Source organism: Aphelocoma coerulescens, chromosome 7 (assembly GCF_041296385.1).
Source record: "Aphelocoma coerulescens isolate FSJ_1873_10779 chromosome 7, UR_Acoe_1.0, whole genome shotgun sequence".
Lineage (NCBI taxonomy): Eukaryota > Metazoa > Chordata > Aves > Passeriformes > Corvidae > Aphelocoma > Aphelocoma coerulescens.
In genome coordinates, this window is record NC_091021.1 from 12,806,037 (window position 1) to 12,908,702 (window position 102,666).

General features: G+C 43.0%; 1 protein-coding gene across 6 annotated transcripts; it reads left to right on the forward strand.

Annotated features, from left to right (window-relative positions):
* Nucleotides 1–7,283: 7,283 nt before the first annotated feature.
* On the forward strand, nt 7,284–91,434 carry PLEKHM3 (pleckstrin homology domain containing M3). Of its 6 annotated transcripts, none has more exons than XM_069022198.1 (9): nt 7,284–7,371; nt 15,431–15,577; nt 16,334–17,193; nt 24,080–25,015; nt 38,178–38,323; nt 44,168–44,361; nt 55,478–55,541; nt 72,534–72,691; nt 85,002–91,434. In XM_069022198.1, the coding sequence occupies exons 3-9, from the start codon at nt 16,536–16,538 to the stop codon at nt 85,177–85,179; spliced, it is 2,334 nt and encodes a 777-aa protein (XP_068878299.1). In that variant the 5' UTR covers nt 7,284–7,371; nt 15,431–15,577; nt 16,334–16,535; the 3' UTR covers nt 85,180–91,434. The 6 variants fall into 6 exon arrangements, with proteins under 6 accessions (XP_068878299.1, XP_068878301.1, XP_068878298.1 ...); XM_069022197.1 differs by lacking the exon at nt 7,284–7,371 and adding an exon at nt 15,221–15,291; XM_069022199.1 differs by lacking the exon at nt 7,284–7,371 and adding an exon at nt 15,221–15,291 and having other exon boundaries at nt 15,431–15,565.
* Nucleotides 91,435–102,666: the final 11,232 nt, after the last annotated feature.

Here is a 102,666-nt window from a genome sequence, read left to right on the forward strand (position 1 = left end):
TGCAGGATGGCTGCTCACAGGGCCCCACAGGTAGGTGAGTGAAGTGTTACACAGCACTGAGGTGTCAGTGTTCCTCCCAGTCCCAAAGCTGGCAGGATTGGTGCTGGATAGGGGCATCTCTGCACTGAGCTGCTTCCCATGGTATAGATACTCCTCTGCTGTATTAAAGACCTCACAGGGCAAGTGAGCAATGTCCTGACATCAGAATAAGGTCTATGCCTATGACTGAGAAGCTGGAGAAACCATGAACTGCACCAAAACAGGTCACAAAAGGCCAAGGGCCTGTGTGGGACCAGGACAAGGAGAGAGATGGACCTGGTGCAAAGGCAGGCAGGGAGAGTTCGTAGGTAGAGCAGAGCAAAAGACATGTCAGGAAATGAGAATACTGAACAGTCAGCAGCATCTCTTAAGGCTGCCTATACCCCCTTAAGATGGGGAGGCTAAACGGTGCAGGCATACAGAAGCCCCTCCTGGTCAGGACAGGATTTAATGAACAAATTGATTTCTCAGTCTCTATCAGTGTAGAAGTTCAAGTGTTCTCAAATGTATCCCTGCAGCAGCATTCCCCTTTCTGGACAGGGAAAGGGAGATGTGGAGACTAAAGCAGCTTGCTTAAACTCACACAGGAAGCCCATGGCATACCAGAGGAGTAACAGCAGAAAGTCACCACCCTAATCTGGCATTCCTCCCTGTAAACCTTTCCAAATGGGGCTGCATGGACAGGCAAAAATGTCTTATGGTTGCTACTGTCCCCCCTGTTCTAGTGGGCCCTTGGTCTACCAGGTTGCTGAGTGAGTGCTTCTCTGTACCACTCCTGTTATCCAGGAGAATGGCCTGCAGGAATGAAAAGGAGGTGCAGGAAACACCAGTTGAGGGCATTAGAGGGACAGGTTTTTGCTAAGCTGGCAGAACAAGACCTGTTTAGTAGAGAAAGAGGAGCTCCAAGGATACAAAGACAAAGCAGGGAAGTTGCATTGAACTAAACCAGGATGCACTTGCAGAGATTAATAGCTGCTTCCTGTCCCATATAATACGTCTTTCTCCTTGCAAACATACACAAAGGATTTTCTGGAAATGTATACTTTACTCCTCCTTACTCCAGTCCAGTTTCCCCTGGGTTTCAACACAGAGGTGCAATTGAATAAATGGCACAAGTCTACATTAAATGAGATCAAATGCAATTCGAGGCACAATCCAAAACTACACAGCCAATGAAGGCCTTTTTATTGTTTTAGTAGGATTCAGATCAGATCCCAGTTAGTTTATTTAAAGTGTAACAGGATAACAACAGTAGAGTGAAGTAGAACAACTTGGATTAATCCACTTATTGTCTGTTAGCTTCAAATGCTAGCAGAATTAATAATAATAAAAATAAATAAATAAAGGGGGAAGGTGGTGAGAGAATATCTCTGTACTGAACTATAGGTGGTAAAGAGCAAGTCTAAATAGAACTGGCTTGATGAGATCTGATGAAGTCATTCCCTGCTCACTGCAGGAAGTAAGCTTGCTGAAGGAGAGTAAGTTGGACAAAGACTTGCAGACAAGATGGTGGCTCTTAGACCAAAGCTTTGCTTCCAAGACCTTACTTGCTGAGTTTCCATCTCTTTTGTACCTGATGCCTCACCTTCAGCTGTCCTAGTCTGGCTGAAGTTCTAAGAACTAGATCCACCAGTCTCTCATTGCCCATCCTATCTCTGTCACTGGGAGATAGGATACTGTGAGCTCTCCTCCCTTCTAAGGGACCATCTCATTTCAGTCTGCCATGCACAAGCTGCTCACTGAGCTTTCCTTCATGTGGGGTCTCAAAACTCCCCTTTCTCATGACAAATCTCTGCCTTGACCATCCCTTCTTTACATGCTGCAATTAATTTTTTGTGTGGTATCCATTTCTTCCAAGCCATAAACTAACTTTTTTTTCACCTCGCTATTCATTTCCCCTTGCTTTGGATATAAATGAGATTTCAATTCTTCCGAGTCGCTGCTTTGTTTTTGTTCAAATATTGTCTTCATTTGCAACTAAGCTGGCAGTATTATCTGCTAGTGGCAACGAAGGAGGACTTTTAAAGACACTTATAAAGCAAAACCCATGCCAGAGGCCAGGTCCTGTGCTAATAGTAATCATTGCTTTATGCATGTTTAATGATTATTCTTTTAAGAAGAAAAAAAAAGAATATAAACAGAAACTGATTAACATGAAGAATGAAATGCTGAAAACAGGAGAGATTTTCTGTATCAGGAGTGTGATCCTGAATTGTGACTCAAAAGAGGGAGAAGGAATACCAGTGATCTTGATACACTGCAATAAGACTCTGGAGAAAGAGCTGTATCAACTTTGTAGCTCTGGCAAGAATTTGAGGTTTTATTTAATTGCACTGAGGCTTAGCTCTCTGTGTGTAAAGGGTGATTGCTCTTTCTTTGACCTGCAAGATTGTTCTGAGATGTTTTGATCCTATAGAGATGGTGTTCAGAGGAGCACCTCTGAGAAGTTTCTTTTGTTAGAAGAGATGCAGTTACTGGTGAAATGTTGAAAAGGCCAAAATCATGAAAATTTCAAAACTACCAAGCCCTGAGGAAACAAGGGTAAAATCCTTTGTGGAGGCAGTTTCTTCAAACCAGAGTCATGTGATTTAAGAAGTGAGGAGTCTGTCTCCACATACCTTTCTTCCTCTGCTTGTGATAAACCTTTAGTTATGCCTAAGTGGAGAGGACTGGGTGGGTGCCTATGCAGAGAATTTTGTTATTCCATACCTCAGCTGAATGAAATGAAATAATTTATCATACCAAAAGAGGCTCAGCAGTGAGGTTCCAAGACTAGTGCCCTGCAAACGTATAGGCACAAAGGCACTGCTTTGTCTCTCCAGTCCATGGACTGGTTGTACAGTACAAACATCTATTTGAAGGTGAGATAGAATAGCACAGTGTCCATGGCTTGGCTTCAGTAAAAAACCTTCCCAAATATTGGGAGAATAATTTCCTTTTCTTGTTCTTGAGCTTCCTCATTGGCTAGAAATGAGTCTAGCAGTTTTCAGCCTTATATCCACAACACCTTGGAAAAGGCTGTATAGTTCATCATTTGTATCCGTGTGTACCATTACAGTTCACTCTTTCAATGCGGTCTTTTGCAGAGGCCTCCTGAGACCTCTTGGCCCCATTTCATTGTTTTAGTAACCAGCATGCATCTGACCCTGTAATATTGCATATGGCCTTAAAAATTGGCCCCTTACAGCTGGTGGTTGAAGATGGAGGCAGTTTAGGAGCCCTCAGAAGAATTTTGCTGCATGCTAATGCAAGCGGCTCTGAAGAATGTCAGGATAGAGGTTCATGCTTGCTTTTGCCTCAGTCCATCTCTTCATCACCAGAGAACTGCCCACAAGCCGGAAGGCAGGAGACACTGGCCCATGCTAAATCCCAGCCTGCCTTCTCTGGCAGTGTGGGAAGGGGAGGCTGCTCCAGTCCTGCCTTCCCAGCAGCATCTCCCACTCACAGCTGCTGGATAATGGACAGCAGCCCCAGGTTTTGCTGCGAGAACTTAATCTGCACTGTCGTCCCTCATTACTGCCACTCAGTGCCGTCGTGTCTAGCCATGAAGGGTCACAAGATGACATGAGGGAGGTCGGGCAGAAGGTGTACAAAAGGGTCTGGCAAGCATCGGGAAATATGGAAAGGCTAAAAAGAGAACAGCTACCCAAACGATGCTCCAAGCGGCTCGGTGGGGATGGGGCTGAATGCGGCTGGGTTCACACTAAGTTTTCCCGAAGGTCACTCTGCAATATGGTAACTCCCAGCCCGGCTGTCATTGCCCATAAAGGCAGCTCTCCTCACAGTGCGGGGGTGGGGAAGGGAAGGAGGTTTGTTTAGAAGCATTAGTGCGCCCCTCCCCCGGCCCCATTAGTGGCCCTTATTAAACCAACACAGACAAAGAGCAAAGATGCCCTCGTTAATGGAGAGTCTTCGATAATTACTCTGCTCTGCCGCTTCTTTTGGGGTCTGAATAGCCTTTGAATAATGTTTCTCTTGCTGTGGTTGCAGACAATACCCTCGCAGACTGCTTTAAGCGGTGCCAATCCCATTAGCAGAAGAATAGCAGAGCTTTCTGGTTGTGTGGGTGTGTGTGCTCACGAGAGGACAGCGGGCTCGCAGTGGGAATAGACTATTCTGCCCACTGCTTCGCCCGCCTCTCCTGCCCTCCAGGGCCCAAGGAAGCAAAGCAGGCAAGTGCTGGGCGAAACTCCATCTCGGAAACCATCTCCCTGTTTGGGCAGCCCCCGTGCCATGGGGCTTGCGAGAGCCGTGTTGCTACTCACTGCAGGATCGCAGAGACTGGCATGTCTGCTCACCAGAAGGGAAGGGAAGAGCTGGGAGGCAGAAACCCCGCAGGACTGGAGTGCCTCCAGCCTTTCCTCATCTTCCCCAGGGACAGCTCTCCTCGCGCCCACACAAAATTCCAAAGGGGACGGAAGCCAAATAATCCCCAAAATCAGAATCAGGCAGCGCTGCTGCTTTACTATACAGAGATGAAACATTCATCCATCTACATCCAGTTGATTAGAGAGCATGAAAATGGTTATACCACCCAATTTTGGGAGGGTTAATTTTGTGCTGCACACCCCAAGCAGGAAGCTAATTAGTGTGTTCAGTGGGTAGCTATCAGCCAAACTTGGAAGAGTTGGGATAATTCTACCTGAGCCTTTCTCTTTGATCTCCCCTTCTGCATGATAAGTGAAAATAGTGTATAGCCGGGCTGGCTGTGGAGTTTAATTTAATCATCTGATGATACTTATTTTCACAAACATGAACTCAAGGAACAATTATCAGAAAGGCTTCATCTTGTGCTGAACGTTCCAGTTAATGGCCTTTCTTTGAGGAAATAGCTTCTGTGTAGGGAGTCAGTAATTAAAACGTGTGAAAAAAGGCCACTTTTTCAGAGGCAGTGGAAGACGGTGGGTCTAGTGCTCAGCTGGTATGAGCTGTCAAAGTCAGTCAATGGCCACAATAATAGGCATTGCTTCTTCCACATTATGCCAGCAAAGGATATGCCCAGAGGGTTGTTGAGAGTTTCCCAGTTTGAGAAAGATGTTTGGATTCTTGTCAACAGGAGCCAAACTTAGGAATACATGGTGCAATGATCTGGTCTTTGAAAGATGATTCTGCAGTACTCATGGAAGATGTTCAGATTGAAGGAGCACTGCAAACTGTCCCACAAGGAAAGCAGCTACGGTAAGTTTCTAGTATTACTAAAGAGACCCATTTTTTTCCCTCTTTCAACACAGTGTTAAAATCTCTCTAGACTTGCAGAATCATAATCTAAAACTAAGGAAAAACTGACATTTGACACATTCCAAGTAGCAGGAGGATGGGTTCCTTTATGTCTTTGTCACATGGACAAATAAGGTACAATTCTTTTACTCATACAGGTAATCACCATATGGCTCCATGCACACTTCAGTGTTGAGCCATGTGCTGATGGTTAGTGAATAATGGGGACAAAGCTGGAAGTCAAGTTATGTGGAAGGTTCTGATAGATAACCACCACTATGTCTTTAACCAGTATACCTTACTGGAAACATCTTGTGATTCCATGTTGGGGGACAGTGATATGCTTAAACAATGAAAATTGCAAAATCTGGAGCTTGCATTCTGAAAGATATATATAGTAATAACAACAAAAAACATTTCAAAGGTTCTTACTTCTTTAGAACTGAGAGTATTATTCTGCAGCTTTGAAAGATAATGTCGATAATTGGGTTTTTTTTTTTTCTTTCTCCATTGGCACACAGACTGCAGGAAGAAAAGTCTCTACTAGAGAAATCGACTAGAGGAATCAGAATCAAGGAAGAGATGGATTTTTATATAGCACACACTGCGTGCCTGCTCTTCTCCCCTGACTGCTGTGTCCCCACAGGTAATGGACCAGCTCGCCCTGTGCACGATTTGGTTGGGCCTCAAAGAGAAACTTTTAGTTTGTAACTGAAAGAGAGGCAAAGTTCTGAAACACTGTCAGACACGTGAGTCCTTGAGAGTCTCTTTCCTTCTGAGGAGCCCAAGAGATAAATATCTAAGTACCATTTGAGAAAAAGCTGTCTGGTGATAAATAATGTGGCAGGTAATGATACTGCCTTGTCCTTTGTGGGATCTCGGTGCATACAGCTGAATTGAATAAAAAGATCAATCCTTGACTGTTACCCAGTGAAGAAGCCATTCATCTTTCGGAGCAGGACTTGGAATGTATGGTGGTCTAGTAATATGTTATTCTTGAAGCCCAAGATCAATTAATTTTCAGCCAGATTAACTGATATTTTTTGTGCCAAAGGCTCTCATTTATCCTTGCTGTCAGTGAAGTGAGATAATCTATATAAATACAACTTCCTTAATTGTGCCGGTTACATTTTGCAGTATACACTAAATGGTCGATGTGTAAGGAGATGAAAAACTCCTGGTGGAAGCTGTCCAAACACTTGCCTTTTGCTTTGGATTGTGAATCCTCTTTATGGAATCAATTCAGCACCACATCTTCATGTAGTTCCACTTCAGCACTAACCTGATCTCTGCTGCTCAGCACAGCACCACCGACTCCGCTGGGGCGCAGCCAGCGAGACACCACCATGCCCGTGAGTTTTGACATGTGCATGGTGCTACTCAGAGGTGGTCTGCGAACAGGGGACGTCAGAATTCAGGTGCATCCCTAATCCGGACGTGGCTATTTCTTGCCGTGAGGTTATTTTTACAGGACCAGTATTGCCGGGTGGGTTGTCATGCTACCTGAAATAAGCCATTTGTAATTGTCTTGTAACTCTTTTGTTTTCCTTGGGTTACAGGTTCTGCTAGAGATCCTTTTGCTGCCCTGTGGCGATATGAATTCATGCACCACGCTGCTCCTGCAGCCTTCACGCCTAGGTAAGTGAGCCTGCACTTGGGACTGTTAAAATCCGGTTAGGATTTTGCGTTTCCCATCTCTCCTGTAGTCAAGTGCCAGCCCCCTGAGAATCTCGGCTGCTTTAAACTTGGCAAGGTGCAACTTTACCCTTGATGCTTATACAGGAAAAGCTGTGGTTTTTCTATTGCTGTGTTTTTAAGGGAAGTGAGACTGGTGGGTTGCCGGGACGGGCGGCGGCCGCCGAGCCGCACTGCTGCGGTTCCGAGGGCTGGTGCGAGGCCGGCGGGCCGAGGCGGCTCGGCCGGGGCTCGGCGGGCGCGGCGCTCCGCGGGCGCGGCGCTGGCGGCGGCAGGAACCTTGGTGCGGCGGAGCCGTTTCCCGCGGCGGCCGGGACGGCTTTGCGGCGGGACGCGGCGGCAGGAGGGGCGCGCTCGGCGCCGGGCCGGGCCAGCGCGGGCCCCTCCCGGAGCACGGGGACAGCGCGGCCCGGGCGGCAGGTAAATAAATCCTCCCTTTGGTCCGCGGGCGGGGCGGGGCCGGAGGGGGCTGCGAGGCTCCCCAGCCCCTCCGGGGCGGGCGGCCGGGCCGGGCTTCCCGCAGCCTTCGCCGCGCTGCCTGCCCGCCCGAGCGTACGGGGCTTGTGTGCAAGGGCCCGGGCGCGGCCGCGTTTGCATTTATAGCACAAACACGCCTGTAGTCATGTGCCCGTCTGAAGGACACGTTCACCTCTGCATAAAAAGGCTCCGTGCTTTTGTTTTCCTCACCCGGCTCACGGTCTCAGCAGGAATTTGGGTGCTCCCCGAGTCAGACTCCAGTATGTGTAGGCACAGGGTGCTGACATCCCTCTCTATTTTAATAGCCCGGAGTATGATATAATGCCGTGGTCTTCTTACCTTGCAGTAAAATTGCTTCTTTTAAGAAGCAGGCACCAAGACGCAGACAGTGGAATTATACCTTCTGGAATCAAATAGGCCTGACAAGAGTCTCTGTTATGTGGGAATGAATGTATGCTTAGCTGGAGCATCAGCAGAAGTGCTAGGGTCACTGGCAGTGTGAGGTAAGATAAGGGGAGAAACTCGACTGTACGTTTGTGTAGGACATCATGACTTTCTCCTGATCTGTTCTGCAAATATGCACAAATGGCCCTCATCCCACAAAGTTTTATAGGCAAATCTCATTTTCAGCATTGCATACTGTGCTAAGTGACTTCAAAAAGTTGCAATATGTAAGAATAAGCCTCTGAATCTTAGTGGGTCCAAGGCCCATACGCTTTAAGCAACAGTAGTTTTCATCTTGCCACTTTTACATCTTATTTATCCAAAATTAATGAATTAAATTTGGGACTTAAATCAGAAATCTAAAATGTGAAACAGAGCACTGTATAGTGGAATGAAAGTTCTTATCGGTCTATAGTAGCTAGATACATCATTCTGTCAGGACCTTATCAGACTGAAGTCAGGTTATGTGTTAGCATTTCAGTATCATCGGAAGCCTTGACGTTTCTACAGGGCTTCTGCTCTCATTTTCTGTAATGAAGACGTAGTTCAGTTTAGAACAGAGCAAGTACTTGTGCTGAGTAGTCACACAACTCTGTAGTGGTACTTGTGGTTACAGCCATCCCTCAGGGTCAGCTGTTGTGGCAGGGCTGCCAGGACCTGAGCACTTGAACCAAACTTCAGAATGATTTGGATCATTTTTTCTTTTCGTTCTGCCAATTTATGTGACAAACCACTGTGGTCCTGGCTGTTTGAAAAACAAGAGAAGAGCTTAGTTTGAGGTCTGAAATGAGGTTGTTATTAAGCACTGTATTTCCATCAATGTCAGCATGCAGCCACTAACAGTTACGGGAAATCGAGGTCTCACTGTAGAATAGCTTGTACTGTCCCAGCTGATTCTTAGGGTACTGCAGCTGGAGAGAGGAGTTAGCTCCAGTTGCAGATCAGGGTTACTTAGAAAGCTGTGTGCAGTACAGATTTGGATGTCAAGTGTATTTTCTTACTGCTGTGCCGGGATCTCAGGGAAGAAACTGTCTCTTGTGTTCTTGTGGGAGATGCCGTGTTTCTTACCTTCTTTTGGGCCTCTGGGGCAATGCAAGCTGTTATTCCCAGCTGTGCTTTTTACTTCTGTTCACAGCTCAACAAGGGCAAACTGAAAAGTCTTAATTTCTGAACTTTAAAAAAAGAAAAAGTCAAGTATTTAAGGACTGACTGTCTTTCCTCTTCAACCTAGTCCTAGAAAATGTGGAGTAAGGAGGTACTTATAAAATTTCCGTTTGCATTAAATGGAAATGTTTTTGATTTTTTTTTAAAGAAAAGTTTTATTTCACCTGACATGTACAAAGTTGCTCCACATCCTAGCAGGAGCCAAACTGCTCCATAGAGGCAGATACAATTAGAAATACTAGACTGAGTCATGTCATTTGTTGTTTCCTGCTTGTCTAGTTTAATCGTGTTTTGTCTTGTACTGGAAGAGTTTGTATTGCCCCTCTTGGATACCCTGTTCCCTGACAATTTCTGTACTCTGTGCTGAATTCAGGAGGTGTTCTGTGGTGTCTGTGTGCCTGGCAGAACAGGCAGTGTTCGAATAGACAAGGACAGCATGTAAAATCCAAGTTATACAACTTTGGACAAAACTGATGTAAGCACAGAAATCATTCCCTCCCTTGGGTTGTTATTTGAGGGTTCATGTGTGTTTAAGACCACAGATCCAGGTCTCAGGCCAGATCACTACACTGCTTTGTTCTTTTTGTCCCTGTGGATTTTGTGAGGTTGGGCAGCCACCAGGCAGCATGCAGAGGGGGGTGGTCTGGATTTCAGTCTGATGTGATTTAAGAAAGTGCCCACGTGCTGATGGGTTTGGCTGGCTGCAGCCTGGGCTGTGTATCACCACCAGCTACTCCCCTGTGGTCAGTCTGCTTGGCTTTTTCTTCCTTTCCATGCTAAAGGTCCTTCATCCTTCATCCCAGTCCAGCTGCTGAGATTTTAAATGGTTACTCATCCCCAGGAAGTGATACAGCCCTTCATTACTTGGTGGTGCTCCACAGCCAGGCGGGATGTGTGTCAGATGGCTGCAAGGCAAACGAGTCAGTGATAAAAATCTTGGGAGAGCTGTCCAGCAGTCAGTTTCTGGAAAAGAAATCCTTCTGGTTGTCTGTTTTCTGCCACTCCTGGGTGCTCCTCCGGCCCTGCTTTGTTCTGGTGCAGGTTCTTGTGCTCTTTGCAGCTTAGTGTTTTTTGTGTTTTAATCACTGTTTCTGACTGGCAGTTAAAATTAAAGATAATGTATCCTGTAAGCACTGTTTATTGTGTGTTGCTGTGGCTCATCACTGGATGAGCTGTTCTGGAGCTGTGATATGTTAGTTCTCCACACGGGGAGGATGCCTGGGGAGCTTCCTTGTTAGAGGCACTGGGTGACATCAGCAGCCGGGGAAAATCTGTGCTTTACAGAGCCAGACTCGTGTGTCCTTGCTAAGGGTTTGCTTCCCCTCAGAGAACATGGCTTTCTTCTTCCTGCCTGGTTTCACTTCTTTCTTCAGTTCATCTTCTTGCAGTTGATGAACTGAAGAAAGTTCGTTTTCTTTTTCGTTTTGTTTTCTGTAGAGTAGAAGAGATCACCACTGTCTTCTAGCTTGACTGTAATTAGGCTCCAAGTTAATTGTAGCTGTTCCTGCTGTTTGCCTCTCCCTGGGTCTAGCAGACAGGATGTGAGAGCTCTTCTTCATTGATAAGTGTTGGCAGTTAATGTCATCCTTGGGCAAACGGGGGTTTGCAACATGGAGATAGTTATGCCTACATTCAGCTACCCACCCTTCACCTGTAGCCAAGCATTCCTGACCAGGAAGTCTCTTTCTCCAGTTTTTGTGAGTTTTTCCTGTGAGTTTTCCAGTGGGTTTGTGCAGGAATATCAGTCAAAAGGTATTTTTGTGAGACACTTTAAAGTTGGGATAGTCTGAAAAATTTAACCTATGACTTTCTCAGTTTGTCTGTTGGGGAAAGAGGCCTTTGGAGAGGGGCTTTAAAAATGTGATCTAAGGACAATTGACCAGGTGATGTTGAACCAACCATTGACTATCATATGGCAACCTTTTAAAACTGTGACCCCCTGTATATGAGGAGTTTCCTGTAGTTTTCTCTTCTTTGCGAGGCACAGTAAATTTCCTCCAGCCATTTAAATGGTGAATCTAACAAGCTTGTGTGCTCTGTCTCACTTGATGTACACAGCAGTAGGTCATCTGGGGTTTTGGAATCACTTGGGCTTTCCTTGGGAACAAATACATGCCATGAGAACAAATACAGCCAGGATCCAGGAGAATGTGATAGCTTGCACAGGGACAGTGTCCCAGCTGATGCTCGCTCTGTACGGTTGTCCCTTGTGAAATTCCTCCTTATCGGTTGCCTCTCCAAGATGAGTGTGACAGGCAAGCAGGAGTGCAGCCTTCAGCTGCTGCTCAGAGAACTGGCTATTGCATTGCCTGGGGTTCATAACCACTCAGAGTGGAAGTGTTTTGAACCAGGACTGCTCTTTGATTACATGTGGACGGCACACAGTGCAGCAGTTCTGACTGGGGATGCTGTATGCTGAGGCTTCATCCACAGCAGCTATGATACTGTGCTTCTGTACAGCTGAGGGAGAGGGGGCTCTGCCTGGGAGAGACCAAGGTGCCATCATGCTTTGAAAGAGCTTCTGGGCAGAACAAGATGGAGAGTGTTTGCTGGGTCAGCCTCGCTATACTGTAAATAAAGAAGGCATCAGCTGTTGTCTAGTTGCAGCAGGGTGGTGCTGGAAAGCGGGCACTCCACAATACCTGTCACTGTCAGCTCTTCAGCTCCTTGTGCAAGCACTCCGTGCCAGTGATGTGCAGAACTGCACAGGCAGTGGTAAAGGCTCTGTGTGTGTGACGGCCATCTGTGCATCCTTTTTCTCTCTTCTGCACACTCAGGTGTGCCCACCTGACAAATACAGCTCAACTTCTTAACTATTAGGGAGCATGTAAGTCATCAGCTTCATAGCTTTTTTCAGGGATTCTGCACAGCAGAGCCTGGTTTTTAAGGATTGTCACTGACCTAAGTGTGCCCTGTTTAGATTCAGGGCAGTACTTGTCTGATGTGACCCACAAAGCAGATCAGAAATCCTTGCAGCAGCAAAACCTGTAGGTTGTGATTGTTTGAGGTACCACTGGAAGACATTCAGGTCGCAGTCTGAGGTTGCTCAGACTGACAGGTAGAAAAGCTCAGTAGGTGCTTAGCTGCTCCAGCCCCAGTGGATTGTATTCAAACAGAGAGTGGATCCACCTCTTCTTCAAATGACCTGTTGTTCAGGTTTGTCGCAGCCCGTAAACTGGACTGTAGTGGTCCAGGCCTGCAGCATAAGACAAATGAAAGTCCCTGAGGCTCCTTGAATTTGCTCTGCTACCCAATTATTGCCCGACTGAAAGAATCTCTTCCTGTTTTCCTTCTTGGCCTTGGAGTTTCAGCCCACAGTTGTAATGTAGTGTGAGTTACGCAGAGCTGGTTCCCGCAGCAGGTTCCAGTGCGTTGAGAAGGGGATAGGGCAAGCTCCTCGGTGTCTGAGGGACCCCTGCTCTCTATTTGCATACAGGTAGCTTGTAAAACTCCTCTTGTGCCCTTGAGATAAAATTCTCAGAAACCCAAATCTTTGCCAGGAATTTGAGCCCAAGAGTCATTAAGAATCAATGAGACTTGAGGGACTTTTTATATTACCTGTCTTTTGCTACCTTTTACTGACTGAGAGCTCCTATAACTTATGCATTTTCTCATGAACATCATTGATTGTGGGTGCCTGTTGTGGTGGTACATATCACCTGCGAGATTTACTTTCTGCCCTTGCATTTTCTGTGCTGTTTAAATTTTGCCATGCAATGCTTGGATATTGTCCATGACCCATGAAGATCCAGAAAACGTATCAGGAAGTTAAATGATCTCTTCCAGTGTATGTTCCTTAGCATTTGTCATACATGATTTTTCTCTGCTGTCAGACTGTGCTGTCACCTAAGTTAAGTCCATGTGGCTTCTCCAAGGGAGGTAATCTTTACTAAATTGAACTTCAGTGTCTTATGTGCTATGACTAGTAATCCTTGCTGTTTACCTCAGCCATGTGAGTAATGGGGCCACTATAAACTTGTAATAGTAAAGACTACTCATGTTGCAAATGCACATTAATTATCTGACTGCTGCTTGTTCATGCTGGGCAGATAAACAGAAAACTGTTTTTCAGCTGCTGCAATTCCTGTATCCAGCAGTTTTTGCTGAGTACAATGCAGCGTGTTCCTTTATCCTTTTTTCAGTAAGACTGGTTCCCAGGGGCCTGGATGAGCACAAATCCATGTTTATAGTTGCCCATAGCTACATCAGTCTTTAATAGTTTGGGCTGATGCTTCTTTCTTCCTCTCATATTCACTGCCTTAGACTGAATGTCTTTGGAAAATTTAAGGTGTCTCAAGAAACAATACATAGGGCAATACATTTTATAGTAACTTAAAAGGAGTTAAACTTATGCCATTGTTTGCCTTTTTTACCCTTTGCATGAAGGAAGTGATTTTCACTGCTTTCCCTCCTGGAGGAGATTCTGATGAAACTGTTTACTGCCATGTCAGAGTTTGCTTTCATTTGGCACCAAATCCATGCAGACATTTGAATTAAATTTTTGCTGAGTGCCCCTGTCAGAAAGTGCCTAATTGTATTTATGGAGGATACGTGATTGCAGGATCCCAGTGCTAGTGGGAATTACTGGCACAACTCTGTTGGTGTAGGAAAGGATGAGCCTGCCACCACTGACGTCACCTCTCATGTCTTTATTGAGCAGGGCAAACAGACTAGTTTGGAAGGTATGAATGCTGCAGTTTGTGAACCATGTGATACAGGGGGGGCCTGTCATCTTGTCATGACCGTGTGATTCAGCATCCTACTGGATATGAGGTCAGTTTGTAGTTTGGCATCACCACACTTGGCTGCGTGGCACTGGATAGCTCCAGTCTCACAGGATCCAGAGAAACATTCAGCCACTTGAAGCCTCCGGCATTTAAAAATGAACTTGTTAAATGTAAGTGTCAATTTTTATCCCTTGCTTTCTACCTTTTCTAGTGACTTAAAGAACAGAGCAACATTGTGTCTGCTGTCACTAGAATGCTGCAGTGGCGTGTCACTCTCTTCTGGAGTGATTGCCACTCCAATTGTGTGAGGGAGTGTAAGACTGCATTCTCTGCCCATCCCTATGAGGTAGCATCTTCAAATGGACCAGGCTGTAGCCTTCACTGCAGGCCTATGGTTATGTTAGTGCTAGTTTTGTTCAAGTGAATGCCTGTTGCAGTTTGCAACTTCAAAATACCATTCTTGCTTTAAAAATATGCCACAGAAGGACGTAAAGTAAGTGGACAGGTTGCACCACATTATGTCCCTTAGGCTGTTCCTTGAGCTCCCAAGCTCTGTGGTACCAGGGAGCAGAACACTGTTTTGGGGCTGCTGGCAGGAATGAGCTTCAGGAGTAAACTCAATGCTGCATAAGCTGACAATGCAGGTGTGCCCAGGATGACTTAATTTCCCACTACTGTCAACTGGCACAGTTGCACAGCTTTGCAAAGAGTCTGCTCCCCTACTGTTCTGATTTGAAATAACTCCAGGTCTGTTTTGTACAGCCCTCTGGTTGTGGTTTTGTCTCTACCTTCAGTGTCTTACTCTATGTTCACTTGTTGAAGCTGATCCTACCCTGGTTCACTATGAGACTAGCAAAGTGAATCCTTGCAAAGAGTTAGGGGGAGAAAGATCTCAGTGTAAAGGCTTGATGTTCCAGAGTTGTGTATGTGATTAGTTATTGCTTTTGAAAGTTACTTAGTTGGAGTGTCTTTGTGGAGATCATAGTCTGAACTGCAGATCTATTAGGAGGGAGGGTGAACTGCTGCTTTTGAGCACAACTGTGTCATGGCTGGCTATGATGGAAGCAGGGGTGAGAGGACACCACTGGGGGATTGTGGAGGGGATTGGTTTGTGCTACAGAATTCTGTGCCCCCTTCTTGGAGTGCTGCTGGCCACCTTCCTCTCTCCCTCTGGCTTGCTATAGTAAAGGGTGCCTATTTAAGCAGCTTTCCTAGTAGAAGTTAGGCTAAAAGGCTGTTCTGGATTTAAAAAACCCCACCTTAAATAGAAGTATTAATCTGGTTTTGATGCTGTTTAATAGATGTTTTTTCCTGCTAAGTGTAAATCTTCATGGGTCCTGGTAGCACTTCGGCAGCACTTACAAGCTAATGAGCTGCTAATTATCAGCCCAGCCTAGGCTAATTAGTTTTGTTAAGGGTGTATTAATCTAGGCAGAGTTCTGAGCTAATGCAGCTTTGCTGCTTCTGGGACTTGAGCTGATGTGTTCAAAACTCTGACTTTAAGCTGTTCTGCATGTACAGGCTCTGGGTACTGTGATTTGTCTTAGGAGACGTGAGGGCTGTTCTCCTGCCAGTACAAATGCCCAGTCTCCAGGTCCCAAGAACTTGCAGGGTTCATTTGACAGGTTACCCCAATTTAAACATACCTACCATGCATTTCCTTTCAGCATGGCAGCACTGTGGATGGAGCTTCAAGAGTGAGAAGCTGTATGGCAGCAGACTTGGTGTGACAGAAGTCAGCAATGGGACACCTCCTTACTGCACCACAGGGAATAGAAACTCTCCTCCTTTCCTCCTTACAGGTGTAAGCTCAGGTGATGAATACACCTCTCAATAGTTCTATCCTTAAATCTCTTTGCTTGTCTTATGTTTTGACTAGTTAATCAAGAGTTTGGAAGTAAAGATCTACAGATTTGAGATGGTGCAGGATATGGTGTATTTTGTTTTCCTGGTAGGATGCACTGTCTCTCTGGGGCTTAGGTTGCTACATGGCTTCACTTAGGTTCACGGTGATATTCTGGAAAGAAACTATATGCAGTTCTGTGCAGCAGCCTTGTAGCACTGGTTTAATTGGTAAATGTCACAGTTCTGTTCGTGCAGACGAGTAGGCAAAGAAGCTGCTGTAAAACTCATGCTGGTCTCCAAAAAATTGGGAGTTCAAGCAATCTAGGACAAAAAGACAAACTATTTGAGGCTGGTTGGCCTATTTTACGACCCTGCAGTTTATCAACTTTTTCTTAGAGCCCTAAGGGAAACTGTATGAAGCATTCCTTAGGTGGCTACCTCTCAGTGCAGCTTTCTAAAGTTTGGTTAATAAATCACTTTGGTTTCCTGTCATCTGGTGCCCCATCCTGCTCTCTGCAGCTTTCAGTTCAAAAAGTGATTATACACAGAGTTCATACAGAGGGTGCAACAGAAACCACAAAGGGTTTCTGCATACACGATAATATTGGTGCCAATTGAAGGAGAAAATTGAATGAAGGGGCTATGACTGTGAAAGGAGTCATGGGATTAAACATATTTACCTGGGAGGACTCTTAACTGATGTGATGTTTTGTGTTTCTTTACAGGTACTCTTCATCACTATGAGCTTGTTTTATACAGGGAACATAGCCCACTTGATCAGTGGGTGTTAGGTCTTCCCTCTGAAGACAAATTGAGTTGGTTACTTCCTACCACTATGGTTTGGGGTTGGTGACTGTATTTGCCCACCATATCTAAGTTCATGGTGTGCCAAGGACTGATGTGAAGCAGGTCTTTCTCTCGATATTGATGTGGTATCTTCTTAACGCTTCACAACGCCTTGAGCCCACAGCAGCAAAGGATATGGAGGCTCTTGAAGTAGATGACATTAGCCCTGCCTTGGAAGTGACTGAAGACTTTTTCAATAGTTTTGATACTAAGCTTGAAAAGATTGTGCAGCCCTCTGAGGTGTATGGTGTACAGGAGGTCCCCGAACTGGTTGGGCACGAGGTATTTGATCAGATAACAGAGAGCAGGAACCTGAGGAACGTCGCCTCCTTAGCCAAAAGTAGCCTCATCTGGGATCACTGCAAAAATGGCCTCTTGGAAACCAAAGCTCAGACAGCGTTCCCTGGCAAAGACCAACGCACGGTGCAGAGGAGAACAGCTGCTGATAACCTTGCTTGGGCAGGGGAAGGGGAGACCACGGCTTTTAATATCTTCAAGATCTGCCAGCGGCGGAGAGATAGGCCTCGCTCAGTGAATGACATCCTGGTGCAGAATGAGGAAGCCTCCATGTTCAAACCAGGACACAACAGGTCACGCTCTGATATCAGCCATGTAAACTGGGGAGTGGTCTTCACAGGCACCTCCCTGCAGCAGCCACCTGCACCTGGTCAGGACAATAACTGTGCTCTGCTCTCCTACCTGGCATTAACCAAGGGAGAGGACATCCAAGGAAACACAGGTTTGTGCTAGTGCTTTGTTTCTGTTTATGTGAGGAGTTTCCTGCTCAGTTTTAATATTTGTCTTGAAAGAGGAGCTGGATGTTAAAACCCACAAAAATGCCACCCAAAACCCAACTGTGAGGTAACTCTTAAAAGGAGAGAAATCAGTATGGCTGTGTTGTCTTTGATGTGGCTCTGTGTGTTTGCCTGCCTAAGGATCATTTTTTAAACTTGATTTCTGTTATGGTTTAAAAAACTAAGCTTGTTTTACTTTTTGCTTCTATCTTGTTCAGTTTGACTCAAGAAAAAATAATTTATTTGCTGTGTATTTCTGATCACTTCCTTGAATGATTTTCCCAAACTTAAAAAAAGCTTTGAATGCTAAAGTTATTGGGAGAATGGCAAATCTAAACAAAAGCAGTTTTCATAAAGTGAAAGAGCGGCCATTAAAAAGAGGGTGTACAGAGCTTTACTGTAAGGCCTGAGATCTCTGCTCTGTTTAAGTAATGCTGACTGTTCAGTTCATAAACAATTAACAGAAACTAAAGCACTCAATTTGTCAATATTGAGGCATCCCTGCCAGCTTTGTGTGGGGTACAGAAAGTGTTGTTATCCGACTGGGGCAGGCATCTCCAGTGAGCCGTATGAAGCAGTGTTTCAGCAAGTGATACTTCTTCCTTTTCCTAAGCACTGCACTGGAAGAAGTTGTGCTCAGGGCTTTGGAAACACTGACCCAGTGTCTCCATCTCTGTGATTTATTTTGTAGATGCCAGAAGTGGACTGGGCACTTATGAAGAAGAAAAGCAGCTAGTGCCACAGAGATTTTTATAATCTAAATAAAGGCAGGGCTTAACTGAAAATCAAGGGATTGTGAAAGTGTGCACGTATGCATATGGTGGATTGACTCCAGTTATGAATGGTGGCCTGATAAGGCTTAAAACGAACTTTTTGTGTTGGGTTTTCCAGGTAAGTCAGCTATATTGGTGACTAAAAAAGCAGGTGCCTAAGTGTGTTTGGGGAGATGTGTGCGTGTATAAATACATATAACATGTAAGTATGTATAAGTGTATATATAGGTACAAACATGTAGGTTATTGTGTTATATTGTGACATAGTTACTATATCCCAGAGAAGGGTGTTCTTGGTTGACAAAGGCAAGGATACCTGCTGTTACATTTGTTTAGGAAGATATATTGCATCTTGTAGAGTGGGGTCTCTGTTCTATATCCTTTCTATGGAAAGGACACAGAATAGAAATGCATCCACAGGTCTGGAGAGAGAGCTCTTAGTTTTTGTCAGCTGTATCCTGAAGATCTCCTGGGTTTGACTTGATGTGTAACAACTTCATGTGCCCACAGAAACTCCATTAAAATTTAGCCATTGAACATCCCTACATGTCCCTAATAGTGTTTTAAGCTTAAGCTGTGATTCTGTGATATGAAATTCCCATGGACCCACTTCTTGAGGTTGTCAGTACTTGCTGTGTGCTCTCCAAGAGCCTTTCTGTATGGAATGTTTGAAGGCAGGGGTACCTTCTTTGAGGAAGGAGAGCTTCTGTACTATGAAAATACACTTTTTTCACCTGTTTCCTTTACCTGTTCTGCTCAGCTGCTCTGCAGGTTTTACAAGGTAGCCATGCTATTTCTTCCCTCTGTGTTTACAAGAGAGCCTCACAAAGAGTTTGCTGCTACGGTGAGCTGAGCTGAAAAGAGAAGTGCAAAAAGCAAGAAAGTAGTAGGTTTTGCAGATGTGTGTATCTGTGGCTACTAATTATTCTTCAGAAAAGATTGAAGAATGTATTTTGAGGTTGGATAAAACCTGCTGCAGTGGTTGAAAGGGTCATAATGGCTGCAGCCTTAGGAGACATCCCTTTTCAGGGTTTTAATCCAAATTAAATGAATGCAGTGAGATACTGAGAGGACCTTCAGCAACTCCTGTCGGTCGTCACTGCGGCAAAGGACTTCCCTCTGGAGCCTGCAGAGGTCTCCCAGTCCTCCGAAGCTGTCTCAGTTACTGCATAGATGAACTCTTCACTTTTTTTTCCTTACCTTCATAGTATCCTCAATACTATGAGCTTATCTGTTCCTGCTACTTGCTTTTTTATAGAATCATAGAATCATTTAGGTTGGAATAGGCCTTTAAGATTATCTGCTCCAACTGTTAACCCAGCAGTGCCAATTCCACCACTAATACAAGTAAAATGACACTGGATCCTTTCCATGTGCTGAGAAAGAAAAGGATCTGAAAAGAAGCTGTGCCTTTTGGGGCAGCATCTTCTTAGGCCTGCTGGTAAAACGGCTCATGTGCTAGAAATAAACCCTGTTTGTGCTATGAGACACAAGTGGGAAGCAGAGCTAGCAAAGACAGAAGTTGTAAGCAAATTCAAGGCAGGCTCTTGTATTTCTGGGCATGTGGCCTGGCAAAAAAAAAGAGAATACTTCTTCTGTGATATACGGTGAAGGCTGGCTTGGATTTTTGAAACACAGTGTTTTAAACACAGCACAGTTTGATAGTCGTGTGGATGTTATCTTTCAAACACCACCACTCCTGGCAGTGTGGGTGCTATAGTACTTTTTCCAGGTAGCTGTTTGGTTTGCCTGCTGTGCCTGTGAGCTTGGGGAACACTAGAGCTGTCACTGTGTTGAGCACATGCACAGTGACAAACCGAAAGATACATATCTGCAGAGCCAGGTGGGAAGAAAAAGACTGTATTTTTAAGTAGGAAGATAGTGGACATTGTGGAGCTGAGGTACAGTTTGTCCCTGATCAAGCAAATCCTGCCAAGGTGACTAGCCCAACCCAATTTGAGAGCATTTTAGGTCCCAAACATGTTTTGTAAAAATGCTCAGTTTTGTAAAAATGAGAGAGCAAAACTATTGACAAAAACTCTGTAACTTACACTCATCGCTTACTAAGCATTAGAGAATTCAGAGAGGAGTGCCCCTCAAGATGCAAACTCCTCACAAACTAGGCATCTCTGCTTCTGCTCTTTTCCAAGTTACTTGGAATGACTGTTGTCAGAAACGCTTGGTGGAAAAAGAGTAAGTTTTCCTGCCATGCCAACTGAGATGCAATTACAGTCAGTTGAGTGTGTACCTTTTGGACATGCAGATATAACATTTGGCCTCTCTCTCCAGGGATGCTGGTTGCACCAGCTGCCCCCAAGTGTGGCCAGTGGTAGGTGGGTGCTAGGCTGTCCTGCTTTCAGTGCTGTGTGCTGGGTTCCTACCTGGGACAAGTGGGAAGTTCCCAAGGGAGAGGAGAGGTGCTGAGGAAGATAATTACTCTGTCCCCAGCTGCTGAGTCTCTCTTTGTTTTCCTCTGCCTTCTTCCACCTCTTTCCTTGAAATTATAACTCCAAGTGGCTCAGATGTGGGCCATTTACTGTGATTATTCACTTTTTTTGCTCTTCTTCAATTTATTCTGCCTGTGTCCATAAGGAGGAAAAGAGATGCAGTTTCAGTTCAGAAGGTGGATAGAGAGATGGTACCATTTGCTCTCTGAGTAAGAAGATATTATCTGGCACGTTGCTCATGGAGGAGATAAAGGAGCAGAGCTGTAAGGTGTGTGTGTATGTGTAGCATATGGATTCAGCCTGTCTCTGCCAGCATCTATTGCCCTGACCTAAACAATACGAGGTATTTGAATGTTAATCAAGGTGGCTGCTGGTTCTGTCCCAGTTAGAGCGAGAGCCACTGGAGCCAATTTCACAGGGCTTGAAGGGAAGGAGTGGGGTGAAGGAGGGAGAGGGGGGTGCCTCTGTGAAAGACAGGGAGAGAGATAGCCTTTCTCTAACTCAACAAAAGACAAGCAAATCTGTGTGCAGATGAAGGAGGGGTGACTGGGGGAAGGTTATGAGTTGTCTTATTATGGAGAAGCTTGAACTGTCATCTGTACTTGATGGAAGCGAGAGAGATTGCAGTTGGAGCTGCAGAAGCGCTGCCTCCCTGATTGGACTAATAGAAAGGGAAGATGACTCTAGAATGGCTGTCCATTATCTGCACTACAAAGGGATTAGTGTGGGTTTCAGAAAATTAATGGCTTTTGAGTTAGCACAGAAATACTAATGAATGTCAGGGCCAGAGATGTACGGTGAACAAAATTGGTTCTCTTTTAGTGTGTCCATGTGTGTGCATATCTATCCATTTGGGCTATCAAAGTGTGCTTTTTCTCTACCATTTTGGGTTATAGATTAGTCTTTCAGTTTTCATATTTAGCTGAAATACTCTCAAGTAGTTTATTGATATGCAAGGTGTAGTTATACTGACCTTTTTAGACCTAGTGCCAAAGTAGAGATTTTTAAAATTGTTGTTATGGTTTTAGCCATATCTGCAGGAAATCTTTGTAGATGGAGTGCTTTGAGAATGGTGTTAAAACCAGGCTCCATTCTGAGTATTTGGGTGAATGGGGAAACTGAGGCTGAGCTGTCAAAGTGAAACCTAAGTGCCTCTTTTTCGTTAGTGTGGCTGCAAGGTAGCATCCTTCCCCCATTTTTAACCTCCCTGAGATTTCCATACTGACATTAAGTATATAAAACAATTACTTTTCACGTATGTTCATTAAGTTTAACTGGAGCTTGTCTACTTAATCTTTTAAATCCTTCAGAGTTGGTCTTTGCAGAAGAACTGGCAAAAGCCTTTACACTGCTGCTATTCTGATTCTTTCTCCTGCCCATAGAGGAAACAGAATTAGCTAAGGAGTACTTCCAGCCAAGGGCAGGAGCATCTTCTTAGAATGAAGGTTACAGTCCAGGGTTGCACCAGTTGGTATCAGAAGCCCCTGGACAGTAACTAAGTTTCTCAAATTGTCAAGAGTCCCTGACTCTGCTTGTGCTCCAGGAGGACAGACAGACTCACCCCTTAGCCAGCAGTGGTGAGAGCAGTTTGGTCAGCAATCTTGGCTGTATAAGCTGGGAAGCCCAGTATGGATGGGGATGGCAGTTTCCAACCTGGTTTTGTTTCCAAGCTTCATCCAGTCTAGATGTTTCTGTTCTCTTCGCTCTGTGTTGAAGACATCGTCAGTATACTCAGAGATGGTGTCTAAAGCTTGTTAGGGCGTGGCCTGTTAACATGAGTGTAACTGGTTAAGCTGAGATGCTGAAAATGTTTTATGCCTCCAGCTATCCCTGTTTCAAAGGCTGTCAGCCCCAGGGCAGAAATTTCGAGTAGAACAGCTCTTGTGTTGCTGTGGTCTGTAATGCTGTGTGTTAAGGTCAATTGATGCTGATTTTGTTGTGACCTAATTATGCTGGGCAGTGGATGAGGAGCTGTTTCCAGGTGGTTACCTTGCTGTTGTGCCAGGAATAGCAGACTCCAAGGGAGATGGACAATCGGAGGCAGTGCCCTTTACTTGTGTCTGCTAATTCTGTCACTGTAAGTCAAGACGAATCACAGGTACCCTTACTGGAAAGGTGAAGTAGAACTCAGATGGGAGTAAGAGTTTGTTCCTCAAGCCTGGGTTGTTTTGGGGTGCCAAGTGTTACAGTTGGTACTACAGTGTGACAGTGAATGCCTCTGGATTTATGCAGGGACCAACAAAAATTGCATAGAGCCACATGACTAGCCCAAGGTGAAAATATGATACTTGCCTGTAGTGGCTGAGGTAGTGCAAACCAAATTGGAACAAATTTTGCATGGAAACCTTTTTTTAAATTCAGAAATGCTTTAGATAATTCCTTTTAAATTTGCATCACTTTAGTGCCTGGAGTGACTTGTGTATGGTTGGTTTTCTGTGGATGAAGAAATTCCCCTCGACTTTGCCTTGAGCTGGGGTTTGTGAAAGAGTCTGCTCCGAAGCACCTGAAATGCTGAGATGCTCGGGTGTATGTGTTTGAATCTCTCTGGGCAGCCTCTTACTTTTCAGTTTAGGTTGTGTCTGCTACTCCTGACCTGATTCTCATAAATCAGCAAAACTCCGGAGTAAACAGAGCTGCACAAAATGTTGTGGTCCCAGGTCGTGCTGAAATGTGGTAAGAAGCTGCTGTGTTGGGCACAGTTCTACATTCCCTGGGTCAGTCCAGGTGCCAGGTGCTGTACCCGGGTGCTGGCAGCAGGGCTGTTCCAGCCAGTTCCAGCAGCCCCTCCACAGGACACAGCTGTGCCCATCAGCCACAGGTGGGGCCTCTTTGGCAGAGCACATCTCAGAAAGGGCACAGCACTGACAGCTGTGACAAGAGCAGCTGAGGGTCAGAGAATGAGAAAGTGCTCCAGCCCCTGGGGAGAACATGGTGGAGCAGGATCTCCCTGCAGCCCCATGTGGGATCCCATGGTGGAATGTGGAGATTTCCTGAAGGAACTATGGCCATGGAGAGCTCGTACAGGGGCATGTTTAACCTGAAGGACTGCAGCCCCTGCAGGGGAAAGGTGTGAAAAGGAAAGAGCAGCAGAGAGGAGCTGACCAGATACCACTATTCCCTTTTCCTCTGAGCTGCTTAAGATGGGGGAGGCAGAGGTGGTGTGTGTGAAAACATGAAGTTGAGCCTGGGAAGGAACAGGAAAGAGAGGGTAAGGTGTTTTAATTTGTATGTGTTTCTCACTGTCAAAATCTATTTTAGCTGGCAATAGATTACTTGATAGTATTATCCACTTCTGGACTGAGTTCTGGGAGACTTGCAGTGTTTTGTTGCTCTGTCACTGTTGTCCTGGATGTCTCAGGAAAATAGTTTTGTTCCCTTTTTGTAAAGTGTTTTGGTACCTCTGGGTAAAAAGTGCTGTGTTCTTGGTGGCTCAAATGTAGAGTTAGTGCTTGTGTTTGATAGTCGTAACCTATTAGATGAAGACTCTGTCATCCTACCCTCAGATACGCTGTGTATGGGTAGGAGAGATGTAGAAGCTGGGATGATGCAGTAATTTGAGACAACTTAAAAAGAAATAATTAATCGTAATATTCTCATTTTGTTTCCTCCAGAACACAAGACAGTGTTCCCAAATCTTCTGAAGAAGGGATACTTAGAAGCTAGAAGAGACAATGACAGCTACTGGCAAACCTGTTATGCTGAGCTCTCCCAGTACAAACTGTACCTGTATTGCTTGGACAGCAGTGGCAACCAGACACTTCCCACCGTGTATCCACTCATGCGTTTTCAAAGGGTCACTGTTACTGGTGGCATTGAAACCAAGGTGGTGGACACTGTCCTGTCAGACAGCTCGCAGCTACAGCTGAAGGCACAGTCCTCGTGGGAGACTTTGGACTGGGGACAGAAACTTTGGGAAGCGGTGCGTGCTTCTGTGCCTGCTTTTACAAGACAGCAAGAGAAACTGGAGAACGTGCCAAAGCCTGAAAATAACAGTGACCTTTCTCAAACCAATGGATTATTAGAGAAGCCTATGGAGCTCTTGCTATCCATGAATTTGACTGAAAACACTAAAGAGTACCAAAATATTCTCAAATCAGGGACTCTTTACAGGTTAACTGTCCAGAATAACTGGAAGGCATTTACTTTTGTCTTGAACAGGTCCTATCTCATGGCATTCCAACCTGGTAGGCTTGATGAAGATCCCCTGCTGAGCTACAATGTCGATGTGTGCCTGTCGGTCCAGACAGATACTCAGGATGGCTGTGACTCGTGCTTTCAGGTCATTTTTCCCCAAGATGTGCTGCGCCTGCGTGCAGAGACCCGTCAGAGGGCCCAGGAGTGGATGGAGGCACTGAAAGCAGCAGCCAATGCTACTCGAAGTTTGACTCAAAACCCACAGGTTACACTTAGGAACAAACCTGGAGATCGGCCCTTTGGAAATGATCTTAGAAAAACCAAGCGCCAGTCTGTGACCACCAGCTTCCTGAGCATCCTGACCACGCTGTCTCTAGAGAGAGGGCTCACAGTTCAGAGCTTCAAGTGTGCAGGTGAGCAATCAGGCTGCAGCATCTGCACCTACACCCCTTCTGCAGGAAAAGAAAATCACTGGAAAGAGCATGTGCGTGTTTTAGCAGCACAGCTGTTCCCTGCCTCTCACCGTGGCTGTAGTAAAATGTAGAGAAAAACCTGTGGGATATTCAGAGGTTCATCTGTTTTTGATGAGCAGTGCTGAAACCTTAGATCCTTACAGCACTACATGGGCCAGGACTGCCCTACAGGGTGGCTGAGCTGTTTTCTTGATGCAGGACACTGTAGAGGTGGTCCAGAATCAAAGGGGTTTGAATTCATTTGTTGTCTCACTCTAGTCGTAGGCAAGATCATGATTTTATCCAGTTTGGGAATTAAGTGAAAATAGAGAGGACCTGTGTGAATGCAGTTCATTGTCATTTTACTTCAGCAAGGGCCTCTGAGTCAACTAAATTTGGGTACCTTATACCTCAACTATAGTCTCTGACTTGCTTTAGTTACATTCACTTAGAAATTGTCTGCTCAATCAGAAACAGCTCTTTTGGAGAGTTTTTCTCTTGTATTATGGGAGCTGTGATGGTCCTGCCCCCTCCCCATGCTGCTTTGGGGTGGAGTTCTCATTTTGCTCTGGAACCACACATGACTCAGGGGAGTATCTTTGTGAGCCCAGGACCTGCTGGCTGGCCTGAATCCCTTCCAGGGGAGACGTGGGCCCTAGAAGTACTGGACTGCCCTCAAAATTTACTCTGGGTGCAAGCTGGATTTGTTGCTCTCTGGGTAGGCACCTGCAGGTCATGTTCCTGCTTGTCTCTTCACAGTGCATGGCACCCAGCTGGCAGCTGGAGCATCATGAAGGTTGGCATCATTGCAGTTAATGATTTGGTCACAGTATTTGGGCTTTGCCTCTGTTCTTGGCCACATTTGTATGATTTGATGTCATTTTTTAATATTTTACTACATTCTCTTGACTGAGGTTCAGGAGAGTTTCAAGTGAATATTTTCAATTATCTCCTCTAAAATAGGATCGGGCCCTGGGATGGCAACGAAGTACATGTCTCCAATGTGCAGCAGGTTTTAGTCTTGCTTTATGTAGTATGGGAGCAGACTGTTCTCTGGGAAAGGATGGGTTCCCTCTCCCAAACATGGGATGATCAATCTGTACTCACTCGTGTATTCCCTGCAAAAATGAGGTGCTCTGACCAGAGTTGCATGATGTCTTTTCCTGATACACCTGAGGCATTCCCAGTACTCCTGTGGTCTCCCTTTAGTCTGCCAAACTGAACAAATGTTCTTGTGCAGAGAAATGTGAGTTGTGGAGGGTCTGTGGGAAGCCGGTCACTGGGATTCTCTGTCCCCAAGGATGGGGATTCACAGCACTTACTGTGGGAGCAGATCCTTTGCCACTTCCTGGGACCCTTAGAGCCGGCTGGAACTTGGAGCTGTTACCATGGTGCAAAGAAATAAAAAATTTTAGTTCTAACTGGGGAAACTTGTTTGGCTCAGAAAAGTTTGTGCTGAGGAGGCACACGGGCAAGCTGAGCCTTTTTCCTTGTTCCTTGCTCCCTGCGGGCAGTTGTGCCGTTCTGGGCATGGGCTGCTGTTTAACCTGAGGGGCCTGCTGTTGGTAATTACGGCTTGCAGGCTTTGAGAGTGGTTTTCCCCAGGGCTGCTGGGAGGGGTAAGCTTGGAGAAAGATGAGGAGGGGGGAGGAAGAAAAGTTTTGCTGTGAATTCTTCAGCCATTTAGTGCAAATTCCTGTAATTACCGTCTTTGTGTCCTGTCCCAATGGCACATAATACAGCAGAAGCCTTTCCTAATTGAGACCTTACAGGAGGTACAAATCCCTCCTTTGTTCAGCCTGACAAATTAGTGCCAGAAAGTGGCAAGGTCCGAGTGGGAATCAAAGGCAAGCAACACAAAGATGGAACTTAAGGCTACAGTAATAACCCTCTCTAGTCCTGCAGGGGTGGGAGGGAAGGAAAAGTAATGACCAATGAAAAATGAAGGGTTTTTTGTTATAAATTCCCTTGACATGACAGCACCTCAGGGCTGCTTTATTTATTTAGGAAAAGTGATTAAATAGTAATACAACAGGGCAGACCATTGTCTCTCAAGCTACCCCCCTTCCTACAGACCCCTGCTGCCTTGGCTAATTGATTGACAATGAACCTCTGATAAAGAAGGTTGCTGGGAGGACCTGATGGGGACAGGCTTTTTAAAATTTATTTTCTCTTTGCAGTCTTTGTGGGGTTCCCCCCTGGGTTTTTTTTTTTTTTCCTGTTTGAAATGCTCTCTGCATCCCCCTTTCCTTTTCTCCCTCAGTAAAAGCTTTTCAAGGGATTGCTCCCAGACAAACAGCTGATATTCACAAGCAGGTAGGGAAGAATGTGAATGTCTGTGCCTTGCTATTGACAGGTTTATCTTGGAGTCTGACTAGCACTTTTCAACTTGTGATATAAGCCAGGGCGGTGGTGTCAGATGTAGTCATGGGGCAGGGAGGACAAACTGTTGATACACTGGAGTCAGAAGGGCAGTTTGAAAAAAGTTGTCTTGCTTGATCAGCAGATAAAAAAGCTTTTCTCCACATTTCTAACTCTGTTTTACTGCAGAGGGCAGGGCATTATTTGTTGTAATTTGAAAAAAATGAATGATCAGGCCACTGATTAGCAGTGGAGAGGCAGGGGATTTATAAATGCTTTTACTTTCGCGGCCATTATTTATATTTTTGGCTTAGAGAAAGAATTCTGGGGAAAGGTAGGCAGTTATCCTGGAGATCTGTAAGGAGCAAATATTCCCAGGTGCCGTTCACTATCGTTATTTCTTTGTCATGTGGCATCACTTTTCCATAGATGGGGAGGACAAATGGCCTTTGCCCTTGCCTCCTGTTTTTGCATAGCTTCTGTTCTTTTGATGTCTCTCTTTTGTTTCGCCTTTTATTTTCTTTCCCCATGTCATTTATTAAAACAAACATTTTTTCCAGAGAAGTCAGTTGTGTCTGCCAGGAACTCTTGTTACTTAGACAGCAAGTCCTAATGGATGTGGGAATTTCTGCCTTCTGGAAAATGTGCTCTGCACCCTTTCATTTATCTGTGTGGCTTTCCTTGCTCCTCTTCTGGGGTGCCTTCTGTCTTTTCCTCCCTGCTTTCTCCATGTCTCCTCACTTGCCAGAAGAATAAATACTGCTATTAGGGCTTCAATGACTTGGCTGGCTGAGCTGAACACTAGAGCAGAGAAGCCAAGGTTAGTAAATGTGCTATTTCCTGTGCTCGAAGCCCTGTCAAATGAAGCAGCAGGTGGAGAGCTGTTGTCTTTCAAGGAATCATTCTGCACCTAGTGCTGTGATCATGTGTGTAGCTGGGGGACAGCCCAGTGCAACATGCCCAGCTCATGCAGCCTCTGCTCTAGCTTGGCCTGTTGGTCTGGAATCAGTCCCTACTGCAGTAAAAGTAAAATGGTTCCCCCCCCCCCCCCCCGCCCCCCTCAGTGAAAAGAAGGTGTTTCCTAATAGCTTGCAAGCTGGCAAATGTGATTGAAAAACAAAACCAAATAGTCAGGTGTAATGTCAACTTTGTTCGAATTCTCAAAAAACCTTATAGTTGAATCTTCTCAAATACAGATAGTTGAGAAGCATCCTTGAATTTAGCAAATGCTTAGTGACCTGTCATTACACCCAACACTTACTTGTAGCATGTCACTGAATTAAAAATGCTAGAGGACAAACCCTAGAAAATGCAGCACAATAATAAAATGCCATGAGGTCCTTTGGAAGGTTTTCAGCACTCTTGTCACCTTTTAGTCCCAAATAACCATTGTTCTCACCTGTCTAGGGCTTTTAGGATTGTGCTTTTTCTAAGTGCTGTATTTGTTTTGTGCTTGGTTTCATTTCAATTGATGTCTTTCTTCCAAAGCTTTAGCAGCTTTTTACCTTCCCTGTATTTGAGACTGTAAAATCCCCTAGGAATGTTTTGTACTGTAAAGGTTTTATTGTTTAAGTATCTTCACTTAAGGCTTTGGTCTTCTAGTCTTGTATGTGACTTTCATGCCCTGTTTCTGTTCATTTAAAAGTAGAACTTCCACTGCTAGCAGTGGTATTTCCAAACTAGCTGAGCAGAAAAAAACATGGTCTAAGTTAGTATTTGGAAAATACACCACGTTTAAAAAAGGTCACTGACTTCTTGGGAGGAGTGGGGGGAGTGTTTCCAAACAAGGGCGACTGGAATTTGTGTAGCAGCGAACACTTTATTTGCAGTGGACCTACATGTTTCAAAACACGAGGTTGCTGGGCCACAGTGCTTTGCCATATGACAGCTTGTTTCAGAAAAAAGATTGGAACATGCTTGAGTTGATTAAACCTGTTTATCAGTGATCAGTTATGATTACAGAGGCCATTTAATCTTCACTGATGAGGCGAGTTCTTCAGTGCAGTTTTAGGATGGCTTGACTAGAGGAAGTGACAGTGAAAACTGTCATCTTTGTCTGGTAGAAGTTGGGTCCTTCACCCTCCTGGGATTTGGCTGGCACCTTCACAGAGTGAGATTTTCTCCTTCATGGGATTCGGTTTGGAGTTGGCCAGCTGCTGCCTGGAAGTGCAGTTTAGATAAGCGTTTGATCAGTTCAGTGCCTATTCTGTGCCCTGATGTGGACTTCGCAATCGACGGGTGTTAAGTGACTTCTTTGTCTCAGTCCTGCAAGAGGAACTGCTGATACAACTGTCTTGGCTGATGAATCTACATATTCCTCCTAGCAGGCTCGAAGGGAGCCTTTGCTGCCTGTATGGGGGTAGGTGACCCCTTGCTCTAATCTAAACTCTGCAGGTTTTCAGTAGGTTCTTGTGCTAATTTATTGTACTGTTGTGAGCTCGGTTCTGCTGGATGTGAACACATCTCTACTGTAAGCATAGGCTGTTTTTTCTTGGATATGCCTTGTTTCTTCCTGGGTTGGGGGTCCTAGATATGAGTTCCACTGCCCCCAAAGAGCTGTTGGTTGCCTGGGGATTTTTTTGGTTCATTTATTGTACAAAATTATTCTTGAGGGATCTTTTGGCATAAAGTTCAAAGAAAAGAATGCCCAAACCAGGGAGTCTAAATGTCCACGTCTCACCTTTGTTGCGATAGATAAAAGCTACATCTGGACAAAAGGAAGTATTTTTCCAACTTGAAAACTCCAACATTTATACACCACCCCTACTGTTCTCTGGAGAACCAAGAGGTTCTTAATGAATTGTGTGCAAGGGACAACATTATTTGTTGGGCTCGCATATTTTAAATCAGTCAAGCCAGCTTTTGCTACTAAAGGCCTTGCCTTCCCAGAAAGCCACAGGCATTTGCACAATACTTTCCTGCAGCTGCAGTTTATACAAGGTTCCTAAGTTGGTTTGGGCCATGACTGTTAATTTAGTTTCCTAAGAAAACAAAGCTTATGTTCCAATGCTGTTTGCTACATTTTACTCTTGCCCCATGAAGTTTGGATCTGCTTGACTGTTCTAACAAAATTTGACAGAGGAAGAGAGGTAGCAAAGATGTGTGAATCTCAGAGGCGTTACAGAAGCCAGCATCACAGGAGCCCGTCCTAATGCTGCTCTGGAAAAAATCGTGTGATGTGCACTGTGCATTTGCTTGGCATCAGAGTGTCCTTGCAGATGTGCAGCGTTGAAGGAAAATGGCTGCTTTCAGGTCCACTGCTGCAAAACTAGGGCATTTGTGTGTGTGTTGGCAAGGCTCTCCCTCTTCTGTCACATGCCAAAGCAGTGTATTATTGCAAAATTCTTGGATCGCATCGGGGCAATGTAAAAGAAATTACAGAACAAACCAGAGGCCACCTGGTAGGAAGGGTTTAGGTTCTCAGTCTTCTTGTTCTTCTGCAACATCTATAGTCTCTGATATGTACCTGTGCTGTGTAAAATGGGATCATTCATATGCCCAAGGCAGTGCAGTGGTAGTGATGTGTGATGTGCGATGAAGAAGAAATTCAGCCAAATAGCATTGGCAAAAATATGTAACCAAACTTACTGCACAGTTGTTCCTTGTGTTAAAAAGAGATACAAATCCAGTTGTATATTCAAACAGAAACAGAGCTGGTTATTTCTAGGTATGCTAATGCTGTATCAAATAAATGAAACTTGGCGAACCGGTGGCCTTCAGTGTAAGTCAATGAGGGAGCAGTGCAGGGGTAAGTGGTCTTCAAACTAACTGCAGAACAGAAATGAAAACTGGGTTAAGTAGAGACTCATTTCTCTAAATGACCTGGCTGAGGGTGCTGGCACCAGTGTTTGTTCTGATCACACAAATGACTGGCCTGCTCTTTGCTCCGGTCTACCTTCTCAGTATGTAGAACCAAGCATGAATGTACTCCACTGTACAAATGGGAATGCCATTATTAATTATGCTTACATTATCTCCTTACTTCCAGCTGGCAGGCAGACTTCAAGGGCTGGCCCAGGGAGTGTGTTCAGTTCCTATTCCTGACTAAAGAGCTGGTGAATTACTGAATCTACCAATAAGTCATTCCATGGTAGATCCCATTTCCTTCCGTTAGGCAGCACTTGAGAGTCTCAGCAAAGCACCAGATACTGCAGAGAATAATCCTCTAAGGACATGGGGGAAAAGAATACCAGATTAGTTTGAGGTGTATGAGTACCAGATTAGTATGAGGTGTTATTCCTCAGCACTGTTGTCCTGGGAACGCAGCGAAAGGATTTGAAAATGTGCAGTAGGAGAATGCAAACTGGCCATGTGTTAGAAGGGTCGCAAACAATCACTTATGTGTAAAGTATGTCTTCAAGTTGTTTGGAATTTCCTCAGAGCATGTTCTCTGGGAGTAATATAGCTTTGCCACCTCTTAGAATTTGACACTAAAGGTAAAAGAACCTATCTTCTGATGAAACTCAAATGGGGAAATCCAAGCACATAAAAAAACTAGTTTCCAAATGTATAGTTTTGTTGCTTGTCATTTGACACAACTAGGATTTTTGGTTCTCATTTATTGATGAAATATTATTCTTGACTGTTACATGTGAAATTCAAGCTTACACTTTGACCTTTAAGTTTTGGTGCTATATTTGCTTGCTTAACTACTATTAGTTTTACTGGGAAGGCAGAATTTGGCTGTGTAAGCTGCAGCATGCCTGTATGCTGTCTTTCTACAAAGGACATGTACAATACAGGCATGCAGAATGTTGTGTATGCACCCATATGTATATGCTATCACCTGACTTGTTTCCAACATGGGGATTTTTTTCTTGATTGTTCATATTCTTAGAGAAAGTCACAGCTCTGTGCATTCAGCATGACTGATGTAAAGGGTGTTAGTCACTTCACCAACCCCCAGCCATCTAAATATTGGATGGCTACAACAATCCAATCTTTGATGATTGGAAGAAAGCCTGAGTGCCTAGGGAAGAATTCATCTCATGTGCCTTGAAGAGCTGTTCTGAAGCTGGGTACCTGTGAGACATCTCCAGTAGGGAGGGATGGGTCACTGTCTGGAGTGTCCAGTCTCCCCAGCTCAGAGCCATCAAGCCTACACTGGTAGGCTAAGTCAGCTGAGCTGGAATGTGTAAGACAGGAAAGACAGGCCTATGCATTGTACCTTCAAATGGTGCTAAGGAAGATGGAAAATCTGTTATTTTAGCACTTAGCCCTGACCTATAGCTGATAGTCAAGGTTTCCATTGACTTGGAACAGTTGGGCCACCCTTTGGAGTCAACTGGGGATGTGTGAACCCTTCCTTATTTCTGGAGAAGCTGATCTAGTTTATAATTAAAGTGGGATGTGTACACTGCTGACATGATACGGGTTTTATATGTTGCTTAGGTAATTATAACTTGATAGGGTCAAACCCATATGGTTGCAGCACAGAAATGTCTTTTACTTTAATCTGTTACGGTTTTGTTGTCTTTTTTTAAAGTTCATAAGCTCACAAAAAATGTAGGCAAGGTGAGTAGTGTCAGACTTTTCTTGGAGGTTTGTAAGTTTTTAATTACTTACTTGAAATAAAATTGCTCTGGAAAGTAGTGGTGGGGAAAAGGACAAAGTGTAATGCAAAGTCAAACCTGGGTAGGCATAAGAGAGAACTAAGCTGGATTGTTGGTGTGTCTTCCTTGTGAGTTTTTTTCCCATGGTGGAGTGAATTGGAATAGGTGCACAGGAATAAAGATAAGCAACTGAAGTAATTCTGACATTATTTCTGTTTCTGCTGAGGTGATAGAGCAATGTTGTATGTCTGATCTAACATTGAAAATTTGTTGCTGCGCTCCTTCTGCTTTATGCCTTTATCAAACTGAAAGCCTTTTGAAATCTGTGAAGCATTTTCTTTTCTTTGTATTGTATGTTGTTTCTAAATGAATTAGCTTCTAAGCTAACCTGTCACAGATTTAATTATGGCACACAGTCACAAGGGACTTGCTTTTTCCTGATACTGAGCAAGGAAGCTTATTGAATAAGGAAAACAGTTGTGTGCTTGATTCTAATTTGGTCTTCTACTTTATCTGTTTCACTGTGGGGCTACTCCAGTCTTTTCTTGCTGGAGATTAAAGAGAAAGGTATCTGGATAAAAAGGGTAGTTGTGTGTGTCTTCCTTGACCACAAGAGTATGCAGCAACCTGAAAGTGGTGTTTTCTGTGCTTCACAGAAGAGGAATTGTGCTCAGATGTCTTGGGTTCCTCCTCCATACTAGACCACCACCTTAAGTCAAGGAGAGAGTTTTGTTATAACTTTTTAACCTCACCTTCTGTACTACTTTCTTCCTGAAGTCTTCACATTTGGACATGAGCCTCTTGATGTTGATACTCCTGCTCTGCTCACAGACATGTTGTTGAGAGAGATTCATCTGTGCCCAACAGCACTTTCTTGCTGCTATTTTTCTAACCCCTATTTTCTTTCCTTGATTCCAAGGCTGTTTTTGTTGTATTTTCCGTGATGAAAGGTTTGGGATGATTCCTTCCCTCTCTCTGCTAACAGTATACCTTACAGCTGTGCTTCTTCCCTCTGTAGCTTGCTCTGTAACATTCTTTAGGGAGGGATGATTTTAGGTGCTAGCAAATACTGTGGTATTCTCTTTTCATTAGGCTCTGGGTTTGCCAGACCTTTGTACAGATGTTACATAGATAATATTCTGTGTGAGCATTAGGAATAGGTGAGAGAGGTTTGGTGAAAGTTGTGCTGCTTTTTTTTCCCATCCTGTGGAAGGTGCTTTCTCTAGTTATACAGGCAAATAAGTGTTTTCTCTGCAAACATGGTCCCTTCCCAAACCCTAAGCTATTTTTTCAATTGTGTTAATCAATCTCTGAGGTGGTCAGCTACATCTGATTGTCCTGCTGGGAGAGGTGCTCCAGAGTTTAAAGCCAGGAATCAGTCCTAGCTTTGCTTCTTATAAACATCATGGCAAGTTTATGTACCTGAATGCCCAGGTGCAGGATTTCCAAGGCCATTAAGCCAATGGCTATTCCTTCTTCCTCTTCTTTCTCTCTCATTCTTGATCTATTTTTTTCCATCTTAAAAAAAACAAAGTAGCATAAGTGGTCTATGCCACGGAAATATGTTTGTCACACTACATCACTTTGAACTGCATAACATCAAAGAAAATCAGTGCTTTGATAACTTGATTTGAAAGGGTTGTAGAAATAGCCATCATTATGAATCACAACAGAGAGGAATGGAAAAGATGGTGATTTTCAAACAGCAAAGCTTGTAAAGTAGGGGAAAATGTAAGGTGGATGCCAGCGCCACATTATCATCCAACAAATGCCAACTACACAACTGGTATGTAGCTTTGCAGAACACGTTTTCTTGAGGATATGAAGAGGAATGAAAAATACCAGGTGTAAAGAGGAACAAGGAAACAAATGTGGGCTCAGGAAAGGGTTTGTAACAAGGGAGGAAGCAATGCATCCTGCTTGGGTAGGAATTTCTTCCACTTCCTCCTCTTCATAGAGCCACCCTTCCTGAAGATGAAGGGCATCCAAGATTGCTTGCTGAGACTCTCTTTACCCCAGAGAACTTCAGTTCTTATGGGCTCGACATAGGGAAGAGGAGAGAAGCCCCCAGCATTTCTGTGCTTTGTCACTCCTCTGGAGAAAACTCTCTCCATGGACTGCAATGAGTTTCTGGCTCTAGGAGGCTGCAAGAAATTAGGCCTTAAAGTGGTGAGTTCTCAACTGCAAATGTTTTAATTTAGAATTTTGGCTGTTCTAACTGGACTTTAGACTGAAGGCAAGAATAAGCTAACAGAGAGGAGTTAGGGCATTATGACAAAGTAGCAGCCAGTGGAGTGGTAGGGGATGTATGGTGCTAGTTAGGTGAAATCAGTGTGTCCTGTCCCATCCTCATCCCCAGACAAGTAAGTTTTGGCTAGTAGAGAATGTTTATAAGGTTTCAATGACATTGAGTTGAGAGACTATTTGCATTCAGACACGGCTTTACCACTAGTACTTTGTCAACTGGTCCAAACACACTGAGCTAGAAAATATATGACATTTGGTAGTGTCTGTTTGATCCAAGGAGAGTTAATGGCTGTATGTAATGAAGGCTCAAGTTGGAGCTGTGTACAGACAGATGCTTCAGTGTTTTTCAATGACAGGAAATTCAGAGGCAGCTAGTAAGGAGAATGGTACAGACCTTCTACTTCTTTTAGCAAGGCTGGCACAGAAGAACGTGCTGTGCTGAGGTATGGCTAGCACAAACATGCTTTCTGAGGTCTTGTTCCCATTTGGCTTGGGAAAGGGGAATGCCTTCCTTCTTAGATTTCTTCATCTTCCTCTATGAGGAGAGGAGTGGGCATACTTCTCTATTTCTGTTGCAGAGGGGAAAGATCTACCTCTGTTGTGCTATAAAAGTCATGGGCTCCGTAGAAACAGTGTGAGTACCTTCTGCAAGCATCTTACAGGGCTGCTAGTCAGATGAATGTCATGTCAGACAGACAGGACTGGTATTTTGTGTCTCATAAATTGCTCTAAACCTTCACCTTTATGTATGAATGCATGTAAAAAGATGGGGGGAAAAAAAATCTGTATGCACTACATAGCACTAATACGGGGCTTACTACCAGGTGTGCCAGCTGATTCCATCCATAACAGCATAGGGGAGCAGGACTGCTCCATGGATACCCTTAAGTGACCACTGAGAAAACTGCTTTTATTAAGAAAAGAACATGAGAGAAAAGATAGGAGAATGCATACTTTGCCGTGAGGGAAAGATGAAGCTTTTGGTTTCCAAGTTCTGATCCCAAGCCAGAGTCATAGGTAATTTCTTTTGTAACGTACTGCTGAATTACTTGAATTTATTTCACCCTTATAAAAAGGATGCCTGATTTTTTTCTGCCTCAAATATACTGGTTTGCAAAAAACACTGCTAATATTTACCATACAAAATTATTTCTACAATTATAATAGTTTACTGTCATAATATTTGGGGTTTCTGTTTGATTATTAGGTGAGATTGCATTTTTGCATTATGTATGTTAAGTTATACTAGAGATATGTGTTAATACTTATGCTTTGGTCTTATGAAGGGTAAAGGAGGAAAGATGAACATAATTATTTCTTTTATCAACTGACCTGTTTACATATTTGCTTTTTGTAAGAAACTGCATGTCCTTTCTTAAAAAAAAAAAAAAAGGGCAGGGGAAGAGAGAGATGGAAACAGGACATATCCCATACTGATTGACTTGGTAGTGCGTATTGCAGAGAATCAGTGGCCAAGTGGCTCTGGAGTGTGGAAGAGGAGAAGTGAGCTAATTGTGTTGGTTAGGTTTTCTAATGATTTTTAGAGCAGAGGGGGTCATGGTGACATCAGTTGATGTGGGGGAGGAGGAGCTCAATTTATGCCTAGAGTAGCTGACCTGCAATCTTTCCTCGAATCAGTGTAACTTCTACTGGGGGGAAAAGATGCCTTCAGCTGGAGAAGTCACATAATTACTCTAAATGAAATTTAGTTATACCGGCAAAAGCAATCGGTCATTTGACTTCTGCTTGAAAATCTCTGTTTAACCAATGCTTTTACTGCAAAAGTGATGCACAAGGATTCTGCTACTCAGCATTTCTAACCAGCTGCAGCAGAGACCATCTGAGCATACAGCACATGCCAGAGTGGAGCTCTGGTGTTGTGGCTGAAACTATAAATGTCATATGGGGACACTGGCATTTGAAGGAAAAGCAGAAATACCATCGTGTGTGCTGTGTCTAGAGGTGTTGTTAACAACTGCAGACATCTTGATGTGTCTTACCCAAACATTTTTAGCCTCACTTCCTGAGCAGATTGTCTAATGTGACTGTACTGTCTATCTTCAGCCATCCACTCTAATATTATATGAACCTTCTGGCTTATTTTAGTCACTATTGGAAGAAAGAAGTGTCAAGTACATTGAGTTTTTATGTGTTTTGTGAAAAGAGGTGATCAGGTGAAGGAGAACTTTGCATTAGTTCTTTCCAAGTAAAGCAGCAGCTTTTGAATACGTTGTTTTACCCCAGAGACTCCACACAAGAAGGCATGGGAAGAGGCAGGGGATCTAGCTGTGAAAAAAGTATTAGGCAGACCTCAGACCTTGTAAGACACAGAGTGATGCAATTGTAAGGAAAAAACCCTGCTGGAAGTTGAGCTGTGTCACTACTGCTAGTCAAGCACTACTCATTCTCAGTGTGACTGCTGCTCAGTTATTATTCATGATCTGACTGTGGTTTGCCTTGGCTGTGCTAATTCTGTGGCTGAGTCTTACCTGCCAAGTCAGCATCCCTTCTGGCTGTCAGCGGGAGCTGGCTTGCACTCCTGCAGGTGGGCAATGTTGGCCCATTCTGTTGTGGAGGAAATGGGAGCTCTCTGGAAGAGAGCTACTGTAGAATGTGGCCTGTCTAAGCTTCAGGCCATGGTTTTCAGATGGCCATGGCTTTTAAATGCTCAGTGTCTCACAAGCAAGTCTTCTGCCTTTGTTTCTTGAGAAGTGCTAAGTATCTTTTGACTGCTATCTGAACTCTTTGTCACAGATGCCCAAGTTATCGTGTGCTTTTTCAGCACTAGTCCAAGAATACTGATATTTATTTCTATTTATTATGGAATGAGAAATGTCTCTTAGGTAAAATAAATAAAATATTAAAAGGGCCTCAGATGGAGGAATACTTTTCTGACTCCATCCTGAATGTGTATCTCTGGCTTGACGTACAAACCCAGACGTTTCCCCCTCTCTTTTCTCTAGGCTGTCAGCGCTCCATAGGTTTGTCCAATGGGAAAGCCAAGGTGTGTGGCTACAGTGGATGGTACTACTGCAGCAGCTGCCATGTGGATGACAACTTCCTTATCCCTGCACGGCTGGTTCATAACTGGGACACTTCCAAATACAAGGTAATCTTCCTCCAGGTTGGATTGCTAGCACGTGAACTGAATTGCTGATAGAAACACAACAGCTCAAAGGTTGCAGGCATTGACTGCTAATACTGTCGTCTTTGTCCCTCTTGTCAAAATGAGCCACGCTCAAGGCATGTTTTCATCACAGTTTCCTTGGCCAGGCCTAAGGTGTTCCTTCACAGGAGCAGCCATGCTCCTGTGGCATCTTTTTGGTGGCATCTTTTTCATCATTGCTTATCTGGCTGTTCAGGAGACAGGGAGAGGTAGCACACAACAAACTCTCTTTCAGCCTTTATCCTTGCAGTTATTGGGCCCTCGAGGAGTACCTGTTTCATGACCACCAGGGACTAAGGATTGGCACTGCTTAGTGATGGATGCTAAATTGTGGGAATGCCCATAGGAAACTGGCCTACCAAATGCAGTATTTGTGAGGCCCAGTCTGTCCTGTCTCTTGGCATGAACATTTTCAGGACACTAGAAGGACATTGCTGTAGCATTTGATTGAACCAGACAGAAAGTAACATAATGAGAAAATTCTACGGTTGTTCACTTGCCACACAAGAGCTTTTCTAAAAGTTTTGTAATCTGCTATTTGCTGCCTTGGTGCTTGGTTGCTAGATAGGGGCACTGATTACATGTCTCAAGGCATTATACCAGCAAACACAGTAACAGTGTTGTTTTGCCATCTCAGGCAGTATATGCTGGAAGAATAGCAAACTCATAAGGAATCAGACCATGTTAGAGCTTCAGACCTAGCAGCCACTGTTAGGAGAGGTTGTTTGATGTTTTGTGTCTGCGAATATTATTATTATGTGCTATTTGAAAAGGAAAAAATAACCAGTAAATGCCCTATTAGAGGAAAAGCAGGTCTCTTGAAGAAAATTTGTCAGATGGGGAGATTATTAAAAGGTGGCCAGAGCCTGCCATCAGGAAAATGATAGTCTTGCGCTGTGAAATGTAAGATTCTTCAAAGTTGCAAAGCTGCAATGTGTGGAGACAAAAAGCCCTCCCAATATTTAAAAGTTCTTTCTCTGGATGCTTTTACCAAGGACTAAACTCGCTAGCACATGGTAGTATAGGTAGACCTGATATGGGGCTAATGGATGGTAAGGCAAAGATCTCATATCAAGCTGTCAGTAATACTGCCAAGAAAACTAACTGGGTTTTTTTCTAAACCTGCAGCATAAAAACTATGCTCTAGTCTGTTTCCTGTGGTATTGGCAGCTGAGGCACAAAAAGAAACAGGACTTTAAAGCTTAAGCATTCATTGAAAACTTCATCTACTGTCATCTCACTGTAATAATGAGAAATTTAATTTTCCACTTTTTGTAGACAGAACAGGTATGAGGTGGCTTGGAAACACAAGCAAATTCTGTGCAGCTGCTTTACCAGTCTTTTTGCCAAAGTCCTGAGAGAGGTGTATTTAAGAAAGGAACACAGCCCCTCAGGTAGGAAAACACATCATCCCCAACTATCAGAGCAGGAATTAAGGCAGGGAGGGAAGGTGAGGAGGACATTGTCTACCACAGTGGCAATGTGACAACTGAACTGAGATCACTGGTTGGATCTCCTCTACTCCATCCCATACATGGATAGCATTAAAATCACAAGTCATTTTCTTGGGGGCTTCCCTTTTCTCTTCAGTTCTGCATAAGTGTGCTTTTATTTCTGTCCATGCTATATCTCCCTGGGAACTAAGCATTGCTTTTCTTAGATAAAGTATATATATATTTGAATACATTTTCACATCGCCATCTCCTTTCTCCAGTTAGAGATAAGGTTTTGTGTTTGTTTTTTATTTTGCAAAGTCTAAAAGTCAACTTAATGCTGGCTTCTGCACTTCACAGTTGTAATGAAACTGTGTGCTTCCTTTGTAGTGTGTTGATCAAATGTGCAATCCCAAGCACAAGTACAAGCCGGGCAGAGAATGGATTGAGACTAGCCCTGGGGGGAAGGACTGGGTCTTGTAAGACCCCACCTGGAATACTGTGTCCAGCTCCAGAGCTGGACAGCAACTGGTCCCTGTTTTCCACCTTCAGAGCTGGCCCCCAACAGAAGGAAGATGTGGACCTGTTGGGAGTGAGGCTGTAAAGGAGGTCACAATGATGCTCAGAATGCTGGAGCACCTCTCCTCTGAAGACAGGCTGAGAGGGTTGGGGTTGTTCAGCCTGGAGGAAAGAAGGCTCCAGGGAGACCTTATAGCACCTCCCAGTACCTAAAGGGGGCTACAAAAGTTCTCTAGAGGGACTTTTCACAAGGGCAAGGAGTGATAGGACAAGGGAGAATGGCCTTAACCTGAAGTAGGGTAGGATTAGATGAGGTACTAGGAAAAAATTCTTTGCTGTAAGAGTGATGAGGCACTTGAACAGATTGCTTAGAGGGGCTGTGGACTCTCCCATCAATGGAAGAGTTCAGGGCCAGGTTGGATGGAGCTCTGAGTAACCTATTCTGGTGGAAGGTGTCCCTTCCCCATGGCAGAGGGGTTGGAATTAGAAGATCTTTAAGGTCCCTTCCAACTCAAATGATTCTATGATTCTATGATTTGGCAAAGACAGATATGTTGTCTCACTTCCTTGAGATGGTCTTGGCTGTAATTTTCTTTTGGCTTACTTTTAAAGGAAAATCACTTAATTTGTCAGCATTTCCCCTCCCATAACTGGCCAGTGTGTCCACACAAAGCTGTGCAGCAACATCCCAAAATGAAGATAAACCCTTGTAGGTAGCACAGCACTGCCTGAAAGTGGAGCTTCTGTAGAGGGGCACATGCTCCTGGCTGCACACACCAAAGAGGTCCTGCAGGAAATAAGCACATACCACATTTGATGGTCAGATCTGTAAGAGGGCTTCAGGATTCAAAAGCTTCTTTGTTTTACACAGTCTGAAATTTGTCTGTCAATCCACCAAATTGGAAGCAAAATTGAATGAAGGGTTTGCAAACCTGCGCTTCTTTCCACAGCCACTTATTCCTCACCTCCACAGCAGTTTCTGGGGTCTGTCCTATCTGCTTCTGGCAAAGCAAGCACCAAAAGGTACTGTAGGTCATGAGCTTTTGTAGTGTAACTGGGCATGTTTCTCTTTCTATGTTTCATGAGCTCAATATTTGAGCAGCAGCTATAGAATAAGCTCTTACATCAATTAAGTAAGTTTGGAAATTGAGAGGTTCTTGTCTGCTTTTATCACGACAGGTCATGAAAAACAGAAACAATAAACATCTCTAGAGCTGTCTCTTCCCATACCCAGGGTCTTGAAAAACAAAAGTGTACTTAACATCTAGTAGCACATGGGTAGGAAAAGAGAAATCCTCTTGGCTGCAGTAGAAGCTCTTTGAAAGGACTTGGCATTTAGACATATTTCTTCTGTCAGAACCAAAGCAGCAGCTCAGTCCCCAGGTTCACTTTTTTGCCTGTGTCTCCTACTGTTTTCATATTTGTGTTTTTCATGTGTTTGTGTGAAGGGAAAAGAAAAGAGGCAGTCTTGTGAACACCCTTTCTGCCTTTTGCTTAGGCCAAGTGTTTTCCCTGTTTGCACACAAAGCCCACTAAGTATTGCAGTTTGGTTCAGGTGGCTTTCACCCTGCACATAATGCCAGACAGGCACAGTAGGAAATGAACTCCCTATGCCAGAAGGTTTCAAGAGAAGCTGACTCCTGGTAAATTGAATTTTGAACTATAAGTTTGCAGGCTCTAGAAAGGAAAGGTCTGGAAATGTTAGCATCCATCCTTGTATGACATTTAAAGCTAAAACCCTGTTGCACTTTGCATCTTCTCACTTGTCCTGGCTGATTTAATAGGATTGTTTTACTGCTCAGGTAAAGATGGGGGACTGGGGGTATGCTAGGATGTATACTAAAATACTGAATTACTGTGACTGCCTGACCCTTCCCATTTTAAGACTGTGTTTCAACCTTTTGTAACATTGCTGTTTGGCAATGTTAGTTAATGGTTTAAAAGATGCATGTGCCCGTGTCAGCCATGCAGAGTGGACTGACACCTATCTGTCAGCCAGTGATGCTGGGCAAAGCTACTTTTCCTACAATCAGCACTCCATGGGTGCATATTACTGGCAAGGAGAGGGAAAGGTGTGCTTTGCTCCTCTCTCCTCAAAGGCTGCATTCAGACCATGCAGCACCAGTGCCGCATTTGGTCACCACAGTGCACACCTATGGCAGAGTCACTCAGGGGACCTCAGTTGTGGCATCTCTTTGTTTCTGTGCTCTTAATGCCTCAGGAGAGATGCCCAGCACAGGGTGCAGGTGTGCACAGGTGTGAGTGTAGTATTTGAACATGAACCACCCTCCATTTCCCAAGACAGTAGGGCAGGTGGATGAGGAACCCATCACTTCAACAGAGGCTAAAAGCAAGGAGATAGAAAGACAGCACTGAGCACCTGGTCCTCCTGGTGGGAGGAGCTGGTCACTGTGCCAAGCATTCACACACCTCCTAGGGAATCATGGAATACATGCCTTAATTTGCTAATTGGTGGAAGAGGACTAATAATTACTGTAGATATGGAAGTTGTCAGGGGATTGCTGAGATATTGCAGTCAGATGGTTAATGATTGTAAAAGCAGGTTAACTGCAGGTTTTTAATGCACTTCAGTAAGCATAATAAAATATCAACATTGCTAGTGTTAAAAAACTTGATAAGTTTGGAGTTCATAGAATTTTGTTCTACAAAATCTGAGGTGCTTGTGTTGCTATGTTACCTCTGATTCCACTCAGATGGCACAGTTACTTATACATGCCTGATATTAAAAAAAAAAAAAAATAGTGTGGTGTTTAATATAAATAGGTGGGATATTTAATACAGCTTCAGGGCCTAGGAAACCTGTGGAGTTACGGTCTCCTGTATTTAAAATTGCACATCTTGTTATCTGTGTAGTTATTGGTGGGAAGGCTGGCCTTGGCATTATCTCTTAGATTTTTATTATATATTGTGAAAAGGCTACATCTGAGGCTAGCTTACCCTGTCAATAGCTAGTTACTCGTGCTGGTTTTGGAAGTGGTGCTATTTATAAGGATGTGTATTGTTCTTACCTACAGCACCAGAAGGGAAATAACTTCCTAAATCTCAAGAGGCTGTGGTGTGTGTGTGCCCTTTCTACTTTTGTTAGCCTAACTCATCCCTCCCTTGTCTCAGTGTAAACATTGACTTAGAGATCCAGGAGGACTAATTGAATCGTGGAACCAATAGTATTTCTGTAGCACAGTTTCAGGTGATTTGCAGCTCATTTCATGTAATCCCATCTTCTCTTTTCCAGCTGTGATAAAATGAAGAAATCAGGGATGAGAGGGAATTTGGCCTTTTCACTTAAGGAACAGGAGTATCTTTTCTAATGGAACAAGAATGCCATTCATTTATCAAGATTACAGTAGCTTTTTGCAGGTGGAGATAAAACAGGGCACTATAATGAAAAACTTCTTGCAGATGGAACTTTAGGAGTAATACCAATAAAATTCGATTTTATCTACTGTATTTTAAAAAGCACAACAACTTGCTTTTTGCCAAAAAGAAAGCAGAGAACAAACAGAAAGAAACTGGTTATTCAGATTTTAGACTTAAAAAAATCTAGTAAGCTATGTTACTCTGGAGCAAAAGCATATGTGATTGCAGATATCATTGTACTTTGGGTAAATAAGTAGCCATGCAGTTTTGAAGGGCTTGATGAAGTCTGACTTGGCTATAAGCAGAGAGAGTTGGATCTCTCTCAACTCTGTCTCCATTTGTAATTGGTAACAGAGGTAAGTTTTCAGATGCATAGAACAGCTGACAGATCACAGAGGAGGAGATCTGCTTAAAAAGAGTTGGGAGAAAAGCCTAACTAAACTGCTTTATTTTTTAGGTATCAAAGCAAGCCAAAGAGTTCCTGGAATATGTTTATGAGGAGCCATTAATTGATATCCAGCAGGAAAATCCCATGTTGTACAAGCATGTTGAACCTCTGGCAACTGTTGTCCGCCTGAGACAGCAGCTAAAATCTCTGCGAGCCTACTTGTTCAGCTGCAGAGCAGCAGTGGCTGAAGATCTGCGTAGAAGGTAAGAACCCCAGCCAACCTACAGCACAAGGATGGAGCTTCCCTGCTGTGTTGTTTCTCCTACTGCCTGTTTTGTTTTTGCTCACACTCTGGTTCTGAAGGCATTACCCATTTAGAAAGATGATGTGCTTGTAGCTGACTTCCCTGGGCAGCTGGGTTATCTTCTGCCAAAGAAAATTATTTTATCAAGTCTGAATGTCTGAAGTTGTTCTTGACAGCTGTAAGCCCTGGGGGGTCACACATTGTGGTGAGCATCTTTTACTCCTCCTCAGGCTTTCTGGCTGTGTGTGTTTTCAATCAAATGTGCTACCTCATACCCCCTGCCATGGCATCACAGTGAGATAACCACTGCTGGGACCTTTGAAACACCTCACAGTGCGGCAAAGCATGAGAGGGGCAGAGTCAACCACCTCTCCAGCACTTCTGCCCTCCTCTGTGATACGACCTCAGCCAAAGGCAAAGGCCAGATGTAGTCCCCTGGCATGTGAGCCAGCATATGATTTATGCTGGTCTCTTGCTCAGCCAGAGCTGGTCTGCTGTTTGGTACATAACCTATGTCACTGCTTTGATGAGCCATCTAGAACAAGTAGGAGAAGGATACAACAAGGTATCCTTGGAGAACATTGCTGAGTTCTTGCGTCAGACGTACTGTGAGTTGTCAGTATGTGTTTGTGTGTTACTGCTCAAATCTTATTATTTGCTAGGGCAGCTTACAGCATTTTAAAAATTAGGATGGTTGCTTCTTTATTCTAGAGGATGGTGTTTTCTTGCAGAGCTGTTTTTCTATGCCATCCTCTTTGGTAAAACTAAAAGGAAAATAAGATTTTTGAAGGTTGTTCAGAAAAAATAGCAGAAAGGAAATGATGCTTTCTGATTAATATTGAAAAAACAAATTCTCTTATTAAAAGAGAAGGAAGCAAGGAACTGAATGGACTTGGGTGAGACAGTAAAAGAAGAGAGTTCAAAGGAGGCCTAACCATAGCAATCAATTGACTAGAGAAAAAAAAAAGGGAAAGCCAAGAGGAGGAGGTTCAAATAAGGCAGGAATCTCAGGAAATTAAGAGTTAATGAAGAAACCAGGACAAAGGAGGAACAACCCAAATTCTGCCTCCAAAATGGAGAGATGACAAGTGCTGAGGAAATAGAACAGAGAATGGACAAAAATTAGCACAGGAATGTGAGCATGTTCTTTTCTTGGAGCAGAGAAGAGAGAGAAAACGTCCCTGTGTCAAAATGAAACACCCAGAATGGCAGAAGGAGTAACTGGGAAACAATGCTCCAAATGCTCCCTTTTCTTATCTTAGAATTTCTTCACACTGTCTCCAGTTAAAGCTGTGTGGTGGAGAGAAGGACCCCAGCCCAAGAAGGGTTTGGTTTTGTACTAGGGAGGCATCTCCAGTTTGGCAGGACTTGCTACAAGTGTAAAAGCCACTGAAGGAATGTACAATACACACCTCAGAGTCCAGCTCCTTCTTGGTTTGTGAAGTCTCCGTTGAGGTGACTTTGATGCTCAGTTATTCCCTCAGATATCCCCTAAGAAGTTTGCAGAGATGAGAAGAAGGAAAAGTTCTTTTCCCATAAGGGCTTATTTCTTGCTCAAAATGCTCCCAAGGGCTTTGCTGCCTTCATCTAGTATCCCGGTGTGCAGACGTTCACTATCAATGTAATGACTTTATAGAGCACAGCTGAAAAGTAAACAAAGAAAATATGTGATTTAAATTTTCCTTTGGCTCATCACAGGGATGAGTTGCAAGAAAGGGAGAAGTTCAAACAATATGGTGAGATGGCATTCCTAAATTTAGTACTGTTTCCTAATTAAAAATGAAAGACTGGGAGAGAGAATCCAGTTATCTGTCCTGCTCTAAAAACATTCTTTTTCTGCTTGGTCTTCACCTCAGTATGTGAATAGCTATTAATCACGAGAGAGTGAACACAGCATCTTGAAGACCTGTCAGACCCATATAAACAGACTGAAACAAACTGTTAATATTGCTGTCTACAGAGAACTAAAAACAGACTGATTAATTGTATTGGCACCTTGCTGCCTCTGGAACACTGATAGAGCCTGCCTTATTAGGGAAAAGCAGATCACTCTGAGGTTTCTTTTATTAATACTATTTGCATTATCATCTACTTTAAATCTATACCTTGCTCTTCAACCCAGATCGCAAAATGAAGATGGCAATGAAGCTGGAAACTCTTGGTGTCCTCTGTGAAGACAAAACTGTTTACAGTGCTTATAGTCACTTTTTCTGAAGAATTCCAGATGGCTATAAACCAGGTTAGCTCAGGATCCAGTTAGCTTAAATGTGGAAATGTTATTTATAACGTTTGGTGTGCCTAGATAGGTACTTTGAGAACTTTGAAACTTGGCATCTAGCAGGGAACTCAGGACTGCAATCACATTGTGAACTTTGAAGAAGCAAGTGACTAAGTAGAAAGAAAGGAAGAAAAAAAGGAAGGAAGAAGGGAGAAGACAGAAGGTATCCTTAAAGTAGCTAGAAGGCTCACAATAAAAATGGTCTTTGTCAGTTATAGTGATTTATTCTCACCTATTGCTCCACTGGATTCTAAGCTTTTATATTTGTAGGGGGGAAAAAAATAAGGAACATGGACTCGGCTGGGAGGTCAAATAAGGCCCTCCACTGGCATGTATCAGCAGTGTTCCTCTGATATTAGCCAGATGAGACTCCCAGCCTGTTGCTGAGCTCCCTGTTTTACAAGGGATGTTGTTATGCCTAGTTTGCTGTAACTGTCACCTCAGTATTGCAACACATCATTTGCCTCAAATCTCTTTACTGAACAAGTTCTTGCTTGTTTTGGTTGCCTTGCTCGTGTGGATGCTGTTCAGGCAGAGGCATACAGGACTGAAACCTAGAGCCAACACAGGATTAGTACAAGTGGAGCTGTACAGATCCCTCCACTGCCTGCAGATGGTGAATGAATGGCACATACAAACCAAGATGGAGTCAATAAAATTGATGGCTGAGAAGCAAACAGTGAGAATCTCTGAGTCCATTAAATAATGAGGGTATTCTATGACACTGTGCTGAATGATGCAAGTTCTGTTCTGGGTGTGCTTTGTTCTTGTCATGATTGAAGATTCTGAAGGTGAAGGAACTGTCTGTATGATTTTTTTGGGTAGTCTTCAGGTGCCTGCATATCTACTGTAGGGTGGGGTAACCCAGGTCAACCTTGGAGCTTCATCTGGGGAGCCCTCTGGGCTCTGTGCTCTCTCAGCTGTACATCTAAACTTCCAGTTGAAGGTGCTGCTAGCCCAGATACTTTAGACAGATGGCAGTGACACAAGGTAAATGTTTTGCAGCACATTCCCTTATGCATTAGTGCTTGTTGCAATGTCCTTGTTCTGTAAGTAAATCTGAATGGTGGTGAGAAACTATATGGAAAAATTTCCCTCTTGTTACTCATCTCTGTCTGATACCATTTTTCTATCAGCTCCAGAACAGCAATACATTAGTTTTACCCTAGCAAAACTCCAGTGCTGGATACATCACTTAGCAGGCTCTAGTTTGGTCTCCCTGAATGGCAGCAGGAGGTTAAAGGTTCACCTCCAGTGCTGCAGACATGTGGTCCTGGCTGAGCCTGCTGGTCTGTCAGCACAAGGTGAAACAAGCCCAAATTCAGTTATGCTGAACAATAGAGTCCTGTCACTTCCTACAGTGAGGCCTTAGACATATCACTTCTGACACAGGAGTAAATTACTTCAAAAATATTTGTGTGGCAATTGGGGAACCTGTCTAAACACATCGCGGGAATCCTGATTAATCTTATGCAATCACTATACCTCCAAATACCTCATGTATGTGAAGCTGGGGCTATGTCATCTTTCAAACCGAGGACAACAGGAGGTCATTAAGTCATCTCCAGACTGTCAAAGGAGACTGTTCTCTCCATTTTCTTTGCAATGGTTGGGCCATTTGGGGAGTGAAAAATTCCAAAGCTGGAGAACAAAGATACAGATTCTGAAAGCAGTAAACTGCAGAAAGAAAGCTTGAGCACGGAAGAAACAGGAGGGTGTGGTTTCAGGGCTCTGAGATAATGGCAAGACCAACAGAAGAAGAAAATTTGTTGCATGGGTGTTTGGAAAGAGGTTGAGAGAGAAACTCATTCAAAGAGAATATCTACGTATCCGGAGAGGAACCAGTGTTGAGAACAAACACCAACCCAGAGTGAGGAAATGTGAGAAAATAAATGCAGAGAAGTGTGCACAAACAATTTGTTTTATTTAGATCCTGCATGCCTGTAGTCATTGCACTAGCTGCAATAAAGTTGCCTGTTGATGGAGTCATACAAACAGACTATCTCCACCTCTTTGCTTCAGCTTTTCTCTCCTTTGGAAGAAGTAACCTTGCATGCAAGATCTTTGCAAATTAGCATCTTAAGAAGTGTTTGGCTAAAACTGAGGGGATGGTGTTAAGGTGGGATTTAAGCTTTCATTTCAACTAGAGCTAACAAACAGCTGAAGCAATGAGATGTGTGCCAGAGCAGCCAGGGTGGAGGCAGTGCTGCTGTCTGTTCATGTCAAGAGAAGGTTAAAAGCACAAGCCTAGTGTTCTACCATGGTAAGCATCCAGCTGAGGAACATGCCAGAACTTTCCATGATAAATCTTCCAGAGGACAGGTGGGTCTTTCAGTTCACGTTAGCGTTTTCCGGTCTAGGGGTCACACACGTATCTCCTTGTCCAAGAGATGAGTCATATTACATCTGTTTCACAGTGGTAGTTTTCATTCACCTTTTCAGACCAGTTTGCTTTAAAGAAAACATAATGATTTAAAAACAAGTTCCTGTTAGATGTGGACACCATGTTAAATATGACTTGTGCCATTTTTATCCCTGTGTTTTTATATCAGAACTTCAGCAGCAAAGTGCAAGGGTTCAAGAGTGCCTGACAAAAGCAAAGACCATTTCCTTATTCTTGTTCTTAATTTCAAGTTAATTGGGGGATCTAAACTATTTTGATTTCAAAATGAAACTGTGTCTCTAGTTCTCATTCTACTTTTAGTAGCAGTGGTACTTGATTAATTAGTTAGATCTGTAGTAATTCTTGTCTTTCACAATGTTACTGGACTCTTGGTCAAGGAACCACAGAGGAGAGAGAGCTGGTGTACTGCATTTTAGTAGGAAGTTTATAAACTGGTTCAGGATTGCTGATGGATGATAAGAGTAACTGTTTTAACATAGGGATGCTCGTGGGGAATTTCATAACAACATGAAATAATACCTTACCTGGACACGCTGGGTAATAAATCTAGCACTTAGTGTGGGCTGAAGATATGTGGGAGTGACTGTTCCCAGAACATAACCAGACGTGTTCATACCTCACAAATGTGAAATGATTCACAAATGCTTTTTTGCATAAAACCATAGAATTAGAAAAAAAATTAATTGGGTATAATCCCACAAGAATTAAATGAATATGTAGTGTTTTGGTTTGGTTTAAATTCGTTAATTTATTTTTACCTTTTGACTTTAAAAATCACTACGTTTCCCAAGGCCCTACTTTTCTGAATAACTTTTGTTTGGCTGGAAAGTTTGGGTTCTTCTCTCCCAGCAGACTTCCAGGAGCTAAGATTTCCAAGGAAATACAAAATCAAAAGCCTGAACAAAACTGTGAGAATAAGCAACACTGGAAAAAAATCCTACCTTTCTCCCTCACCTCTGATGCTGTTCTCTACCTTAAATTGACAATGTCCATATCAAATGAATTGCAAGAGAAAATCCAGCAAGAGATGTTATTTACCTTGCCACGTATATTTGGGATAACTAGCAGTTCACTGGTAGCCCTCTGTACTTTTAGAACCCAATAGTAACTCTGAAAAATTGGAGCTGCTCAGTGAGATCAGAGTGCACGCAGGCCCTGCCCCTCTGCTCCACACGTGGCTGCAGCTGGTGCTGGTTCATGGCTGCAGGGACAGAACCAAAGAGGGCTCTTGCCCCTTGTTCAGGGCCAAATAACCACGGGAACAGCGATAATCAGCATGTGCTGGCCTTCAGCCGCTTTAGTTTGCGGTGTGGTGCAGTAGCTCCAAAGGTGTAAGTTGCAGTGCCAGGGTATGAACTGTGCTGGAGGAGGAAGTGGACTTGGTACCCTGGTGCTGTGCCAGCTGTGGGTGTAGCAGCTTCCTGCGGAGGGGTGGAGAGGAGGCTGAATGCAGCGCTGTGCTGGACTGGGGCATCTGCGTCCCCTGTGAGTCACAGCTCAGTCATACACTTCTCAGCCTGGTCAAACGAGACACTCCTGGCTAGCACATGAAATCGTGGTGCCAGCTTCCTCTCCCCTCCCCCCTCACATACTAGGTTTTAGGAGGCTTTTTGGTGTAAAGGAGACTTGGTTGTGCCCACCTGCCAGCTAACTTGATTTCTTTTGATTGCACTGTAAAAAGAAGAGTTCCCCCTGCTTATCACGTTTGTACTTTGGTTGTAGTGTCAGGCATAGGCAGATTAATTGGTTGTAGCTTTAGCAGAGCTGTCAGGGTGTTTAACCCATTGAAGAAAAATTACCTACTCTGGTGATAAACAGGCTTTAAATGCCGAGCAATTACTTAGTGCTAACAAAGCGCCATGATTACACACTTTATCCAAATGCAAAAAGCAAAGTCTTATCAGTGGTTCTGTTTGCAGGAGGACACTAAAAGATAACCTTTGTTTGTGCAAATACTTAACTGATAAGATCATCCAAGAAGGAACAGATGAAATTTCTGTCTTGCCTGATTTTATTCAGATTACAAAGTATCAAGCAAAAAACAATAATAATGAAAAACTGAGAATGCTCACTTCTTTCTTTTAGTTGGATCAAGTGTCTTGGATGGTGTGTTTCTTTTCTGCTTGCATTGATTGTGTTTATATCTAGGACATAATAATAAAGCAATTTAGAGACCTTTAACCAATAGGACTTTGGATTTCATTGTTCACCGTAAGTGGCAAAGCTAGAGGCTGGTTAGCATTGAACGTGGTTTCTTCATTGCAGGCTAAACCCTGACTGGTAGCCAGGTTTTATAGCACAGCAGTCCTGTGACTCATCAATGGTGAAACTGGTCTGGGAGTTTCCAAACTGTGAAAGCTTAGGAGGTGCTTTTAGTGGGACGTGCACTTGATAATATTTGCCTCTCAAGGGTCACAGGTCACATTCTGAAGCTGCAGAGGTTTGAGTTTTTACTGTGATGAGTCTTAACATCTTGTGTTTGACCTCTTTCTAGTTCACTCCAGTTTTCTGTGTTAAGATTTGACTGAAAGGCCACTGTTTATTAAATGCTTTTAATTGACCAACTTAAAAAAAAAATCTAGTTCGTTGTAGCACATCAATCAAAAGATTTACAAAAGTGACATCTTTTATTTTGCTTTAAAATGATTAATCAGAGATTTCCCATTTGGTGTTTATAAAGGACTATTATATTAAGAGAAAAGTAAAATTCAAGCTGATGTTTTGGTCTTTTTTGATGAAGGTCTTGTATTAATCCAGGCATGCTCAAAGCTCCTGGTGCAACCTCATGCAGAAACTAAATACATATTTTCTAGTGAAGTGTTCCTAAGTGTAGTTATCTTAGCCTGCTCTGGGTCTCTGTGAGATTTTTTTGGACATGAGTGATTTTAGGTTGATCTTGATGCCTTGTAATACTTTGTCTGGATGCTAATGCCATGGCGTGGTGTTGGTGTGAGCCCCACCTCGCCTGCTGTTCTCTACTGACTTTGGTTTCCTTTGAACAATTTCAGTTGCAGATGACAGAGGGACAGAGATGGCATAGGCACTACTTTCCTACTAGTTATGTGAGAGGAAGTGTTTGTGTTGGGAAGCAAGAAGCTCTGAATTAGTCCTGTGTGCCTCCTACAGAAAAGAACTTTATGTAAGCCATGACCTCATTAGGCTCAGAGAACCTGTGCAGGCAAGCAAACTGTTGGAAACTGGCCATCAGACATTTTCTTGCTTGCTGGAGTACTTGCTCTGTATGGATTTCCTGCCCCAGCTGATTTGCTTGCATTTTGTGAAGAGTTTAAGAGGTTTTTTTTTTTTTAAATGTGTTTGAATTAAGTATTTTGATGCCTGTTATACTGTTGTTCCCCACCCACTAGAGGCTGACACAAACTGGCAATGAACAGACGCATTTTTGGGAGGTGCTTCACCAGTTACATTCAGGTAGCTGTTGCGCTTTGGGTTTTCCTTCCAAATGGGACTAACAGAAATTTTCTGGAGGAGAACTTAATTGCAGACATGCAACACAGCAAGACCTGTTTTTGAAGCAGTTGCTCAGCTCACCACAGGTGTAGTGAAAGCACTTCATTTATGTGAGTGGGGGCTGAGCTGCCTCCTTTTAGGCAGTTTCAGGGTTTCACAGCCAGAGATGTATGGTTTCCACCTTTGGCGGTGTGGGCAAGTGTTGAAGGAGTGTTTTGCACTTCTGCAGTTGTTGGGAATCATGCAGGGACTGGTCCGGTTGGTTCCTGACATTTGTAAATGCTGTTACATTTGTGAGCTTTGGCTGCTTGGCTGTTTCTCTGTGGCCTACCACAGAGAGCAAATTTCAGTTTTTCAAGTCAATAGCAGGACTGTAAATCTGAAGCTGGACCAGCCTTACTTACCAAGGGGTTTTTTATGCCTCAGTTTCTATAACAATGGAAATAATCACTCCCCTCACTTGAGTGCCGAGTATATGTGTGTATATATATGTGTTTTGCATAAAACTGGGAGGGCAATGCCTACTTTTTTTTTTTCCTGGAAATAGATTTGGAAGGGAGGTGGTGTATTGGGTACCAGCTCTGCAGAGGTATTGCTGCAAATTAGCATGTTTTAAAAGAAGGGGACGGGTACAGGGATAAGGTTTGTTACCGGGGCGTGTGCTGGCTGAGACTCGCCTAACAAAGGAATTTGGTTGATCATGAGTTTGCTTTTATTCTGCACACTTTTTACTAGGAGTTAGAACTTGGAGGAAATAGGGAAATAAAAGGCCATCCTTGAAGGCAGGGGAATGTGATGTTAGTCATCAATACTAGTTGTTGACAGTTTTTGCATTATGGACTATTCAGGCTATTTCCTGAAAAAGGAAATCTTTCATTAGCTAATTGTTTTCCTTAGCAGTGCTGTAAGGGCATCAGCAAATGATACAATTCTTGACAAAGCTGTTTAGTGCCTGCCTGTGTGATCAGGGGAGAATGATGGGTAAATTTTAATGAAAGCAATTCTATCTGAGCTGAAAAAATACTTATGCTTCAAAATACTGTTCAGAGTTGACTCCTTAGCTTTTAATGAGTCTGCTATGTGTAAATGAGCAATTCCACTGTCATATGTTGTCTGATGTCTGGATTTTGACTGTTTTTCAGTGGTCTTTGACATTGTGCCAAATGTATTATGAAGGTGTGATGCAGCAGAGCCACTGAAACACAGTCCCCTCTAAAAGGAGCAATAGTATAGCCTACAGAGCTGAAAGGGGAGAATGGCATTGTCCTAGTGAGATTGCAGCTGAGCATTGGGTGGGTAGAGTGGATATGCTTGGTGAGTAAGAAGAAGCAATGTCAGAGTCCAGCTCCAGAGGAGTGCTATAAGATGGGTGTCGTGCAGTTGTAAGTGCCTTGCTTGCAGAACTCTTCTCCTCCCACCCCAATAAATCTTAATTTTTTTTCAAAAGTACAACAGGAATTATGAGACTTTGTACTGTCCACCTTAGCAGCAGTGAGAAGTCCTAGTCCCTTCAGTACATACAGCTTTGAAAACTATCAGTATAAGGTTGTTCTTTAAGACAACTAATGGAGTACCAGGAACAGAGGTATTTTCATTATTTCTTAGAATCAGTATTCTGTGGCAAGATTGCATTTGGTAGTCTTGTTCTATCAATCTGTGATTTAGCTGGTTATGTTGTTGCAGCTTCTAAAATCTCTTGTTTGAGCTACTGTGTGCTTTATAGTCTCATATCAAGATCATGTAAGTTCATACTGGCCTTTTGCTATCTTTGGGGCGTTTTTGAACGTTTGCAGTGGTCTTTCTGTTCACTGCCATTCAGCTCTATCATTACAAACCAGTCTTTGCCAGTCCTTTGTTCACGCATTTAATAATATAAAGAGTCTTGTTTCTGTACTGCCTTAAAACTATGTGATTGTGATGTAGGAACCAAATATACAATTTCTACTCTGAAAGAGAACATGTTGTGGGAAATAATTTCACTTCTTAAGATACTTGGTTGCTTTTTTTGCAAGAGTAATGTGACTCTCCACTTCCCAGGATACCTGAGTGGGGTGGTGTATTTGTTCTGTGTGGATGGAAAATAAAGCCAGCCAGATTGTTGTTTCTCTGTGTGTGCACACAAAGATAGATGTACTTTTTCTATTCCTGACATCTTTATAGCAAATACATAGGTTTTCTTAAAATTTTTTAGCTAATATCCACTTAACTTTCCAATGTCCTTTTTTTTCTGTGATATTAACCCGGTTTTGCATTTTACTGCCAATCACTCTAATTAGGGCATTTCTTCTCTGTTCAGTGTCCTGTAATTTAACTTTACTTATCAGGTCTGTCAGTACATAAGCAATGGTCTTGCATGAAACCTTGGCTTATGTAAGGTAAATACTGCTTTCTTAAGTAAGTCATTATAGAGTCTATACCAATACATACATTTCTGTATGCAAAGGGGAATTGATATCGCTCTCTGTTGGAAGAACAGCATCTGCATGACCTTTTTCTCAATATAGTTATTTCAGCTACAAAACTGTAAATCACATCTGAAACTAAGTATTACAGCTTTGTAGCAGACCAGGAATCTTGTACTAAAAACCACAAGAAATACTTCTAATGTGTAGTTTGAGTTATTTGTTTTTATTACTACATTAATTGTTCAAAGAAACACAATCTGTGGTCAGGAAGAGCTTTCAACAGCTGTTAATGTCTCAGTATATGACCTGACAATTGGAAAATGACACTGACACAGAATTCATTCCTATTGTGGGACTGTTGGGCCCATGCAGAAAGCTGTAAAAACAGCTCGTGCTTAGAGGGTGATATAATTCCAGTTTCTCTCTCTCTATCAGTGTTCCTCTGTTATTTGGTGGGGAGAGGAAACTTTGGAGTTTCCCTGTCAAAAAGGTGTGAAACACATCCAATTTTCTCTTTCAGGATCTTTCCCAGAGAGTATCTTCTTCAGCAAATCCATCTTTATTCTCTGGCAGACCTTCAGCAGGTAAGTGTCTTCAGTTAAATCTACCTGTTACACATGAAGCCTTGTCTCGTCTTCAGTGCTAATTGTACATTTCCCTTCTAGCTATTCAGAGCATAAATAGCTGTACTTCCAAACTGGCTCTGTGGTTTGTAGTTTAGTATAAAAATGGGTTAGCAGGGGCATTGGTTAAGGATGAGAGAGAGAAAGCCTAGAGCATCAGTGTTCAAATGGGGATGGAAGGAGACTGTGAAAGAAGACTGTAGTCTGCACAGAGAACTTTGCTGTGAGAAATTTTTCATCTGCTTGATAAAGTCTCAATAAAGTCTCAGCCTACAGGTGACAAGTAATATTTATTTCTTTGCTTGAAAGAGTATTTATTCAGGAATTTTAAAGTTTGTGAAGTCCCTAGTGCAATATGATTATTTACAAAGTCTGCTGAGCATTGCTACAAGAGAGGGGGGAAAAAACCTAACCCCCGCCCCCCAAAATGTCAGCAAGCCTGCTACACAAAGCTGAGCTGTGCAGTGTTACTATGACAGATGTGACCATGGAGGAGGTAATGTGCCAGCAGAATTTGTCTTTGCATTGATACTGATTGAACTAAGCAAGCACCTTGCAGTACATTTACCTGAACAGCAGAATTTTATTATGTAACAGATTAAACAACAAGAATTTGGAAAAAAGAGCTGAAAAAGAGGATAAGGAATCTAAGGTGAATGTGCTGCAGATGCACAGTGGAAGAAGCAATGAGATGAGATGTGCTGGCTGACCTGGGCACCTCATGTTCACACTAATACTGTTGGCAGTGGCATGTAAAACAGTGTTTTAAGCTTCTTCCACCTATGTTTCCCTTGTCTAGTGGTGCCTTTTTTGCAGGATATGGGTAGCATAATCAGTTCTGGATGTTCAGTTGACACATTAAGTTGAGGTAGCTCAGATGCCCCTCAGAGCTGGAGACCACAGAACAACAGGAAACATGGTTTTTGTTGGCTGGTGAAGTCACAGGGTATAAATTATTCCATATATAAAATAAAAAGGCCAGTTGCCTGAGGTCTAAAACTGTTTCAACATCTTTTCAGCATGTTCTGCTATCTCATCTTTAATAATCAAGCCATGAAAAAGCAAGCTACTTAACTCCAGAGCTGCAGTCTCCCTGGTGGGCCTGTCTCTTAGCCCCCAGTGCTTTGTAAGCTGCTTAATCAGTTCCTAACATTGGTAGTAGATATTTTAGAAGCAATCAGCAGCTTATCAAGCACCCTGGGGGGGAGAGAAGGAGGGTAGAAATCATAATTCATGCATTGATTTGGCAGTCTCCTTTAACATGTTTCTTTGTGTTTGTGTTTGCAAGACACCTTCTCTTTCCCTGAGGGCCCCAGTCCCAAACTTATCATATTTAGAGGCAGTATAATTTGATTACCGTTTCTGCTGGGGTGGGTTAAATTGCATTTACCTTTTAATCTAGCTATATCTTTGTTGTCAGCATAGAGAGGGGTTTCCACATTTCAGAGGCTCCCAAGTTTGAAATCAGATTGCCTGTTTTTGTCAAAGTGGATCCAGAGTGGAAAAGACAGGAAGGCCCCATTGAGAAAATTAATCCAATGGTCAGATAAATACTAATACACTTAACAGCCCCTCCCTCCTGTCTGCTTTGCCCTTTACTGCTGCTTTCTCCCAATTGCTCATCATTTTGCACTGACCTGCAATTTGGGTAGTTTTAATCCTGAAAGTTTTCCCTCATTTGATTCCTCTGCTGCCTATTTCCTCATATCCATGGACTGCTTTTGCACTGTATCCTGCTGTCATGTAGATTGCATGTGTTTGGGGAATTAACTAAAAGGTTTATTAAAGATTAATGGAAAGATAAGGCATGGTGAGTGAATTAGAAAAGCAGAGAGGGGTAATCTGGAGATATAAGCAACCTTTACCCTGGTTAGTCTCAGCTCAATTCTGATTTGTTTCCTGGCCAAATTCCCTTTAAAGATCCCAGAAAACATGGTTGTTTCCTACCAAGCAGCTGAGTTTCAGAAATGGTGTTTGAGGTCTGTTCTTAGTTGCAAAAAGGTTGAAATGCCTATTTGCCAGTAGATGAAGCAGCTTATAATACTATTCTAAAATGAAATCCAATAGAAATCTCTTTCCAAGCTTAACAGGGCCTAGATATTATGAATCTAGCAGAGTATATACTTGGGCTATCTGGTGGTCTGGGAATGGTTGTTGCTTGGATCCATTCGGATAGGGCTCTAGTGGGGAAGACTTTAACTGTGAGGTTAAAAGCAGAAAAAAAAAAATTGGAACAAAATGGTCCTAATTTTGGAAATTTCCCAAATTCTGGCGAGGCAGTGGTATTTGCTAGTACTTGGGTCATTAACAAATGCTTGTAGTGCAGATGTGAGGCAAAGAGGCAGCAAGTGACAGTCTTTGTTTGTATGTGTACACAAATGCATATGTGTACTCCAGAAGGTTCCACTGCAGACCAAGGCCCAGGGACTACATTAAAGTTTTCAGAAGTCTATCTGTGGGCATTCCCGTAGGGTACATGTTCTTAGAATCCTGGTGTCACTGGAGGTGTCAGCAGATGAGATAACTGATTAGGTGTGTTCAGATAGAATAGGCAGAAACACCAAGTGGGATTTAACAGGCACAAACAGCACAGTTTACCTGTTCTGCCTTATTGGCTACACTTGCTTGTCTTTCCAGTCCCTGCTTGTGTCATCTGCCCTGCATCACCGATAACCCTCTGCATCTCTGTTAGGTGGTTTATCCAGGGCTATTCCAGTCAATTAAAGCTTTCAAGAGGGAGATCTCCACTTGTTAGGAAGCAAGTATTCACTCCTGAATTTGCTGGTTTTAGCAGACATAGTTCATTGGAAGAATTGATTAGCCTTATAGACCATGATGTGCTGTTACAGTCCAGGGTAGTTTCATCTTAACCCTGCTGGAGGTGTGAACTCTGTTCTCTGCTGACAGTACTAATGCACTTATCAGTGCTTTTGTGTGTGTATGGACAGAGTTCATGCAACAGGAGTTAAATACTATCCATTCAGATTTTACAGATGTGATTATGGGGCTGCTTTTGTTGAAACTGACAGTTTTTACACTGTTAAACATTGGTTTGGACCAAAGCTGACTCAGACAGAGTCTTGTATTTCTTATGAAAAGTAATTCTTGCTACTTACACTACATAACATGTTAATGGGAGCTTTTGAAGTAAAAGTCTAGAAAGGGCTGTTGTGGTGATTTCCAAATTGGGATGGTTCATCCACAGAGAGTTAACTAGTGTCTTGCCTCTTTTTTATGTTAAATAGCAAGATACACAAGTGTACAAAGATTATTGCAGTGATGTACAGGAAGTTCCACCAAACCATGAGGAAGAACTTAACTGTGCAGTGACCATGGATGGGAACCAGTTGCCCAGAGGTTGTGGAGTTTTCCCTGTCTGGAGATATTCAAGAGCTGCCTGGACATAATTCTGTGCCACATGATCTGTGATAATCCTGCTTGAGCAGGGAGGTTGGACCAGATGACCCACTATGGTCCCTTTTGGCCTTACCCATTCTGTGATTCTGTGATGGTCTTTACTGTAGAATCTCTCTTAATCATGGCAATTATTTCATCCTGGTTATACCAACTTTAAAAGATACAGTAAAATGAGAAGGATCCACCGAAGGGCAAAAATTACTGAATGTCAGGGATGGAAATTGTGAGCAAGATGGAAGGTTTAAAAAGATGGTAATTTGAAGACTTGTTTACACAGGAGCACTCAGGGAAAAATAATGAAGTGACAAAATATGGGAATTTTAAAAGATGAGTTGAATTACATTGAATCACTGTGTAAATACTGTTATTCAAAATATAAGTGGCTTTCATTTGGTTTATCTCCATTTACTTTGGAAGCAAAGTGACATAAATTGTATTAAGGCCATTTTCATTCTGAATGTGTATGTCCATACAGGGATTTAATGTAGTATAATTCATCCATTTTAACATTGTAGATAAACTAATCTGTTGAAATTTAATTAAAACATTATTGACTTCAGATCAACTTTCCTGACTACCTGTAGACGAACCTACGAATAATGTGAAGAACAGTGCAGTGAAAGGATGAACAGGAGAGCACTTTTGTCACAATAATATGGCACAGATCATACAGTGAGTATGAGGGACGCATAAAAATCCTTAATGGAAATGCTTCTTTGCAGAACACAGTGTGTATGAGGAACTTAATGCCACACTAATGTCACTGAGGCCAGAAGTGTATAATCTTTGAGAGGATTAAGTATCCATAATGAGAATATTCACAGTTACAGTACATAAAATAAAAGGATTAAAAGATTTCAGACTAGACATACTATACTGAAGGGATTAGGATGATATCTCCCCTATTGACAAGACAGATCAATGATTTCATCTTCCTCTGACATTTTTAACACTGATTACATACAGCACTGACTACAGCCCCTGGTAGCATTTTAGGCTTGGTGGACTGTTGGTCTCACAGAAGCATTCCTCCCTGGGAAATCTTAATGTTTGTGGTCAAGCTTTTCCACATATAAGGCTCCCTAACAGAGACATGGGGAATAAAAATGAACTTCAATGAAACAAAAGTTCTACCTAATTTGAGCCTAATACATTGTTAGATCAGGATCAGAAAGCCTGAGAAGAGCAAAGAAATCATTAGGTATCCTTCACTTCTCCAGGCTTTTAACCCACGCTGTACTTTCATTTCACCTCCTAGACAGAAGTGAAGGAGGAGATTGGAGATGCTCTTTCTATTCTTTTTTATATATGCAAAGCTGTAGGTTGATTTAGACAAGTTGTTTCATCAGTCCCAACAATAGCAAAGAATGCAAGATGTGGACTTCTTTTGCCTTTTACTTGCTGGTTTTTTCAGAAGTAAACCTTCTTTTCTGATAACTCAGTCCTCAGTTATCAGTTGCTGATAAATGCTTAGTATAGATTTGTAACATGCAGCCTGATGAATTCCCAGCCCATCAGTGGTGGTGTCTCTGCCCAGCAGTTCCTTTTTATTCATGCATTAAAAGGATGCAATGTAGCGTCTAACCCACATGCCTATGCATGTGGCTGTATTGATTGAAAAAAATGGGGTTTGGCTAAGATACTTCAGGCTTCCTCTAGTTCTAGAAGCATTACTGAGTTAGGTACATCACAAACACCCCTGTGCTCTTAGTGGATATAGCTGTGCCTGTGAAAGCATTAGTGCAAACTCAGTTATATCAGTGAGAAAGTCTGTTGCTGTCATTTGTTTCATTCAGTGATCCAATATAAGCTGTATCATCTTAAACTTTTATTTACCAAAGCGGTTTACCCATGTAGCTGTACCAGCAGATCCTTTTAATTTTAGGCAAGCCCTTTTTCTGCTTGAGGGGCAGGAGGTGGCAAATGAGAAGGAGAATTAGGTTTTGGGCAGGCCTGCCTGTGCTGAGATGACTGAAGATTTGTTCATCACAGTTCTGTGGGAATTGACTGTGCTCAACAAGGGCAGCAAAATGCCAGGCACTGCATCTGTGTCATAGCTGCCACAGTTCAGAGTTCAGCACTGTTGGGAAAACATTGGTTCCCATCCCCAGCCTCCCAAGCAAGCATGTGTGACAGAGGTGCAAGTCCTGCAGTGTGTTACTACCAGTATAATAATACTAGATAGTTCTCTACATGAACTCTGTAAAGATCTTGGACCACAATGGCAAAATGTTAATAGCTGACATCCTTTATGACCTGTGCCTGATTGACAGTGTTCTAGAGTAACTGTATTAGCAGAGGAATATGGAAATAGTCCTAGGATGGGAAAAACACACAATATACATCTTTGTAAGTATTAAAAGATCTGATAGCAAAGCAGCAGTTAAACAGCTTGTCTGCTTTCCTGTGGCTGTGGCTCCTTTATCATAGAATCACAGAATGGGTGAGGTTGGAAGCACCACATTGTGTCATCTGGTCCAACCTCCCTGCTCAAGCAGGGTCATCCTAAAGTACCTGGCACATCATTTATTTCTGTCACTCCCTGGAGTTTGCCAGCACTGAGCTGCCTTTCAGCAGAACAGGAAGCTTCAGGTTAGCTGATATTCCTGGTGTGTGTGTAATCCCCCAAAGTGCTGACAGCTCTGGTTACAATTAGTGGTAATGGCAATGATCATACTGGCGTTTCCTTTTTACCTCAGCTCTGCTGGGGAAGGGAGTTGCCGTCATTCAGAGTGGCTCATGGTCAGGCAGAGAGCATGGCAGAGCCAGCCAGGCTCAGGGATGGAGACCTGGCTGGGAGCATTTTGGCAGGTGGCTGTCAGAAAGACAAGTTCATCTGAATTAGGTATTGCAGGCAAAGTCTAGAGATCTAGCAAGATTGTTAGTGGATATTTTTAATAGTAGGACTGGTTCCTGCACTGTGTGAAACCATAATTTTTAACAGGGTCTGTTAAATACTTGTGGTCCTTTTCCATGTGAATATGTAATCTAGGTCACTTGGGTAAGTGTGGCTTTTTAAAATGAAACTCTGTTTAAAATGACCCAGTAGTGGTGCCAGTGGTTTGCAGGAACTTTTGAGTTGAGATCTCCAGAGATATTTCAATTTTTTTTAGCTCACAGAAGTGGCAGCAGTAATATAAGTTACCCCTTTTCTACTGCTTTGTGCTAAACAGGTTTATTCTGTTATTTTCTGCTGTGCAGAATGAAAAGCCCAGTACTGGAGATGCAGGTTAGCAGTGTGAAAGATTGGGCTCTGAACTGACTGCTCTACTTCACGTAAAATTATGATTTGGGAGAGCCAGCTGGGTGTTCCTTCAGGACTAATATCCCAAGAAACCAGATTCCCAATAAATAAAATACTGGCTCAGGGCTATCTGCTTGGATGAGAGAAGAACTTTTTTTTAGATTTTTCTTCTGAATATACTTTGTACTCACTGAGGTTTTTTTCAGAGTAGCCATAGCCATTTTCTTGGTATGTTGCTTTCTTGTTCTAAATCCTTCAGAGGACTCCTTGAAATGCCCAGATCCAGTCCTAAGCAAGGCAGGAAAGTTTCTAATTTTGTGCTATCACTCATGAAATAACATATTGCTCAGTGGGCATGTAGAGTCAGTTAATATCTCTGCATGCAATTGCCTGTTTAATCTTAAAAAAAAGCGTATATATACTCTCTGCCTGAATGCATATTTGCTTCTGTAGTTAGAGTCACGTATGTTTTTAAGCTAAGTAAAGTGCTTTCTGTTCTCTACCAGCCAAATTCCTGGTACTCTTTCAACCCTGTTTGGTTAGAACAGCCTTTAACCTTTGCTTGAATACCTTTTTCTTAAAACAACCTATAATTCATCCCTGCAACAAGATCAGGAGAACTTGGGGTGTGACAAAATGGACATGTAGCTGCCTGGAAACCTTGAGGGAAAGAGTAAGGAGGAAAGACGATTGAAACACAGTAAATGTGAGCCTTATTGCAGAGCTGGCACAGGTGATTTCCAGGCATGTTGTTTATACTGAGACAATTCCATCTCCTCCGTACTTGTGCCAGCTTGTATCCAGAGACCTGCTGAAATTTCTGGCATTTCTTCCTTTCAATGAGAACAGTAGGGGAGGGCTTGGAGGAACCTTGTCATCCTCTCCATCTCCTGCTATAAATTCACTTGAACTGTCACCAGTTTGTTTTTCCTTTCCCCCAGCCAATGTAAAACTCCATCGTCACCTTGCCCCCTGCCTATGTGTGCTTGTCACAGATTAGCAGTGTTTGCTCTTGACCTGGTATTTCTTCCTCTTCCCAGTGCCTGTTCTAGTTAGGGGCTAATTTGTGGAATATCTGGAATATGTGGAATATTGTGTTTAATACCAAACTAAAGTGCAACATATTGAGGGGTTTACTCTGGAAGGACCATGAACAGCAAATGGCTCTGCCATCAGTGCAGACAGACTGCCTGGTGCAAACAAGTCAAAGGGGGCTTCTGACTTCTGTTTATTCAAATCTCACTCATTTAGTCTGCTCTGCTTTAGCTTGATTTATTTGGCAGTTGGTTTTGTGGGGTTCTTTTTGTTCCTTGCAGTGTTTATTGCAAGGTTTCCTTTCAGGTTGCTCTCTGCCCTGTGTGGGTGATGAGTTAGCGTGGCACAATGTGCACTGGTGTCAGCAGTGGGTGAACAGAGTCCCTGGCCCTGCCTGCTCCTGCCCACCCTGCTGTCACCTGTACCACAGGCTGAACAGGCTTTTGGGACATCGAGGGACCTGCAAAGGGTGTAGAGGGAAGAGGAGAGAGAGGGTGGGGTGTATCACTGTTGCTTTTGGGAGTTGGGATTGTGGCCCACAGCATGCCTGTTGCAACAGAAGATGGGGCTCTTCTAAAGTTACTGCTGTGTTCTTTTAAAATTTGTTTTATAGCAGTGCACAGTGACTGATTCTAATGTGTGTGCACACAAATAGTAAGAGATCATTCTTGCCTTAGATCACCTGTAATTTAAATAAACAAGACGGGCAGTCTGAAAGAGATGACTGGGAGTCAAAATGGAGCAAGGAAAGCCAGCTGACTAGTATATTGCACAAAAGATGGGGCAGACCTAAGATCTGCTATCTGCCTCTCTGCAACTTTTACCTCATGATCATCCTTCCTCCTTCCATTTCCCTTTCCTTTGAGCGAAAGATTAATTGTGCATTGAAATCATAACAAGAATTTGTGGTGTTAAGAATCTGGCCAACGGAAGAGAAAAAATCCTCAAGGAAATTAGCAGTCCACAAGCATTGTCTGTTCCCTAGATATAAATGACTAGGAACTTCCCAGCCAGGGAATGTTTTCCCTTTATTTTCTCTGCAACTTGCATTATCCTTAGCTAAGCACATTGTAGCACGCTCGTCTCTGAGTCTGTGTTTTTATCACAGAAATCCTGACCCCACTGAAATCTTCATGGGGCAGAGATTCCATTTACCCTTTCAGCTTTAATGCCCAGCTTCCATGTTTAATGAATGCAGGGAATACCTGTTTGTTCTCCAGTAAACAAATGGATAAAGGCAACCATTGTATATTGCCTGCAGCCCCAGTCCGCTTTTGCTCGTCCTGGCTTGTGACAGAGATTACCTGTGACAGACAAGAGAGTTTGTCAGAAAAAAGTTTCTGAAACAGATGTTGCAGTGTAAGGATAGGAGGTAGAGTGCAGAGTAAAGATAGCTGACTGAAGCAAAAGAAATCCAAGGCAGGCATTAGGACCAACTTTCTGGCTTTTCTGAGCACTGGCCTGTTGTGGGATCTCTCTTGTTGAGAAGCTCTCAAACAAATCAGACAGTCATTTTGGTTGTGCTGGAGGGTGAGGAACGAACTGGAGGTTTCTGAAGGTGTTTTTTCTTGTATCATTGCTAGTTTTTTTAAAAGCATGTGTCTCACCTGTCCTGGAGGTGAAGAAAGATTATTGAGCCTTTAGTCCTCCTCTACAAAGCTTCCACCGGTGGAATTTGGAGGGTGGTGAGCATCCAAGTGGCGAATTGAAGACAGTCTGTTCAGGATATTTTATCTGCCCTTTCATTTAGTCCAGGAAGCATGTTCTCTGTGATGCTTTAAAGTCTAGGGAAGGCTGGAGCTTACCTAGGAAAAGGCCGGATTCAAACTAGATGTTTCTGGAGAGGTAGAAAGAAAACAACCAGTGGGGGCAGAAACATTGTCTTTAGAGGATGGTGGAAGGCTGTGCACAATTGTTGACTGCTCCTTCAGGTAGCTTCCTTCTGCCAGACATGCTTGTGACATTATTCCTGTGAACTAGAGTACTTTCTATCTCTTCAATTTACATAATTGGGGATCGTGAGTTTCGTGTCCACCACCCCTTCTGTTTTCTCAGTGCCTCTTGGCCTTTCATGTCTCTTCTGCATTGCATCAGTGCCTCCTGGCACATTCTGTCTATGTCTGTCTCTCAGAGCCAAGTGTGTGTCTGGCCTTGAGAAATAATCATAAATTTTGTTCTGGCAGGAGGAGAGGCCAGGACAATCCAATTTAGATTTGAACCTGTAGTTCAAGGTGTTTTAGGGATTTCATATCGCTTAACCCATACCCTCCAGACATCACTTGTGCCTGACATGTAGATCAGACTGGAAGAATAAGAGGAATGGATTGCTCAGTGCACCAAAAAGAGGTTTTGAAGCAAACCTGTGTCTTTAAAGAGAGTGCCTTCTAATAAATGTTATCTGCAGAGAAATACACCAGCCCCTGCATAAGTAGTTAATGTTACTGCTTCAGTGTTGGCTCATAAAACAACTTTATCACCTCTATGACAATAATGATTAACAAGCTGATTTACAAGGGTGGGGTCACAAAGCCATTTGGCAAATTTAGCTTGTCTCACAGTGGCAGGAATACAGAACCTGAGTTTCACGGTATTTTTACCACTTTACTTGGAATACTTAACCCTGGTGGCCAGGCTCTTAAGCAGAGCAGTAGCAGCAGGTTCTCTTTTATGAGGATATTAACGAGGGTTTCCTCCAGTGCTTCTGGTACATGAGGAAATTGCAGGTCTCAGTCTCAGGATTCAGGAGTGCTGGGGAGGTTTCACAAGTTCCCGTCTCAGTGTTTATTCCCTGATCACTTAGGCACAGTGAAGTGACAGTGTTCCCAGGCACACTGTTACATGATGCCTCTGCTTGATTGCCCCTTGTGCCAAAGCTGGCAGAGTATCTACCCAGAGATGTGTGTAGATATATCCTCCTACTCTTAGTTTCTGGATGGCTTCCATTAAAATATCCTTCATCTGTTGATTCTCCATTATCTTGGATCCTAATAAAGGATTGTTTTGTTTAGACTGTGGCAGATTGTACTTTTATTATCGTATGGTAGGAATTACTCAGAGTAGCAAATTTAATTTAAAAACTATTTTAATCCAGAAACACTTTATGTGGTTGTAATATACCATGACACTGTTGAGAATCTGGACTTCTTAACCTTGGCAGTGTCTCACATTGAGCAGAACAGTGTATCTGAAAGCTCAGCAAGCTGTATTCCCTTTACTGTCTGTTCTGACAGTCCTAATGTAGGTGATCAAAGGTATTTATGATCTCCATGCTATGTAAACATCTACTACACTTTTAGAAGTTGGTAAAAATGCACGAAGTAGGCGTTTCGATGACTCTCACTCAAATTCTCAACATAGGCTCCTGCAGGGATGGAGGTCTTACTCAGTACCTTTTGCTTCTTAGCTAGTGTTGCTGACAGAAGCCCTGCCCTCAAAACACTCACTGCTCTCAGAAATGTCTGAAAACTGTTTTTTCTTTCCTGTCCAGAAAGTTCATCACATCTGATAGATTTCAGTACTGATTTATGTGGCCATGATGCAAAGTTCAGGTATTTCTGTGGCCCTGATCTAATAGGTGGGTGGAAGGCTATTGGAGGTGTTACTTGAAGCAACAGTGGATTACAGCTAACTCATTTGTCCTTCTGTTTCTACACATCTGTCCCCTAGTTCCCCCTAAAGTTGTTGGGATATTACATCTTTGGAAACAACCCAGTCTGAGTTTGGAGGGGTCTTCCATGCTTGCCTTGTCCGATCAGTATTTGATTGCTTTTCAGTTAGTCCCGGCCAGAGACTTCTATTAATGTCTTTTCTAATTTGAACAACTCTCAGGAACTGGAACAAGCTCTAATTCTGTGATAGGGTTTTTTCATGCCTAGTTTTTGGTCTTGCTCTGTTTCCCAAACAGAAAGTTTTTATAAGTCATGAGTTTAGGATACCATCTCTCTGGGTTAAAACTCTCAACAGACTTGAGAAGTTTTGCCACTGTTTCCTTGGCCACTTTTCTAGTTTGGTTTTTTAATATGAAAACATACATTGCAACACCATGTTCACTACATTGCTCTCCCATGGGACTGGTTTGTGCAACCCTCCTTCATGCTGGTAAGTAGGTTCTCATACAAGGAGTCTTTGTTGACTGAAAAGGCAAGACAAAGTGACTCGACTTCTCTGCTGTGTGTAATGGGGGCTGGGGGTTTGTGCTGCATAGTGACAATGCTGGGGCTGGGCAGTGGGGCCTTCAGAGGTGGACTTCTGCCAGCACTGTGCTCGGCCCAGGGAGCTGGGATGAGGGTCAGGACAGAGCTGTAACTCAGCCTGTGTCAAAGATGAGGGGACCTCCTCTCCTCCAGTGCAGGGCAGAGTTGTGGGCTCAGAAATGCGTTGTGAAGGTCGGACACAGGGACACCAGTCAGAGGCCCCTGGGAAACACCCACTGCTTTTGAAAGTTGTCTGTGAACAACAGCCCTGTTGTGCGCACAGTGGGCCACTCAGGAGGGTTTCTCTGTCTTGGAGGATACTCTGGTCTATGGCCTTTGCAGTTCTTGTTTTCTGGGAGAGCTGGCTGCCCATTTGTTTGTGAAAACATCACCTTGATAGAGCAAGGGAACTATGAGTAGCTTCCAGTCTTTGAATAGATGGATCAGGAAACCTCTGGGGGCCAGCAGCCCTCCTGACACATAGTTAAACTTTGACTGATCACACATTGCCCTCATAATCATATTAATGTGATACATCCAAAGGGACTTCAACTTGCACCATAACCACCACTGCCTTTTATCTTCTGTCTTCCTGGTGAGTCAGGAAACACATAACACAGTGCGTGTGTCCTGTCTTCCCACTGCACAAGACTCTCGCAGCCTTTGCCAGCATTGGTTTGTCTGCTGGTGTTTGGCAGTCCCTGTATTTCCCCCTCACCTCACTCATTCTGAGCAACTCTTTCTTCAGAATTATACTGCTCCCCAACTGAACAGTAGCACAAAGATATGCCTAGAAGAAAGTTTGAGTTACCTTTATTCATAGCTTTGACTTGTATGAGAAGCCTCTGTTTCAGAAATCATCTAAAATAATTGTGTCACCACCCTTTCAGCACGTGTTCAGATACTGTGTACCCGTTTTGTTTCTGCCATTGCTGCAGACAAGTCTCTGCCTTCCCCTCTTGCTTTCCAGTACAGCTTGTGCTTTCCCAAGCCAGGTGCAGGAGGCTGGGCAGTGGGGCATGTAGCTGCTCCTGCTGGATTTCCTGGCTTCTCCTCTCCTTTCCCTGGCAGCTGTGGCACCTGCAGCTGCAAACTCTGGCCAGAGGGATGCTCTCTGCAGTGTGGGCAGGGAGCCTGTATGGGAGGCTCATCCAAAACACAGCTTGTCCCATTTCAGGTGGGAGATATGTGGCAGTTACTGTAAAAAGCAGTGTTTGCTTTGTTGGTTTAAGCTGTAAGTGCTTTGAGGGCAGGGCCTGGCTTTTTTGTATGCACATGTGGGTGTGTATTTTTATACAATTCTTAACATGACACACACAGGAGCTGCTGTGTGCAAAGCCGTGGCTTTCTGTCTTGTGGAAGCTTAGAGAAATGATTTTCCTGATGCAGAGAGATGAACAGTGATTCTCATCTGAGCACTAGGGCTGTTCAGGGACACAACTTGCTTTGGACCTCTGGACACAACTGTTTTCCTTCTGTTGTCACCAAGTAGGGTACACCAGTATATTCTGGGTACAGCATGGCTCTTATGTCCACAATGATGTTGGGATGGAGTCCTTGACCAGTTAAGGAAGAAAAAGCTGCATTGTACCCTCTGTCAATTGCTGACTGGGATGCCATCATTAATTACCTCTCACCCATAGTTTTGACCATTTAAACAATTGCTTGCTCTACAAAGAATTTGGATTAGAAAACAGACTTTGCTCTTTATGTGTGCTGTAGGTAGAAGAGAAGCTGAACTCAGCAAAATTTTAATTTGTTTTAAGCTTGTTGCTTTTTTCTTTTTAACAGACAGGGATATATTTTTAAGCCCTTGCCAAGTGTGTGCTGAGACATCCCCTATGTTAAAGGGATAAGTCAAGGGTGAAAATTTTGCTTTCTGTTCCTTTGGTGTACTCTTAACTTAGTTTTTGTGCTAAATTGCCACACTTCTGAAATGTGATGTACTTTTCTGCAGATTGTAGTGTGTAATTTCACAGTTTCTCTGTTTTGTAAACTGAAATGTTCTTAGGAAAGGTTCAGGTCAAAGCTTAGGAGTGACTCCAGCAGTGAGAACAGACGTGTGCTGGATTAGACTGCATGGGGGCTGTGAAGTCTTCATCACTGAAAGGCTTTAGGAACAGATAGAGCTGTAAAGAGCGATATAATTATTAGTGGTTCTGCCAAGACAGCCTCTTGAGGTCTTCCTTTTCCTCCCATAATTTCCATGATACCTGGATAATGCATTACATTTGACTATCGCACTTCTATTCTTTAATCAGTTGTGTTTCCTTGAAACTCAAAATCAGATTCTAGCATCAACTGGGAACATCCTGGGACTCTTCCATCATGGTTCTGGGATGTCTAAACTGACTGACTCTGGACCTCTGGCCGTCACAGGGGAAGTTTTGACACCTTTGATTACATGTTCTGTGCTCTTTTTCCCAAGCCATAAAACATTCACTGCAGAACTGTTACCACAAAACACTGAGTAGACAGCAAGTAGACTTGGGACAGCAAGTAGAAGTCTTCCTTTCTGCTTGCCTAGCATAAATGGAGATGAAGATTTTATTCTTATTAGCTACAAACAAGAATGAGAGAAGACTGCAAGGAAAAATCATCCTGTGCATAGAGCCTTGAGGTCTCTGATGAAACAAAATAACACAAAATTTACAGATGCTAAAGCCAGTGATAACATCGATTTGATGCTGCATTTTGTCTTCCTTCTATAATGCAGTAAAATGGCCTGTAATTCACATTGCAAAATTGGCATGCATGGCTCTTTGAAGATACCATCTTCTTTGTATGTCTGCAGTGGCCAGAGTAACAAGCCCACCCACTACAGTGCTACAAGCCATACAAATAAATAAATAAAGAGGGACAAATAATGCTGTCTCCTCAGGGCAGCTACCCACTCGATGCGTCTTGCTTAGGTTGTGAACTCTTCAGCACAGGAAAGCTTTTGTTCCTTGTACAGTCTTAAATTCTCCCTCAGTGCTTAGGAAGGTAATAGATTATGATGATTGTGTTTATTACATTATATAAAATGTTACTTCAATTCAGAGATTCAACTTTTAAATCATTGCTGACAGTGACATTAGTTCAGATTTAGAGAGTTTGTTTGCAGTGTTTCTTTAGCCTGGCATTTTAAGCTGAGCACTTGTGGCCCGAGGTGGCTGCTATAGCGCAAAAATTCTCTGGAAAATTTGTATGCACTGTGGTTTATTTATTATCTTTGTACATGTACTTCATCTATTAGTGCCTAAAGTGAGTTTTTGGAGGGTGATTGTAGCCTTGTCACTAGCTGGGTGGCTTCACTCTTGCTTTCTTTCTGTTTATTGAATATTGTCAACTTCTGTGTCTTTCCCCTACTCTCAGCTTGTGTGGCTTTCAGACCCTCTGTAACTGTGGAGTCTGCAAGCAAAATATTTCTTCCTTCAAAGTGAAAAACAAACCCCAGCCCAGGGGAGCTAAATTAACTTCTGACCATCTGTTAGAAGGTTAGCAGTATCACTACCTTGAACTATGGCTTCATTTTCATATTTCATGCAGCAGCTTCTCTGCATTGTTTATATTGTGGTTGAAGGGGATCTTCCTATACCAGGATGCAATAGGAACGTCATTTTTCCTCTGACATGAGCAGATGTCCTATCTGCAGTAGTAGCAATAACATTGCTGCTTCCTGTTGTTGCAGGTGTTGTTAGCAGGCTGGAGCTGAAGGCAAAGAAAGGGCACATTTCAGCCCATGCCATTCCATGCCATCAACACCAGTACTCCCCCCAGGCACCTCCTTTTCCAGGTGTACTTGTGAGTAGTGGCTTTCTTGGCTAGTGGGCAGGAAGTTGCCCTGGAACACAAATTTATTTCCTTACTACCTGGCATTTGCTTCCAGACTCTCTGTTGTTCTTCTCTGCCTGGATGTCTCTGCTTTCTCTAGATTTGTTTACACTAAACCCAAATTACAAGTGGTGTGTTACCATATTTAGGGAAGGGGTGCCTGAACTGAGTCTGACACTCTTTTGAGTGTAAAACTCCCCACTCTTGGGTTTCAGGGCACAACCCTGTGCAAGTCTTCAGTCAGCAATTACTACATTCTTTTTCCTTTTAACAGGAGCTTGCTATCAAATCCCATGACACATTTCTATCACTAATCTGGCAAGCTGCCATTCAGACCACAGGAAGCCTCGGAGAGAAGAATATACACTTAGGGCCTTATTCCATCTTCATTATTCCCTACAGCAGCAGAATTCCTTAAAGTTTCTAGAAGTTTGATCTGAATGGAAAGTATTTTGCCTGAATAGCACCCCTTATTGGGGCATTGTCTCCAAGTCACAAATTTAGATGAGTGTTGTGGTTAGCAGTTTAATGTATATGGCTTGGCCATTTTTTCCACACCAACACAAGGAGTGCTAATCACTTCTGATGGTCTAGCAGGATTCTCTGGGACTTCTTGATTTGAGAACTGGGCAGTAAAGGTAAAAAAAACCAAAAAACAACAAAAACAGTTCCTCTTCAAGACTTTTGCTAAGAAGTTACTCATTTTGGCAAGGAGCAGAACATTATATTTGAATGGTTTTCAATGGGAACCACAGTCCTACTAAAGGACTAAAGCCAGGACTCTGTTCACAAAATACATGCAAAAAACTTGTACTTTGGAGGAAAAGAAACAAAAACAAAACTGCAATATGTGCATAAAAAGTAAAAAGAAGGCAAAATTGTAAGGCAGTGTTTGTAGCTGTCAGAGATCATGTGGAAGCCTTAAACTCCTTTCCTATTTACTTATTTGTACCTTATTGTATGAATGCATCGTTGTACTTAAAATGACTACTAATGTTTTATATTATTGCCATGTAGAAACTTACAAAGGGTTAGTAAGTTACTTTTCATGTTCAGATCATTGTTGGTTTATTGACTACTATTGTCACTTGTGTTTCCGTGGAGCTACAATTGTTGGGAAGTAACTTTCCTACAGTTTTAACCAACAGCACGTAGCTGTATTTCTGTAGTAATAAATACTATCTCAGTCCTTCAGGGCATTCTGGTTATTTCTAGGGAGGTTCATTCAATATTGTCTTCTCATTCCAGGTTATTGAAGGAAAGATGGCTCCTTTCTTGGGGAAGGTGATCAAGTTTGCCACCTCTCACGTGTACAGCTGCAGCCTTTGTAGCCAAAAGGGTTTCATCTGTGAGATTTGCAACAATGGAGAAATCCTTTACCCCTTTGAGGACATTTCTACAAGCAGGTACTCCACTGTGGTAATGTCAGTCATACATTTGATTTGAGTGTTAAAGCCTTGAGGATTCTCAGCCTCATGACCTTTTATTTAAAGAATTAGGGACTAGATTCCCCTAATGCACATTTCTAGGCAGCTACAGTAGATCACTGCTCCAGGGAGGCCACCATGAACAGACGTGGAAACAAATGAGAAGTGCTACTTCCCAAAGCCCTGTAAGTCTCAGAATAGCTGTTCAAAAAGGGAAGAGTCCCCAATATCATCACACAGTGTGATTTATCTGAAGTTCTTCTGAGTTTGCAAAGTGTCCTGAAAAGCCAAATGACTTCTCTGGAGTTATCACAGACATCTTTCTGTTCTCTGGTGTCACTGGGCCCATAATGTACTGGGATCATCCATTATAAAGCAATGACCATCTATTCTGAAGTGTCTTTCCCATGAAATGTTATGGCTAGTGCTCTGCTCTCTATCTGCTTATTCCTCTGTGCCTGTGTATGCAAGTTGGTTTTTTAATGACATTGATATTCTCAGGTGACTACAAAGTTAGTATAAGTGTATGCCAGTCCTAAAATAAACAAAAGAAACTTTATTTCACATCATGTAGAGTACTGGATGCCAGGTCAGGGACAGGAGTCACATGGAAAACCTAGAAGCAAAATACAGGAAGCCAAAGCAGACTTGGCAACACAGCAGTGTTACTACTCTTTTTCAGTAGTGTCTTGGATTTTGAATAAAGGAGATATATTTTTTTCCATCCTTAACATAAAGACAGTATATCTGAGAGCACATCATTCCTCCACAGATAAGTATTTTTTTGACTGTTTCAAATACAGTCATTGTAATTTGTTCTCTAAAGTGTACATTTGAAAGGGGGAAAAAATCAAGGACCCACTTTTGGAAACAATTGGGACCAGCCGATTAAAAGGGTTTGTTAAGAATCTGATTTCCTTGCATGCACAAAGATGTTAAATTACAAGTAACCAAGGATTACTCTTAAGGGATTTTCAGTCTGGTCTGAGTTTCAAAGATTGTTTGCGCATTGTTTTTCCAGAGTCTTATTCTAAAAAATGTATTGACAAAGCAGTGGATAAAAGCTAAACAATATGTTTAGCTAAGCTAAGCTCTATAAACAATTTTAAAGAAAAAATGTATCTAGGGTGCATGATGAGATAGGCTGAGTTAAAAAGAAAGACTAAGATGGCATAAAACATAAGATGTCTTTTGAGACTGCATAAAAGGAGACTGAAGATACTCCCGAAAGATTAATGAGAATGTGAAGGAACATTTGGGAAGGCAAGTTTACTTTAAAATTTGATTTGTCTGGGGGATTTTTGGTCACAAAAATATTATTGGGTGTATAATGTTTTCCCGCCCTTCAGCTGAGATCAGACATACCTTGCAAATACAGAGTTTAAAACCTTCTGGAATCAAATAGAATTTGTCAGCAGCACAAGGCAACAGAAGCTGCTCTAGCCCCTGTTTTTATGTGAATTAGAAGCCAGAAAGGACTTTGGTTCATGTTTCACAAATGTGAAGTTATGGTTGATGTCATGCCAAGGACAGTGGTCTTTGTTAATGGTTTTAATTAAAACACAATCAGCATGCAAGGTTCTCCAATATTTCTCTTTCTTATTTTGTCATTCTGCTTAGTCCTTTTGTATTCCTTGTGAACCTTGTGAACCTTGTTTTTATCCCCAGCATTTTTTATTATTCCTTGTGAATTTTTTATTATTCCTTGTGAACCTTGTTTTTATCCCCAGCATTTTTTATTTCCCTTCCTAGTTAGTTTTCTCATCTCATTACTACACATGCACCTATGGGGAACTAACCAGATTATTTCAGTTCCATATTTTTGCTCTGGAGGCAAGTTATGCCAACAGAAGAGCTTACACAGCTCCATCAGCTCCAAAGCAGGGAGGGAGAAGGCCAGGTGGAGGGGTTTTGTGTTTGTTTCCATCTCTTGAAGATGAGAGAGTTTTCTGAAGCAGATGTACAGACTGCTACAAAGACAAGCGTAAGGTGAGGAGGCTACTTAGAAATAGGGAGATGTACAGAGTAACCTGTGGCAAAGGGAATGGCAAGTCCAAAAGGTTCATGTGAAGACTTGCAATTACACCTGAAAATTCTAATGATATGTTCAGCTTTCCTTGTCAGTTGTCATACAGAGCTCTGAGTAAACAGCTCAAATTTGTGATGTAGTTGTGCTATTCTGAGTCCACAGTGTACAGAGATAATTGACTACAATTCCCTTTTCTCCCTCCTGGTTTTCTGGAATTGCTATCTACAGCAGAGTATTCATATTCTGTACACAGTACTGGACTGCCAGGTACCCTGGCTGAAGCTGGTGAGTTAAAGAGGAAAGAGCTGCTGAACACCAAAGACCATGTTTTTCTTTTTGCATTTGAATGATTGTTCACTTTTGAGCTGTTAACTCTACCAGCAAACTGGGCTCTTAGGTTAGAAATATTCAGGAGCTGGTGCATGACAGCTTTTGCAGACTTCAGCTCTTTGCTGCATGTTTGAAAAGTGAAGCCTGCTTTTGTGTGTGTGTGTATGTATATATGTATGTCTGTGTTGAGCTGGCATTTGGTTTTTTGGCTATCTCCCTGACTTTTTTTGCTCTTTGGAGAGAAGAGTGACAGCTGTCAGAGTGGCCATTACAATTCCAGGGTGGCTCTCAGTTGGCTGTTAACCTTCCATCCTCATGGTCTCTTAGATCAGCTTTGAGGTGAAGAGATTGTTTCTCTCCAAAATATTCTCAGCAGTTTCTGGCGCAGTGTTCGGCAGGACTTTATGAAGGATGGGTATTCTTTAGATAGATACAGCTGAGAGAAAAAGAGGGCCCCTCTTGAGAGCTGGAGTTTCTCTTTGGTCTGGTTGTTTGCTTGAGAGTCATTTTTGTCAGTCCTTGGGCAAACAAAGTGAATACCTGGGTTATGCACTCCTCAGGGTTTGAATACACATATATTGCATACCCTTCTCTCGCTAATCAGTGTGACACATTCCTTTGTTGGCAAACGGTTCCAAAACAAACACAATTAGTTCACTTAATTAGTGGGTCTGTGGGCTGCGCTTGGCAGGCTCTTTACATCCCGCTCAACAATACAGCACAACAGTTTGCTGCCTTGAATGTAAGGGTGGGCTCACAAAGTCATAAGCTTTCTAATGATATGTCCTTTCTCTGGCTTTTCTTGGGAGGTGGCCATTCTGCACAGATCTTAATGAAAGCTGTTATTCAGTAGTTAAACAATTTCTTAAAAATTGTCCCATCCTTTTGATGCCTCTTCCAGTCAGTTTGATTCTTCTGTCCCTCATTTCCCTCTTACCTGTCTTACCTGTATTTATATAATACTTAATCAGAGTTCTTTCAAAATTTCACCATTTCACCATGTTTTTGAAGGCCTTTAAATCAAGAGAACTATATTTAAAGCTTCCTGAATTAATTGCACATTTCATGGACCAAATTTTCACCTAATGTGAACTCTCACAGCTCTGCTTTTGCTGGAGCTCTGGCAACTTAAACAAACTGAGCATCTGCCTCCTATTTTATTTCTTGTATTAAATTTGCCCTGGGCTTAAATTTAGTGAGTAAACATATAAAATTACCATATTATATCACTTACTTTATATTACAGGTGTTGTGCAATGACTTTAAATATCCTTGGCTGTAAATTGGCTTGTTAGAGCTATCGTTGCCTATTAGCAAGCAGGCACTTCCCCTCAAGTTGCTCTGATTTTGCTTGTTCTTCACTAATGTGGGGAGGAGTTTGTTTCTTTCTCCTAAAATTAAAAAAAAAACCAACAACCAAACAACAGAAGTGAAGTCTGTGTAGCAGCACAGCTGCCTATAATAGTGGCTGTATTTGTTTTATTACTTAGACCAATTTTTAACAGTTTTTAAATCTTAAGGAATACTGAGAAAATTACCTTTGGAATGAGAATATAATTCATTAAAACATGTGTTCTGAGCCATCAGTTAATTAAGCATTTAGTATTTGGCGATTAATTAATTTAATTAATGGCTATGATAAGATTATTTTATGTTACCCAGTTAATAAAGTTTTGGTCTTGCCTGAGTGTTATCATCCTAGTGATTACTTTCACAGGCAATTAAATTTGTTGTGTTTTGCTGGTAAAGTTACTTGGTTGTCAAGAACAATTTAGTCCATTCCTTTCCTTTTATGTGCTGACTGTGGATGTATGTAAACCATGGAGAGTTGCTCTTTTGTGTTCATATTCATTTATCAAGGCTAAATTGTTTTCACTTTGCTAAGTTAATTTGTTCTGCTGCTCAGTTAAGACATGTAGACCTTTTAAGATACAAACCAGAAGACCCAAGTTTAAAATAGACTTGCCACAGAACAGGCTTGACTATATCAACCAGCTTGGATGCCTCCATAATCTTTGGCCACCATCCTGATAAGACCTGTGAATGTACTTTGCACATAGTGACAAGTCTTAATAAAGGCTCTGGGGCTGTGCATGCCAAAGTCTTTGCAAGGTTATGGCTTACTGTGTTATGGATGCTGTGTTACTGGGCAAATGCAACTTTGAGCATTTGGGAGAACGTTAAAGATAGATATTAGGTGGAGAGACTGAAATATGTACTGTACAGCATTTGCAGGAAGTAACTTGGCACAGGTCAAAGGCATCACTCAAAGTACATAATTTTCCCTCTTGCTTTGATTGGTTTGTCTTATGCTAGAAAGCCTCTCCCCAAGCCAGGCTCACCTGAGTTGTGCCAGTAGTTTAGTACCTAATTTTTGAAAGAGCTTAGCTTATGCTGATAGCTAGTTCAAAGCACTCTGAAGGGATCTGCTCAGCACTTCTCTGAGGAAGTGTGGGCACCTAAGTAGATGTTAAGTTCTCTTGGTAATTTAATTTATTGAATCTGTCAAAACTGATCAAAATCTTCTGGCCCAGATTGTCTTATTTTTGTTTGTGCAGGGTAGCACAGTAATATTATCTGGAATATGTAAAAAGAAAACAATCAAATATACCAGCTTTTCCATCAAGTATTGTCTTTTGCAACTGAATTAGCTTTGAGGGTCGGTTTTACTTGCCTCCTGTCAGAGTGGTTTTTAACTAGAACGTTCAGCCTAAAGGCAGATACTTATTTCAAGTAGGAAAGTCTCTGCAGTGTTGCCTTGTGCTCTTCCCTGCTGGCTGGACATGGCAACTATCTTGCTTATACTTTCTATTTTGCAGCTTCCTTGCTGTGCCTTCTTTTTCACTCTAGATATTTCCAACTTGCCAGTCAAGACCTTTTAATACTTTCTTCTTCTTTCTCATGCAAGATAGACTTCTCTGTCTCCCAAATATGGTTCCTTGAAGCTTTTTAGCCCATTAAAGCCAACACTGTCAACTCTTAAGTGCTCAGAAATTCTAAGATTACCTTACAAATTTGTTGTTTATATATGTACTTTACTTCTTTAAATGTTAAGTTTCTTTCTTCTACCTTGGATCCAGGTAGGCATGTCTTCAACGTTAATGTAGAGTTGTAAAGTCCGGTTGCCTTTGACTTTTTCTTTTATGAAAAGCAAAATCCTGGCTTAGTCACAGGATTTTTGGACTTGAGGCTTACAGAAAAATACAAAGTGATAGAATCAAATTATAATAGTGGAGGGCAATATGTTAATATTACTGTTAGTAGTATTGCCAGACTCTGCTTTTAAATCTTCAATCCCCACTTTGTGAATACAGTTTGTTAAGAATAGGAGAAGTAGAGGGGTGCAGTGCAGTTTGTGGTGTGGCAGTTGTGGAGGCAGAGGATATGTGCCTGAGCAACTTAAACACCTGAATTTCTGTGGCATTTCAGCCTCTCCAGTGCTTTACAAGTAATGGATCTATCATGTATAGGGCTTTTCCATGTTCCAGAGTAACTCAGCTCCACTGGCTGACGTGTAATCTCATGAGTTTCAAATTAAAAGTTTTAATACCGATTTTAGTGTCCCTTCACTGATTTCTTAGGAACTGCTGTTTACAGGTCACATTACTTGGCTTGGGATGTCTCTGAGCTTAACTCGCAGAGCACAGTACTGAGGTCAATAGTCAGTCCTCAGTTCTCCTGCTTGGATGCAAGTATGAAAATATATGTAGCTAATATAGCATAAATCCCTGAACCCACAGCTGGGAAGAAGCTGAGGACACGCTTCCCTCCGTAATCAGGAGTGACACAGCTTTGCGAAGAGGGCTCTGGGAGCTGCAGGATCCCGTTGCTCCTGCTTGACCCTGCTGCTGTGTCCAGTGCAATATCTCAGCCTGTGCACACCCCTGTAGGAGGAGAGCAGGTGGTTAAATCAAGCTGTTCTTGTTCAGCCCTGGCCTGTAGCAAGTTGTTCTGTGAGCACCCAAAATGAAGGCCTGCTTTGCCATTTCTCTGGATGTAACAATGGAAGAGTTGACACTGAAGCTCCCCTCCCCTGGAGCAGCACTGGTGGTTTTCCCTTCCCTCCAGAGCTTCCCACTTTTCCCCTCACTTGTGAGGCTTTAATATCTCTGACCACTTTGCACATCTGCTGGATGCAGTTGACCTTGGCAGTGGGTGCTGGCATGACAGGATGAGGGGCATGAAATGGCACAGATGGGTGAGCCAGGATGGAGGTTTATTCACTCATCTTCCCTGCTGCCTAGAGTGCTTCTTCAGCATCTCAGTCTAGCCCATGCTGCGTAAAAGGGAACAGAGCCCGGTCCAGCAGTTTTCATGCTGGGATACTGGGTGGTGTGTCCTTTGGCCATCCTGGGGTGGCATTACTAGAGCAGCAGGGGTGGTGGTGTTCACAGACACCATGTCTGTTTAGACTGGTCCCTGCAGCTGCTCTGGAGGTGCAAGCCATGGGTGCTGTACTTGGGCAGTCCCACCAGTGCAGTCTGGTGGTCACTGTACACCCCTTGCTGGCTGCCCTCTCTAAGCAGCTCATCCCTCTGCGTTGCTTCCCCCAGCACATCAGCTGCTTTCTGTTGTTTCTGCACCCTCCAGGGCCAGCCTGGGACCCAGTCATGCCATTATAAACAAGGAGTGTCTTCAGGCTCTGCTGGCTTATCAAGGGTGACCCCTTTCTCATGAGCAGGTGGATGGAAAGGAAAACTGTGACTGTGCTTTGAATCACAACCAGTTCCCTGAACACTGAATTAATAATTTAGACTGAATTTCAGATATATAATAACTTGAGGGACTGGGTAGTGAGTTCTTCCTTGTTTTCCGCTTCAGAGGCAAAGTTTTCAAAACCAAGTCTGAAAAGTATTAACAGTTTTTAAGTACAGTATATAAAAACCCCCCGTAGCTGTGTCTAGTAGAGGCCATGTCTGTCATACAAGGTATTACCTTAACAAGCTCCTTATAGGGACAGATCAATGTCATATTAGTGCCAGCTTTCTTCCATTCATTTACTATGTGGGCATCCCTCCCTAGGCAGGCTCCTTGCATTGGTTTCTAGGCAACTGGAATAATATTTCTGCACGTGTGTGTCAGGCATTGATTGCCTTTGGGGCTTTTTTTGTGTTGTAAGTGAACACAGGCTAGTCCTTTTTCCTTTTCTTTGTGTTCTGCTAAAGGCTCAGATTTTTGAAGGGCCCGTCTGTGATATTCATAGCTGAGCAATTCAGAAATACTTGCAGACAGGCAGGTATGTGTAGTGTGGGATGGTAATCATGCTGGAATCCCCAGGCAAGGATTGCTTCAGCTAGTGTGGTTCACTCTTCCGAGGTTTTTAATAGGCAAGTTACAGGTGATTTAGTGTTTTGGATGCTTGGTGAAGGTTTAGCATCATCTAAGGAAAACATAATGAACAACCCCATTTAATCCTGTTTTTACTCTGCATGGTGGGAAAGAAGATATTGAAGAGTTTAATCAGTGAAGGGTTTGGCCCTAAATCAATCCGTGCTGAAGTTCATTTCAAGGGATTACTCACTTGACCAAATGTGTGCAAGGTCTGGCACAAAGGAAGTGAATTTTTTTAATGAAAAAATGAAAGCTAATATATAAAATTACAAAAGAAAGGGTGGTGGGTGAATATGGCACTGCAGTGAGACAGGGGAGCTCTTTGCCCTTCTCAGGTCTGCTAGGAGCCCCTGGCTGACCTTGAGCCAAGCCAGTTCACCTCTTGCTTCCTGTTGTGAGGTGGGAATGGTGGTATACCTGGTACAGCCAGTTAGGTACAGCCCATGTGCATGGGACTGAAGGTATCCTAATAAACCTTGTTGGTTCCAGCAGCTTTATCCCAACACAGTCCCACTGGTAAGTCTGTCAACCAGTAAGGTTCCTAGAAGACAAAACCCCTGTCTGTCAGATGACAACCTGGGCCACCTGTTGATCACCCCTGCTTTATTTTGTCTGTTTAAGGTGAAAGGTCTTTGAGGCTTCTTTGTGTTGTACCCACCACTTTGGGCACCTGATCCTGCTCAGGGGCACTTAAAGATGGTGCAGTACAGAGGAGAAACATGAGCATAATCAATTGCTCGTGCAGCACCTAGAATTACTTGAGCCATAATCCTGTGAAAAATAGGTGGGAAGCATGAGAAGAACATGCCAGAATTTACAATTTACTAAATATTGATATGTTTCAAATGCCCAGACTTAATGGGAGATACTAACTTCGGCATTTTCTCAGCATACAAGGAATGATTATATGCTTTTAATGTAGAAAGGCTTTTCTTTTGTAACTAGTAATGATAATAATAAGAGCATTATAATGCCTGTCTGGCTGTGGAGAGCTTTGCCCTTTCTTGTACACTTCCCAGTGCAATAGAAATTGTTTAGAGGATTGAATAATTCTCTGCTTTTTTTTTTTTTTTTACTCTGCACAAGTAAAACTTCCTTAAAACATAAAACACCCCCTAAAGTCTCAACAGAAACTGAGTTAGGTCAGGAAAGAGGGGAAAAAAAGAGAAAACACCAAAATAGAGAGGAAGCTATTTCAGCTGCCTTCTTAGAAGACTAGAAGTCTGAATGAAAACAACATGCACTGTTCACTAAGTCTTCAAATACTGTTTGAAAAATAGCAAGATGCTATTAATGTGCAGTGTCACAATATCATTCATTAAAGAAGGAAACATGAAAGGCCTGAATGGCTATGGGCTCATCAGCTTATTATCAGTGGTGAATAGCATTCTCACAAAGGATGTAGGGACTTCTTGGCCTCTAGACAAAGAATAAGTCAGGATTCAGAAATAGCACCTGAATTGTGAATTACCTATGACAACAACAAGGGTTAAGGGAAAGATAAGTAAGTGTAGTGAACTATTAAGTGAGCCTTTTATAGGCTACAAAATATATTTTATTCCTCCAGAGAAATAAAATAATTTTTATATATATTGAGGCTTGAAAACAACAAAAAACCCCATGAAATTCACATATGGAGATAAAATTAGATCTCAAGATTATCTAGGAAGCAATCTGTTTGTAATACTCTAAAAAGGAATATAATGTTGGTGCAGTGTTTGGTATCACTGGAGAATTTCTCACAGTGAGATTAGAAATGGTCAACCAGTCGGCATTCCAGGGGCAGTTAAGACTGACTGTATTTGATATGAGGAAAAATAAAGCTGTGTAGGTGGCTTGGGGTTGTATAGCTCCACCACTTTAAAAAGAGTAACTTGCCAGTTGGCACAAAAGCAGAGCAAGATCAACATTGCCCCCCTGCCCTGGTGACTTTTTTTGTCAGTGAGGGGGACACAGGCATGCAGTGAAGGCTGATACGGGTGTCCTCTCTACTTGTTCCTGTGCAGAGCTAGAGGCAGCTTTGTTCTCCAAGTCAGAGCACCCTTCCTCCAGGCTGCTGCTTTGTTGTCATCTGCACCCCTTGGCTGGGCTCAGCCTTCCCCAGAGAAGGCAGAAAATAAGTCTTCAGAGCAGCAGTCAGGGGTGGGGGCACCAGAATGGACCAACCATGGCAGCAGTGGGTGCCAGTGCAGTGACTGTCAGATCAGGGCTGGCTGGCTGGCTGCTCTGCCTCTGCTTAGTGCCTGACAGTGTGGGGTCCTGGGCAGAGCTTCAGCTACTGCACCAGCTCTAATGAATAACAGTTCAGACAGTTTTTCTCTCTGTTTTGATTCTGAGCGATGGGAAAAATGTTTGTTAATCTTTTCCACTGAGCTTATTTCTGAAAAATGAATTCATACTAATTTGAACACCATCAGTCTTTGTTTGCTCTGCTGATGGCCTTTGACTTGAGAGAGCAGGTGTGCTGGCTCCTCTCTCATCCTGCTCAATCCATTTCAGCAGTAACTTCTGATAGGTTTTGTCATTTCCATGCCTGCTGTAGAGAAATATTGGGCTAGCATAGGGAGTGGCGATGCGAGAGCTCAAAATTACACTCCTCATCAATCATTACCCTCTAGCAACTTCCAGGGCACTGTAAACTGCTGACTAACAAGGGAGAATTAGCTTGATAAAATCACCATTAGTGTCAGTTCAGAGTGGTGTAAAGTTTTAAAGACACTGCTGTCTTCTGTCTCTTCTTTGCCCATTAGTGTGTCTGTTTGTGGCGATCCCAACCCAGCAAAGCACGTAAGCACACTTAATGGAAGGCAGATCGTTAATCGCAAAGAAATCACTGGGATATGAGTCCTAAGCGTGTGTTCACGTGCTTCAGTGAATAAGGGCAATAACACACACTCTCTGAGCACAGAAACTGTAAATATCTCTGTGTGAGATGGTTTCTTGATTCAAAACCAGATTTAGACTCTGTAGCTGGACTGAGAAATACAACAGTCAAGTTTTACTGCAAGAGAGCATGGAAGCCAGTAGATACACTGCTTTATACTTAGCCTCATTCACCTTCCTTTTCTTACTCATATTTGAGTTTTATCAGTTTATGCTAGTTAGAAATGTGCCTCCTTAAATCTCTGCACAGCCTTCTCAAAGCTCTGCAGTTACTAAAATTTAGGCCATGTTTGGACCCATGCATAAAACTTCAAGTGCAGCCAGACCATGAACAGTTTTTTTAAAAGTTACAGGTGAGATGCAGCTGATATGGACTTCTCTCAGTATTGTCAAACCACATGCCCAATACTGCAGTTGGCATTATGGCTTCTCAATTTTGGGGGGTTTCTTCATGTTTTCAATTTTTCTTCACAGTCTTGAAGACAAGAACCTTACTTCTATGAAAAATAGGTTCAAAGCAAACCAACAAAAAACCCCACTAAAGTTATAACAATGGACACTTGGACTCTCATATACAATAGCTACAAGAAAGGGGAAAAAAGTGCAAGGCATTTCAAGATGTCTTACAGAATCACCAAGGGTGACCAGAATCCCTTATTTGAGTTTCAGAATTGCTCTAAAGTTTGATGTTTTGTTGCTTATATTATTTGATTATCCAACTGAAATCCAAGACGTTTCACCTCTGCCAGTCCTCCTTTTACTTTTTCCTTTGGTTACAAAGCTGTAGCAACTTAACTCATGATACAGATAGTTATTTGCATTGAAAGGCTAAGAATGTCCAATTGTTTAGTTGTAGCCCACTCAGGATCACCAGATACTTCATTGCTCAACATCCATTTGCAACTGGGGCTTGATCTGCTGTGACATTAAGTTCATTGCCTCACAGTGCCCTGAAAGTAAACCAGTCATCTTGTTTGAGCAGTTGATTTGTTTGAAGTCTTAATGTCACATTTGAGAACAGAATAGCACAGCTTTGAATGCCAGAAGCATAGCTCAGTGTGTTGATCAATTGATCAACATATATCAGTTGTGTTGATCTAGTCCAGTCTTCCACAGGACACAGAGCAGACAATATCACCTACCTCTGTTTCATTTTCCACTTTGTGAAATGACAGCTTCTTCTGCTGTTGCAGTGGACTGTTCTTTACTCTTTCTGGAACAGCTGACCAGTGGAGCTTCAGTGAGGAATATGTCATATCACGACTGTTGCAAATCACAGAGGCTGTTTCTGCAAATGCTAAAATATACCTTACTGGAAAATAATATTGTTACTCCTCATTTACAAACCAAAGCAAGACTTGTCTTTCATAAAACAAAGTTGATGTCTTTTCAGTGATACACCTGAATGCTAGTTACTAAGAAGGTAAGTTTTAATCCTTCTAAAAATTTGTCTGTGAAGTAGAAGTGCTAGGACAGATTCTCAGCAACTGCTAAATGGATGCAAGTCAACTTATTTTAGTGGTCCTGAGTAGCTTTACACTAGCAGAGGTGTGGGCATGCCAGTGTCTTTCACAATGCCACTCTTATGAAGCATAATGCTCTTTGAGCTCCCAGAATGGTTTCAAGGCATACCTACTGCCCTCAGCCCACGTGAAGCCTGTTGCATGCTCTGGTCCTATTTTGTGATTCAATTTTGACACTGATTTGTGTTTGCAGGTGTGAAAGCTGTGGTGCTGTCTTCCACTCTGAGTGCAAAGTGAAGGCTGTACCATGCCCCAGGTGTGTGCGTAAAGAATTGCAGAAGAAGCAGAAATCCTTCTGGAGGCAGCTGAATATGGACGAGAACTTTGAAGAGTCTTGCAACATGTTTGAATTGTCATATCAGAACACATGAGTTCCTTAAGGCAATGGCCAGCCTGAAGAGAATCCCTCTCCCAGCTGCCAGCTCAAGCAAATTCTCAGCTTAGACAGGCAGAAATTTTTTTGAAAAATACTACCTGACCTTCTTCATCTGTGAACAAGAGCTGCCAAAGTGGCCATAAAGCCTTGTTGGCTTTGAAATACCAATGGCTGAACTGCACTGAAGTCCAGCCGTTAGCTCTCATACAAAATGTGGTTTACGTGAAATGCTTTAGGTCTAGCTAATTAAGTACCCAACTTTCTTTTCCACCTCTGGAGAAGACTTTATCTCAAGGCAGAAAATACTTGCTGCCACGACTGCATTATTTTTTATGTTGTTCATTTAGAATTGATGAATCATCTACTTATTTATGTGTATTATTTATTTATTAGTAGCCTTGGCAGGGGTTCTGGTGAGGTGTTTCACAGAACCCAATAGAGCAGGAATTAATTTAAATCCTCTGTCCCCTTCTGTTATGGGCATGTGGTTCCATTTCCTCATGTTTTCAGAGAACTATCTTAAAGGATCAGTGCATTTACGTTTTAGAGGATCTCCTTGCCAAGGAGAAAGGATCTCCCATCAAACCTTACTCGGGGGGCTTACAAACGTAAGATGCAGAATAATTCCTTCAGTTATGTTTATATATTTATAACCACCCCAGTGAACTACTTCAGATAAGCATAGGACTTGCTATTCTTTTTGTTCAGGCTGGGAATATCAGTTCAGCTCTGTCACTGAAGTCCATTGAGATTTTCACTGGTTACTCTTGATTTATGGGAGGCCGTGTCCTCATCCGTAGTAACGTGATGTTGGTTCTCCTCCTTCCAGTCTGAAACTTTAAGGCATTTTAAGTGTTCACATTGGTTTTCTTTTTATTTCATGACGTTTACTTTAAATGTTTTTCTAATCTGAACCTGTTAAACTGATAGTCAGGAAAGTGGTCTTGCCCATTTTAGTTAGAAAGTACCTCCAAAATTGTGAAACACTAGTTTGCTGTTTTCATACACAACTTGTGTCCTGCATTCTCTTTGAGCTCCAAGACATTTATAGTTCTGTAATGACTTCTTCCATGGTGGAGAGTGAAGTTCCTCGAGGTATGATTCTGCTGCACACACCTGGAACACAGGGAAGTATTAAACACAGTAAATTATTTTGTAAAGGAAAGTACATGATGGATTTAACTGGGAAGGTGTGTGTCGTTACTGGCAGTATGTTTAATTCATGGCGAGTTCACCTTCAATGAGCAGTTAGATTGTCTTCCCCCATTTCACATTCTTAACTCTTTTTCACCCCCTGCAGTGATATGTGTATTACATACATATGAAAGCATTCATATATGTATACACACACACATCTATATACAGAAAGCAAATAATGGTTTCAGGAGAATAATGCCAGTTGCATGTGTCTTTCTCCTCTCCTCTCACATAGGTTTGTGAAAATACAGAATACTGATTTTTGCTTCCTATATAATCTGCAGACTGTTGTATTCAAGGCAGAAAGCAGTTTTGATTGTCGAAGCATCTCACTAATTGCTGAAGTATTTTAAATAAAAGAACAGGGTACATCATGCTTACATTAAAAGGTAAAATGCTACAATGAGTTGCCTTGTACTGGAATGTAAGTGGTTAACTTTTCCAGCTTCCAGTCAAAGAAAAAGTAACTGAATCTGAGCTTTCTCAAATTTGAGTGCAACTACTATATACATAGAAGCATGTTTATATCTGTATGCATTAGACAACCAGTGCCTTTCCTTTCCAGAAATCCTTCTTTCATTGGGATTCTTTAGAAGGAAGTGAGGGTTTTTCCATGTTCTTGGCAAAGTGCTGTAGGGATTCCCATACTTAATAAACTTGATGAATCATGAACCTTTGTCACTAAAATTAATACTTCCCATACACAGTGGTGTCTCTGTCTCAGCTCACTGTTCCTCATGTGAAATGAGTTGCTTTTGGCTATCACCCTTAAAGGTATAATGTTCCTTGCAAATCCATTCCCATGCAAAGAATTCCCTGTGTGTTCAGAAATGCAAACACTGGGGAAGTATTGTAGAATTAGTCAGGCAAACAGGAACTGCACTGGTACTGGCTGAATAAACAGAACGCTCCCATGTTGTTCAGCTTGTGTCACTACAATTACTCCTGTGGCAAAGTCAGTAGCTCTGAAAGTGTCAGAATCTGGCAGACACTATTTTGAATTATCTGTAGACATAATGTTAGGTCATTAAAGAAAAAATGGTGGTGTTTTCACATCACCATGCTCTGGTATTTATGATACCTCACAGTGCTGTTCATGTCCAGCTCAGTTTAGAGAAGGCTGCTTGAGTGCACTGTCAAAAACCATATGGAGTCAAGGAATCAAGGTTCAGACATTGCAAACTATTAGTTACTTTGACAGATGGCCTATCTCCAAAGTACCAGTCATGTGGGTGGTTAGATACTGGAATTGAATTCTGGAATAACAACATAGACAGCATTGGAGTCGCTCTGGGTTTGTACAGGTATTACAGAACAGTTTCTTTGCTAACAGAGATTTACAGGATAAAAATAGTATGATGTTGGCAAAACTGCTGAAATTAGTCATGGGTCTGAAGCCACTGCCATTACCAATAGCATAGAGCAAAAGCATGTTATGGTATTCTGTCAGAGCCCAGCGCTTTATGTAAAAGGATACTGTACAATACAGATCATCTTACTTGCTTTAAAATCCAATGTTGTTGTAAACCAGCTAGTTCCTAAAATGAATAGACATTCATTTTTACTTTGGAAAACTTTCACAGTAGCTCTAGGAGCAGGCTGTAATGTGGAAGATTATGTCCTCTCAGGGATGCCTAGCTCCTAACCAAAAACAGTTATTCCTCATGAATGGGTAAGATAAAGTATTCTGTCACCAATTTTTGTAAGCATAATGAAAGGCTTAATTCTGCCCTCAGTCGATTTTCTTGCAAGAGCCATCTGCAAGCAGGAGCCTCAGCCTGGGGTTCTGCAGGTGGTTTGGGTTTCAGACAGCGCTGTACCCTTGCATGGTTGTCTCTGCTGTACTAACAGTGCTCCATGCTGGTCCCCACTGCTACTCCCTGCCCGTTCTGCAGCCCACAGCCTGCACGGGGCTCTGCTCTGCAGCCTTCTGGATGAGCATCAGCTGGTAAAGTTCCTGGGGTCTTTGCAGATTGCACGACTCTGTCTGCACCCCACCCCCACCCCAGGTGAAATTATGTATTAGTACTTCCAGTCTTGTCCTACCCACGCATGAAATAAATTGGAACAATGCTATTTCATTGTGAATCAATAATAAAATATGCTGTTTGTCTTCTTCAAAGAGAAGATGCTTTCATAGCTGACTGAGGAGGAATTGATCTGTTATCCAGTTACTGCTTTAGCATTTGTACAGAACTTACCAATGTAGAAATAGGATGCTTCACTGCAGTGGACTATAGCTTCACACTCTACAGGTACTTATATTTGTTAGCCTGGTATTATTTTAATCTAGGGCACTATAGAGATCCTTATTCAAGTCTTTTCCTCTTTAAGCTGACCATCTACCTTTAATGGGAAGATGGGCCTACCTAGGGGATGCAAACTGCAGCTCTTTCTTTATTATCAATCTATGAAAAGAGAAATTTGTATTGCTTGTGTAGGAATCTTCCTATTGCTTTTTTGGAATTTTTTTTTGTCTGTCTTATGTGGTGGAAAATGATGGGTTCATGATGTGACAAAACATCCTGGCTGGGACATATCAATATGAGCTCACTGCTAGGATTGATAAGAATTGGCAGGTGTGAGGGAAGATACTTTTTGGTGAGGAACTTAAGTTTTTCACAGTACTCCACAGGCTCTGATGGCCCTGTTAGGAGTGAATCATCAGGGTATCTCTAGAGCTCCTCTTGTCAAGGCTTCTCTTATTATTAGGATAGTGTGTGTATTATAATGGATTGATGATAATGTCCTGAAAGATTTTGTAGAAGAGCAGAGGATGTCTGTGTACAATGAAATGGGGAAGCTGCCCAGTTGAATTTTGCTTTTTAGCAACAGAAGCCACTGAGTTTCCTAGGCTTCTCAAGGTCACTGCCTGGATTGCAGCTGACTGTTGATCTGTATAAAGGAAATTAATTGAATAATCATCACAATCTTCTCATTTTTTTTCTGCTGCTCAGCTGCAAGCCAGTCTCCCCTCTCTCTCCACTGTGTCCCTGTCCTTACTCACAGTACTGAGCCTATAGCCAGACTTGGAGCTTCATAGCTCATTGTGTAGCTTTTTGAACTGGTTGAGTCCAGTCATTCTGTCCTTCATAATTTGCCTTCCAGTTTTCCCTTCCCAGTAGGAGTGCCTTACAGTACTGTATATTAGCATCTCTCTTCCTGTTTTGGATTTCCTGATTGCATCTGCTGTTGGATTAACTTGTAGACTTAAACTGAAACTCTCCTGTGGCAGTGCCTGCTCTTTGCAGGGGCAGCTGAGTAATCAGTCTGCTTGTTCTGCCCTCATGAAGTGAGCTCTATAGGCTGCATATACCAGCTCTGAAGATACCATGCTGTGTGGGAACTCCTCACTTTTGCTCATTTTGGTGCCTTAAATTTTGAGAAGTGAATAATTTTTTTAGAAATGCTCTGCCACGGTGCAACATGTTTGGCATTGGAGCTTGAAACCCTTGCTCATGACAGTTTCCATCTTGCTAGGAATGGTAACCATAAAATTTGTTTACTATCTATGCTTTGTGAGGGCACTATGAGAGAGGATAGTGTGGAGATGGTATTGGTTCTTAGTATGTGTATTTTTGAGACTCACTGGGCTGCTTAGCCTGAGATTGCAGTTGTGCAAGACCTTCAGAAGCAGTGCATATATAATAATGTCAAGTACAGGGAATTAAAACAGGTTCAGGTCACATGCAGTTTTGCTCCTCCTGGAACCCCTGGCCAGTCCACACCACGTGGGCAGGGACTCCCATACAGTGCTGCCTGCTCACTTGCACAGCAGGGTCCAGTGCTGTGGGAGTGAAGACATTTCCTCAAAGCTCAATTTCAATGCAGCCTGGCTCCCAGAAGGCTGACCCAGTGAGGGTTTGGTCGTCCTTACCTTAGAGAGAAGGTTAACCTGATGAAATTTTAGCATTGTTTGCTAAAGTATGTGGCACGTGTCAGCCTGGGCCACGTGTCCATAGTGACTGTGATCTTACAAGTCCACATTTGACACCAGTAGCAGGAATCCCGTTTGACAACAGCAGTGCTGTTCTGCAATTTAGCAATACAGTGAGGAGACAGTCTGGATAATAATGTGCAAAGTCCTTCTTTACCTGAAAAACCTGGTGTGGCCATGATGGCTTGAGTCATATCTTAAAATGCCAATTTCACCCAAATTTCTTAGGGTGGCCATTAATCCAAATTGCAAAGATGCCACTTGTGGTCAGCATCAGAGATATCTAGGTCTGGAGAGCTATCAGCTGTGTAGGACCAAAGTGTATTAGACTTTGTGCACAAGTGTCAGTGGCTCAATTGTTTATTTATTCCTGTCTAGTCCACATGTTAAACCAATATAAATCCTTGAATACACAGCATTGTTTTGGTGGAAAAAGGAATTGTTGATTCAGTTTTGTTTATGCACTTGTCTACCAAGTTGATTTTGCTTATATTAAACTGTGCTTTCAGGCTGATTTTTAATCAATACCTGTGATAGCAAGTTACCTTATACCAGTCCCTGCTATACTTGAGGTAAGCAAAAATAAGAATTCATGAGCAAAATTAAGTATTAAGTGATAAAGGCAGCTTCCAAATCAATTTCAGCTGAGGCAGTTAAAAGCCAGGGAAAGTCGGGTGTGAGCAGCAGAGCACAGTGGCTGATGTGGTCCCTGGCAGCCTGGGCTTTCCCTCCTGCCAGAGCACCAGCTCACCTGCACCACTTTCAGTGAATTTTAGCATTGCTGGCAGTGCACTCCAAGTTTTTTGAATACCATTATGTATGTGTGCTACTCTGTTAACTTATTTGCAACATCATTATGTGTGTTTCATTGTTCTTGTGTTTGCATTGTTGTTTTGGTTTTTTTACTTTTGACAAGGATTTTTTTTAATTATCTGCAACTACTGGGCAATAGTCTTAATTTATTATTGATGTGTAATGATGTTATAATTTAAATCCATTGAGTTGAATTGCTTGTTGACACTTGAGCAGGGTTTATTTGGGTTCACTTGTGACTGCATCAGAGCACCAGTCCCTCCTGTATAAAGGCAACTCTCAATAAACACTAAAAAAATGTTACTCATCCTTTTTAATTTGCCTTCTGGTGGGTACTGTACCATGGGTAGGGCAATCTTTGAAAGAGATTTTTCTTAAAAATACTTCTCTGCTGGTTAAAGTCTCCAAATATAAGAAAATATGATACTTACAGTTCCCGGATCTCAGGCAGGAGGGTCTCTGGAAGTACTCTGATGTCTGCATCAGGCTCTGGGGGTTTGGATTCCCAGGTAAATCTCGTGGTTTTGGAAAGCCACAAATTCCTAGACTTTTAATGGTGCTCCCAGGGGAGCTTACTGTGGCTTTGAGGCACCCTTGGATACAGAGCTCCTGGAAGGCTTGCAGGAGGAGCTGCCTACTGTGTGGCTGCCTTCTGCCAGAAGGGTCCAAGGTCAAGGCCTTGAACTCTAAGTAAGGGAGGCATCTCCCAGGTGGACTGAGGGGACCACTGAGGGGCTAGAAGGGCAGGATTTTTCCCATGTTACAAGGGTTTTCACACCAGTGGATGTAGGAGCAGGCATGGTACTTGGTCTTGGTTATTTCTTCCAGTGCACCAGCTAAGGAGCTTCTGCAGCTCCTTGAATCTGGGTTTGATGATTAGACATTGCAGCACTGAGCTGTGGTGGAGTTCATGGGCCTAAACCCCCTGCCTGAGACTCCCCAGAGCATTCCACACCCAGCCCTATGCTCTGGCAGCTTTCAGAGAGAAGGATATTTCCCCTCCTTCACTATCTTCCTGCCCCTCCTCAGAAAGACCAGAAGTCCATCAGGAATGTCAGTCCTCTCTCCTGCAGGAACCTTTGGACTTCATCGCTGTGATGAAATCAGCCAAAAGCAATGAGTTAATGTTTGACCAGGACCACACAAGCTGCACAAGGAAACCATGTGCAAGACCTTCTCTTCATCCTTATTTGCTTTACAAGGCGAGCAAATTCTGTTATGACATCTCCTTCCCCTTGCACTGCCACCTCCCCTCCTCACTTCACCCTGTAAGAGATGTGAGAAAGATCCATGCAGAGCAGAGACGTGGGGTCTTTGGAGCCCTGGAAAGAGCATGCCCATTCAAGCTCTAGCTCTTCTTTTAAAGTCAGGACAATTAATTTTTAAAAAGCTACCCTTGTAGTTCTCAGATCAAAATTAACAATATTTGGGTTAATATGTGAAATCAGCTGGTTTTCTGATAGAATGGAGCTAGCATCCTCCTTCTTTCCTTAGGGACTGAGGGGGACCTTCCAGGTCTGAGGCTTACCATACCTTTTCAGTGAAAGCACACTGAGGGCAAGTGAAAATATTCTGGGAGTGTGTGTACATAGCTCTGGACTGTCTTGTTAAAAGAGTTCTTGTTTAACTAAATACTCTCCAAAATAGTGGTCCCATCTAGAGGCCTGAGTACTACCACTATGAGAAGGTAGTGAAAAGCATCTCAGATAATCGTGTCACCATTAAAACCAGACAAAGTCTCCAAGAGAAGCAGGAGTAAATTCCATCCATTTTAAGCATCGACAAATATGAAACTTGGCATTGAAGCTTAAACATGCTAAAAAAACTCAGTCCATTGTTTATAGTAAGTGACTTCCAATTTTCTATAATTTAGTTCAAGGCATTAGCATTCATTTAGATATTAAAAATGAAGTTGTAAGGCTCATCTGGAAAGCAAGACAAGTAAGATAAGAGCTTGTGTCAAGGGCTGAACTTTCATTGACTTGAAAGTTCTTGTGTGTTTATCATGTAGGTGCAATATGATGCATTTAGAGGTAAATAAGAAGGAATTATTAGTAAAGTTAGGTACTGTTTAAAAATAAGAAAGTGCACATTACTGAATCAGTGTAAGAAAGTAATAGATGTAATCAGCATCACTGCAGCAGTTCAGTCCAAAGTGCTTTCCTAGCATTTAAGATTATAAATTAATCTCATTTCTGACTGACACTGCAGGCAAATATCTGAAGTGCAGCAACAAAGTCATGAAACACAAGGAGTGTGCAGTTTTGGGGATCACAATATAAGAAAGACATTAGGCTATTAGAGAACATCCAAGGGGGGGTAACAAAGATGGTGAAGGGCCTTGAGGGGAAGCCATATGAGCAGTGACTGAGGTCACTTGGTCTGTTCAGCCTGGAGAAGAGGACATTGAGGGGAGAGCCCATTGCAGTCACAACTTCCCTGTGAGGGGAAGAGGAGAGGCAGACACTGATCTCTTCTGTGTGATGACCAGTGACAGGACCCGAGGGAGTGGCCTGAAGTTGTGTCAGGGGAGGTTTAGGTTGGATACCAGAAAAAGATTCATCACCCAGAGGGTGGCTGGGCACTGGAACAGGCTCCCCAGGGAAGTGGTCACAGCACCAAGCCGGACAGAGCTCGAGAAGTGTTTGGACAATGCTCCCAGACACATGGTGTGACTCCTGAGGGTGGTGCTGTGTAGGGCCAGGAGTTCAGCTCCCTAATTCTTGTGGGTCCCTTCTAACTCAGTTTATTTTGTGATTCTGTGTCTCTTCCCCAATTTGTACCTTCCCCTGCACTGATTTCTGGGAGGAGGGGTACAAATGCCCACAAAAGCAAGGCTAGTGTGGAAAACAGATCCCATCCCAACACCATCCTGTCATCAGACATTGTCACGCAATGGCTTGTGACACTGGTGGATACTTTGTTGTGTACATATTGCAAAATGTCCTGTTCTGGCTTGGACTCTGCATGTCTGAAGGACACTTGTTTCTGATGTAACAGACAGCATGTTCGATCCTTTAAGCAGATCCAAGATGTACTGGCTCCAGTGAAAGCTGCAGTTTGTCAAAGAACCAAAGCTGGGCTCTCAGTGGTTAAAGACAGGAGCTCTAGCAGTGTATAAAATTGGCATCTAGCACAGAGTTAACCCTGAGTGATAACAGGTAAAAGAGGGCAAAAGCATAATAAAATACAGGTCTCTACTGTAGGTATTTACACAGTATTGACATTGTTAGCTGTGCTTAGAGATTTATGTCAAGTGTTAACTGCGCTGTCATAAAACAATAAAGTACTTCTGTGAAGGGCTTAAGGCAAAGGGGAGGCAGAGAAGTCTCACTATATAAGGCCCTTCTCCTGCATCTGTGGTAATCCATGGGAATGTTTCCATAGCTGTCGGCAGGAGTTGTGTGGAGGCCTGCTAGGGGAGGGCAAGCAGAAGCACATTTGCTATGTTTAGAGCTGGTAACTAATGATTTTGTCTCGAGGAGGATATTGGCATCACCAAATTCTAGGAGCTAACACAGCTGATAAGTCCACCTTGCAATAAGTGGAGAGAGATTAAGATTCCTCCTGGCAGAAGGGATGTCCTTTGGTGTTTCATAGAAATGTTGACAAGGACTCATAAAATTTGAGAGATAACAAATAAGAGAACTACTGTGCGCCAGGTGGCCATGAAGGGAAAACGGCAAGAGTCCAGTGTTCCAGGGTTTCTACACAGTGTACCCTGGACTCTGCACACTACCAGCTCTAGGCTGTTGCAACTCTGCTGCTCACACTGGGCTCACAGTAGGCTCCCGCTCAGCATTTTGGCTGCAGGACCAGACTCCTCAGCTGAGCTCAGTGTTTATATGTAGCAGACCAAACTGAAATGCCAATCCCAATCAGAGCACCCAGGAGTTTAGATCCAGGCATGGTGCCTGCCTGTCCATGGGTCTGTAGCTCCAGTTTGTCCTCCCTGCTCGTTGTGTCTGCTCTTCATGAGGTTATGGCAAGATTTCTTCTCCAAGCCATGCCGATACATGAGACTTCCTAGAAAAATATTGCTCTTCCACTAGAGGTGGTTCCTATGTAGTTGTTCCCTCTTTAGATGCCACTGTATGGGAAGGTGTTTTCTTGCTTCTTTCCAGATGCAGGGGGTAATTCTTTTTCATCAAAACATTTAGTAGAAGTCTTCTGCACCAGAGCAGCCCCACAGCTGTCCTGAGAGGGGTAGGAGAATTACCTGCTTCCTGACCCTGCTCTGAACAATGCTTCTCAAAGGTCAGTCAGCTTCAAGTAAGAGAAGCAACTCTGTCAGAGGTATTCAGAGCCCTTCATAAACTTGAGTGTTGCTTCGTGCCTGGCTTTCACTGTCAGGAACCAGAGTGCTCCACACCTGCTGGTCTTCACTGTTCTTGGAGGGAGCTGATAGGAGCTGTTTGGAAAACAGATGGGTAGGTGTTGAGTGCTTCAGCATGTGACCCCATGTCAGTAAACTGTCTAAATTCATTTTGAGCGAAGGAAACTGGATGAGCCTTCCATACTTCTTTCTCAAAAGCATTGTCCATGCCATTTCCTGTCCTAGATTTTATCTTAAAAGCTAATGAACAGAGCTGAAATCTGTCCCTCACTTGTCAGATACATCAGCTTTCAAACTCCAGGGCTAACTTCATACTGGGATAGCTTTCAAAGTCTGTGGGTCACTCTTGCCATATTTCAGTGTGAGACTGAGTGAGTCCCTCCTGAGTCCTGGGTGGTGTCACAGTGGCAATAAACAGCTTCAGTCCCATGGCACTTGTTGTCCCTTTCATCCCTCCAGTCCTCAGTTTCAGTGGTGCTGGAGACGTGGCCCAGATTCATTCCCCTACTCCCAACAGCACCACAAGCTCGTACTCCACAGGACCACCACCTACCCCAGCAGAGTGCTGTAGGACACCCTGTCCTTGCATCCCACTGTCCTGGTGCAAAATGCTGATATGTTAAGCTCAGTTTAGAAAGAGGTGAGCAGTCTCCCATGTGTACCCAGAGCAGAGTGCCCCAGCACCAGCATCTTCTTGCCTTTGTGTGTGACCTTTTCCCATGAATATCTCAGTGGTGTCCTCATCACATGAGTTCTTCAGCCTCTGGCTTGGTGGGACAGCCTGGGAGATTGAGATGACCCTTTTAGATTGCACATCTCTTGCTCTGCATAGTCACACGTTAAAATTATTCGCTTTACCCTTCCATGTGGGAATACGGGGGGGGGGCTGGAGCAAGCTGCCTGGGACGGGCAGGGACGTGCCCGCCGGAGAAACGCGGAGTGTGTTTCTCGCTCCTCACACTTTTCTTTTTTTATTGACCAGCCTCAGTGATTGGAAAGGACCCATGTCCCGTGTTCCACCCCCACCCCCCCGCCCGGCCCCCTCTTCTTCCCCAGCCGCACAATTGTCACCGCCAATTAGTGCATTGTTAGGGCACACAATGGCGCTGTGGCCACTGGAATGGGCCGCTTTTGTGCGTCTCCAGTCGGCTGTAGGGGCAGTCAAGATTCATTTAGGGCCTTACACAACATGGACAGAAAATACTATCAGAAAAGCAAAAGGGGGAAAGAAAAAGGGAGAGGTAGCGGGGGGGCGGAGAGCCCGCTATTCAGGGGTTAGCCCAGCCGCATGAAAGGCCCAAGAAGCAGTGCCACATTGAAGACGCCCCTCGGAACACAAAAAGGAACCAGGGCTTAATAGTAATTAGTGGGCAAACTGCAAAGCGCACCGTGGCTCTCCAGTGAATTGTTCCTGCACTTACTGCCATAGCTGCCCCTTCCCCCTTCCCTCCGATCTGACTGGGAGGGGAGCAGCTCGGGGGTGGGAACTGGCAGCCCTCCTTTACCCACCGGCTCTGGGGAGGCCTCACCAAGCTCTTCTTTGTGGCAGGTAAATTGGATTTCATTCTCTAAAGCTCGTAGCCAATTACAGGAGGTACTTTGCAGCCAGGGCAGGGCTTTGGTTTCAGAGTCAGCACCGTGCCTGTGTCCAAGACCTTTAAAAGAGCCCTGTCCCTTCTTGCAGCCTGGCACTACACACCTTGAGGCTGAGCTGTGTTTGTCCGTGGCCTGCCCCTCTTTCCCCAGCAGAGACTTGGAGGCCACTGCTGTTGTTTTGCTTCTGTTGTTTCCCCCTTTGCTCATAAAATAATCACCTGCACAGGTTTTTATGATCTATTATGGGAAAGGCCTGATAGCACCTTGGTCAGCTTAGTAAAGGTGAGGAATCTTCTCAGGCTGAAGACCAAACCTTGTCCATCCTTCCAAAAGTCTGTGCAGTGCAAACAGCACTTGCCTCCACCTCCCTCTCCTCACATCTATGCCAGCTCTCAGTCACACTAAGGCCTTCATTGGTACATACAGAAGTTCTTAAAGAACATTTTGGCCCAGCACACCTTGGGATTGTCGTAGGCAGCTGCATTAGCATGCAGCTGAATATGTTTGATCCCTACTTCTGTAGAGATCAGGTTGCTGCTGCTATCAGTTTCAGCTCATCTCCTGAACTTCTTGTACTAGGTTTAGTCAGGGGCCTATGTGTGTAACAGAGTTAGCTGTGTCTCTGTAATATGCAAAATTAAAAGAGCCACAAGGCAGGTTTGACCTTACATAAACGTGGTTAAGTATTGAGGAGAAATTCAGGGCATCTTAGCCCCAATGGAAAGCACACAGACGTGCAAAATTAAGAATCATTTCCTTTTATGCTGTTAGGGAATATAAATAAAATCTATGGGAGAAAGCTGCAGGGTCTGATGATTAGTTGGTTGACTCTTCTTAGATAATGGATGTGTGTTTCAGCTATCCTTGAGTATAGGGCTGCTGGAACAGGTGCTCATCTCAAGCACTACACACAATCCCACAGATTTAAACTGGGCTCTTGCAGATTAAACTCAGTGTAGTTAGACCAGGCACCAACTGACCAAATTTAGTAGTCTCAGCTGGAAATGTTTCCAAACTGCAGCATGTGAGATACACACACAGAGTTCTGAACCACCAGCTCACTTCTGGTAGAGATTGAAAATGCCTCCTTGTTTCCTCTGTACGAGTACAACACTCTCCCATCTCCTAGATACCCAAGCAAGCTTAGGAAATACAGATGCTGCTCCAGTACCAGTCTTTTTCCGTGACCTAGAAGCCACAGCCACTCTGAATGTCTATACAAAATAGATTTAGTTGTATTAGAACAGTGAAAATAAGATTCACAACCAAGACTTTTTGTGTGTCGGAAATCCCATCAAGGGTTTCATGTGAGGCTGTGGGCAGCACAGTGGGCATCAAGGGCTCAGCTGGTGTTGCTGGGATGGCTGCTGCAATACAAACACAATCAGGGAGCTCACAGTGTCTCACAGATAGAGCTGGTTGAAGGCGCTGTCTCGCAACACAGAACGTGTCTGTCTCTCACCAGCAACAGCACATCCTCTCTCTGCTAATTAGCAACATCCTTGGCAAAGTCTCAGCTGAAAGGATTACACTGTCTTCTCACCTTGCTCTATTCCTTCCTCCCTCAAAGAGGGATGTTTAGTCCCATCAGGATGCAGCCTGGCTGGCCCAGGTAAGGAATCTGCCTTGTTTCCCTCCAGACTGCTTGTGTACCAGAAGAGGATTTTGTCTCCAGGACAGTAAGTCTGGCCCTGACTGAAGGGAGGTGCAGCCTTGCCTCTCTGCAGCAGAGACAGAGGTTGTCAGTCTCGTGTGCTCTAGTGGAACAGAGACAGGGAGCAGCATCTGCAGCAGCAGCCAGAACGCTGTTTGTTCAGCTTAGGACTGTGGGGGTTGATTTCCCAGCTCTCTCTGGCCATAGAAGCAAACCACAGAACTTTCATGTCTGCAAGAACAAGGAGAATTATCTTTCCTTCCTCTGTTTTTGTGTTCCCTGTCTGCTCAGCCCAAGAGCAGTTTGAACTGCAGGTACATTCAGCACCTGGCACAGGTGGAAGCTTGCGCAGGAATTTCTGTGAGTGCACTCAGTAGAATCCTGTCTGCCTTGCGATGGTGTAATGGCTGGGGGTTTGGCAGTGCCAGTCTGGGAGACATGGAGAAGGGCTCAGCTGCTCCTTTGTCCCAAACAGTGGGACAGTTAATTTACCAGCATAAGGGAAATACATTTACAGCGTGAATTCTTCTGCAGCTGGACAGACTTTTCTGAGCAAAAAGCTGAGCCAAGCTACTGTAGCGTTTTCATGCCATAGGGAGGATGCTGGCCTACATGAGCCCCATCTTTGCAGCAATTGTGCTACCTTTTTTGTCAGCTTGTTGCTTATACAAAATCAGTTTGATTGTATCAGTTTGGTAAAAAAAAGCCTGTAAGAGGACTGCACAACCTTGTCATCTGTATTTTTGGCAACTCTGTGCTAGCACTTGTGGAGTATTTTGGAGCACTTTCTTGCATCACCACGTCATGTCCCAAGCAGGATAACATAACTGTGTGCTTGATGTTGCTGTACGTGGCAGTGAGGTACAGGATTTGGAGAATGGATTCCTTCTTTTGCCCAGAAAATCTCCTGATGTGCTCCAATTCTGTTAACACTAGTCCTTGCCCTACGGCCACAGAGAGCTGGGAAATCAACCACTCAGCCTTGAGCTGGAAAAAGACCATTTTGGCTCCTGCTGCAGATGCTGCTCCCCGTTTCTGCTCCACTACAGCACATAAGGGTCACTTGCATGTGTTAATCCTTTCACATCTGACTAATACCTGAATGGGAAGGTTGCTAGCAATGTCCTTTCCAAAATCACTTTGACCTGTGTATTGTATTATGCTGTGAATGACTTGCAGAAGGAAGTAATCAAAATGTGTATAGTTCTAGCTAGTGCTAATTGCCTTTTCATCTGTTTCTGGCTCTTTTTATTATGTCCAATAAATGTTGATTATGCAGGGATTTAAATCTGTGTTTCAATGTAGTTTCATTCACGTGATGTGAATGACACAACTCACTAAATCTTAGCTCCAAATATTCTTCTTGCTCTGTGTCAAGCACTTCAAGGATGTCAAAAGCAGATAGGGAAAAGCTGAAGTGCCTGATCTTAGCAAGAATGCCTAAAAGGTCAGGTAGAGGACATTTTTTCAGGAGGTCTCTGGCTTCGATACTTTCTGGTTCATGGAAACATGAAAACACAGCATCTGTGTATTGTATATGAACATTCTTCTAGGGTAATACAGATAAGTACATGTACAGGATAAAGTTTTCAATTGCATAATTTTTGATTGCTTCTGATCTTAATGCAATATGGCATGTTGCAAAGGTGTCCAGTTTTTGGCAATAAAGATCCCTTAAGGTTGCCTCAAGAGAGCCCAGAATCACTGCATCTGGAAAGTCTTGATCACAGTGTCTTGAGAGGTTAGTGAAGAACTGCAGTCACACTGACTTATGTGTTTGAAACTTATTTTAAATAAAATTTTAATTTTAAGGCCAGGAGAGACCACCCATAACTGCAGATGTTCATACTGAGAGCAGTTTCTTTGTAAAGTGTCCATTCAGCAGAGACAGAAAATTTATTGGAAACATTGCTGTTTTGACCAACTTTCTCTGAAAATCAGGCAGGACCTAAGAGACAAATGCTCACCAGGCAGATTCCTGCCTGAAGTCTGCCCAGTTTCCCAGCAAGATCTGTCACTCCAGGATTTCCATGTCCCCCACTCTGGGTCCTCCCCCATCCTGCATCCTGTGCTCCTAAGGCCTTCCTGGGCAGCGGGCTTCTAAGACTTCTCCACATTTTGACAGGAAACCTTCTAGCTTTTCCTGGTGCTGCAGGATTGCTCAGAAGTCTGGGCAGCTTGCCCTGTTTGGAACAAACTGGTGTGTTTTACGTTGTTTTTTGATGTTGGAATTTTCCACAAAACAGAAACCGTAAGTTATAGCCAGCTTCAGTCCGGGCTGCTTGACTGTTCTCCAGAGGATTGGCCATTACAGCCTTGCATCCTAACTCTGAAATACTCGTGTGGTTCATGGGAAATGCCCTGCTCTCTAATTTAGGAAAAGGCCTGAGCTGCTCAGACCACTAGAGTGGCATGCACTGGCCCCTTGCTTGAGAAAAAAATCTCAGATTCCATGCTTCAAGGCTGCTCATTTTGCAGCTTTCCTGAGAGCTCGGTTCACTTACAGCTATAAGCATACAAGTATATGTTCCATGCAATAACCTGGCTTGGAAATCCCAATGGAGTAAAGAATTTAACCCTGAAAAATATTTGGAGTAACTTCTTTGCAATGTATAGAGCAGCAAGAGTTTTAGAAACAATCTCACTGTATTTAAACAGTCATTACTGCTTTCTGGGTAAATAACACATGTTTTTAAAATGGTCTCTATACACAGTAGACACTAACACAATAAATCCTAATTGCTCTGAAGGACCCATTAGGCTGTATCAGGTCAATACATGGCGGAGGTTTTTTGAAAGTCACTCACCCTGTTGTTATATAAGCCACAAATTGAAAGTCCATAAATAAGTATTTGCCAAATGAAGAGTGAGGGCTTTGCCAGGGCCATTCTAATTTATCATGTCAACTTCACTATGGGGACTGTTTTCTTTTCAAGGGGCCATGAGAAAAAAAGAAAAAAGCATAACGTGATGTGTTTCAAAAACTACGTATCTGAAAAGTTTCAGATGTTTCAGGCTGCACTAAACCCCCCAAGAAAATAAAATGTAAGGAACTTCACTGTCTGGGATGGGAATAACCCCTCAGTATTCCAACTGTGGCTCATGGAGAGGTTCTCAGTGCCAAAGAAAAGTAATTACATACATTTTATGTGCACTTATATGTACAAGTGTAGTTAATTAATAAGTGATGAGTTTGGCAAAATTAGTTTTAGGTGCAGCCATCTTCCTGATTTTACTTTGGTCTACTTGAACTTCTGGTGGCATTTTCAAACTTCAGCACTTGTGTTAGGTGTTTATAAAGTCTGTGTCACTGTTAGAAATCAAGTTTTGGATTCATTCACTCAGAAGTTTTCAAGTTCCATGTAACTTTTTGGATATGGCTACAGTTTGGCATGGTTTTGTTTTCCTGCAATATGTTAAGGTGTGTAATTGAACAGGTGTATATAAAAACAAATTGTATTGATGTAAGCTAGGATTTTTAAGGGAATTTCAACAAGGCATGGTGAAAAGCATTCAAGTGATTTAAATTCCTGTCCCCAGGTCACAGCCTTTAATTCATCTGGGCACATGAGAAATGTTCACCCCTGCTACTGTTGCACTTCAGTAGGATCTGCCTGCCAGGGTCCCTCTGTCTCAGTGATTTGCACTTTGCTCTTCCTGCTCGCAAAGGGCCAAGATCCCTCTGCCTCCCTGCCTGCCAGGTCCCTCCTACCTGTAGAGCAGCAAGGACCTTGGTCTTATTTAGGAGTCCCCCGCTCCAGGTGCTGTTACCAGGTGAGGTCAGTCTCGTTTGCAGCACAGGCAGCCTGGAGCTGCAGCTCTCAGGTGGGAAGGCAAACACTTGCCACGGGTGGAAGCAGAAGCACACCTGCCTTGGCGCAGCGTGCAGCCGTGTCCTCTGTGTGGGGTGAACACCGACATCCTTTTGTACCAGTACACAGTGGGTCTG

Bases quoted from the DNA above. Each gene is read 5' to 3' on its own strand.
- PLEKHM3 (XM_069022198.1), top strand. From the start codon at position 16,536: ATGTGGTATCTTCTTAACGCTTCACAACGCCTTGAGCCCACAGCAGCA. The intron at 17,194-24,079 runs GTTTGTGCTAGT...TGTTTCCTCCAG, and splicing joins GGACATCCAAGGAAACACAG to AACACAAGACAGTGTTCCCA. The intron at 25,016-38,177 runs GTGAGCAATCAG...TCTTTTCTCTAG, and splicing joins TCAGAGCTTCAAGTGTGCAG to GCTGTCAGCGCTCCATAGGT.